Genomic DNA, 117,402 nt, shown 5'->3' with positions numbered 1-117,402 from the left:
TTAAAACAGCAAGATAGATATAAAAGTTATCTCCATAGCACTGACTGCTCAGGATCATCCGATACATCAACCTGAGTCAGCTGGCACCTTTTTGATCGCATCCCATCCTGACAAAGTATTACTCAAAAATTACGGCTGTCAATATGCTTGTTAACAATAAACTTAAGATTAACTGAATATTTTCAACATTAGCAATATTTTTTAGCCTTTTATAGACTTGTGGAATAAATATAAAGAAGTTATACTTATATATAACTATACCCACAAAGAGAGATACAGACAGGATGGTTTATAAAAAATAACACATTTTTATTAGAGTTTATAATTATAGAGTTTGGATATACATATTTCAGGCATGACCGAAATCATCAGCAACGGCAATGAGCTAATATGGCACTTTTGAGATATAAATTTCTTTGCTCACAAAAAGGTATTAAGGATGTGTTTAGATTAATCAAAGGTCTGTGTGTAGAATATTCAGCCATAATTTCATTTTCTGCATAAGTATAACATTTCAGTGACTTCTTCCCCACACTAGAAAACTTTTTAATGAGCCAACATAATTTATTAAGTGATCACATTTTTCTTTAAATAAGCTTTTAGTATTATTTTGCAAGTAGGTCTGAACTTCATATTGCACATTATCACTGAAGACACCTTCATGTTAAACAATGATTGCACAATACCATGTCACACATGTAGCAGAAAGTCACATGATCATTGGATGACACCACATGGTTAATACTTTGAAATATTACGGTAAGCTTTGTGCCAGTTTGACTGTTGCACAAATAAACACACCACAGTGATATATAGAAACAAATACACAGGACAGTGCAGTGAGTCCAGTGTTGTGATCCCCTCAGTGCAAGACAACAGTCAGAGTGATAAATAAACCAGATATGCTGAGTGCAACAACATGTAGCTTACAAACACTTGGCAGCAAAAGGCCCAACTACAAAATGTATTTAGGTTTGGATACTACAAATCCCTTTGAAAAAGACACAAGGGAAAGTGTGTGGCAGCTGTGTTGAAGGAGGAGGAAGAGGCACATCACCCGGACGGATACCACTGTGAGCAGGCTGTGCAGACAGGAAACATGAACGAACACAAGAGTCCGTCAAAGGTGAGGGAGAGGACGAGGTCCAGCTGCAGTAGGCTGTCAGAGGTGAGCAGGGACCGTCTGCAGGGCATCTTCAGTGGTGCGATGAATGTTCACGTTCTAGAAAGAGGAACACACCAGTGTCAGGTAAATGTGGAATAAATACGGCATGTGGCAACATTATCCAAAGAGTAGAACAAACTTTGGCTCTGTAATCCTGCACCTGTCACCAAAGGTCAAAAAACCTTGGAGGGAAAATGTCACTATGCTTATCCCAGTTATAGGGAGTGTTATAGCTCCTCCTTCTTGTTGATGTTATGTAGTCTGAACAGCAGATTGCATTGTTTTTAAACAGTTTGCTTTATTAGAAAGGTTTTTTATTTGTTGAATTATGGTGGTAGTTTGACCACAGATGATTTGACCTCATTAAAACTGTGCTGAATGCTTCAGTTCCCTTTGGACACGAATCAAAAGTGCAGCCCAATAGCCAACAGATGGTGCCATCAACATAAAATCACTTGTTTTTTCAAACATCTTTTTCATGATGTGTTTATTTCAATCACACCATGAACTTAAGTCTTGGTCAACTTTAGTTCAACATTTCATAATCTTTTTTTTTTTTTTTTTTAATGACATTATTTTAACTAAACAGCAGTATTTTAAACTGAACAACAAGCATGCATTTTGTTGCAACTCTTATTCTAGGCAGTAAGAAATGTGTGAGACAGTGAGAGTTTTGTTCATGCTGATGAATGGCAGCACTTTCTTATGCATCCCAGAGGAGCCTTTGGAGAGATTTCCTCATTCATTCAAATGCAGAGTCTCCAGTTTGCACAGCAGAGTGAGCAGGAAGAGCACTGCACTCTACAACTGATGTGTAGATAGTGAGAGTAGGAAGGAAATAGTCTGCCTCTTTTGATCTACATGTAGCATGAGTAAGAAATATTCAGCTCAGCAGGCAAGACCTACTTTAGCTTAAGATTCTCCTTCAAAATTAAAGCACAGAACACGAAATCTTTGTTGAGATATGAAGGAGGAAAACAGTCCATGTCAACCTCGCTAAAATGAAGCACAAGCAGAGTGTTTAAGGATATATGAATAGGTTGAGTGTTTATTCAGAAACATTAAACAGAAATATCCTTCTCTTGATTCTGATCAGCGATATAAATATATTGTAAGAGCCTTCACATTGTTGAACAAAAAACAATAGAACTTCATTATGTCTCTACTTCCAGTATCAGTACACAGTGTTAGACATCTTTAACCCAGAGACAAACTGTATAAGGGGACAATAATGAAATAAAGAGTGGATTTTTATGTGCAATAATCATGAAGCACAATCTTGCTTCATGTTGTGCAATGCTGTAGAACTATTATTATAGTGTCCTGACTTCTACCAACAGATATATAAAGTGATGAGACACTGGTTCAAGTTAAAACTGTTAAATCAGTTAAACAGACAGTTTAATCAGAAAGTAAACTACAAGTTACCACTTCTTCAACATGAAAATGTGCTGGAGATTCACTGCTTCACAGTTGGGATGACACTTAAGTTAAAAAAAAAAAAAAATCTGCTTTTTATGTAATCTCCAAAAAAGGGAGAACGTGTACGACACAGGACCTGTGTCATAGGATTAATAATCAAAATAAGAAACTGGATTCCAGTCAAGTATCACCATCATCGTGTCTTAAAAGGTAAGGAAAAAAGAAAGAAAAGAAAAGAACGATGAAGAGTGAGGAGTGAATCAATCAAAGAAGGGTGGAGAAGAAAGACAAGGGGTTTCTGAGTTTGGTGCGGTGTGCGTAAAAAGGGGAAATGAAGGGTGGGGTTGCGGGTGAGGTGAGGGGCACTGCCTCATTGGTGAGCTGGCACTGTTAGCAAAGCCTCCTCTGACATCCGCGACACTTCTACGTTCTGTTTGATGAAAAAACACAAAGAGGGGGAGGGGATCAAAACACATGGGAGATATGAAATCCACTGCAAACACACTGGGCAACTTGGGAAGACAGATGTAGCATCGTCTTTCACACGGTTCAGGGTGATCTCTTTTCAAAGCATCAACTCAAGTTTTGCCTCGTTTTTTTTTCTTAAAGAAATCAGAGGATTTCTCATTGTCAAAAATAACTCACAGTTTGATTTTTATACTGAGATCATAAGTATTATCACAATTACTCCGTCATGTGGCTCAAGCTAAACTAAACTTGCCAGAGCATGGCTTAGAGTGATGGAGTATTCCTTGGACTCAGCCAGACAGTAAACCGTATGCCATGTTAGTGGAGGAGAGCAGGAGATAAAGCCACATTAACCTCCAAAATTTTAATATTTAAATATTTTAAAAGCCACATGTTACATGTTATGTAACTCTGTTAAACAGTGATGGGTTATCTGGACAACAAGAAGCTTCCTGACATTGGGGATTAGTTTTCCAAAAGGTGTTTTCCGTCTGTCTGAATCCATGTAAATATAAATGTGTGGTTTTAGTAAGCATGGAGAGCACGCTGCTGTAAAGGCTCGATCTGGATGTAAAATAAAGGACAAAATACAGAACAGTAATTGCTTCATTCAATAACTTCATTATTTTGTTGGTATAAATGTTGGAAGCCAAAATTGTTACATCATCCTTACAACATATTACAATACTCACATAAGTACAACACAACAAATTTATATCTGTGCCATAATATTTGCTGCAAAGCCAACAGTGCATTTTGTAACTGGAACATAATTTACTCAGAGGCATATTTATCTAAAGGGTGTGTAGGTTAGCTGTCGTTTCTGCTCTGCTCACGCTCTGATAACATATAATGCACACATAATCCAACACAGAAACCCGCTCTGAGCTCACTGCTATTTCATAACACTGTTTATTTAAAAATCACATCAGAATGAACTGCTGGTGAATTAATGTCAAAGTAGAACAGTGCTGTCTTACCCTGGAGAAAAGTGGGTCAGTACTGTGTTAATGTGTGTGTGTGTTTGTTGTTATACCCACCTCTGGTCTTTCTCTGTGTGTGTTGACTGCATCCACATTTAAGCAGATGGACTCCACCTTACAGCCTGAGCATGCAAACAGAAGTTTGGTTTCATGAGTTAGTGCTTTATACTACTACTCATGTGAAATACATTATTCAAATGCAACATACTGTATGCCAACAGGAGACCAGACCTACCGTAGGCCACTGGCGTTAGCTTCAGCACCGTGTGCAGTGGGCACTTTAGGTACGGCAGCTCCTCTGTGAGAAGGCAAACACAACACAACAGTTAATGAAACTACCTGAACGAACAAAAGGTTGTAATCGCTGTTCATCATTCCCAGAAACTTCCTTTTTTTTTTGTGTAACTTTGAAGTAAAGGCTAGAATGTAGATTATGGGTTTGAATCCAATAACTAACCAAACATAAACTTGTAATGTCAAACATCAGCAGTGTTACACTCACAACTATCATGTTTTATTCACACTGCGCTCATTAGGCTAACAGCAAATGTTTATGAACAAGCTAATCCACATAGGCAGTAACAGAGGCATAAGGCACGATGAATGATGGTGAAAGATTCATAAATTCTTCATACTCAATATTTTTTGTAGTTATGAATAAATATAAGATTAGAATTTATTTATATATATTTTTATGAATTAGATCTTGAAATATATTATATACACTGTAGTATTTTGAAAAAATAATGATTATTTTTAACCTGATATTTTTGCTACAGTGCTCTACTCTTCAGCATGGAAATCAGGTCAGTCAGCCAGCAGTGAAACACACTGCTCAGTTTGTGCTCGATGAAAGTATGTTGCAGCTTTACATTGAACATGTCACAGTACACATAATGTTTTATACAATGCCTTAATCAAAATGAGACATATTTACTTTAATACAGTGAAATTTAGCCTTGAAATAATAACCTCAGAAATAATAACCTTCAGGATAAACTTATTACGTGTGCTCTGTAATTTTCACTGAACCTTACTTTGTGACAGCTACTTTCCCTCCACTTACTTCATCTACTTGGTGAATTAAACAGCATTTTTGTTTATTCGTGTACGTTTGTGCTAAGGTGCCCTTTATGAACACAAGATTCAGTTTTAGGATTACCTGCTGTCTTGTCCAGGAAATAGGCCAACAGGCAGCGCATGACGGCCTGGTGACAGACGACCAAAACGTTCTCCTGCCGCTCCAGCTCCATGATGACCGGCTCCAATCGCTGCACCAGATCCTCATAGGACTACATCACAAGACACACAAAGGGGTAAGTAAGGCATATGGACATGAGACTAGTATTGGTGATTGTGGATGATTTGATCTAAAATTCATAATAATAATCTAGGGACAGCAAAATCCATTTTCCCCAAGCAGATAACTTGAGATCATCACTGAGAAAGAGCACCTTTACATTTAAAGTAGAGCTGTAAACACGTTAATTAAGACCTCCAAACAATCTATTTTCTTCACACTCTCTGGTGAAAAATCTATCTCAGGCAAACACATTAACATTTTTCCAGGAGGAAAAAAATCAATACATGCTGTCTAGACCAACATCAGCTTTCAAAAGATCCCCTAGAGCCAAACATTAACAGAAACGTCTGCCTGAGCAGCCAACTAATGCCCATATCCATCTCCCTGTGTTAGATTAATGGAGAGGTAATAGGATGAACTTAAGGTGAGAACAGACTAGAGGGTTTTTAGACACACACGCACGCACACACGTATGCACGCATGCACGCACACACACTCAGAGACTACTGTGAAGTCTTTGTTCACCGTGATCTGGTGTTTGGCCAAATCTGTCTTGAGAGGCTGCTTGTCCAAGTTGACACTCATTAGCAGAGAATAATTGGCCTGTGGCCATCTGGGTGAAGTTTAATTGTGTTTGAGGTTAAGTCTGTTTGTAAGAGAGAGAATGAGTGTTCTTTTAATCACAGAGGACGCCTGGCTCTAAAATGGAAAATTCCAAAATTCAAACAGACACACACTGTCTAAAAGGACTCTACCTCAATGTTACCAGTCAGTAAAAACACATGAACACTTGCGTAACCACACCACATCATTCACGAAACACAATAAGAAAGTTTAGACACTGACCTCTCCTTTCGGGTACCGGTACCGATATTTGTCCTGGTCTCTCAGAGCAAACTCCAGAGGATAGTGGTCCTGGATCTCCTCGTACATCATCTCCTCACACTCGCCCTGAAATGATATCAGATTTTCCTCATTTTAACACATGCATATGAGAAAACATCTGTTTGGAGCACTCAAAAACAAAGACTCACTGCATCAATCTCGTTCAGGACCTTCCACTGTTCATAGGGCACACTGAGAGCCTCGGCCGTCTGGATGGTTCTCTTCATCTGACTGGTCCACACCTTCAGGTCGCTGATGTCTTGCGACTGGATGAATTGGCTCAGCATCTTACCGAACTTCATGGAGAAAAAAAGTGTTGGTTTTTTTTCTTGTTTGGTACAACAAAAAATGCTCCTAAGACATATCTCTGTACAAGAATGTTGGATTTACCTCTTTGCCTCTCAGTGTGAGGCCCGAGTCTCCTCCGATTCGACCCTTCACGTTGAGCTCGCTCTCACCGTGGCGGCACAGGTAGATGGAGCGTGGCGTGATGTGAATGTTCATGAGGTAGTAGACGATCCGGCTCTGGATGTGGTCCAACACCCTATTGACCAAGTACCGCTGACCCACGTCCATGATCTTAATGTAGGACAGATCTCTGAGGACAGACACATTCAGCCCTATGGTCAACATTGCATGATGTGACTGACAAACCAGTGGACAGGTTTGAGGGTTTGTTTAAGACCATTACATTTCTCAACTGACAGACCTTTTCATATTAAAAGACCAGTGTGTTCTTTCTAATGTTAGTTTGCTTAGCTAATTATCCTGTATTTTGTCACAGCTAGGACACCTTTACTAACACTCCTCACACAAGCTTTCCCCTCACCTGTCCAGGACCTCATTCAGCGTCTCGTAGGAGTTTTCATAACACTTGATCCTCTTCATGAAGTCTTCCACAGCTTCTTCTGTGTTGCAGTTGGTGTAGTCTGGACTACCTAGCTTCACTTGCTAAACAGACAAACAGACAAACAGCAGGAGTGAGAAACATATGGGTGGAAGTTAAATTTCTCTTATAAAAATAAACTTGAGACACTCACCACAATGTTCTCCTGTATGACGTCTGGGTCTTCACACACGGACTCCACAAAGAACACCTAAAGGAGGGACGAAGAGGACCAGATCAAGCTCAGTGTGAATGTCAACTAATGCGATTTAGCATCCCTCCTTGATTTGTGACCCGACTAATTACCTTGAAGCCATTCTGCTCTGCAAACTGGATGATAGTTTCTCTCCTTTCTCTGGTGGTGTTTGTTGCGTCAAAAACCTGTTCAGCACAGAACAAATCTGATAAGCTTTAAATCGTCGTTCACTGTGTTTGTCCTGCCTGAAAACATCTAAAGCAAAACAGCATTTAGCATTTCACCCACCGCAACCTGGCCTCCTTTTTCTGTGAGATACTGTCGCACGTCGTTCAATGCTGCTGAAGCACACTGCCTGTAAAAAGCAAACAGACATACATGTCACATGTCTGGTGATTAAATACATTGTTGAGGCAGTCCAAGGCCAGTTATCGTCCTCACCGTCTGATCTTTAACCCCTCCTCATTGTCTGGACGGAAGAACTCAAAGGACTTGTAGATCTTCACAAACTCTCTCCGGTACTGCCCGACATTGAACTCTAAGGAAAGATGGAGGGCAAGGACATTTGAGATCATCTCAAGGCATAAATATCTCGGTCCATATGCTGGATTAATTCCCTACATTGCCTAGAAATTTTGCCTCTACAGCTGTGCCTTGTTTAAGAGAAGTTGTACCTCTGGTGGGCACTCCGATCCAGTTCAAATAGCGGGTCAGCTTCTTGGAGATGTAGGTCTTCCCCCTGGCAGGAAGACCCACAGTCACAATCAGGGTGGGACAGTTGGTCATGCATACTGCAAGAAAAAAAAGACAGATTCAGTCATGTGCTCATCACAGGCCTATGGAAAATGTAAAACTGAATTCAGTGTAAAATATGTAAATCTGTTTACTTTTAAAGCTGCAAGTATGCCTGTCACTCCTTAAAAATCTGCCCTCCTACTATCTTGCATATTACATAATAAAATAGATATAAACATTTTATATTACACAAGATTGTCCTTATCCCTGTGTGTAATCCAGTGATATCGGCCATGAAGTCACATCACGCCACCCTTACAATGTTGTCAGCCAGGATCAGAGGTCGCAGTGTGTCTGAGGACTTGTGAAACCCTTCACTGGCTTGTTTCACAGCTTGTTTCCACACTCAGCTGCAGTGAGTGCACAGATGACTGGGTGAGAGTTTTTTCAGGTACTACATCACTCTGAGTAATACAATGTCCATGTGTTAACATTGTCTGTAAATGAAGGGACATATCGACTTGTGTTATCGATTATAAAACCAACTTAGGCAAAGTATCCACCAACCACGAGCTCGTGATTTTACTGTCATTTTAAAGTCCCTGTCTCAGTCAGGCCACAGTGAGGAGACACTGCCCTCACACAGAAGTGACCAATGTGAGCGCAGATAAAATGCAAAAGCTCATCCACAGTGCAAATCACGCACATGACTGCAGAGATACAATTCCTGTTTACCAACAGCTAGTGCTTGACTTGGCACCCGGTAACAATGAGATGGACATCCCCAGTACCAGTCTTTTCTCCTCGATGCGAGCTGCCTTCATCTACGTGAGCATTCACTGAATCCTTACATAACACTGTGAACCAGATGGCTGCAGCACAGCAAGACATATGAACTCTGCGAATTGTGATCCACGCGCTCATAACCGTGGTAACGTTAGCAAGCACATCAAAGCAGTTTGAGAAAATCCGCTAAATGCAGGGGATGGATTAGCGTTAATGATTAATGTTACGACAGAGGCTCTGGCTGCGTGCTCACAAATGTGAACAACAAACCCTTCAAGAAGGAAATGACAAATATACGTTGATAAACATTCCACTACGAGGGAAATAGCTGTACATAAAGATGCTAGCACTTGTCGCCACGTTGTCATACGAACCCTTTCTTTGAGAAATGTGTTTCTCGGGAAGGCCATTTTTACACGGCATCCAGATCTTCTTGAGCGGATTTTGGGTGAGTTCCCGCGGATTTGTCGGTGTTTTGTCCTCCATTCCGTCTTGCGGAGAGTTGGAGGCAGCCGCGGCGGGAACACGGGGCCTTTTCCCGTGATGCTGCTCTGAAGGTGACCGGTGTTTCATCCGCGCTGCTCTGCGGGGATGGAGATAGTCCGGTTGCCCGGTCTCTCTCCCTGTGCTGCTGTCACGTGCTCCTGTCTATGGTCTGGTCAAAGTCGAACGGTCGACCGTAATGACTGCAGTACGGGCGCAGCACATTTGTATGCTTAACCGTAAGTGACATAAATTATGCAGCTATATGTGCTGAAACTCAAAACCAGTTTGATCATAATGGCGCAAAGTTGTTTTAAGGCCGGGTCGCATGAACATAGAATAGTTTGATGTACGCTCATTTCCATACAGAGTTTTGTAATACTCGCTCTAAAATGAGCAAATCCAGGTTTAAATAAAGCAGAGGTCTGTAGCAACATGAAATGTCAATTTAGGAAATCCAAGTTTATAGAAACTAAACTGTTTTTTTTAGATAGAAATTAATAATAATAAATAAAGTTGTGTGCTGTCTGGACCAAATAGTTATAAAGTGTGTTGTATTATAAAAAAGAACAAAAACACAATATATTGTTTGCTTGCAAACTAAGAAGTTAGTTATTCTACTCATAATGGCTCATCAGAGAAGCCCTATTTTTTCTACATAATGTCAACTAATTTCTTAGGCTCTTTTTTTAACTACCATAGGTGCTAGTCTGTCCAATCATCCTGTTTAGCTCCACAACAGTTTCCTTGTAATAATACCTTGAGAGAAATTTAGCAGCATTGATCAATTCAATAGGGTCAGTCCCTTTACTTTCTTTGGGAAATATGATTACTGTGCTCAATTCATCTCAGAGAGGCAGCCATTTAAAAAAGTTAAACCTCCTTGAGTTTAATTTGAAAGGTAATACTGGATTATAAAGAGTTGAAGGTTTTGGTGAAACATAATTAAATTGAATCCAGGTTAAGAGTGAAAGGTAAACCAGTGTTTAAAGAGAGCATTAAATATGATCTTTACTCATTCTAAGCTATCCTAAATTAGAAGCAACACAATTCAAAGTAAAACAATAATTTAATCTGGCTTATAAATGAATCCTTGTCTTTGCAAACCCAGTCTTACAGCAGGAAAACAATGTGGCGATGTGTGAAAAATTCTCATACAATTGTTTGTTCTCTGAGACGTAGCATTAACATGGCAGGTACAGTATATTCTTAGATTTGTCAAATTTTGCAGGATGCTTAAGTAGGTATGCTACTTTTCTCCTTGATCATTTAAAAATACTTTTTGACATCGTTGATTAGTTACACTGCTGTAAAAATGCTTTATAGTTCTGCAACTACACATTAGACTCGGACAAATGTAGACAAATCAAACTCCTGCATAGGAGCATCTTTAAGTGCTATGGTGAAAATTACAAGGTTATTTGTTTCATTGTCTGAATTCTTATAAGTGTTTGGGGACCTCACATCAGTAAAGCATAGCTTGGCCTATCTTGAGCAGAGGTCTAATCAGCCTGAATGAAAACACGTGTCTGCTTGTGCAATTTCACCACCTCTTCTGTATCTTTGAAGGATTGCATTATGTTTGACTTTATCATAACACAGAAGTTTGCTTTTTGTTGCTTAAGACTTGACCACTTGATTAAGTTTGCCTATTTCACAGGACTATGTTTCCAAGATGTGGTGGTAACCTACAAAATCATTCAGTGTTATTGTCACAACCAAGACCTGTGCAGTAAGGTTTAAAATCATTCATATGAGAGTCAGTCAGACTTGGAATGCAAATGTTTTCCACCAGGCAGTGTTTCCTCTGTAAGGAAGATATTTTGACATGTCCGAGCAGTAATTGCGCAGTCACAATGGGCCTGAATTCCATGCTGCTTCTGCTTCAGTCTGTCACTATTACACATCTTTGGCTCACTGTCAGATTGTGATGATGGGACACTTGTAACAGAGCCATAGTTAATGTTATAAGTAACTGTACTTTTCCGCTCTGACAAGTCAAAAATAACTCCAGTAAAAAAGGCCTGTAGTGGCAATAACACATATCTTATTCCTATTTTTATTTATGGCATTTAAGATGATACCAACAGTAAGCATCTTGTATGTAGTATTTTAATTAACAAATAGTGAGTGTTTTTAATATTGTCTTCAGACACTTGTAGACACTTACAGATGCAAACTCGTTTTGCATTAACTGATATTGTCCATGAGGTGGCAGCCTCCCCTTCTTTCTCTATGTGTGTTGACTTAGGCTGATAAACACCTGTAATGCAATACAGCGCTTAAAATGTTAAGGTTTTATGTCATATAATTTGTGCAAATGTTTTTCTAATATCTGTCATTCTCCAGTGAACATGTGTGCCTTTCCATAGCACAAACATAGTTTCAACTAAACCCAAAGAATATGCTTTATACGGACTTTTTGCAGGGGTGAACTAATTGCGCTATATTGAATTAGATTGCATTAAGTGTGCCTGAATCACATTATAATTTCAGAATAATTGGCCCATCTGTTTATGTGTCCCTTATGGACTTATAGCCTATCTGATGCACATATTATATGGAGCTGTAGGTTCAGTCTTTGCTGGATTAACAGGGCCTGTGACCTAAATATGGTGAGATGGAGGTTTTCTAATTAAAAGCTCCTTCTCTCTCTCAAATTCCCTGACTGCTAGTAGACAGTAATATATGTCAGGTTCATCAGGTCCACATATAAATGGCACACTTGCTCATGCTAGCTTATAATTTTAGCTTTTCCAGCAAGAAAATACAAAGACAATACAACAGGTTTCATGGTTAAGGAAAAAAACACACATTGTGGCACACAATGTAAAACTTGCTCTAGCAACTTGTATTATTTATATTTAAGGTAGCTTATCTTATTTTACAAAGCCTGTCAGACTATGTGAAAACAGCAGCAGGCAGGCAGCATTCACTGTACTGAATGTCAGATCCAGTGAGGGTAAATAAGGTTTCTTGCACACTGTAGTAAACTGAACAGGAAACAGCTCAGTGCTCCTCCTCCTCTCAGTAAGGCTGCCAGACTCTGATTGCAGCTAGCAGTCTTTAGCCTGCACTATAGTGGACAAGTCACTGCCAAGTACAGTATGTTCACGTTACATTCAGCAGCAAAACACCTTGCAGCTCTTGAACAAACCAACATTCAGTGAATAAGACTAAAATGTTGAACATTATATCGCAGCAGCCCTGGGTGAGCAACAGCAACCATCAACACACCAGGAAAACGCGAACAATCCACATCTGCAACAGCATCACGACCAGTGTGTGGAAGATCACAATGAAATAAAAAAACACCTTGAAACCATCTTCAATCAGCACGAAGGCTTTAGATTGTGTTTTTAAATGTATGCATTCCGTAAAACCTCCGCCTGTGTCTCCATCCTCTGTGTAACAGCACAGCTGCTGCTGTAACAGATGAGGCTGTAACTATAAAACAAAGATAGTCGCCTGTAGTTGTGATGTAGGGGAAAGGTCTCGCTCACAGCGCCAACAGCGACAGCACATCGACTCTTGTTTACGTCTTGGAGGCTGCACTAACTGCCCCTCGCTGCCCGATACACACTCTGCCCCTCTTTGTCCTCCTTATAAAAACCACAATTAACCCTGTAACACGTCTATATAGCCTCTATAAAAGTGTCTTACCCGCTCTGTCCTGGTTCTGCGCGAGCTTGGACAGACTGGAGCAGCCTCTCATCATGGGCGTCTGTCTGATGGAGCGCGGTGCAGCCTGGCGGTGTGTACGTGCGTCCAACAGCAGCCTCACACTGATGCTCACTGTACACACACCCACTAGGTATGTGTGTTTGTATGTGTGCTGTCTCCAAAACTGGATAGAGGAAGGTACAGCCTACCTGCCCTCTGCACCCTCCTACACCCCACCCACCCTGTGATAGCTGGGAGATTCCCTCACCAGCTGGCAGGGCTTGATTTATAACCCTGATGGTTTATATAGGATGCATTGTGGGAAACTTTACAGCATAGTCTGACAGCTACACTATACAGACTTACAACAGTTCTTCCACCATAATATACATTTACCAATATATAACATTAAAACTCAAATAATAGGGATATTCTGTATTTAAGTATTAACCTTACAGCATAAAGACTTAGAAATTGTATGTTTCATGCAATGTAAAGGGGAATACAAGAATATAACAGGAAGAGTTTCCCAGGAGCAGTATACTTGCCTAGCTTGTTTTTCTTCACTGTGCTCAAGTTGGCCTTTTCCTTGTTTGATTGTTCAACAACTAAGTATCACTGTTGATTCTGACACAAATAAGCAGAACAGTCCTTTATATCAAACTAAAACACTTGTCAACAAACTGATCTGAAGCGATGTCTTAAAATATTGCATAACCACTCACCCTGTTAATATGACACACACAAAGCATAACAGGTGCAGCCTTGTGTTTATAGATTGTGTCTTTCTATGTCAGACTGTGATCATCTGTGTGTAATCAAGGTGTGATCATGAGGATTAAAAAACATTCCAAAAAAACATCTGTAACAATTACTGTACAAATCACAGGAAGGGTGCCAGAAACAAAAACAAGGCCTTGATTATCCAGTACAGTGAGATGAGTCATGAGTGATTAAAAGGAAACAGCACAGGTATAAATCTGCCTGGAGTCTAGACTTACAGGACGACAAAAGACCTGAGGAATGAGATACAACGTTTCATAGCCGAGACTTTTTTTGTGCCAATTTGAAGATTTGTTTTCATGTTGATATTCAAAACATTACTTTTCAGTCTCAAAGCCAACTTTATACATTCATTTCAAATTGCAAAACCTAAAAATGTTATGTCAGATCTTAGTTAATACCCCAACCTGAGGATTAAATGTTATGAAATCATGTAGATTTGGTGTCTAGGGGAACATGAAGCTATATTAGAGGCAATAATAACACCCTTACCAGCAGCCCATGATAATGATGACACTAATTGTCAAACATAAGGTTCACTACAAACACACACACGACACAGAGAAAAGAAAGACATCAGGGATTTGTTATGATCTACACACCATAAACGCCATAAAGCAGGGGACCAGTGGAGCTCAGAAAGATTCATTTGAAGGTCAGATGGCTCTCATCTGGCCTTCAACACATACCACCCTAAAGGGCAAAGCTAAGTACCCTCCACCCCCACCCCACCCATCCTACTCTCCCCTCCCATATGCCTTACACCCAAGCCTCAGGCAGCATGCTGTGCGGACTCAATGTGCAACATACTGGTCAGACCTGTCCTACTGTGCTCTATCATAGAGGCAATAGCAGGAAACGTAATTGAACATAAACTAATTCAAACCTAACTTTTGGTGTGAAGCAGTAGCTGACATGACCTTATGTAAGAGCTCCACCAAAATTATTCTGTTCCTTGCTTTGACATTCCTTTTTTTTTTTCAAATAATCAATTGCAAACAGCCTCATGAGACCATGTTAAAATCAATTTTTGTGCTAAAAATGTATAGTTTTGAGAGAGACATGACATCTGTTATCAGGAGCGGCTGTCTTTAGCCAATATTAGAGGAACAGTAGACTTGTGAATGAATCAAATGGGCAACTGCAAGGCTGGGACTCACTGTGAAATGTCCAAGGCACAATAGGGACAGTTTAATAAAAAAATTTAATTAGAATTAAAAAGAAGCAAACAAGTAATTCAAACGTATCCCTGAGTCTCCTGAATAGCGTGGAAACATCTGACCCCTGACTGAACCTCACATCCAACCCTTGACCTTCTGCTGTTGGCTGCTGCTGTATTCAGATGTTGTCTTGATGTCAGTGTGAAGGACTGTTGGTTTGTAAACCTCCGGAGGGAGTAAGATCAGTGCCTTTTGCGGAATAACACAAGCAGGAAGTGTACAAGGCACTGTTAGGTCAACATCATTTTAGAATTACAGATGTATGTTGAAATCATGACTACACTCTTCTGTAAAAATGGATGACTAACAAAGGAAAAATACTAACAGCTGCTTCCTTGTGAGGAAATGTCATTTGCAACATACTGTTAAATTCCAAACACAAACACTCTCTGTTTGATTCTTATTTTCAAAGTTTTTATCTGGAGCAACAAACAACAGCTGAGAGGCCAGGCTTTGTTTGGGCCACATCTAATCATGGCTGAGCATCCCACGTTTACTGCAGGGAAGCCATGGAGTTGTTATGATTAGTTTCCCCTCACCTCTTCCCTAAATACTGCAGGGGACCATGTGATCAAAGTGGGGGAAAGGTGCTTAACATATAATCTAAACATAATAATGTTGACCTTTTCCAGTCAGATGGCTGCGTCCCAAATAACTACGCACTGCTGCTATTTAAAGCAGCCTCACAAAGCCTGAAGGCACAGTGACAATATCAATAGCTCCACGTCCACAGAAATAAAAGGCTGCACATAAACTCTTATGATTTACTTTATAAACTTTTATTTACAACCATACAGACAAATGCACATGGTGTAGAGGTGTCTACATACATTGTGTTACATATGAAGTTCCCATTGTGAAATGCTGCATTGTCTTGCCCATGTTCCCATGTGAAGTGAAACTGCAGCCCGTATTTACAGAAAGCATTTTACTTAACCCCCATAAACACACACATGTACACACACAAATGCACGCACACAAGACTGTTGTCAGGAAAAATGTCACAATTCAACCATGTCGCAAAACCAACAATTACCCCACTTCTGCTTACACAAAGCTCTGTCCTCACTCTGACAGGTTGAGTGCTGCCTATTATAGTGGTCTTAAGAGCACATAATGTTGATCTGCAGCAGAGACACTAAGTGAAATCAACTGCTTTATAGTGTGCATGAGGCCTTTTTTATTGTCTCTTCAATGTAAAACACTCCCTTGGGTTCAACTGAAGGTCATTATGGAGGCTACATTTTATTGACAAGACAGTCAAGAGTCAGACTTTGCTCTAATTCCTCAAAGGAAGGCAGCAAATACAGAAAACATTAAGACAACGCAGGTTACAGTGAGTGTTCTAGTTTCACAGTCTGACCACAGCTGGTCTGTCTATGTGTGTGATCTGCACACTAGTGCATAGTTACATTGGTGTCCTAAAATAGGCAACCCAGCGTTCAAATACACAAACCATGATCACTTCAAATACTTGATGTCTGCACACAGACTCTTACAAACAGGCAAGGTCTAAAAATTACTTCCATACATAAAATTATCAAAAAGAGAGAGAGAGGCCCACGCTGAGCAGAGCTGTTGATTGACAGGAGAAACGGTCGATATCATGTCTTGATGTGTCTTATACATGTCCAGCTCTGACATTTTCTTATGTTGTCCCTTTATTTCAAAGAACAATTCCTCAACATTCAGTCTGTCAAGAGTCCTGAGTAGGTCTTTAAATGACCCCCTCCTGCACAAACCAACTTTTCCAGCTTCCTCTGAGCTGCTTTCCTTCATCATTGGCAGTTCCTCCTGGACTTCGACCTACAGTCCTCTGTGTCTCACTGACTTTGGCAGACCGTGGAGCCACTCTTGCCCCCTGCAGCGGCCTTCTTGCGTCTCTTGTTGAGTAGTGGGTTGCTAGAAGTGTCCAGATCTTTGATCTTCACCTGGTCGTAGTCCACACGCATGGTTGCTAAAGCGCTGGTCATCTCCTCCTGTGACAGACAGGGCAGAGGATCAGGTGTAGGTGTGTGTTAGTTTATAGAGGACTAGTCCAATATGAAGTACAGGATGTATTTTATACAGGGCGAGTCTATAATAAACACACCTTTGTTGAGTCCTGTGCCAAAACAATCTTTTTACAGGATATACCTGCTCATCAGTGCATATGTGTTTAAAGCAATAGTTTGACATTTGGGGTAATATGTTTGTTTGTTTGCTGAAAGTTAGATTAGAGGAGGAGATTAATACCACTCTCCTGCTTTTACTGTAAATATGCAGCTAGTCAGCTGTCGGTTAGTGTAGCTTAGCATAAAGACTGGAAACAGGGGGAACAGCTAGCCCGGTAATGTTCAGGTAACAACATCGCTTTTTACACTGCCAGTTCAAGGCGGGATTATTACTTGCTGTTACGTACGGTCTTCTATGTAGAATGCATGGAGGAGGAATGGTGGGGATAAGTCGTTACGGCTCTGGAACGCTATTAAAAATACACACACTGGGAGCGGCTTTATGCGGGCGTTGCATGGTCCAATGTAGAATGACAAAGGTGGCATGAGGACAGTGCTACTTTACGGCGCTGAGGCGAAACCGCAGTATAAAAAATGCAACCGTCTCCACACCAGCACCTCTAAAACTGATTTATTAACATGTTATATCTCATTTGTTTAATCTAAACAAAATAAAAATGTGATTATCAAGTTACCAGAAATGTATGATTTCCTGCAAGGAGCAGTTTTCAGGCAACTAGTAGAGACTGCAGTAAGTGATAGCTCCTGACCAAGACATGCACTAAAACCAGTAAAACCACAACTTGAGGTCCTTTATTTCTTGGGATTTAGAGAATGAGATGAGTTGAGATATAACATGTTATTAAGCTAGCTATGGAGGTGCTGGTAGACCGATTTTATTTTCTTTGGAAAGAGCTAGACTAGCTGTTCGCATTATTAATGCTAAGCTAAGGTAACCCTGCCAGCTGTAGCTTTATATGAACTTTGAGAGATGTTAATTATCTTCCTTTATTTTCTCAAAAAGTGAATCAGCCATTCTTAGAAAATGTCAATGTTTTTATGGGCGGTTTCACAGTACACAGTATTTCACTAAATATATTTGTAGTGCAGAGAAAATAAACAAAGGTGTACACAGTAGAAAAAAGTCCTCTGGGAACATGGGGAGAGGACAAGTTATTACTAGCCAAAGTGAAGCTGGATTAAAAACCGGCCTCTGACCGAATGAAATTAACTATAATGCCAGCGCACTGGTGCTGCAAACTGGAGTTGTGAGCTACAGCCCTGGAAATATTTACCCTAAAGCTCTTCCTCCTATATGGTTCATGACATGAGGCCACAGTTGTTGACCGTATAACCTATGTAGAAAGAATGTAACGTCCTGTTTTGGTGCTTTTTGAGAAGCTGCAATCTGTGACATTTTTACGCAACGTAGCATTGCCCATTGCAGAACTGAATAGCATTGTGTGCGTATCATTTTGGAGAAATGTTCTTTTCATACCTTATCGTGTCAAACTTGCCCATTCAGCTGTTGTGAAGGAATGTGCCGTTCTAGTTATGACTTTTGTTCACAGTTACAGCTACTGTGTGATAGAACATTGGATACATTTTGTACAGCACTGGGGACTTAACCGCACAGTGACTTGATAAGAGCAAACAGCGTTGTTGTTCATTGAAACACATTTCTTTCTCTATATTATAAATAGTTTTAAAAAATGTTTATAATTATACATATATTATATTATATATAATTTATATTTAAGTGTGTGTGTTAAATACTGAACTGTGTCTCTGTGTGTGTATTTAAAGTCACATTACAATGTTACCAGCATGACTTGCCCAGACTAGACTGTGGCCTCTACTCCCCCCTGGTGGCCATTGTGATATCGTCAAGTCAGTGTGACACAAAAAAAGTAACGTTTTAAAACTTTTTAATTACTGTTAAAAAAAAATCTAAATGGACAAATTATTTTGCTGGCATTCAGGTGGTTATTGTAATAACCATTGAAGGGTCTCTCCACTGATTTTACACATAAACAATTTACAGGTAATTCATTGATCAAGTCGGACTGGAAATATCTATCTGGAAGAGCTCTGCTAATGACCCAGATGATGTCACAGTGATGTTATTTAGAGTCAAAAACAGAGAGCACTAAAAATTGAGGAGGGTCATGTTTGTAATTTATGGGTATTTATGGGTATATCAGGCCTGCAGAGTCTAATAAAATATGCACTTGAGTTGCGTTATGGGAAACGTAGGCTTACGCATTTTGTTTTTGTCGAGATTTCTCTACTCCTGCTTTATTGATTTTGACCATTGTGTTGTCAATATACCCCTTGCTGGCATGCCCCTGTAACATTGGGTCCAACCTAAAGCTTTGACGGGCCAGCATTGACAGGTTGTAATGTAGATGTGTGACCAGAGGGGGGCAGTGTTGTTTGTTTTCTGACCTTCACATCCTCCCACATCTCTCTGTCCTCAGTCAGAACCCGGGTGGTGTGGAGTGGAGTGGAGGGAACCACCATAGACTGCTGCAGAGTGCACACACGCAAACACACACACACACACACACACATACACACACATACACACACATAGAGATAATAATATGAGCAGAGAGATACACAAACAGGAAGTAGCACAGGAAGTAAACAAAGCCTATCTGCACTTGACACACAGATACTTACATTTATCCAGGGGTTGTTCATGAACTGAGTGATGGTCATTCTCTCATTGGGGTCTGTCTTCAGCAGCTGATGGATCAGATCTTTTGCTGGAAGAGAAATGGCAAATCAGAGATATTTACATTATTAGTAGCATGACACACACGAACAAGTAGATCTTGAAGATTCGCAAAGCTTTTTCTGGTCTTAGTGACAGACTGGCTTAATTACACAGCAAATGGGATTAGTGCAGAGACAGTGAAACTGAGAGAAAAAATGGGGAAAGCAAAAGCAAACAGAAACCATAGTTTACATAAACCATAGCTCAAATATGTTGTCTGTTTACGGAGAGTGCATTTAGCAAAGACATTTGAAGTTTACAGAGGTGAGCAGCACAAAGATGTAAACTCTGTCTAAAAGCAAAGAGCTTGACACACGTGATGTGATATTTCCGACCAACTGTAACTGATTATGGTCTGAGATTCTGTGACTGATGACATATTTGACTGAGCCATAAAGTAAACTTTTGGAGGGAGAGTCAGTTGGTTTTGGTTCCTGTTTTTCACAATGCTTCACAGTGCTTTACAATGCTTTTATATATAGACAGCACATTTCAAACACAGACTCGTTTCAAAGTGCTTTACTTTGGCAAGTCATTAAAATGTCCTTACGTCTGGTATGGAGTTACATATTGGCTTGAGTACAGCTTAACACATATGATAATGGTTTCATTTTCAATAAACTGCAAGCTGCGTTGTCTGACATCCACAGACAGTAAATGCATCCACACTGATTAGGTCTGAAAATTGTAGTTAGCATTTTCTACAGTATGTTCAGAGTGGGATTCTCACCTTCCTGTGAAACCTCAGACCACTCTGGGTTGGGGAATTCATACTGGCCCATCCTGATCCTCCTCTTCATCCCCGGAGAGATGGCCTGGCCTGTGTTGGAGTAAAATGGAGGGAAGCCACACAACCTGCAGAGACAAACATGGTGAGACATTATAAAGAGTCACCGACACATTGTTTGTAGGTACCTGTAGACAGACGAGGCAGATGGCTGTTTAAAATCAGCCTGGTTCTGCACCTTGCCACTGTTGCTAAGCACTTGCTCATGGTGGACCTGTGTTGGGTCTCTGTAAATAGTATACAAAAAATGTACTGTTTAGACCTGCTCTTTTTGTAAGGTGTCTTGAGAGAACTTTGGTTTATTACGCAGCTGTGTTAAATACTTGATTCTGATTGGTTAATTACGGCATTCAAGGGTCTGTTATTTCTTGATTACAGACCGTTGTTATGAAGAACAGACCGCTAGGGATGTGACTCTAATCACATGATCCGGATGACTAACTGTAATCATGTCAATCCTCAGAAAGAAGTCTAGTAAATGTGACATTGGTTTGTTTGCAGAGGGGAAAAAGAGCTGAAAACAGAGGAGAGAAAGCAAGAAATGTTCAACAGTGCAAAAACTAAAGGCTACGACAGAAAGATCTAAGAAACTGAAGTCGTCACATGAATTAAAAATTAAATGGAACACAGTACAGGATACAGCAGTGTTTACAGACGGTGAATGGAAAAGAAAATGTCAGCAGACTCTACCAGTGACGAGACAGAAAACCTCAATCAGGTGCTGTGCTGATTTCTGCGGTTCTGTTCACTGTGTCGTACATCAACATCAGTGGAAATGTTTCAATTTAATGTGAGTAATAACATCTAGGTTAACTCATTTTAATGTTAGTGATAACAGCTTGGTTAGCTCAATATTAGGCTACAGAGTTAACCATTGCTATGGAGTGTAACTGGCTATTTTTGAATGGAAAATAGAAATATAATCAATTTCAAATTCATAAAATCATGTCCTAATCAATGTATTGTGTGAAAAATTGATTTTGTACGTAAAAAGCTGTGTAACAAGCGGGATAATATATACTGAGGGGGTGTTATCGTGGATGAACTCACCCTAGTCCCGCTCAAAATTGATTGGTTAAATGAGAAAGCATCATAGAAAACAATTTGAGGTATATCCACGCTGTCCACCCCCCCAACCCCCCCCCACACACACACACACACACACAGTACTCACAGGATGTACATGATGACGCCCAGAGACCACATGTCACATGACTTGTCATATTTCTCCGGACCCAAAACCTCAGGAGCTTAGCATCAAAACACAAACAGACAGATATAGATACAATTAGAAAAGGAAATCAGTTACAGAACAAAGGCCTTCAGTTAAGATGATTTTTTTTCATATAAAAAATATGTCAAATTACTTACCCACATAGTACGGAGTATAACAGGGGGTCTGTAGAGGGTTGTGTAGCGTTGTCTCCTTAGCAAAGCCGAAGTCTGTTAACTTCAGGACCGCGTTTCTCTGTTTAGTTGTGTACAGCAGATTCTCTGGCTAGTTAGGGAGCAGAGGAAGAACAAAAAGATATAACAACATTTCATCTATTGAACATGAACTGATAGATGCAGTATATATGAATAGTCTTAATGATTGGTGTTTGATTTGTTTCTGCACCTTGATGTCCCTGTGTGCGATGTCAATGTGGTGGAGAAAGTCGATGGCCGTGCCAATGTCCCTCATGATCTCAGAAGCCTCTGGGAAGAAAACAGGAAAGCAAACTCTCTCAAACCAGAAGCAGTTCCAGTGTCACACCACAAAAACCACAAATGAAGCACAGATGGAAAAAGATTCTTTACTATTCTGTCCTTTCCCTTTTAATGTGAACATGTCGACCTTTTAGTGCTCTTTCCTGGGAAAAACACGGTTCATTCTTTCCATTGGACATCCTGTGATGTGTTTGTAAAACAGTACACCCCTCTGTCAGTCCTCACCTTTCTCTGTGAAGGCCTGGTCCCCTCTGGCCTGGATTCGGTTAAACAGCTCTCCTCCTTCCATACTGGACACACAAAGACATACACAATTTACAAAACACACAAACAAATCTCAAGGGCATGATAACATCTGCATGTCAACATTTTTAACTTTGAATAATGTTTATGCCCTTTCCAAGCATCTCTAGCAATAATTTCTTCTGTGATCACAGAGTGCAGAGTCTGCTCCAGCGGCTCCTCATGCCTCGTGTCCCTGTCTCTGAATTTCTAGTTTATCAAGCTGTTGTATGTGTTTTGAACATGATAATGTAAAATTCCACGCTTTTAAAAGTAAACAGCAGAATAATGTAGGAACAATTAAACAACGTCACTGATTTGCCAATAATTTATGATACAACTCTGTATGACTACAGAGATGTCAACAAAAAAACAACAAACTTGGCAGAGGCTTATAATGTTGCTCACCGTCGGCACTATGTAGTGGCGACATGATTCCGCTGCATGTGACCTAGTGTAGTGGAGTTGCAGTTGAAAAAAGCTGCCTGTGGTAATTCGGCATAAAGGGAAGTGGATCTAGGGCGGGCAGTGAAATTTGGGCACAACTATAAAAAGAAAGGCTCTCACCTATGACTCGTTCCCGTCGTTACCCAAGAGCTGTTCAGAAGAATCAGCTTGTTCGCCAACGTCACAACACGAGTTACATTTCTTCACTTCCACGTTTAATGATGTCAATAATCTTAAATTCAAAATCGTATTATTATAGTAGTATTATATTAATAGTATTAATATTCATAATAATTTAAGTGAACTATTGATTTGGTGTAAAGACGGCTATTGTAAACTTGTTTTGTCTGATGCATCCAGTTAAGGTTCTTTGTTTCTGTAACTAATTGTCATTCGTTTTTACCGTGCAAACTAAAATGGTTTAAGGCAACGGCTTTATGCGCAAATTTCTATTAAAGTCAACTAATTTTGGCTAAGAGTGTGTATTCAACTTCTACAGTACAAATGTATAACATCTTTAAAATGGAAAAATAAATGTAAAATGTTTTTTTTACTTTAAGTAGTATTCACTCATTGTCTGTAAAACTGTGTGATTTGATAAGCCAGGGCTCGAAGTAATAAATAACATCTTCATCTGCACAAGCATCACAGTAAGAGTGTAACAGGTGAACTCCACAGGTGCAAAAAAGGCTAAAGATCATTTTCAGCTAGAAATGTGTATACAAAATTACTCACAACAATAAATCATTACCACTATAAGACAAATCTGGCCACTGTTGGATGCAGTGGAAATCTGTTGTTTTACAGCAGTTTTTCAAATAAAGGTTTCAGTTTCGCCCAGATAAAAATAACAAATGAAAATATAAGCAGAAGTCCACTTCAGTCTAACAGAGTAAAACTGGATCAAAGACGGAAGAAGAGAAATACCAAAAACCAAAAAGTTTTAGTGAAATTTTACAGTATTTCATTATTTATAGCAGGGACTCTCACATTGCTGTAAGTCAGACCTTTGACCTATTAATCTCAGCGTTCAGGCACTCTTCCCACCTTGTTGTTTCAGAATGAGATGTTTGAGCCCACTGCAGACTCTCACAATCACACAAACAGCCCTCACTGGTTGCTGAAACTCTCCCGTCTGGTCCCTAAATGAGTGTGTTTGTGCTCATTGGCATGTTGGTGTTTGAATTTATGCACATTAAGAGCGTACTTTTTGTGGTTCCTGAGCACACAGATTACAGATAACAGATAACACAGAGAGAAAATGAGTGTGACTGTGTGCTGAACTGACTGCAGAGGGCTGAGTTGCTGTCCCTTTACACACGCTCACACAAGAAGAACACACACACACACACACACACACACACACACACATACACACACACACACACACAAGGTCACTACATACATTACAACACAAACAGGTGCTATGTCAATAAATGTAATGATGAGAAAGAGTCAGTCGCTGTTTAAAATTCCCATGAACAGAGGACAGTGTGAAGTCATCCTCTGTGGCTTCTGCCCTTTCCTCTGAATTATTGTTGTTTTTTTCCACTCACAACTCAAAGAGAGGGCAATAAAAAGTACAAAGATCAACTATCTGTATGCACATCAAAGCACTCACGCTAACAGCACTGTCATTGGAGTCACTCGGTTATTATTATGGTTGGTTTGTCATGACACATGAAGCCCAGATGGAGTTGTGTCTCTCAATCTCACCGTCGGTACGGACGTCTTCTCTTTGTCTCGTCTGAGTGTCAGGTCTTATGGCTGACCTTTAGCGTGTATTCATGTTCTGCCCTCAGTGACACAAAGCTAAAGCCTTTTCACAGCAGATGCACACAAACGCACTCACACACACAAATACACACACAAGGCTCTTGTTTTCTCTGATGTATAGAGAAAATGGTTTTACAGAATTTTCAGGAGGATGGTTTTAGTTGAGTACTGGGAAATGATATTTTAGCGTACTCAACATAGAGGGGAAAACAATGTTATTAGGAGAAATACATTCCTACAGCATCCTGAGTCTGTTTGTTATTGAATTGTCCGTGAGTGTTACAAGAAAGATTCATAAAAACAGGAAATATTTAAACATGTTTAACACCAGTTTTTAAAGCTATTCTCCATTTACAAAGAAAATAGCATACATATAAAGCTACTGTAGTTTCGTATTAGGTTTATACTGAAGCAACGGTTTTAGCTTTAACAGACTGTCTGCTTTAGTGTTGAGATGACAGTATCGTGTTTAAGGAAACATGTGGCCTTCTGAGTCTTAATTGACCACTGAGTTAATGTTTTTTTATTTATCACAAAGCAAGTGCAGAAATTCCAGTGGGAATCTGTGGAAACCTCTCAGAGATCATAGCTTCCCATTTTAACTGTTGACATTAGCTTAAAAAAGGCAAGTTAGATACATTTACATCACCATTTTTAAGATTGGTGCACCTACACAAAGCTGTGTCTTTAATTTACTTAATTTCAACTCTCTCTTCTTTTAAGCTTCAGAAAAATAATTTCTTTACAGCTTTTAAATGATTTGATTGTTATTTATAGGAGTATTTCCCTTCATCTAATAACTGAATGTTTTAAAAGAAGAGACATTATAAGGAAAAAACATGTTAATTAGAAAGGTAAAAGTGTAAACTGAACAGAGCAGTGAAATGTGAATCGTACCACTCCATGATAATGAGCAGACACTTCTTCCCGTGATGCATGTTCTCATACAGGCTGAGGATTCGAACAATATACGGTCCTGCTGAGACTCTCCAGTGGAGCTCCACCTCCCGCCGGGCTTTAGGGCTGTCGTAGAGAATCTGAGGGAGAGACAGTAATAAAAACAAAAGTATTAGGTGATTGATGGAACACTGTGAAAACATTTTTCAACATATGACAGGACTGGTAAATAACATATTTTTATTACTACTGCTTCCACACTGTTACAAAGTTGTTGTTGTAATTACTCTCAGTGGAAATCACCTGTTGTTATAATGCTGATTTTTTTTGTATAAAAATTAGCATTTGCTCTCATGTAATGAATAACACGAGCCTATGACTTTCAGCATTGATTAATTAACAGAATCGTCATTTGCAATTATATTTATTGTACAGTTAAATTAATCTTCTACTTATAGTGATAATATTGATTTTCTAACAAAGGTCAATATTGACTGTTTTCAGGCTAAACACTCTTAAACATGTACTTCAGCTGCAGCGCGGTCACATGACAGGATGTGTGTTTGACTTTAGCAGACACACAGCACACACACAGACACATACACGCAGCAGGTGGCCGACATTAGCATAGCACACATCTTCAGTCAGGGGGTATTTTTGGATGTGACACTGATGGAGAAGTCTCCTGCTGTTCACAAGGCCGGCCTGGTCACACCAAGCCTGGTGTACATAACGCACAGAGAGGCTGACTCACTGACGTCTGACTGACACACACACACACACACACACACACACACACACACACACACACACACACACACATTAAACCCATGCTCTCAAACAGGTGACTTTCTCAAAATGTGAAATGAGTATCTAAAGGTGAATATGAAACAATGTCAATATTTCTAGGGAACTTCAAATCCAAAAACAGCAACACAGCGCTGTGTGTTAGCTCACTAACACCAAAGAGGAAGTGAGGGCCGAGCGTTTCGGAGCAGCAGGGTGTTGAAAGTAGAAGTTGAGGGTTTCCGGGAACCTTTCAGAGCCTCCACAACATGTGGCCTATTTAAGCAACGCATTAGGTCTAGTCTAGTCTAGGTCTGTTCATTCATATCTTTATGACTTTAATTTGAGCAGACAGCATGTGAGCCTTTCCCTTAATTTCCTGCATGAACTAGAATAACCTACAATAAAAGAGCACAGTGTGGATTAAATACAAACATAAAACACAGCGAGGGACACAGAGAGGAGAGAGAGACACAATTATTAATCCTTTAATGGACTCTTCTTCCATGCGGCAACAACAGGCAGATGCACGCTTGCCTGTAAAACACACTTTTACCTAATAACAACCACTGAGGTTAACAGCACAGCAACTCTAACCTAAAGTTCCCACCTCACTACACACACACAAACACATACACTGTTCCAACATGTTTACACTTAATTAAATATTACAGGATGTCAAAGTGTGGGTCTGTATCTTGATAAAAAGCTGGTTTATCTTTACAACTTCTGACAATAAAGCAGCGCTCATAAAGCCTACAGCAGAGTGTTGTAGGCAGTGTGTAATAATTGCCTAAACCTCCTTTCTGCTGCTTTAACAATGAAGCATTAGGCTGTAATGCTATAAAGCTACACTAGATTTGTCTTCTAACTATAATTATAGCAGTTCAGCCATAACAGTTAACCATTGCTACTTCTTTTATAAATATAAACTAATAGTTCACAGTAATGCTAGCTGCTATTCTAGGCTTAACTCAAGCATGTCACGCTTTGAGCTAAATGCTTCACTAGCTTGGTTTAGTATGCTAACATTTGCGAGTCAGTACTAAAAATTAAGTATAGCTAAAAACTAAGAGGAATATCATCACTTTAAAAGGTATTTGGTTATAAACTGAAGTATTGGAGATAAAAAAACTTGAGGAAAAGTCTGACTTAAAACAATGTGACTGAAAAGATTCATCAAACCAAACAGCTAGCATGGCTAAACTTCAAAAACCCAAGGTCAAAAACTCACCCAACATACTCAATACACGACAAACATTCACTTTGAGTATGAAAATACCCACAAAGCATATTTTTGTATGTTTTTCACACTATCAAAACCTCTGAGACTGATTAACTTGTGTAACAGTTTCTGACAAACAGTGAGAGTCTTCACGGCAGTTAGGTCTCTGAGGGTCCCAGAGGAAACCCCTAATGTGCCACCAGCATGCCAAAGTGCTGAAGCCAGAGATGACCACACAAAAGGTTGAAGGGACGACTTTTCTTATGAATGGAAGCCCGTACAAAAGCCTGTAGCTTGTACATCTTCCTGTGTGATAAACTGGGAGGTTTTTCAGGCACTAAAAAATAAACAATCATCGTCCCAATAAGTGCTTCCAATGGTATTATTGTTCTCAAGAGGACCGTAGCACACCGAAGGGCTGTCCCAGGTCCCTCTCTTCCCAGGAGTCAGACAACTTAAAAGATTCCTGATGATTCTAAATGCATTACATTAAAAGGATGGCTCCCCTCCAGCTCTGCTACAAAGTGGATTAAACCTATCCCCATCCATTACATTTAGCGCTCAGAGCAACACTTAATTAAAAAGCCAGTGAGCTGGTCAACTCTCCCCACCCCCTCATCAAAATCTCTCCATTATTTCCTTTTGCCGTGAGATTAAAAAACACAGGGGGAAGTCGTAAATGAGCTTAAACGGCAATAAAGTAGAATAAAATCTCTATCAGGTACTTAAATACTGTCTCTGGTCACGTACTACACACATGCCAATGAGAACTACGCTGGAGCAGAGATAGAGAATAGATTAGAAACATGATGGGTTCGTGCTGTTATGTTATGTTGTTCTCTAAGCTGGGGTCACCCTGACATGCTGTTAGGCGTCCCTGCTGGAAGCTGAAGTCTGTCAAGCTCCAGGTGATGCTGTCAGCAGTAACACGACTGAACAGAATACCTTTCCACAAAATAACATGTTTTTTAATAGTCAACCAAAAGCTTCTAATAGAAAGAACTCCTGTGCTGTGGGGTCCGAAATATACAGCTCAGTGTTTTCTGGAGCTGGATTGATATTAGATTTGTGACAGATAGGTATAAAGATTTTAGAGACTAATATTCACAGATGACCTATCTGGCTCCCGTCATAGTACATATTTTAAGCGAGATTTAAAATAGACCTTTTCTATGTGGTTTATGCACCAATATGACTTTGCAAAGGCAATTTATTTTACACTGTCAATTATCTACGCTCTACTTGACAAACGTTGAGATGTAATATAAGTTTTCTGCACATCTGAAAACATACGTGTCGATGATAAATCTATGATAGGTCCATATATATCGGCCAGATAACATCGGCCGATCATTATATCAACCGAGCTCTGGTGATTTCTTACAAATTCTGCTGGTTTTATCAGCTCTGACATGAAAATAAATCTCAGATTTACTTCAGGAAGTACTCTGAAAACTTTTTGGCATCATACTTTTTCTATCAATGTCTCTCTGCTGTAATTTCTAAGCAGTAATCGTTTTCTTCTCTCTCCCAGTCTCACTTGATGCTATCTTGATGCTTCTTGGCCTTTCGTCTTATATTTGTGACTCCCCATTTTCTGCTGCAGTTTATCTCTCTTTTTCATCCCTGTCTCTCTCTATCTGAGAGCCAGGGCCCATAGCTCTGCCTGTGACACTGCTGCTGACTGGTTAGGCGGCTCAGAAGCAGATAGATTACTGTAAGCCCGTAAATCTCTCCCAGTCTGTGGAGCAGTGGTGACAGGTGACAGCCCTACGACCCGTGCTTGTGTGCATCTACACGTGGATAATGTCGTCCCAAAGTTTCCAATGCTCCCAAAATACAATGTCACAAAGCCATGTGCCTCTATGAAGCAGGGTGTGACTGTGTGCCCCACAACTTGCATTTGATCCAGAGATAGACTGAGGTTCCACGAAACACAGCACCATGATCACATTCAGGCTGGACACATGTAGAGCATGTGAGCTCAGTGGGCAACATGAACATGACATAAACACTAGGGATAGTGTTTCCACTACAGCTTCAGTGTTACTGTGAGTCCTGTAGGTCTGTAACACAAATCTGACCCCAATAAAGGTCTATATTTTAAATATTGACAACAGACTTAGAATTATACTTTTAAACTATTAGGTGTTTAACTGACAGACCAAACGTGGTTCCATATCATTATGTATCAAGAGCACTAATAGTAAACAAACAGATGTTGTCATTTCATCCTAGTATTAAATCAGTGCAGATCCACCTCTACAAGTTACCTTTTGTCAGTGGCTTGTTAATTCAGATTAATTAAGAGGACATTAGAAATAACTACATACTACAAACATCTTATAGCAACTTTATGTTTGTAAAATCAGAACAACATGTCTATTTTTTAATTGTGATAATTAAGAAAACACAAAATAGAAATGCTCCTGTAGGTTATTATATCTTTAACTTTGATGTTAAAAAGTACTGCCTGTGCTCCTTGACGTGTGTGCGTGAACAGAGTTGAGGGGGACTACCCTCTACTACCGTGTTTATAACATTCAAAGCATCAGGTGACCTCGTTACCTTCAGTGCGCACTTCTCTCCAGTCTTCTTGTTGAAGCATTGAAGGACTTTGCCATTGATCCCTAAGCCCAGAACCTGAGTGGAGATCTTATAATCGTCCGTCACTGCGTTCTGCTTTATATCCAATTTGGGATGAACGGGCAGGGAGAAGTGTGTGGACACGCCGTCCACATCCTCTCCGACAGCAGCGGGGGGAGCGGGCTCCGGCTGCTTTTTCGGGTCGTCCACAGGGGAGTCCGGCTCTGGCTCAGCCTTTGGCGCTTGCAGCGGTTTGTCCTTTTCATTTTCATTTTGTAGCATGGTCACACTGGCTTGTTTTTACCAGCAGGAGAAGAAAGCGTGAGTAATTAACGAAAGTAATGCGATGACTCCTGCTGCCCTTTCGGTAGTTGCGTAAAGCTGCGAGGAAGAAACCGCTGGCGCGTCTGGTTGTCCTGGGCACCGCAGCCCTGTGAGGACTCTACACACTAATCACACTTTATCTATGATCTGGTATATAATACTAAGTACATTTGTTTAAACCACACAGTAACTTCGATTCCTACAGGACTTAAATATTTGTTAATTTATTTAAATAATTATTCTATCACTCGGCCAAACCTGCGTCTTCAGAGAAATCCAAATAGAAACATCTGAGTGTGACAACAAATAAATCCCAGTCAGAGAAGAGTTCAGAGGACAGCAGCGGTGAGGATTTCTGTTGATCCTGGTGATCTCAGCTTCCCGTTCATCGGGAGTCCTGTGGTTGTGTTCACATGGCCAGTCACTGTCACTGCTGGTTTAAGCACCACCCTCTAACAGTTAAGTCATATTTCTCAACAGGACCTATGTGGTTGCCTTAAAGGAGCAGGACGTCTATTCAGTTCAGTGTTCAGCGAGAACTATGGACAAGGAGGAGCAGGTTGTTGGCTTGTGAGAATAAAGGAGGAGATGTATGTGGAAAGTTACAGTGTAGTATGTTGGAAACCACTGGAGGAGGATACATAGTGTTTTATAAAAGAAAATAGTTACCCAATATTACACTAACATGACATTATGAACAAATTTCACAAATTTAAGAAGTATTGTGGCTTATTTTTAGTGACAAAAAGTGTGTCTAAGCAGTCACAATTGTAATAGTCATTGTTGTGGGCTGTAAAAGTATAAAGTAAGTATAAAGATACAGAGTAAAGTGTATTTTTTTTATTGTGTGTTTGTATTTAGTAGTCCAGTGCACAGATGAGTGCAACTCCCCGTTTGATCCAGTGTCTCTGACTGTGATCTGTAGGCAGCTCCACTGCGATGACATAGTTGGTAGAATGACCGGTTGTAGACAGAGTCCCTACAAAAACATACAAAGCAGTTCAGTGACGTGTAAAAAATCCAAGAAGGTTAGTATTTTTCCATCCCTGCGCTAAGTCAAATGTTTCTGAGCAGTCCTCATGTGCCAGCACAAGGTGTTGGCTTCGTGCTGTGGGTGGAAAATACAGAGCAGCACATTTAGACGCTTCGTGAAACAGGACACTAACTGGAGTCTATTTTGGGTAAGTAATAAAACCACCAACAGCAGATACACACAAACACAAGCAGCTCGACACCAAGTCACTCTGAAAAACTGGGTTAATAACAGAGCAATCGCTTCAGTTCATCTCTTCCCTTAATTTAATAAATGAGCCTCATAAATCTCTGTGTACTGTGTGTACTAACCAGCACGTGTGAGGGTCTTGTAGATGGGGCAGACATAGACCCCAGAAGTTGGAGGTTTGTGACTGGGTTTGGGGATCAGCCAGATGACGGCCATTTCTGTGTAGAGCTCCTTGGGCCTGGACTCCATGAGTTGACCTTCCTGGTTATCCCAGCGAGCCCCCTCCAGGAATAGACCATGGATGAAGCAGCCCGTATTTGGTTTCTCTGTTATCTCTGACACTGACTTCACTATTACCTGAGGAAGAAGAGGTTCACAAAAGAAAGAAAGAAATTTCAACATGTCAGTATAAACCATCTTCAAAGAAGCAATGCCCGGTCTTTTACTACAAGTTGATATTCATGTGGTAAATTCAGAATGATAAGTATGTGTGTGTAATGCATATATCTATACCTCACAAAAAATGTTTGTTTTTAGCTAGTGAGGGAGAAACAGCAAAAAGGACACAGACTTACTGACAAACAGGTTACTGACTGACCTCAAAGTCAAATCCAATTGTGTCAATGGAGGTGCCGGTTCGACGGGCATAATTCTGGAGGGTTCCAGTGAGAAAAGCCTGGGGGAAAAAGAAGCCGCTAATCCAGAAGACAGGTGGAATGCCATTATAGATCCATCTCTGCAGGAAATTGATCCTCTGAAGCAGGTCTGACACCCAGGAGGCCAGAGGCTTCAGAGAGGGGTAGGCCTGGGGGCGGCAGACACACAACCAGTCAGGCAGTTATTTATTCTTAGAAAGCAGAGCACGCATTTATTACAGCAGGGCAGAAATTTCTCCAAAGGTTTATCTGATGCCCTGTTCGCTGAAAAACCTGAAAAGAGAAATACCTCTCATCCCCAACTACAAAGAAAACAAAGATGGATGTCATCATATAAGTTCAGAAAAGGAACCTCCCGCTGTCTACTTTGACACTTTGTGTTTGTATTAATTTAAAACAATCCTTCTGTGGCTTAGCGTTTGTGGTTCATTGGTTTTTCTTCTATGGAGAGAGCCCCTCTGCCTACAGGATTGCTAATGTATAAAATATGCGATTACTGTTTAAAAATGAATTTCATCAGTAGGCAAATTCTCCATTCCTTGATAAATCCTTTATTGTTTTACCATCTTCAATATGTTTTGCTACTAATGTTTTAAAAGTGATTATAACATTGGTGCCCATAAGTGCCCAATGGTATTTACAACTGTAGTATGTGTCTTGCCTTGGCTTTCCACATATCAGGCACCAAGTTGTTGAACAGGCTGTTGGCCATCAGCTCCAGTTCTGATGACATCACCACTAAACCCTTCAGCGCCTTCACAATATCACTGAGACTCTGAGAGATAACCGCCAACAACTTGTTGTACCTTAAACACAAAAGATAGAAGCAGTGAACAAAGTACAAATGATTAAATCATGTTATTAATGTATCCTACTACAGTAGAAGCCTACTTTTAAACAATTACAAGAAACGAGCATCCCTCATTTGATTAAGTTGAGTGTGATATAACTTGATAAAACCTGAAATTTAGATACAATTGTAAAAATGTGACAACAGGAACTTTTCTAATAAGTAACTAATACATTAAAAAGTTCCCAGATAATAATAATTCATGGAAATAAATGAATTCTTTGGTAAGCCGAGGAACAAACAGTGTGTGAGTGCACAAAACTTAATCAAAATATATTTACAGATTCACAAACTCTGAAACTTACTCCGGACAAGTTGCAGACATCACAAGTTACAGCATCATGTACACAACCAAATAAATAAAGAGTTGTTATTATTACAGTTTCATGACTAAGCCTTATAATTATTGTTGGTGACTTTTGAGAGCTACAGTTACATTTGGATGAAGTGAGCTTAATATTGTCACAGATGCAGCACAAAAGTTTTTCTCAGATCTCAAAGAGTAACCGAAGTGTAAACATTTGTCCTGCTGCTGGATGAGTGTTTGTCTTTAAATATAGTGTAATTACTGTGTATCTTTGTAAAATATGAAGGACAGCTTCATTTGCTGGTATCAGTACTCAAGAGACCTCCAAGCTGATCCAACTAATTAACTGATTAACTAATAGACACCGTGTTGTATCATAACACTTCTAACAGAAGCCCTTTTTACACTGCCCGTTCAAGGCAGGATTATTATGCCTATGTTACGTTCCGTCTTTTATGTAGAACGCAGGCGTAATGGTGGGGCAAAGTCGTTCCGCCTCTGAGCCAGGACATCGGAGGAAGTAACAGAGGCGAAAAGGCGTCTGTGTAAACTGCAGAGCTGGCAGGGCGGAAAAGTGCTGTGTATGTGTATTTGAAGCACGCGCTGTTTGTTTACACCTCGCACACGTTTTGCTTCCGAAACACCGGAACACTATTTAAAAACATACACTGGGGCAGCTTTACGCAGCCGTTGCTTGGTCCAATGTAAAATGACAAAGGTGGCATGAGGACGGAGCTTCGTTGTGGTGCTGAGGCAGAACTGCAGTGTAAAAAGGCTAGTGACAACATGAGGAATACATAGAAAGAAAAGTGTCTCACACACAGGAAATGCCAACTGATTGTAAATCTCACAACATTTTTTAGCCAGGATCATGAGTGTACAGCAGCAGAGCACAGTGATGTGTATAATTATATCGAGGAGACCTACAGTCTGTAGTTTGGGATGGTTTCTTTAAGTACAGCCTGTTTTGTTACCTGATGACCTCCTGGATGAGTACTGTGTTCATGGACTCCTCATAGAGGACCGGGTACTTTTCCATCACCTCCTGAACACTGAAAGGCTGAGGAATCTTTTCCGCGATGCCTGCCACGATCTCCTCCACTATCTACAGTACAGAAGAAGATGATCATCAATGAAGCATAACATGTCTCAGCTTAGACCAGGCTGGTGGAAAAGGTGTGCAATCCAACAAACCAGAGATGTGGTTTCCTGTTGTCCCACACCTCTCAATCTGGATTCACTTTGTATACATACTACATTATAATATTACAAGAAGCAGATATTTGTACCTCCTCCAGAGTTTTTCCCCCAGCAGATGCAGCTCGAGGCTGGAGACGACCAACAGCTCCCAGCAGGGCGAAGGTCTCATTCTGGGCAAAGCTGATGTTAGCGTTGTCGTGGAGACCAAATATCTCAGGTGTATCATTGATGGGCAAACCACGAATGTATGCCAAGTAACCCTAGAGTCAGAATTACCATGACAACAGATCAATCACTGAAAGATGCTTTAATTTATCCAGAACACTTTGCATACTACAGCACGTCAAATCACTCATTATTGTGTATACCTAACAGTCAGTCACCCTCTGATTCCAAACCCAGAGAGAATATATGCATTAGTGGATTTAAAAAAACTGATGCAGACAAATGTTAAGTCCAATGCACGTTTTTATCATAATGTTTTGAACTCTTCTGCCTTTCTCGCACCTTGATATCCAGATCTGTGTCTATCTGCCGGTAGACACCAGACAAAGAGTAGACGTGATCAGCAACAAGCACAGAGGGACAGTAGAAATCCTCCAGCACACTGAGCAAACATCGTCTGTCCCAGTCATCCGTCACGCGGCCACCATAATTAATCTCCCCAGCAGTGTATTTTAGTACCTGAACAGGTGGAGAATAAAAATGGGACATGCTTTAAACACACACATTTCCTGGTTGAAACAAAAACATTTCATAATAGAAATACTGTTAATAATGGACGTGTAATGAATGAGAGTGATAATAAAAAAAGAGGGGAAAAAGCAACAAAAGACGGACAAAAGAAAAGAAAAAATTTAAGAGACAATCATTGAATAGTTGTAGTTAAATATAGTCAGAAGTCTTGTCTTCCTCACCTTGAATGGGATGTCCTGGTACTCATCCAGGAACATTTTGAGTTGGCTGATGCAGATGTTCAGGTCTCCATCGGTGAACTCGTAGGGAATGTTGAAGCCCAGTGGACCGAACTTCCTTCGCTCCAAAGCGATTCCATGAAAGAGACACAGAGAAAGGAGCAAAGACTTGAAGTCTGTTACCTGAGGAGAGAGGAGAGGAAGAAATTGGAGAATACTACATAGTTGCCAAAATGGAAAAGGCTAGTTAATAAGTAGGATGGTGAGAGAGGACCTTGGTGGAAGAGGAGATAAAATCATTGGTGAGTCTCAGATAGGTTTTCTGTAGATTGGCCTTGATTCCCCTGGGAGGCTCAATGGTCATCTTTGACCCGTTTTGGAGAATGGAGACTGGGAACTTGTTGCTGGGAAGACTTGTGAGCCACATACGGAAGTCCTTGTGCACCTGTTTTGGGGATGCCCGTTAAGGTGCCCATTTGCAAAGTCAGCGAAAGGCTTGTCTAACATACATTACTACTCTGGTTTTATGATGTTAATGCTTATACTCTGACCTTTACTGGGTCGATGTTCTCAATGAGTCTCTCCAGGGAAGGCATCCAGCTGGGAGCCAGGTGACAGTTCTGGAAGAAGACCCACTGACCTTGTTCCATGGCCGCGTGCATCATGGTCTCAGCCCAGGGACCCTGAGTCACACCAGCAGAAGAGGAAGAAAAGGCAGATGTGAAGACAACAACAAGTGCTTTGCCAAAGAACGTTCAACATAAGGCTTTAATTTAAGAGGCAGCATCCATGTTTCCTGTAAGCTTGATCATTATTTAAGAAGCGGGCAGCGTGGATACAGCACATCAACCTAAAGCCAGTCTGACATTGTAGGATTTTGAAGAGTGCTCAGTGTAGACAGAAATTGAGTACAGGGTAATGCAACTGCCGAGGATGAAACAGCCGTTCTAACTCACATAACTGCATGTACTGTGATAAACACACACTAACACCTCTTAAACAGCCACAGGGGTAGTGTGTTGCTGGGAAAACATTTAGCCACTAGGCTTCAGGTGTTTGGACGATGAGTCAGTATTTTTTCAAAAAAATGCACATGATGTAAGTGTTTATTTTAGCTCATCTATGGTGTCCTGATATCTATCTGTCAAAGCAGTATATCACATTGTCCCGGCCTATGGTCAGAAATAGAGAAAACAATTAGCACCAAGGTGGCCATTCTTCTCTGGCCAAGACAAATGAGAATGGCCTGGTTCTGTGAGAAAATGATTTCCTCCAGGGTCAGACAGAGACAGTATTTGAGAAAGAGAGATAATTCCAGGGCATCCCCCTGGTCCTGACCTGGCCCTGGCCCAGAGAGATGGCACTCATTTTCTTGGAGAACTGCATGACGTCAGCAAACTTGTACAGGTCAGCAGCAGGGTCAGTGCCAGGGGAGAGGACGAAGATGAGCGGAGTAGAGGGGGAGGACTCCTTGAAGACTACAGACAGGTCTGACGTCTGTGGGAGACATGGGGAAAGATGGAGTAAGAAGCCATACAGACTGCTATCACATACCGTATAACCATAGAGAATCTTCAGCTGAAGTTAGCATTGTTCCTGCTATGTTAGAATTACCACACTTCTGAGCCACTGTCACAGATAAAAGAATAACGTTGTGTTTGAACATACAGAAGCATTAAGCATAAGTACAGGGAGGACAGGGACTCTACCTGAGGCTCTATGAAGCACTGCCCCAGATGAGCTGAGACAAAGTCCTGCAGACCTTGAACGAGACAGTCAGCCCTCAGACAACGCAGGACCAACAGCTTCTGAAATGAGTCCAGCTCAGTGTCCCACACACCTGGGAGCGGCTCCCTGTGTGAAAACATACGCACATGCAGACTATATTAGATACTGACAGCTTATGCACAGCTGAAGGGACCAAGCATGCATTTGTTAACAAAGTGGTTATTTATGCCTGCCTGTGAGGGTGGTTGCTATCAAAGATTCTCTTGAAGCCCTGCAGATGTTCACTGAAGCTCTCTGCCAGGGTACTGAAGTTGTTCAGAGCGCTGAGGCCCAGGATGTCCTGCCACACTCGATCCGACAACCAACTTACTGCTGGGTTAGTCAGCTCTTGGATGGGCATTCCCCCAGATAGCAGGTAGCGCCACTCATCCTACCACAGGGACACAACACAGATTCATCAAATGTCCTTACATTAACCTGTATTTTGTATTGTATGAGTTCCTACAGGAAATTAAAGACAGCAGGTAGAGGCGGCAAACTCCCCTGTGCTCACCATATTAATTTTGTTATCATTCATCATGATACGAGCACACAGGAGGAAGGCAAACATTAGTTTGTGCTTCTCAAACAAGCTGCGGCACACATTGCTGTACAAGCTGAAGGTGAAAAATTCATTGATGTTGGCGATTCTCTTCTCCACCGTGTCTGTAAGACACATGTTGAATAAAGTCAGTGGAAATAAATATATTTAAAACATCTGATTCCAAAGTCATTGACCAGTTTAAATGGCATCTCTATCTGCAAAAACTTTTGTTTTACAATAATTCATACCTTTACAAAGTCAAGTGTACTGTGGAATGTGTTTCTACCTGCTCTCTCAGAGTTTGCAATGCCAGCCATGAAGATGCCAAGGAACCACTCCAGCGAGTACTGGTACATGGGGTCAACATTGGACAGGTCCGATACACAGAAGAATAGGATCTGTGTGCGCACAGCCACAGGCACATACTCCAGACGGGTGGCGTCAATGTCCTGCTCAGTCTGCTCTGCTGCCATCACTTTAGCCTGCCAACACAAATCATGTTAGTAGAAAATACAAAAACAGTGGATTATTAGTTTCATGGTATCATATATGAGGTTTGTAGATGATTGTATGTGGTAAAAAACTCTGACTGACTTTGATCTCTCCTGCTTTGATCTTGGAAGCCTCCAACACTTGGATGAGCTCCTCATTGTCTACAGGGTTTCCTTCTGTGGAGCTGAGGCGGAACAGGATCTCGTCTTCAATTTCTTTTAACTCCTGTTTCATCTTGGCATTGCTGATGATCAGCTGGTTCTTAGCCTCCTCCAGGTCTGAACGTTCCTCAGCCACAACCTGGCCCAGCAACTGGTCCTCTAGACCACTGTAAACACACAAAGAAAGACGCAAACAGAAAGACTATGATAACTATGAAAATAAAGTTTAGATACTGAGAGTTGATTTTGGAAGTTTTTTTTTCTTCACCTATCCTTGAACTTTTTAGCTCAAACTTTGAATTGAGATGTACTTGAGTCTTTTTTTATCAACTTCATGGCTGAGATAAGCAGTAATAACTACACTGACAGACACAGCTGTTCAGTAGGGTCCATTAGGATCAGACTTTTCTGTCAGAGCTCAGCAGTGAAGGAGCATTGCTGATAGGACTGTAGTATAATGAGTATAATGTGTTCTTAAAGAATGGACTTCATTCCCTTTTGTCTAAAAACTTGTTACCTTGGTGACAGGGTAAAATTAATGAGTGTGACGTTGGTGGAGACTTCTGGAGAGTAGTGTGGGTTAGGCAGCTTGGTGGTGATGTACATCTTGAAGCCTTCATGGTAAGGTATGACTGAATCGCCCAGCTTCAGCATTGTACTGCCTTGCTGCTTAAATGTCTACAGACAAAAATAGATCAGTGTATGGTAAATATTCGCAAAACACTGTTTTACAGTGCTTATAGTGATTGAAAAAGTTGTGTGTGCATTCACCTGTTGCAGCAAGACGGGTTCCAGGGCAGGGTCTAACTCCTCTCCTACATTCTCCAGGAGGCAGGGTTTACCAAAGCGAATGGCGTTCTCAAGACTGCGGAGGAAGTCCCGGTCACTTAGCTTCATAGCCTCCAATCCATTGTCCCGCTCCTGAGTAACAACAGGAAGCAAGCATGACTGAACAGTGGATCAAAAAGAACTGCAGACATTGAGAAGCTTTTCATAGGAGTTGTGGATGATGTGGAAGAAGAGATAACACCTAATAGCAGCCAAAGCAGGTCGTTGTGTGTGTAATGAACGTAGATTAACATATCACTGTGTTTGCTCTTTACTTTTTTAACTCTGTTATATCAATTACTGATACTTGTAAATAAAAGTATAAATACAAACTATATATGTGATGCATTGCCACTTTTCAATTTTTGTTGTCTCACTGGCACCCTCTGCAGTTACAGTCGGATCACAACACAGAAAAGTGGCCTCACCATGTTTTTGATCCATGTGTTGGCTTGCCCCTGAGGATCAATGAAGAGAGCCCAGCGCAGAGAGAACTGGGTAATCACACCATTCTCCACTGAAAGGTTATCCTTGGGCAAACCTGATATCTACGCACATAGAAACAACAAAGTGTGATAAGCAAATGGGTTAGTTAAGTAAACTCTGAAAACACACACAAAGTTTCAGAAGACAGTCTGATGTGATGAAAAGATTTAGACCCTGAAAGTGAGTTGATGAGAGGTTCTGACCTGCCAGGAGCGGATCTTGACAGGATCTCCTAGAGTGTTGATCAGGTTGGGTTCCTCAGTGTGTGGAACACTTAGATCTTTGAAACAATGCAGCCACTCCTCTGCCATGGCGGCCCTGTACTCTCCCTAAACACAAAAAAATGCAACTTTGTGCAAATCATCTAATCATCTCTAAACTGATTACATCAAATACTGTATATTTAAGTAAAGAAACATACTGAGAGAGAGTGATATACTATCACTTACCTAATAAAAAATACACTTATAATGTTACTTTATGATTGTAATAGGCCAGTTGGCTATTTTCCACAATTCAAGCAGTAACATATTGAATAATAAAAATAAGCACATGATTTTGATGGGAAACATGTATATATACAATACATCATGGGTAATGCAACTTTCTTTTTGTTTTACAGCTCACACATTCACTGAAAACCCACTTACAGTGAAGGGTCCGAGGTATGCTACATATCCTGCAGATAGAAGCACATCGCCTGCCACATTATTGACCATGTAATCCAAATGTTGCACAGTTTCCGTCCAACGCACCTTCTCATCGGCCAGTCCGCCTATAAGCTGGAGATCAATGCATCAGCATGACAAAACAAATTATATGTGGAGTTTAAATAAATACAACAAAAAATATTAAACTAGTATATCTCATATAAAATTAGATTTAATATACATTTACTTCTCATGTTTTCTATAATTTATTTATTATGCATACATACTAGTCCTCATATATTCCAAATTGTTCATGAAGGTTTTCCATAAACATTATAAACTGTACATTTATGCAAACTCCTTTAATGTAATTTGTGTTGTATATACCAATGTAGCAATTTTGGTTCTATGTTATTTTTTCTTAATCATGTTTTCTACCTGTCTGTATCCTGTTCCTAAACATCTCTGTTTCTTGTGTTGAAACAACGCCAAATTTTCCCCCTTAGGATATATGAAGTTTTGTCTTATCTAATTTTATCCCTCCTCCCAACCTTGTCAGCTCTGACGAGGCGGGCCTCACACAGTTGAAACTTGTTGTCGAGCTCATCTTTTTTAGCCAGACACTCTTGGTACTTGGCCTGCAAAGTGGCAATGCCGCCTTCCACTGCTGCCAGCTTTTCATTGGCATCATCCAGGACTCGCTGGGTAGCCGCTAAGTCATCCTGGGCCTCCTGGAGAGCTTGCTGTGAAAATATTGACATGATTAATGACAAGATTACACTTCTTTAAAAACTTGCCAGTAAAGATGTGTCCTTAAAAGAGACATTGGCAAATACAGATTTTAGTTTTTACCCTTTTAGGTTCCACAGCCTTGGCAATAAAGTGATATACATGCATGGCTCGCACCCACTGGCAAATGGAGGTACAAGCTTTGGAAACCTTGGCAATGGAGGCTGGCTGGAACTCTTCATTGTCTATGTAGGGCTGGACTAAGTTTATCACACTATCAGGAATATTATCCTGCAGAAGTGATTAGTGGCAGAAAAAGCTGCTGTTAATACACCTCACAGCTTCAAAGCATAAAAATGAAAGAGACAATAACCATGTCCTGAAAAGGCAATGGTAACATTCACTATTCATTAATCATATATGTGCTTTACCTTATCATACTTGAAGAGGCTTTCCAGAAACTTGCCAGGGTCTTGGAGCAGACCCTTACCAGGTTCCCAGTAGTCATCGATCTTTGTGCCAGGCTTCTCTCCAGGAACCTTTTTTGGTTTGATGCCCTTCATAATGCACACTGCCTCAATAACCAGCTTTACCCCCTGTGGAGGTCGCTGCATCCCTCGCACCTGCGGAAAAAAATCAATCAAGAATATTTTACGTATAAACTAACCATATACAATTTAAAGAATGTTCAACCAATCATGGTTTGAAATACCCAACCTCAGTGACATCACTTTTATTGAGTGACTTGAGGCTAGTGAGGGCAGCATCCAGAGTCGGCAAAGCCTCATCCAAGTCTCTCTGGGCATCTGCTGCGATGGCTCCTGCAAAATGAGCTTTCTCTGAAGCTTTAGCTTCCTCTGCTTGTACCGACTTCCGGGTTTCCTCTGCAACCACTGTGTCTTTCTAGCAGCATGGAGAACAAATCACAATCAAGGTCCCTAGGTAGTACATTGGTAAGTCATTTCAAAAAGACAGCACATGAACAAACACTATCCAGGAAAAAACATTGGCCTCTGCTGAATTCAGAGACAAACTGAAAGGTTCTTGTACGGCTCAAATATGTCTGCCTTTTCCCCCCCTTTTCCCCCTTACTTTGATGGTCTCCATAGTGACTTCAGTTTCCTTGGCAGCCTCCTCTAGAAGAGGTCTCATTGTCTCCAACTCCTCCTGCATCTTACTCACATCCTCTGCTGTGCTAAGAAGCTACAAGAACACAGAACAGCAGATAATAGTGCTCATTAAGCATGTTTATACAAATTACAAATTTAATTTCTATTCATTGTGTTTATTTTTTTGTTATTTTTCCATTCAGGAGCCTTGCCTTGTCGAGGCCAGTTTTCATGCGCTGACGAGCACCGCACAGTTCTTGCTTCTTACGTCCGATGAGATCAGAGAAGATTTTGAGCAGTTCCAAGTAGCTCTTGGGTGTGACATAGTTGTGTCGCGAAAGCTCAGCCAGGTACTGTTCACACTTCCTGGCTACTGTCTGGTGGATCTTAACACACATCAATGTCTGGAGAAGGGAATCAGTTAGGAAGAGACTGAGCTTAATGAGAAGTTATTTTATTTATTTGATATTTTCTTTTCTTTCAAGGCTCTTGGTAGTTTAAATTGAGAGATATTTTAATGTCTAGTACTTCCCTGCTTTGCTAATTTTGTTTTTAAGCCTTCATACCAATAAGGTTAAAACATACACGTACAACAACACACAAAGCATCCTCACCAGTCCTTTCGTGGCTGTGGGGCTTGCTTCAAGCTCAGGCAGCTCGTTAAGAAATGATGTGGCCACAGACTGCAGAGCCTCCTCTGGCCAGGCGCTGAACCAGTCTATGGTACAACATGTCACCAGTGAAGGAAACTGCCTCAGCCGTGCACGAAACACTTCACCTATAGGACTATAGAGGAAGAAAATGAGAGGAGAGGCATGGAGAGGAGAAAGGGACAACATTAGGAGGAAGGGTATAACAAGAACAAAGATTGACAAAATTTAGAAACTAGTTTTGATTCAATTTTTACCATGGCAAAAAAAAATTGTACTAACCTCATGCAGAGTACAGTGTGGATGTTGCTGCGGACCCTCCTGATGTAGGCAGCCATAAGGTTGGCTTTAGTCGGTTGCTGGCTCAGGTCTTGCACTACTGGCTTCATGGCTGTCAGGATGCGCTCCTGCTCGTCTGTCGCATACAGATTGGGAACATCTCCAGAGTTCAAAATGTTGTTGATGTCCTCCAGGAATGACTCACTCTTAATCTGGGGAATTAACATGAACTTAAATATTGCACTCTTTAAATAATCTAGATTCGATTCATATTTAGCTTTTTTGTTCAGGTTCCCATTCAAACTGACTTCAAATGAGAGGTGGTCCAAGTACAATGCTGGTACAGTGGTACCACACTCTGTGAGGTAGTATGCAGTATACTGTAGAAGGAGATAAGAGACTGCCACTGTTTACCTGTGTGTCAACAAAGAGGAAGGTGATCTGCTGGTTCTGAAGGCCGGCCTTCAGCATTATGCTTTTAATATCTTCTCTCCACTCTGTCTGACCGTAGTTCTTGGCCAGCTCAATCTGGAAACACTCATATTCTGACCTGAGTGTAGAGAAAAGCACTATAAGTTGGCTACAAGATGTTTAGAGGACCATGCACATCCAGAGTAAATATTTTTACTTTTACTTAATTTTATGGTGAACACACTGAACCTGAACCCGAATTATAATTAAATAATTAATATAAAGAGCAACTTTGACCAAATAACAGAGGCAACAGGGGGTTGATTGTGAAGTATTACTTCATTAATGTAATGTTATCTCATGTTTTTTTTTGCAATATTTTCAGTGTGTTGAAATTAATGGAAGCAAACATCAATCTCAAAGATGTGTGTGCTTTGGAAAAGCATTGTCTGTAACACAATAGAAAACATTCAAAAACTTTTTCATGAAAGGTGAGCAGAATCTCACATATATGAGGCCAGCTTAGTAAGTGACTGGCGCCCGCTCCCACCCACTCCAAGCAGCAGGGCATTGCCCAGGGGCTGGCGCAGGATGCGGCTGATACGACACACATGCTTAATGGCATCCATGAAGAGCACCAGCTTCATCTTGGCCGTACTGGTCTGGTTGTAGTCCTCCATGTATTCCTCCATCACTTTAACCAACTAGACCATATATCATAGAGAAGTAAAAAAGTAACCACTTAGCTGAATAATAAAAGACACCAACTTGGGAAAAAAGATTAATGAGGGGAACAAAGTACAATGTCACTACTCTTAAACCAACTGGTCATCTGTTTAGCAAAGAACATATGTCTAAATATTTCCAACACAGGTTAGCACCACTCACATTATCCTTGTCTTCTATGAGTGTGTAGACTTTGTGGTCAGCTCCAGGAATCATGAAATCTCCATACAAAACAGGTTGGCATGGCACAACCGCGTCAAAGTCGCAGTCAAACTCCTGAATGCAGTCCTTCAGGAGCCTAGTGAACCAGTCCCTGTCCTCAGCACACACCAGGCGGTCCTGGAAGACCCGACAGCTTTCGTGGTACCACAGCTGCAGCAGCTGCAGTTTGTCCTAAAATCACCAAAGTAATGCAACTTTTACATTTGGTGTTTTGATTATTCTAGGGTTCCTCGGCTTAAGCCTAACAGTATGCTTCTTCTAAAGGTCTATAAATTGATTTTACGTTGTTATCCCACTTTGGCACATACCGTTAGTACCTAATGGATCAAGTGGCTAAACCTATCTATTTCATAATAGTGACGTGATTGATTCTGTTGGACCTGCCTACCTCTATCATTCCAGCCTCTGCCATGAGGATGCCCTGGAAGACCTTGGACAGGTCTCTGAGGTTGAAGGTGTAATGGGACTTGGCTGGAGTTGGGAGGAGCTGGGATGTAATGGTGGAGTAGACTCTGATAGTAGCGTCTACAAGAGACTCATTTAGTGGCTGGATTGCTGGCACTGGTCCTGGTGAAAAAACGCAACATAAAGGAGAGAAGTGAAAATCTGTACACACATTACAAAAGCTTTGTTGTTTCTAAATCTTCTTTTTACATATGCTCAATGAATAAAATGACTTAAATTGATAATTATTCTGTATTTATATATCATGTGCATATCGTATAATAACTTATGCTTAGTATTAAATGGTATTTTGCACACTTTACACTCTGTCTACTTTCAGTCTCTGTGTCCCTGACTTACTGCCTGGCTCTTTTTTACTCATATTTCCATCTGAAAAAGAACAAAAATGCAGTGAGGACCTGTTATTTGTTTCTCTTTCACAATAAACATTGTCTTACTTGCGGCACCTGTCCTACATGTAAATCCAAGCGAATTAGCAGCTGTTACTCACCCATCCAACTGCCTAGAATGGTGGAGAAAATCCTTTTCTTGCTGGCATCCTCCATTTCAGTAAAGGACAGGAAGTTAAAGTGACGTGTGAAGCGCTGGGTGATGGGGTTCCGGCCTCCACCTGGGGGTCCCATTGCACAGGCAAAATTGATGTCGACTATGTGCCTGAATGTCCCTGCAGAGAAAGATGAGGAAAACAAAGAAATAATATAATAAAATGAGTTGTTTCACCAAAACCCAAATCTATGTAATAAAACAGGCCTGAAGAAACAAACGCTTAAAGGAACAACAGGGCATAGTAAAGGAAAAGGCCTCCAGTATTCTCACCTATCTGCTTTCTGTCATACCAGCCTCCATGGTCCATCCACTGCCTCAGCAGTTCAATAGGAGGCTGAGCCCCATAGGTCTCCAGCTTGGGCATGTTTAGGTCATCAATGAAGAAGATAAAGTGCTTCCCTAGTGGAGCTCCAAACACACCTTTCCGCCTGACAGAAACAGAAACATGAATCATTGAAAGTGTTATAAACATTTTATCGTGTTGTAGATCATGTGTAGTTGGTGGAAATTGTATCATAGAGAAGGCCAACCTTTTGTCTAGTTTACTGTCAATGTAATCTTGAGTCTGATTGGCTGAGGTACGGGCAGAGAACATGAGGAAGTGTGTGATGTATTCAGCAGGCATGTTCTTCAGCAGCTTGGCTGACATGGTCAGGGTCTTTCCTGTGCCTGTAGGCCCAATACACAGCACCTGTACCACACATGCATACAAATATAAATGTAGTTTAATGGTCTATAAAGGTTCTCAGTCATCAACGTCATGGTAATTTAGTTTACTTTAGCTTAATCCAAAAGGCAACTGAAGTATTTAAGGTCTCTGTCCACCAATCTGTTTAGAATTGAAGAGGACTCATGGATGAGAGGTAAGACATCTTAAAGAACTTTAACCCAGTATAGTTAAATGGCTTTTCGATGGAAAGGAGGCATTTTAATGTTAAGTTTATATTATTTGATTTGATTCACTAACAAGTGATACAGTTTTGACCTTTTTAATATTAATTTCAAACACAAGTGTCGACGGATGTGTGAAGTTTAACAACAGTCAAAGTACTTACAGGTTTCTTATTGGTTAAAAGCATATCCATGAGGAAAGACATTCTCACTGTGTCAGCAGTGGGAACGATAATGTCAGCATAATTTGTCTCTGGGGTGATTACAACACTCTTTGCGGATTTCATCCAGTTTACCCACTGGACCTACAATACAAGAAAAAATTAAAGCAAAATGCATGTCATGGTCAGGTTGCATGATTAATCAATATGATTGTGCATCATCATTTACTTTATGTTCCTCATCTTCATCATCATCCTCAAAATGACTTATCCCTGCATCATCAAGGCTGTAGTCATACACCAGGGCGTCCTCCGGAAAACAGAACTGAATCTGAAGGACAAACACATTTGTGTTAAAACATTTGCACATTTGTCATCATATATCCCACTATCAAAAAAATTATATCAGAAATAATAAGGTCCTGGGATGCTCAAGCAGAAATGCTGACATGACCTGATACTGACCTGTTCTTCAGCCATCTTGTTCTTGAGCCAGGCACTGAAGCGTTTACAGCTGGCTGCGTCTCCGGTGGCCCCTACACTCCACACCAGAGAGAAAAAGAACCAGGGCTCAATCAGCTCCTTCAGACGGTCCAGTTTCTTTTTGGGAGGTGGCTTTTCTCCCTAAAAGACAACAAAGGGGAAGTGAGGGGATCGCAAACATCTAGGGCGGCTGGGGCTCAGTGGTAGAGTCGTCTCTCAATCGGAAGGGTGGGGGTTGACCCCTGATTGCTAAAGTCACGTGTCAGACGAACATAAACAACGTACAGTTCGGTCATCAACTTAAGGTTGAAACCAGAAGCTGCCTGCATATTATTTTATACTTTGGTAATTTGTTAAATTGCAGAGAAAAGTTCAAGTAACATGACAGCAAATGCAGTATGTATGATTAGAATAGATGCGACAAAACAAACTTAATCATTTCTTTTCAATAACAGAGCACCCTCTGTATTGTTTAAACAGACTTCATACAGATTAATATGATACTTAATTATCAATGCATTTAAATGAGAAACCTCAAACCATAGGTTTCGAAGAAGCTTGTGCACCTTCAAATTAGCACTTAATATTGTACTGAAGTGGAACGTTTCAGTTCTAGTTCTAGTCAGAACAACATATTTGCACAGAAATCTATGTACAATATATTCATTGATAGGGGAAATTGTAACAGAGATGCTGCACACACCTCTTTAACATTAAAGGGATTAAAGAAGCAGTCCATCAGTTTAAGCAGACTACAGGTAAGGTTGCTATCCAGAGATGTGATGACCTCCTTTACTGATGTGCGGACAAATTTGATGGTGTCCTGGGTAAAAGTAGGGGGGAAAAAGTACATTATTTATACTATCATAATCTGCTAAGGCTATAACACATTGAGATTTCCTGCTGGTTTTCATCTGACCTCCAGGAACCTGGCAAACAGGGAGTTCAGCTGCTCTGTGTAGGGTTTCAGGGGTTCAGGGATCTTCTTCAGCCAGCACTCTGTAAAAGGGATGAGCCCCAGAATACTGGGCTCCAGGTAGACCATACCACAGCGAGAAACTGTGGCTGGAGAAGCCACCGCCAAGTCTTGCACCTCAAACATCATTGTCATTACCTGCAGAAGGACGACACAGAATGTCTGAATACACGTGGGACAGAGGCAGCACAGGTCAAACAAACAAACGCTGTGAAAACTTACATCTGTGAGCTTAATGATCTCCCCTGAGCTGAGGCACAGTTTTTTATTGTCATCCAGCACAGTGTTCATGTTCTCAATCCATACAGCATCGACTGGCCCATCAAACATGTACCACTTTTTCTCTTTGTCCATGGATGCTGCACCTCCACGGATAAGAGACGAGAGGATACCGTCTGTCCTAAAGGGATGGAGAAAAAGCAAATCTGGTGTGCATGTATGCGTATTTTTGTTTCTTCTGAAATGTGTGATGACATTTGTGATAGCATCACATACCACTCATGTGTTAGCAAGTCATACTCCCCGTAGAGCTGTCCCATACTGATAGACTTGGGGTTGAGGACATACATCTGAACGGCATCATACACACCTCCACTCACAGAGGGCTGGCCCTTCAGAGCTGTTATTGCAGCACCTAGTATCTCATAACACTAACACATGCAACAGTTAATACTTACATACAGAACTCTGCTCTGCAAATCAGAAAGTCATTGTCATGTTCAACTATAACAATAGATTAACAGGTAAAAGACTTACCTTGGTTTTACCTGACCCAGAGGGCCCCACCAACATCAGGCCATGTCTCACCACTGTGGTCTCATACAGCTGGATACACTTACTAATATACCCTGCAATCACCACGATACTGTTATCTGCTCATACTAAAAAAAGGAACTCCATGTTTTCTGTTAATCCAGAAACACTTACCATCCACATCTTTGAGGTTTTTCTTAGTGCAGATTCTCCGCATAGACTCTTCCAGTGCGCCATAGTTGATCGGCTCCTGCTTTGTCTTAGGGAAGAGATCGGACACGATACCACTGAAGAGCTTCAGGTCGTCCTGTAAAAACTTTGGCACATTGACGTCTTGAATAGCCCGCAAACAGATCAACTCCTGGGAGATGGCAAGATATCAGAAAAATAGCATTAACTGGACAGGTATAGTTTTTCAAGCCCAATTCACAATTTGAGTCATGTTTTATTATGCTTTTGATTTTTTTACCTCATTCATGTCAGGATGTTCTCTTTTCAGATTCCCAGCAGCTGAGATCACAGTCTTCACAGCTCTCATACCAAAATCATAGTGATCCTTCATATAAATAAGAGCAGAATTCAGCACATTTTTTTAATTCACATATACATACACACATCTCCCGACTCAGCAATATGTGAAATAAAAAAGTAATTTGTGAGGATATACACACTTCAGGTTAATTTGCTTTCCATGTTACACACACAAACATCCGTGAACAAATAGCACATGTTCTTGGTAGACAGAAATGTGTGGGGAGATTATACAGATTTGAGTTGAGACCTGCTCTAAATCCATTCAGTACCTGAGAGCTTAGCTGTTCAGAGGAGAGCTTGAATGTTGTGGTAATCTTCTTGGAGAGGACTTTGGCATCGCTGAAGCCAAATGAGTACAAGGAGATCTCAGCTATCATAGCATAGTCAGGTACCATCATGGCCACAGGGCGAAAAAGGGCCTGTAGAAGATATAAGCTCATGTGTTAAACCCCATCTGCTTATCATCAGTGTTATACAGTTATGCAATATCAAATGATCAATTCAAACCTTGAGATTGTCAGGCAGTTCTGTGCGTCCAGCGTATCCAGGATTCATAGTGATGAATACAGCGCAAGAAGGGACAAGAGGGATCTCTGACCCCTCAAACACAAACCGCTCCGCCTAAATACACAAATTACATGCAATAATTTTAGACAAAAGTTAGACTTACAGGCGCAATGCAGATGTGTTGGATATTTTAATAAATACATTTAATAAACACATTCACACAAAATAGAAATACTCCCTGTACTTATGCACAGTACTTGTACAACTCAAATACATTGTGGATATGTACAGTCAGTTTCAGCGTCTGACATTCTAGTGAATCAGCTTCTCACCCTTTGCTGTTGGGCCTTTTGTATAGTGGTGATTTGCTGTGCCACCACAGACAGCACTTCCACATCAATGCGATTAAACTCATCAAAGCACGCCCAGGCCCCCGAGCTGCAGAGTGGAAGACAGATACAAATGCATGAATGTGATTGAAGGAACATTTGTGAAAAAACTAAAATTCTATCAAACTTTATTCTGTGTCTCACCTGGCCAGTCCTTTGAGAAACTTGCCCATAGCAATGAAGTCCAGCTGATCAGAGCAATTGAAAACAACTGTCTGTATAGCCAGCGCCTTTCCCAGGTCTTTTGTGGTTTCTGTCTTTCCTGTACCTGCTGGACCTGCAGGAGCCCCTCCAAACTTCAGGTGTAGAGCTCCTGTTAGGGTCAGGTAGCACCTAAAAGAGGCAGGAAATTGTGTATTTTTAAATTAATATATGATTTTAATTAGAAAATTAGTTGACAAAATTAAACTGAACAACTACCTGTCAGTGAGCGGGGTGATGACCAGACGCCCTGAGTTACCAAGGTACTCATACCCGTACAAAAACTCTGCATTTACTGCACGAATGTACAGGTCATCTTTTGCCCAGTAGTATCTGCAAACAGAAAAGAATCAAACTGAGTGACAGAACTAAAAAGCAAAAGAATTACAGGTCATCAAAACAACAAATAACCTGAGCTGGCTGATCCATTCAAAGTCACTGACGCTTGAGACCTCCTGCTCCACCAGTTTGGCTGCAACATCCTTAGCATGCACCTCTATGACTATAAGAGCAGACAGCACAGCTCGTTGCATCTTAGACAGACCTCCTCTCACCAGCTGCACCAAGTCACCGAGCTTTGGTAACAACAACAGGCAACATGTAAAGAATGTCAACATACTTTATACTTTAGTGTGCACAATGTTTAATGCAAATGTCAGAAGAAAATTTGTACAAATTTTGGATATTTCAAGTGTTACTTATTTAGAAAAATGGCTAGTCTGATGCACCTGTGTCTGTAGTTGGGGATAAAGACGGTCAGCCAGGTCTCCCTGTTCCAAGGCCTCAGACACCTCAGTGGTCCAGAAGACCTGACAGCCAGCTATGACCACTTGGCCAGGCCATGATAACACCCACTCTACACGAGGTCTCTGAGGGGTCAAGAGAGCACACACAGATCTAACATGAACTGGATACCTTAAATGTGCCTTAGCGTGAAATTGCACAAACAAGCAATACAAGAGGACGGTTGCAGACCTCGGGGTAGACATTGAGAGAGCGGTCAATATTATCTCTCAGTGTGGCCTTCATAGATTTCTCAACATCACTGAGCCAGTCCTCCACATTTCCAGTAGGCCATACCGGCAGGAAGAGCTTCACCTCCTCCCCTTCTCCAGAGTACATGTGAGTGATCTGTAGATCTGACTGGAACTGAAGCTGAAAACAAACAGAAGTCTCAGTCTGAGGTGCTCTTCTGTAATATTTCAGAAGAATAAAAAAGTAAAGAGACATCCAGCCAGAACAAACCTGTGCAATGTTCTCAAAGCATTTGCGCAAGTGTGGTTGTACAGCAGTAGGATCTTTGGTCTGGGACAGAATCTCCAGGAGCTCATCATCGGACAGGAAGTAAAACCTACAAACAAAGATTCACTGTAGTCTGTAACATAAACAGTGTGATATAATAAAGCCATGTCTGGCCACAACTGAGTATGTGGTTGATGTACACATCATTCTTTTTTGTTTGTTTTTGTATCATACCCTCCTAATTTAATAGAAAACAAAGCTTGTTTCTTTGGGCACTCACTGTTTGTGGTATTATGTGTAAAAGTGACATATGCATACACTCTAAAGTGAACAGTATGTGGAATAAAAGACTAATTGTAAGGGGAGTTTCCTAACACTCTCAGCGAGGCTTACCTGGGGAAGGAGCCTCGTTTTGTCTCCAAGTACTCACTGAGACCCTTTTGCACCTGTTCCAACAGTACGTTGCATTGTTTCAGTTTGGAAAGCAGTTGAGCATCTGGGCACAGCTCTATCACCTTGAGATAAACCCAGACAAATAAACAGTTTAAAGCAAACAAATCAGAATTATTATAATCTAGCTCTAGAGTACACCTATTCATAAAAACAATTTGTATTTCAATATGAGAAACTGTTGATCTGACCTTTGGATTATTAGAGGCACTTTTCATTACTCTCCTCCAAATTTGTTCCATTTGCTGGTATCTTTTTCCCTCCACAGGCAGCTGCTGGTTGATATCATCAGAGCTGAAAATGGGCTCCAAGTAGAGCCAGGAGCGCTGGCATGTCAGCCACTCCTCCAGCACATCCTACAAGCACCAGAAGAGGGCAGAAGCACAACATAAGACATTGCATAATAAGATACAAGACACAAAACAAAAGTGAGCGTGTGTACTTGAGTCATTCTGAGCTTGCTCTCCCAGGTACTGATGTGGCCCTCAAAGGTCTTTTTAAAGGGAGAGAAGGACATGCTCTGGGTCATGACAATGTGGTCATCCAGCAACTGGGATGCTTCATCTGGGCTCTTTAAGATGTAGGTGCCTGTCTCCTTGTAGGGCAACACATCGAAGAATATGTTCGACCACTCTTGCTCCATCTTTTTCAGGGCCTGGATGACGACGTGTGAAAAAAGTAGCAGCCACCATATGTTAATGTAAACACACACATCTTCTATTATAACATTATTTTGCAAGTCTAACTCCTCCTGAGATGCTCCTAATGTGTGTAAATGCATTTGAAATTAATAACTTTGTTAATGCAAAAGATACAAATGTGTTGCGGAAATCCTGTTCAAACTTTATAGTTTCACAGTCACACTGAATCCATCACACATCTTTTACAAAACACAGCTCTGATATGCATAAACACTGTATTTACCTGTTCAATGGTGTACTCTTTCCCAGCCACCTCAGCAACATTAGCTATATCATCCACATGGTTCTGTAGGCCGAGCTCCAAGCAGCGTGAGAAAGTCAGGATGGCTTTGGGCTTGACTTTCATCTGAAGACGTTCTGAAAGCATCTCCCAGTGGCGGTTCCTCATCCCTGGATTCTTCAGGCCATGAATCAGAGGGATGTTGGGACGAAAGTCCTCAATCTTGCTGCGGATTACAGTTGCCACCAACTGGCAGTCTAGTGAGTCGTAAGACAAGAAAAACGCTCATCAAATACACAAATGATAAAAGTTTACTTTGTGAAGTTTGAATTGTGATAGATGTGTGACGTACCAGGAAGGTCCTTGAAATGTTTAATACATTTGTGCATAGTCTTGTGGCAATCTGTAACATTACGCTCAAGCTGCTCAGGGTCAATGGAAGACAGTGGGTCATTGAGCCAGCTCTCATGCCAATGTAGCCAATCAGAAGTGGTGGTCCATAGGTCTTTATAAGGCTGGAAGTCCTTCACCAGCTTCTGCAGACGATCATACTGTAATTCACAAAGAAAAAGCATGACAAATGTATATAATTTCCCAGCGAGTTGGGCAAACAAAATTTATGATTTTTTTTTTGCTTAATGGTTTCTCTTTCACTCACATTGGTGAAAGGAATACCAAACAAACGTTCTCGGGAGTTGTATGTTTGAGCCAATGTCTGACACTCTTTAAGTTGCTTGCTTGTTCGCCTCATCTCCTTGGCCACCTCGTGGGCATGATTAATGTCTGTGAAGCTTGCAAACCCTGCAACAAGCAACTAAAAACAAAGTAGTGGTGATTTAGAAACAAATAATATCAGCTTACTTTGATGAATGTGAAAAATAACTTACAACAAAAGACATAAGAGCATAAGGACAAGTTAAGGAAGGAGAGCTGACCTGTAGAGAATCGAGAAGCTCCTCAAAGTTGTTCTGGTCGGCCAACTGGATTTTATGGAAGTGCTCCTCGTCCTCCACATTCTGGATGGCTGTTGCTTTCATCTGGCTGAATATCCTCTGTGGCCATCCAATAGCTGTCCATCTGCACATAAAAGTAACTATAGCGTCACAATGATAACTCCACACCTCTATTCATTTTAACCACTATCAGCCAATCAAATTACTCGAATCCCACATGAAATCTGCACATTTCATTTCCGATTAGCTTTGAAAATCAGACTGAATTTACACTTACTTTTTATTTGCATCGCCGTTTGAAAGACTAAAGCAAAATTCTTCTATGAGATCATAGTCTGTCAGGGTCTTGCCAATAAATTCCTGTTGAAAAATGGATTGAAAAAAGGCAAAGTAACACTTCACATGGAACAGGACAGAAGTAGTCAGTTCATGTCTTCAATGTTTACCTTGTAAACTTTGAGCTGTTCAGGGATCTGCTTCATCCAGTCCCTCTTTTCAGTTAGTTCCTCAATGCTGTTGGGCTTCTCACGCAACTTTCTACTAATTACGTTACACTCTTCACATGCCTGCACACACACAAGATAACAACGTAACTCAGAAGGCAGGGAAGGGCCACTGTCAATGGAAGTAAATGTAGGTGCTGTGTAAAGAAAAAGATTTAAACAGAATACATTAAATGAATGATACAATAAATACTACATTTTGTAAACTAATTACTTACATCATCAATCTGCTTGCGTAACTTCCGGGCAAGGTGGTCCAACATAGCATTGGCCAAAGCCTTTCTTTTGTTAGAGAGAGCTTGACGTACAGCTTCCACACGGACAATAAATGGACCGATGACAATTGAAGACGGCAGGGAGTGTTCGATCCTCTCCTTGTCTTTGAGATGCTGTTCCACCTCTCTCTTCACTTCCTGGGATGTCAGTTCTGCATTCATATTCAATCTGGCAGAGAAGACATAAATTATTCTATTTCATGAGGACATCAAGTGGAATAGAGCATAAATCAGAATGACCATGTCCATGCACTAGTTAGGTAGGTCAATTTTAACAGTTACTTGAGATGAGTCTCTATATCCAAGTTGTGTAGCTCCAAGTGTCTCTCATATTCAGCAGCATAAGCCCTGAGAGGTATGGCTGCTTGTATCAGAGCACTGCGGATCTTCTCTCTCAGTTCGGTTACTTCTGGTTCCCAAAAATTCACTGACTCAAGAAGCGGATCATCGCCGATAAACAACTCCTTCATCACAAACTGGCACGGACGAGAGAGGTAAAATTAAATCATCAGTCACTTACAGCAAACATGTCAGTATTATCATCTATGTACAGAAGAGCCTTAAATGAACAAGTTTTACATCCTCAAATTTACATTTTTAATTCAAACATGTTTATCTCTCGCAGATTTTAGTTTACCTTTTCAAGCTGTGGTACATTGTATGTGGCCTGAATTCCTTTATCAAACAGGTTAATGATGGATGATTCAAAATTGTCCAGAGGAGTGCTGTAATGGACCCCAGTCTGATCCAGAGCCAAGTCCACCAGGAACATAGGATACTTCTTTGGCCTTGAGAGAATGATTTATAATTACAGACACAATACTGTATATGTAGAAAGTAATGGGTTATGTAATTCTCACATCAAACAAACATTACAATTGCCCTGAGTATAGCATGTATTACTGACCAAGATATAGTCACAGAATAAGAAGATTTGATAAAAGTGCAAACGTTTGTTTATATGTTTGTTGGTGCTCCCTTGTCTTGAAGGTTCCTGAGGATCGTTGCTGCAGACCACCTGCTGCTGTGGACCTGCTCGACTGCAACAACTACTAACATCAGCCTTCACCATAGTATCATTATTGTTGCTGCTAATGCTAATAGTAGACCTGTTGACTTCAACTGTTACAATTACGATTACCTCAGCCTTTATCATTACTCTGCTTCTCTCGCTAATTTATTTATTTATTTATTTAGCCAATCTTCACCCTAGTCTACCACTATTATTGGCATTGTAACCATAAGTATGTGTCTGTTGTTGTTCATGTAACAAGAACATATGTTGTTGTTGCTCTCTTTGCCTGTCTCTATCCTGCATCTCCTTCTATCCCATTTTCGGCCCATCCAGTCGAGGCAGATGGCTGTTCAACATGAGTCTGGTTCTGCTCGAGGTTTCTGCCTGTTAAAAGGAAGTTTTTCCTTGCCAATGTGCCGAATTGCTAAGTGCTACTCATGGTGGATTGATGTTGGGCCTCTCTTTAAATAACTTAACAAAGAGTCGGTCTAGACCTGCTCTTTCTGTAAAGTGTCTCGAGATAACCCTGGTTATGATTTGGCGCTATACAAATAAAATTTGATTGATTGATTGATTGATGTTCATATAAATGTGAATGTATGCCCAATGTGCTTATACTACATGCATTAAAGTGCATACTATCCTACTTGTAGGGGCTGTTCATAAGGTTGTTTCCCCAGACCAGGTCCTGCGGACATGGTAGCACACTGTGGCAGGCGTCCAAAAGCAGCTGAGTCAGACTGATCAGCGAACCCTGCACGAGGAAGCGCAGGGAGTCCTGCATGTTGAAGCGCACCACAGCCATCAGTCTGTACAGCTTGGAAAACTTGTATATCTCCCAGCAGGACTCATTGACGTTGAACGCGCCCTTGCCAAGACTTTCTAGCTTGGAACGGATGCTGTTGCTCAGCGTGACCATCCATGCCTCCCTAAGAAACAGGTTAATCTGCAGAGGGAGAGAGAGAGATCTGATGCAAACAAAATGTTGTCTTTGCCCTGATGAGCCACTGTATTTAAATGAGCGTAAGTTAAATTTGGGGGCTACTGCATATTGTAATTTATTACCAGACAATTAAACAAGCGTGCATTCAAATACATGAAGTCATGGCCAAGTATTGGCAGAAGAAATGCAACCCCTTTCCTAAAATACCTGAGTTTGCACTTGAAACTGGACGACTTCAAACTCATGGAGTCGCAGTGGTTTGTTTAAGGTGACATTGAACAATTCCATGGTTGCTACTTTGTTGCATTCCGACCATATTTCAGATAACACACAGATCACTTCCGGCTTTCTTAGCAAGGAATTGAAGACAAAAGCAGCCTGGTTCCTCTTATAGAAAGGAACTGGAATGCACCCTGTACATAGATAAAACAAAACAGTGTATACATTCTGAGGGTGAATGTCATGTATTAAGTGGTAATACATTTCTTTAATCTTGTTTAAGGCTAACAGTCTTACCTTTTTGTGGTGCATACTCAGGATCCTTCTGTGGCAGGGTGATGTGTGAAAACTCCTCTGGTTGGCTCTTCACTACTTTGTCAAAGCTCATGCAGTTCATTGTACGGTCAAAGTCCAGTTTGACCTCCGTCTCCAGATCCTCTATACACTTCTCCAGACTGCACACATAAAATTCCATTAATCCAACCAAGTTGTTCACTAACATTTTACCTCAGAGGGATCTATTGTAAAACAGATTATACTGAACACAGAGAAAATTACAGAAGTAATGTGACAGTGATAATACTCACATTTTTAGCCTGAGCCCAGGGGCAGAAAGGGCATGCCTTTTAATACGCTGTAGACTTTGGGTATCAAGAGATGGTGTTCCCCTACAGATGGGCATGCAGTCTACGGACAAGTTGTAGAGGATCAGAGCTTCTGTGTTCTCCCTCCAACGCATAGCAAAGTGGATCCGTTCAACAAATACACGTGGGTCCTCAGCAATGAATAACAATCTGATCCTGGGTACCCAATACCCATTGCCTGCTAGCATGGTGTTTTCCCCTATGCAACAGAGTGAGATGGAAAGCATTAAGACATGATCAACACAATAACCAGAGGTTGTAAGAGACGAAAGGAAAATAATGACATAATACTGCCTTTGTTTTAAAAGTGCAAAGACATGAGTTTCTTTCTTTACCTGTCAGGTTGGTGTTTCTGTGAACCTTCTGTACAAGGTACTGACATTTCTCCTTACTATAGTCAAGGACCACAACTAATTGCCAGCTGTACTCCAGCAAAGAGCTTTCTGGGTCCCCTTCGAAAGAGAGAAAAGAGAGTAAACATTAAAAAATATAATTCCTGCCTCTTTATACAAAATATATTTTTAAAGACATCTTACCAGAAGGCATCATGTTCCCTGTAGGCAGCAGGGCTTTTCCATGTACAGGTTCTCCATCAGGTGAACCTTCAGCCTTGGCTAGAGCAAGCCAGTCTTCAGGACTCCGGCAGTCAAACTCAGTATTGTCAAATATCTAAGTGAGAGACACAGGAAAGATGAGTGGGGGTGCAGCTGTGCCCCAAATATGGGATGTAATGGTTGTAGGGATGGTAAATGCCAAAGAAAAGATTGCAGTGTAGACTCACCTCCAGGGGGAGATAGGGGGACACAGTGTGGTCTTGTGTAGTCACAGGCTCATTGTTGCTCTGATGTCTTGTCATTAGGTGATTGGAGCATACGCCTTTTTCTGCCAGGAGCTGTTCCAAGTCATATGTCAAGTATTTCCTTCGACATCTATACCGACAATATAAAACAGTATAAATAAATCATAACAGGAAGCCAGTTCATAACAGTTTATAAACAATATCCGAAAAGAACTAATCATGAAAATGTTAACATATATTAGAAGATCACAGTCTGACTTACTAACATGTTGTGAGTGAATCTTGCCTTACAGTATAGGATGCTCAATACAGGAAATTCTTAGAAAGAAAAGCTCCCACAGCCGCAAGAAAAATCATCCTCTTCTGTCATACATGTAAAACAGTACATACCTCTCTATTTGTAACTTGCGAGGGATCTGCCCAGGAGCGGTTTGGTAGGGCAGCTGGACCTTGGATGTATCTTTACCCAAGCAGAAGTAAGAAAGGAAATTAAAGAAAACAGTGCAAAAGAACAATATTTTACCCCCAGCTTTTACAGCACAGTTGTTCTTAGAAATCATTATACATGCAATAATAGATGTTACAGAAATAATTACTTAAATGCCTAAAAATGTCATGTAATACAGTATCTCACATTTTGTTGTTCTGCGATCACTGAACTTGAGGATGGCTTGACCCTTTGCCCTCTGCTGGATCTTAGGTCCCGCTCTACAAGACTAATCAATAAATAGTTACTCTAGTGTTTTGGTAAGAGCATAACAGGAGTTAAACAGTTTGAATAGGCCTCATAATAAAATATCTGTAAGAATTAAAAGGTTTAAATGAGCTTCTGTGCTTTTACCTTGAAATTAAAGGTACTGATGACATCTGAGTAGAGACCCGTCTGTTCATTCACAAAGCATTTTCTGACAGGATGGAGAATGCCCCTGTGACTCAGAGCTGGAGGTCTGGGCTCTGGAGGTTTGCTGGGAGGATGAGGCACCAAAACACCGAAACAAGGGACATTTCTTCCTTCCATCTTCTAGGAGTATAAAACAATCTATATGTGAACAGCTAAACCTGGATTTAAATCTGTCACCTGTCTTAGATTGTGTATACTAATTCCTAAACCAACTTTAGCTACATGCAAAACGTAGATGACAACTGTAAACTTTATCTGTTTCTGATATAGGAGCATATAACGTACCTATATGAGATAAATTACAACATTCAGTGGCGAGGTCAATCTTAACAACAGAGAAGTTTTCTAACTTTGCTAACAGACTGCTGCAGTCAAATAACTACAGAAACAGCAAAATGAGACAAAGCTTAACACATGCTAGCTGTTACTCACGCTACTCACATTTAAAGCTACTTTCGACAAATCGTTTGACTGAAGTAACTTTCGCCAATTTTATTTTGTAAGCAACTTGGAACAAGCTGTTTGACATACCTTATTTGTTTTTCAATTGCAAGTTGTAACGGTCCAAATCACCTTGAAGTAACTTGTACATAGGTTAACATGGACGGCTGAACTTTAGAAATCTCAGTTTCAAAGTGGGAAGTTAACTACCGGTATGTTGCACGCGGCAACGGTTGTCATGGAGATGAATCTCTCGCCACCGCTGTTGCTTTGTGTCAGACTGAAGAAAGAATTGGTTCAGTAGGAAACAGCTTTCCGTTCAAGTCACATTTTTTAGTACTAAAAGAAAACTAAAGGGAAGTGAGGAGAAGACAACTAATAAATAGGAAACGATGGAGAAGGGACGTAGAATAAAAGAAAAGTAGAATGCCTAGTTCGAATAACAAGCGTTATTTAGTTATAGGCTACAGTTAGTAGGATTCTTTCTGTAGGCTACATGATGTTGAGTATAGCCTTTCTTAAAAAGAACTTACATTTTGCACCACTGCATCATTTGACAGCTGTGGTCACTTTCCAGATTCAGGTTTTAAGTAGAGTAGGCTACTGAATGTGATGTATTAACACAATATTAGCTACAACGTGTCTGAGAAAATTCTTCCCAAACAGTCATCTAATAATAGGTAACACTATGAAAGATTTAACATGGAAAAAATAAATAAAATAAAATAAAATGGAAAACTGAAAGAAGAGCATGGAAAAAGCATGGAGAATTTAGCCATGTAAATTCATGAGTATATTATGAGCCTGTACCTGTGGAAACTGACCGTTTCTCTGAAGGAGTACTGTTTCAGTGAGTAGGACAATTTCTCATCTGAACCAATACCAATCTGAAAATCTTATTTTATTTTATTTAAAATTTTATTTCAACATCTGAAAAAAGCTGTTTGAAACTGAAAGCAGGGGCCTTTTACAAAACGATAAAAAAAAAAGGTCAAGCTACACAATTTGTGTACATTTTTGATACATTGAGCACGTATAGGCTAAACAGTTGAGATCGGTACTCCAAACTGAGTACATTTATATGTCCCCATCAGAAATTTCATATGATCTCTGCAGATAAGCACCAGACACTATTGCCCCCTGCTGTTACCTGCTGAAGGTAATGGCAGTAATGATTAGCTAATGGAATTTGATTGGAATGCACTGTGTACAAATTTTCAATCTTTTCCTTTCACAACTGTAACAGCTTGAATGTAAAGACATGGGGGGGAAAACCCCATTGACCCATGCAATCCTCACACTCGTGGGTCACGAGGGCATCATAACCTGTCTGTTTCCCATGGAAGATCCCAGGCATCATGTACTGCGGCCCCTGCTCCTTCCTCTGGCCTCTTCAGTTGAAACCCATCAGCCTGAGATTGGGTAGCCAAGCACAAATGAAAATCTCATGTGTCTGAACCCTCACAGGCGACTCTGGAAGGACATGCTGGTGAGCATTCAAGGATAAATAAAGGTTGAAGGGGGACCTGAGAGCAGCTAAAGATGTGTGACAGTCAAATCCATCAATCAATCAATCAATTTTCATTTATGTAGCCTATAGCAGCATAATTAAGGGCTCAACCAAGGCTTTATCAAAAAGAAAATTGTGTGTCCCAGACTCAAACTGCTGGACAATTCAACTGGAGAGATAATTGAAGACTCTCCCTCCCATACTACTCTTGGAGACTGTAGGTACAACAAGCAGGTCTGCATTCTGCATGTGCAATGTTCCCTAGGGTTAGAAGGGCACTATGAGCTCTTTAAGATGATGTGGATACTTCAATTATAAGCAGCAGTCATAACTCAAGATCGGCCTGCGGAAACATTTAGTAAGTAGTAAGTAGTTATTGTTGCTTCTCAATGGAGCTCAGTCTCAAAGCAATGACCTCATCCAAAAAGCAGGCCTAAACCAAATGAAAGACTTCCCCAAGGGTCTAAATAACCCACATCTAATAATGACATTATCATATCAGAGTTGCCTCAGCACTTAAATCTTCCTGACCACAGCCGTTCATTAATCATTAGCACATGTCTAACGTTATTGATCAAACCATTGAGAAGAAGAAGAGAGGGTTCCAAAGAAAACCTCACAAAAACCACAGGTCTCTCCTTCAAGCATGGTCGCCTACCAATATTCGGCTGGCAGTGCAGTAACCATCTCTGGAGCCAGGAGCCCTCCATGGTAATGGGACTTGATTGGACAGATGTGGCCAGAAGCTCTGGGTGAGTGGAACTGATTAAACCCTAACAAGCTTTGTTACAGCTTTGATCCGCCCTGCTCTCTGCTCTCTCTCTCAGTTTGCATCACTTCTCATTCTACAGTCCAGCAGCAGATATAAAGGATGTGTCAGCATCAACATGAATATTAATCACTTACATAATCACACAGATGTTCAATCCATCCTCTCCCATCTTCATCCCAGATTCATCATATTATCCTCCCTCTCTCCTATTTGTACTGTAATGGGATGTTGTGAAGGTCATGCCTTTGTGAACACAACTCCCATTTTACACTAATGACATCAGCATGTGCTGCTAACTTTAGCTCCTCCTGAGGGCCAGATGTTGGCTGATGCGATCAAACACTAGCTGTCCCCCTCTTACTGTCACATTGTTGTGCACGCCAGGAGGGTTAGGCAGTCGCACATATTTCCACATACCTCTTTTCTCCTGCAGAAACCCACAACCCAACCACAAATGTGGGCACACCCTTAAGTTGCAGTGTGATTATTTTTTTGCGTTTGCACACAGGAATGGAAACATATATACAATGGCATGCTATAATTCCTGTAAAGTCCTATGAAGCTTACATTAGAATAAGCGGATCAGCTATAAAGTGTCATGATTTACATATAGACACTATGGACTATTAACAAAAAGAACTGGACACCATCTTACCATCTTAAACCCATCACTGCACCTTCTGATCTGAACAACAACTGTGTTTATTGAATGTCCTTGGTGTCAGTTTACAGATGGAACAGAACCACCATGAGGGCAGCAAATGTCACGTTAACATCCCAGTGTTTTAGTGGCAGTGTACTTTAACAAGAGAGCATGCAGATACCAGCAACACAGATGCAGGGCTTCCTCTGGGCCGATTTAAGTGTTTGACTCTGCCTGGTCATATGAGTAACTGTTGCTTAACAGCGACCCTTGGCCATACATTGAAGTTGCCGTCATGGCTTCGGTGAAGCGCAGGTGGACTCTCGGCATGCCAATAACGACTTCTTTAATGGGTTGAGAAGGGCCTCAAAGCAGCAGAATGGCCAGACATGAGAGACAGACTGGAACCCCCAAACTGTGGCCCAGGACCTCAAACATCTGCATCTGATTTTTCCTCTCATTTGCTCCATTTCTCAGTGTGACTTTTAGGAGGGGAACCAAAGTCAGACACCATGAGCCATAAATATATTTTAACATGGGGGCGATCAGTGATACAAAGGACTAAAACTGTTTGTGTGTATTTATATTACAGGTATATTATGTTTGTAACTTCATGCAATGAGCTTCTAATATTCATCAAGCCTGACTGTGCTGACCCCTGACCCCCAGCACACTTGATGGTAGTTAACTTTGTTCTGCTAGTTGCTAGTTTTATCACTCTTTTTTAAGCGCCAAACCACATTTCCTTTGAATCCATTGAAGTTAATTGAGACAGTTAAAATAAATCGTTACATAAGCCAAGTCAGCATGCTTTATCTAAGTGGGTGTGCGAATATGAACTGGAAAAGTGGAAACTGTAACACATGCCTGTATGTGTTTTTGTGGTAAAAAACAGAGCGTGTTTTCTGGCATGCCAGTTTGTTTATGTGGGTGGGCAATGAAAAGCCAAAAAGAGTTATCAAGAAAATGTGTCTGTGTTTGTTTATGTGCATATTTGTGTGTCAGAGTGACAATGTGAGTCAGTTGGTGACGCACAACAGTACATTTTGAACTTGTTAGTTGATGACATAAACTGTGGTGGGTGTGTTTGTAAGTGTGTCCATGGGTGGGAGTTTAATTTGTTGTCCAATATTAAACAGGAGTTACAGCTATAAATAACTCACTGCCAAACTGAAGCCACTCTTTAACATTCCTGTCATTCCTCCATGGTAAGAATAATTACAGAATAAATGGAAACACTTCTGTACAGTTTTCCATCACTCACACATACGTAAGAGTGTTTCACCACAACTTTCCCAGAACATACACCCACAAATCCACACACAAGCTCACAGATGCACACATTATTGGTTTGGCTAGGGTTTGGGTTAATGCTTCACGGAGGCCTTGATTTGTCATCCTGCCTCATCTGGCCTCTATCATGTTCTGGTCGGACATTTAAATCTGTGTCATTCATCCTCTCACATCAAAGAGGCAACGTGCAATTTAACCTATTGTGCGTGCTATACTCACACACACACACACACACACACACACACACACACACACACACACACATACACGGTAGATGTGCTAAAGTTAACAGACAAACTTTAAACAGTCTCTTTGAGCTTATTAAAACCCCTCTCTGACATGAGGATCATAGTAAACCTCTTTGTAAGTTGTCCACACTGATTATCACGCACAGTGATCATAAATTCAAGCGACACTCAACTAAAACTATCCTAAAAAAATACAGTCCTCTTGGTTTTATTGGACTTGAACCACAGACCTTTGCAGCTGACCTGTCACCTTAACCTTTTAACTTTTAACTCTGTCAACTCTCAGGCTTCAGGGTAAAATATTGAGCCATGATTTCTTGAATGATTTGAAAGAGTGGATGTGTCTGGGCTCAGATCTATACATCAAAGATCACTTCTGTGCACTTTATGTTGCAAAAGCTATGAGTCGTTCTCCAAAAATGCACCAGGATAATTAACTCTGACCTCAGAGCTTAGCTCAAGCTCACCCTATTAACCAGGGCACTTACTGGTGGATCTTGTGGCCGATGGATAACGTCACATGAGACCCCAATGTGTGTAACGCTGTAGTCTCCAAAACAAAATGCCAAAACAAACTGAGACATTTAAATCAGACTGGCATCGATTGAATTGTTCCTAAATCCACATCTGATAACAGAATAGATGAAATATTTGTAGGAACAGATCAAGTTGCTGCATCATGTGAGGCCTTCAGGCAGAACAGTCATGTAAGGAAGGAAGCAGCTTAATCCTCTTCATCCCCGGAGGAACATGTGAGGTGACATGTAGAACACAAAGGCCGAGAGAGATGGAGAAGTGTGGAGTGACACCATGTGCTCGACACACGCATGTATGAGCAGCCTGCACAAACATTGGGGATTAGAATGACGGGAAGGGGGAGTATCTGTTTGTCTGACCCCGTCTCTCTAACCCCCGGCCCCCATTAAGCCCTGTAAATGAGAGAAAAAGGAGCAATTAGAGAGGCAGTCATGAGGCAGGTAGGAGATCCCTCTGACCTTTCCTGGCTGGTATTTGACCTCTCACAGCTGGGGGCCATGATGAAGATACATGCTGAACATTCGGAGAATGTATTCGATGAGAGGAACCTTGTGAAAAAAAGAGGCAGACATTTTTCTCATTGAGCTGAAAATCTAATGAAAGTGTTGGAAACCGCAGCGTGGATTCTGTTGTTTATCCTCTTTTATATGCTCACGTTCTAAACAAGCACTTTATTGGATGTGGGCAGCTCTGCATTCCCATACGCAAGAAAAGTACCCTTAATTACAGTGTATTCAATTAAGAATTCAATGTGTAATGTGTTTTGAAGCCAAAATGAGCGACCAAACGTAGTTTATTTGCACTGAAACCAGCTGCTCTTAAAATATTTTATGGCTCTGCTGCAAACCTTGACCTCAAACATCAGCGACTTTACTGAAACCTACAGTTTTCATGCTGTTGCAGAGAAGAGATATCGGTCACATACAGTATGAACTTCCTTCAGAAAACTGAGTCTGTCTATGAAAGCAAAACCAGCTCAGGAACACACGGAGGATTTATTGACTCTATGTTTTATCCATTATCCCTCCTCCCTAAACACACAAAATGCACACAGGTCCTCCCATCCTGTAACCTGCAAAAAGATGTGAATCTCATTACCGCGTGTCCCCTGGAGTCAGATCTGGCTCTGAATCAGATCAAGAAGCCAGAAAATATGTCTGTATACTCCTTATATTCCTCGATAACAGCTAATCCCTCATAAATGGCATTGCTGTAATCTCCTATAAAGCCATTGTTAGCATGTACTGCACCACCGGAGTGAGACGAATGGAGAACTGGAAGATGAGAGAAGATGGAGTGCCTCAGGGGGTTATTGTGTGGAGGCCTGCCAGACACTATAGCTGGTTTTGAAGTGGAGAGCAGAAGGACAGAGAGATGAAAGGAAAGACCATAAAGTAGTGAACAGAGACAAACGTACAGCAGCCAAGTGATATATAAGTTTAGAGACTGTTGAAAATGGGATCAAAACTTTACATACATTAAAAGTCAACACAGATAATAAATGTCAGATTAATATAGATTGATGATGGTGGTAAGACAATATGAGTAAAGAATACACATTGCAATCATTGGCCTATATGTCATCCTGATTCTGTTTCTGTCATCCACTCTGGAGGGAAAGCAAGCAAGCAAGTCTGTTAACAATTTGTAAGGCATTAAAGACATTTATTGAAACAGATCTCACTCTGTGTGTCTATTCCAATTTTCTGAGCCTCTAGTATTTGATGTTGAGCCATAAAACTGAAGAGACGTGGTGTTTATTCTTCAAACTCAGAGAGTGTGAGTTCCAGGGAGCGAAAATACATCAGGCTCAGTAAGAGCCCAAGATTTCCTGACGTGTGTGGTCAAAAAGAATTTAAAAGAGGACTGTCGTGTGTCAGACCATGTGTTTATTATCCAGTGTCATAATAAAGGATGTCAGAGTAATCTCTGCAGTCAGGCAGACAGATGGGGAAAAGGTCCCTTTTTCTTGTCCGAGTCATTTGCATGAAACTCCAAGCTGTCAGATTCTCTCGGTGCCACAATGCGCCATCGAGCTGCAAATAACTGCGCTGAGGACTATTTTTGTCTCCCTTCTCAGGTTTCTTCCTGCTAGACATCAAAGAGACCTGTAACTTGGAATTACTGCAGCTGAAAAACAGGAGGGTAGAAGCAGATAAACTAACTTCCCCGCCTTATTAAGAGGCCCTGGTTAGTGGATGGATCTAGTTAAAGTGGCATGCGCTCTGCGGCTGGTCAGCATTAACTGCGGTGACGAGTCCCTGCAGGTCGCAGGTCTGCCCTCTCTTGCGATCCTTTGCAGAATCCATATGGATGAAAGGCGGTAAAAGTGGAGGGGAAATACACATTCTCTGCCAAGGGTAGTTTTGGTTTAGTGTTGTTAGTGCAGTACAGCCTCCTCATAGCGTGTGTGCATGCGTGTGGGCGGGGATGACCATGGATAAATAGAGCGCACACTCTCTGCTGTGCGTAAAGGCGTACAGGAGACCTGGCTGAGACACGAGGCTCTCGGGTTGGCTTTGTAATAATGGAGGCAATTACTGAACTTAATTAGCATGTGAAACGGTCATTGTCAAATCTGCCATACAGACACTTTGTATCGCGCGAAATGGAAGACGACAAACATCAACAACATCAAATGGAAATTAGTATGGAGCGTTCAATTTTGGACTAGCTAATGTTCCATATTTTGCTGCAACAGGACGCACAATCATGTCAGAGAGATGCCCCTGCTGCTGCTGAAGATGCTTTGAACTTCATCAAGGATTTTTTCCATCAATTATCAGGGGAGGACATCTGAAAAACACTCCTGGATTCATCTGGACGCTTTGCGCATTGCGTAATTGGCAGGGAAATGCGCGTGTCCTAATGGTAGACTACACACAATGTACGGGCTAATCTTTGCTGGAAGGCGTGTATCGCACCATGTATGTAGTAGACAAAGAAACAAGGATAAGAAGAGTGTTTAGTATGCTTGGGACAGGTCAACATCAAATGCAGGCAGCGCTCTGTTGGCTGTTTTTGGCTGTGACGAGCAGCGGAGCAGGTGAGCATAATCATCATCATTGTCATCATCAGTGTGGCTTTCGTTTTCTTCTTCTTCTTAGGATGTTTTATCTATTAGACAGATAGTTATAGTGACTCAACTGTGTTAAATGCCCATGACATGTATGACCTGATAGTGTTTTTGTGCTGTCCTGACATAATGGCCAAACCTGTTGCTGATAAACGTGATAACGTGGCAGCAATGTGTCTTGCCATTACATGTAACCTGAGAATATCAGTGCTGTCCAATGGGGATTCTATGTCACATCAGAGCAAGCAGTAGTGGCTCAGTGATCATTCATATCAAATATTCATGAGAAACACAATGAAGGATGATGTGATGGAAAATGCTTGTTGTATTTTGAAGACCTTCATGTCTCCATATGTACTGTTCTATACCTTTATCATCTTAACACTTTAATCAGTATAGTCTGGTTTGTTAAACTGATTCTCCATCCTGCTCTGAGTCAGTTTCCAGATGCGTGGACCAGGCCTGTAGTCCGCCCATAGGGAACCTGGCGAGTGGCAGGACCCTCGTCACCCTCTCAAGCTGCTGTGGAAACAGCTCCTTCCACCACAGCCTTTGCCACCATCCTCCTGTGACCCCCAACCTCTGCACTGAGGATCCTCATCCATCTGCTCACATGAGTGACGACCCTTTCTTGAATCCGAGCACCTGGTGGGCATCTGGTGCAGGTGCTGCTGTGCAGGAGCAGCAGGATGAGATCAGGCTGGACCTGGAAACACAGTTCTGTCTGTCCCATGTGGTTTTGGTGTTCAGGTCCCCCCGGCCTGCTGCCATGGCCATCGAACGTTCAGTTGACTTTGGAAAGACCTGGGAAGTTCTTAAGCTTTTTGCGCACAATTGCAGCATGGAGTTTGGTTTACCTGATGATTATTCTCAGCCTGGGTCTTTGTGTACGTCCCGTTACACCAGGGCTACACCCTGCAGTGGTGGGGAGGTAAGAGAATACAGACAGAGATGTAAAGTACAATTTCTAATCAAATCCAACAATGTTTAATAATTTCATTCAGTTTACTCATACTGTTTAGTGCTCTGTTTCCCCTCCCAGGTAATATTACGGACACTAGACCCCAGCAGTGCTAAAACCCTGGACCCCTACAGTCCAGAGGCACTGGCCCGTCTCACTCTCACTAACCTCCGCATCAGACTGCTTAAACCTCAGAGCTGTCCTGCTCACATAGATCCGCCTGCAGGATGGACAAGCCCCAAAGCCTCATCTCTGACCGCAACATCAACCAATGAGAGCCCAGCAGCAGCACCTTATGCTATTTATACTTTACTGGCCAGAGGGACCTGCCTGTGCCATGGACATGCTGAGCACTGTGTACCACACAACAGCAGCAAAGACACAAGACAGGACAGTAACATGGTGAGTTTCCTTTGTGTGTAGGTGCATGCCAAAGTAAATGAACAGCAGTCTGTGAGCCAGTTTCTGCTTTGGCCTGTGTTCCATTACAGTCTTGTATAAAACACGTCGGACTGTTCAGGTCCAGATGTGACATGAACTTCCTACTGGAAAACTCCCCAGTTAAAGAGCTTTAAATAGCTCGATTTACTCTTAACACCACCTACGTGGATCTATTTTATAGCCGTCTTCAGACAGCTGTAAGGTCTGATGTAGGTGAAGTAACTGAGCAGCCCCAGATGTGTCTTCCAGGTGTCTGGGAGGTGTCTGTGCACTCACCACACAGCCGGGGATCACTGTGAGAAGTGTGCCCCGCTCTACAATGATCGACCATGGAGGTCTGCCAACAGCAGCAGCGGGGAATCCAACTCATGCCAGAGTAAGTAACTGCAGTTAGATCAGTGGATAATCCAGTGAATCTAAAGTATGATGGGAGTATCAGACGAGTGGCAATGTTTACTTTACATGAAATACTTAGTTCTTATTCTTTGTCTTTTCTCTCCTCTCCAAATGTCTCTCTGTCATCTCTCCGACTATGAAATCACACATCGCTGTGACGTTAGAGTGTCAGTGCCATGGTCACGCAGATAGCTGTCACTTCTCTCAGCGGGTGTGGATTTCGTCTAGTGGCACCAGTGGGGGCGTTTGTGATGACTGCAGACACAACACTGTCGGGCGCAGGTGTCAGCGCTGCCGCCACGGCTACCACCGCCACCCATCTCTGCCTCTCCACTCCCCACACGCCTGCACACGTAAGAGATGCAGAATGAGGGGGTTTGGCTGATTTTAATCAGTCAGGAAAGCAAAATAAAGGATCTTTCATGATTAAATTGGTGTTAGTGGAAACAATTTAAAATTCAGTGAGAACCTTTTAGTCATATGGCTCCATCTGCTGGACTATATTTGTTAATTCATTGTTTAAAAACAAGAAACAAACTAAGAGTTGAGCAGCGTAAAGAAGTGTGTCTGTGTTTGTTTCTCAGGCTGCTGGTGTGATCCACAGGGCACTTTGCCTCCTCATGCTGGACAGGAGGGACACTGGTGTCACCCTAGAAGTGGGCAGTGCCACTGTAAATCTGGTGTAGGGGGCACAAGCTGCAGCCACTGCCTGCCTGGTTTTGGGGGTTTTGGAGAGGAGGGCTGCAGACCCTGTGCCTGCCCTCACAGCTGTGATCCAAACACAGGGCAGTGTCTGGACAGGTTTGCCATGTTAAAATTGTTTACACATTAACACTGACGCTAAAATTGAACTCAGCACGGTTAATTGCTAACAAAGACCTTTGAACTGACGGTTTTGATTCTACTTTTGCAGCTACTCTAATAATCAGGTGTTCAATGTGCCCATTGGTGGGAAAATCCCTGATCTGGATCACATGTTCACAACAGAGGAAGAGGTACAGTGGTCAAAGGAGCTTGCAGTCTCTGCTCTGCATTACACAGGTGAGTGTTCTCATTAACTGTGGTAGTCATGTGCATTGCAAGACTTTACATTGTTGAATTATAGGGTTTACCACAGTGCAATTATGGATATTAAAGTAGAGCAGAGCATAACTTTATGTCTGTCCACAGGAAAGTGTAGCTGCAAGGAGAAAAAGCTGCGCAGTGTGTCTGATCTCTGTAAGACCAAACATGATTATGGTAAGAAATAAAATGTTCAATGTTTTCTTGTTGAGAAAAATGTCTGATAATCTTGAATTTGTACTTTTTCTGGTGCTTCAAATGTCTTCTCAGTCTTCTGTATTTCTGTGTGGCCCATGACAGTAATCAAGGTCAGTGTGCTGTCTGCTCACGACAAAGGCAGCCATGCAGAGGTGCAGGTCAAAGTTCGTAAAGTTCTTCGATCAGGCCAAGTGGCGCTCAACCTGGGGACCATCAGCATCTATCCTCTGTCCTGGACCAGCCGTGGCTGCACCTGTCCGATTCTAAACCCAGGTAAGACAGAGTTTAAAAGCGAACATGAAAAGGAATTTGTTACAGGCTACACAAAGCACTGTTCAGTATGTATGTTCAAGTTTTCTTAAAGATGAAGGTTTGATGTTTAAGGTGACCAAACAGTGATTTAAGGTTAGTAACACCCAAAGGATGGATTTGATTTTTATTAAATCAATTATGTTCTTCATTAGGTATGGAGTACCTGCTAGCAGGCCCAGAGGAGGCGAGGACAGGCCGTCTGCTGGTCACATTGCAGAGTGTTGTGGTCCCATGGACTCCCCGACTAGGTCTGCTTATGTCAGAGGGCCTGAGAAACGGATGTCCATGAACTGTATATCCAAATATGGAGGACACACTTCAGGGGATTTCACAAAGGAATGTATGAGTCAGTGGACAATTCAGGAAAGGAACTGAAACTGACTGGACAACATGCTGTGTCACCAGGGGAAATAATCCTTGAGTCAAACTCACGATCAGTCTAGGTCAAACATTTGAACAACACTCATAAGTAAGGTGAAGACCAAAATAAAGACTGACATGAATGACTAACTGGTCATATTAAATAAAATGTCTGCAAGTGTGATGTTAAAAGTCTATATTTGCATATAATATATTGATATACAACATAAAATACCTGGAAGAGTTGAGTTGAACAAATCTCTTGTGTTTGTGTTCTCTCTTTTTTAACTAGCAACGGGACAGCTTTGAGTTTTAGTTCTTTGGGAGGTAAACATGAATTCATAAAATAATACTTCCTGAACTCTAACATTACTATAATACAAGTAAAGGCTTTGATATGATGTGGGTCTTTCTTATAGGGTCAGTTGTTTTCCTCACCTTGTTCCTCATCTTCTCCGCAATTTTAGTGAGTAAAGCTCACATAAAACTTTTGAAAAATCTCTGACATAAGACGGTGTTGTGCTTTGACTTCAGAAAGACAAAAACAAAAAGTCCAAGTTGTTTAACGATCATTTTAATCTGGACATGTTTTTAAGGCCTGAATGACATTGTATGGTGAGCACAGAATCCAACATGAGACTCAAGACAGTGTTAAGACGACAAAAACATTTTGCAGTAACGCTTAAATGTGACAAATCACTTTGGTCTAGGCCAGACACAGTCTCAGTTCACAAACAGGACTACCATTGTTCCTAGGACAACAGACGTCAATGGAGGCCGAGAAGGTTCTACGAGATGTCATCAAAAATTTAAAAAAAAATCTGTTTATATCTATGTTTACTGAACAGAAGCTGTAAAAGCTGGAACACACATACTTAACAAGTAAATGTGTTTTGGTCTCTCGAGTGATGAAAGCAAAGGGACTAATTCCACTGTTAAATTTGTGTGAGTCAAAACCGTGTTGAGCAGAGGTAAATTCCTAAGAAAGGCTAAGCATTGCTCAAATCAGAAAATCTAGTGATTACTTTCATTCATATATAGATTTAATTAGTGATAAATCATCAGTGCAAGTGATTCTCCTGACCAGTGACATACAGATAATGACCTCTCAAAAACAGCTCTTCTGATTGACATGAAAACACTCAGCAAGGTAAATTTATATTGCATATAAAGTGAGTCAATCAGCTAATGTCCCTGCAATAAATAGCTTGGCTCACTATGAGTAAATAATAATATTAAATTATTTTTGAGTGCTCAGCAATAAAGCAGCCTATACTTAACATACATAGATCTTTTATCTGCATTCACAAAGTCCTTCTCTGACGGCCTGTCAATATTATCCGTGAGCATCAGAGCCATGTGAGTAAGCCCTCTATAGGCTTAAACAGGCCAAGGGACCAATCAGAGGTCCTCATGGAGAGTCCTTTATGCTGGGCAGCGCTTACACACAGAGGACAAGAGCCTGGATGACAACTGACTGACCTTAGCTGGCCGTCTGGTTGTCTGTAGGTAGTGTGCTGTCAGATGACAGAGCAGACTCCGATGTTGAAGGGGCGGGGGTAGAGTCATTTTCAAGGGGTAAAGCAGAGCCCTCAGTCGGGGCTGCAGAGGCAGAACCAGAGTGGGATTCTGCTTGGGAGGAGCTTTCTTTATCCTCCTCCTGAGGATAGAGCTCGGGGTACTTCTGCATGCACTCTTGCATGTTACGAAAGTTGTCGATGCACTCTGAGCCCTTCACCTCTTCCTGACTGTAGTGGAAGCAGGAAAAGGCCTCCTTGAACTGAGAGCCACATGGTCCACTGGCCATACCGCCCAGACATGGGCAGTTCCAGTTGATGTCTCCATTTGGCAGGATCAGACCTAAAGCCGCAAGAAATCGGACAAGAGCAAGTTAACAGAACATCTAGATGGAGGTAGTAAAGGTTTGGAAGTCATGTCCATTTTCCCCACAATAATTTAATAACTTACCCTGTTCCTCATAAGGATCATTTGGGTCTTCTGCAATGAGCTCAGCATTGCTCGGTGTCTCATGATCTTCCTTAGTCACAAAAATGATGCGATCTTTACCTTAAATTACAAAAAAACAACAAAACATGGGTTTGAATACATTTTCAGAAGGAAACCTGGTCCTTTATAAAACAAATAAAGAGTATAGCTGTATTTGTTAAACATAGTTGTGACCCATGGGTCGCACTATTCCTGTGGCTTTGACCTGAGTTAGCATGCCCTGCTCTGCAGTTTCATAGCTCTGACAGCCCCATCATAGCTAGCCGTGTGATCCCTAACACTGTAACACACTGTATGACGACTGTGTCATTAGCTTTTGCTTTACCATTGGTTGAGGCTTAGCTTTTCTCGCAGCTAGCCATGTAGCTAACATACTGTTCTTCAACGTTATAGTAAGTTAACAGTGTTTCGAGTTAGCCTAGCATGGTGGCTCGCTCGATGACATTGCCTAGCCATGGAGTGGAAATTAATAAAACAACAACGAAATTACCCTCTTGCCTGCAGTACGACATGTCTGCCGGTGTTTTTGTCAGTCGTGCCAAATCCCCTGTGATGAAAGATGACAAGTGAGATAGATAATACTCAACTACTGCGGAGATTTCATTTGACAAGCTAACCGGCGTCCGACAGCCCGTTACCCCCGTCTGACCTGTGCCCACATGTGGACTCACAATGATGACGTCACCGGTCGTTTTCCATAATACATATATATATAAAAAATTGCATTACAAATAAATTAGTATTGTTTGTAATACTTTTAGTGAAATAAAATTGGTATTACATGTACATTTTATTTTTATTATTCTCTTTTGCGTTATGTTTAAAAAAAAACTGCCGTTCGTGTATTTGAATGGTTTTTTTTTAATTAAGACTGGAAAAAAGCCTACAAATAATTTGTATAACCTCCCCTTTTAAATTGACTTATGTATTTACTTGCAGTCCTGTTACTGTGTGCACACTTTGAAAAGCAAAATATTCCCATTAGTTTTCTTTTTTTAATTCTTTGCAAGTTTATTATAATCCTCATATAGTGACCCCTTGTGGAAGTTAAGTGACCAGCACAGAAAACAACAAGTGATTTAAACCACCAATGAGACATAAACTAGTCTCACATGCACCATAAAATGATGCGTAAAGCCTGATGTGTTGCATAATTCTTAACTTAACTTTCAATAACCTGTGCTGAGAATATTTGGTTGCAATGCTAATGTGTAAAATTCCTCATCAGTTGATGGAAAGATTTCCTCTGTATATTTTACAGAACACTCGAGGACAAAGTAAAACAAGACAACAGAGGGAATCAAAACACACATGTTGGAAAAACAAATCCTGTTTTTTAATAACACAATTATGTCTGTTACATAAAGTAAAAACCAAAATGAAACCCCTTTTCATCCCTATCAAACCCACCCTCATCCCGACCATCTCGGCAGTATTGAGCAGCGATTCAGTCCGGGACTAAAAGAGCATGACGACACAGACAGACAACTTCCTTTAAGGACCCAGAGACAGAGGACAAGCACTGTGCCCTACATAAGACCAGAGTGAATATAAACATAGTCCATCATTTAAAATATCAAAATAAAAAGGTAAATAAAAACCACCAACAGCCTGTCTGAGATTTCCAGAAACCTAATCGGGAGTACAAGCATATTTCATTTATACTTTCACATCCTACTATAGGCCCCTAGAAAGCATGATAACTATCCGTGTCATGACTTTCTTTCAACTCCCTCCAAATGTCCAGGCACAGTGCTTTCAGCTCAGAAATGAGCACATGTTAATGCTTTCTTAGTGTTCCTTGAACATGCTGCAAAAGCAATGCCTGAGGTAAGTCAAAGACAGCACCTCACACGTATGTGCTTTTAAGCATTCCTCAGCTGATAAGACAGTCAGTGGGGACATAGGCAGCCTGCAGATAGATGGGTAGTAGTTATGGGAGTAAAGAGACAGTTGAGAGACACAATACTATGCGCAACCCTGGGAATAACCAAAAGTTTTCTCAGCATTCACATGCTGGAGGTGTATGGTGGAAAACAAAGGTGGTGGAGAGAAATCAGCTATCCCAGCTGCAAAATGTACTGATTGTGCGGATTGCAAAAAATCCAAATTTAAAAAATGTGTGGTGGATGATTTGTGTCTGATGTGTCACAAGCTTGGTATTCTCTAGAAGAGCAGTGCTCCCATGCTGCCCACTTCACTCTGCTCCTTGACAAAGATTTCAAAGTACTGGTAGATGATCGTCACAGCCAAGAGGATTCCCGTTCCCGAACCAATAGCACCCAGGAAGTCAGCCATGACCGACAGGCCTCCTATACAGAGGCCACCAAAGGCAGCAGCTGTGGGGATGTACCTGCGAATAGTAAAGAAATTACAAATACAGGAAAATCATGGAAGACAATTTTCCACATGTTGTGAATAATAACATGAAAGCTGAGCCTCTGTCTGTAAGGTTAGTTAAACAAGGTTAGTTACCTGTTAAGCTCATGCACCATAGATGTCTCTCTATGTCCCCTCATGACCATCTGCTGCTCCTTCAGCTGCTTCGCCACCTGTTGCAAACAGAGTTATAAATGCAGGTTAATATTAATGTGACACAAAGCAAGCTGCAAACTGCATATATACAATCCAAGACTTACATCTTTGGCAGAGGATCCTGAGACCTCAATCCAGGTTTTGGAGAAGAAGGCACAGGAGCCGAGCATGAAGACTATGTAGATCACAGCGTGAACCGGGTCATCCAGAACAGAACCAAATGACTCTGGAGGAGATAGGTAGTAGCAAAGACCTCCCACTGGGTAGGCCCGAGCTGGTCCGCCACTTGTTGTGTCCTAAACGAAGAAAGAAATTGCTTCATGTCAGAAAAGAAACAAAACCTGAAATTTGACAAAACAAAAACTTGATGTGCTGCAGTCGAAAAACCCATGTTATACTTACAGACCACGTTCCCAGGAGGTTGACAAGGAAGTTTCCACTGAACCGCGTTGAGAGCATCTGAGATATGACGTAGAGATTGGAGACCAGGGCGGACTGCAGGATGATGGGGATGTTAGAGGTGTAGAACAGTTTGATGGGGTAGGTATTGTATTGACCACGGTAGCGGGCTGACTTGATGGGCAGGTCCACTCTGAAGCCCTGGAGAGGTAGCAAAGTTTTAAAATTAGTAAACTGATAATTGTTTTGAAAACCTGCAGCCCAGATGATTTTAGTGCCATGTAAGCTGGTAAGTCACTGGTCAGTATTAAGTCAATGTTAACTGCTCACCTGGAAGTATATGACCACTGCAAACACAAAGACGGTGGCGATGAGGTTCATGAGGTTAGGCAGGTTTTGTCTGTAGAAGGCCTCTCTTAGAGCACGCACCTTGTCCGTGCGGGTAGCCAGAAGATGGAAGAGAGCAATGATGGCTCCCTCAAACTCAGTACCTGAATAAAGAGTTAGAGGGTTGGCCATATGATAAGACGAAGATCATCATCAGTTAGCTCTAACATTTGTCTGTTTCAAGTATCCATACCTCTGCCTGTGTTGACTGTTGTGGGGCTGAAGGCCTTCCAGACAATTGTCTCACAGATGTTGGTTGCAATGAAGAGAGAGATACCAGAGCCCAGACCATAGCCCTTCTGGAGCAGCTCGTCCAGCAGCAAGACAATCAGACCTGCAACGAAGAGCTGAAGAAACAGGCAGGTTTGTATTTATGCGACTACATTATGACAGTCACACCTCATCGCAGTAAAATCAACAGAGTGTTTTCAGATACAAACATTTCATAAGTTAAGGCTGTAGGGCAGCAGTTTTTATTAACCTGGATGATGATGAGCAAGCATATTCCAGCACCCATCTCCGAGGGGTCTCCATACATGCCAGTCATAACATATACAATGGCCTGTCCAATGGTGATGATCATTCCAAACACTGCAAAGAGAGAGAAGAGAAAAAGATTTGCAATCTTGCAGGGACAGCGACTTCTGATGTTACTGGTTCTGCAATCTTCAAATAAAAAAAATGTCACTGTTTCAAAGGTACATTAATTCTAAAAATAGAAAATGTAGAGAGAAGTTGACCTACATTTCTGAGCTCCATTAAAGAGGGCTCTATCTTTGGGAGTGTCTCCCACTTCAATGATCTTGGCACCAGCGAGCAGCTGCATGATGAGGCCTGAGGTGACAATGGGTGAGATGCCCAGCTCCATCAGAGTACCTGAAGGACATTGTCATTGTAAGTCTCAGTTAGAACAACAATAGCAGCTTTACCTGAAACAGTGCATAAAGGCTCTCGACTGTTGACCTTTGACTTTTCACATGTGCTGATGAGATAATGTCAGGCCTGATAAAAAACACTGACAAGAACTTCAGTGATTACGTTAAACATGTACAATTCAAGCACCTCTGTTGGAAGCAAGGATTACTCTCATCCAGTAGAAGGGATCTGCTGAATCTGAAGACATGATGCCAAAGAGAGGAATCTAAATTTAAGAAAAAGATAAAAAGGTGTCAAACACAGAAAAGAAAAAGTAGGTTTTGTTTTTAAAAAGGTTTCTTCACCAACGGATACTAACCTGGCAGCACACCAGGAAGATGAATAGCGTGATGGCAGTCCATAGTACTTTTTCTCTAAATTGAATCTGTGAGGATTACAAGAGGAGTACATATCACTCATATGTCAGTTTATACATGCAGAGTACAGAGACAATTCAGCTTTATAATACATGCCAAAAGACCTTGGCTTACCTTTCTTTCTGGTTTCTGAATTTCTGGCAAGACCGCACAGAACGGCTTGATGACCTCCAAAAATTTAACTGCATGAAGAAATGAGGAGGTTAAAAGACACTGTCATATTGCATTTACACCACACATAATGTCCCAACAGTGTCATAAATATATCTTGAGTTGTTGCTCTTCTTAAACCACGTTAGCGTTGATGCTACGTCATCACTATCCTCATGCTAAACAGCTGTCAGCGGTCAATTGGTCAATGATCTTTAAAGAGTATTTTACCACCTATGTGGGCATAGAAACATATCAAGTTAAGCAAAGTAAACAGTAACTAGTTTCTAGTTTCTAGTCATTTTGAAACGCTTGCGACTTCGCTGCTGAAGGTTTCATCTTGGTATTGATCAGCTGTGTCAATCACTGAAATTGACTTTGACAGCTCGCGATTTAACGTATGCCATAGCAAATCTATAAATACAGTCACACAAAAATCGAGAAGAAGCCAGTTACATGTAAGTTTTTGCAGTAAACGATCCTGGATGAACAGTTCATACAGCTAGCGTTTACGACCGTTAGCCTGATGCTAACCAGCGTTCAATCACAAGTGAGCAATCCCTTAAAATAGGAAACTTTGATTGATTCTTGAAATGCACAGGCAATATTTTAGAAATGACCCTTGTCTCCGAAACAAACCTGAGAAACGTTGGTTAATTTAAGCGCAACGATATTTGATTATTCCAAACTTCAGAAAATTAGCTCCCGTTATAAGCTAGCTACAACTTGCCACCCAACCTACCCAAGATTAGCCAATTAGCTTGTCGACGACCGCTTTACGTCCACTAATGTTCAAGTGTAAAAAAAACAAGCAGGTATTTAAGATCACCCTCAATACATGTAAACATAAGAAGAATGTCACATACTTCCCATGGTGTCCTTAGGCCGACTCCTGCCGTGTTACTGGTACCAGTTTGAGTGCTCAGAGGAGTCAGTGTGGCTCCATCCAGCCGCTCCGTCAGAAAAGAGAGAGCAGTAGAGACACGTCACCAGACGAGCCACTCACACACGTCACTGCTCTGAGACACGGGCAGAGCCGTTATACTGCATACTGCAGACCACATACAGTTACGTATCGATAAGACTCTAAATCTCAGATCATAAATAAGTACTGTAGACTAGGAACTTGTGATTTTGATTTTTACCATTTATAAATTCCCCTCTTGTAACACAGAGCTCTCCAATCCTCCAGAGGGCGCTCTACTCCAGACTCATCAGTAACTCTGATCGTCACTCACACTCCCCCCGCACCCTGGTGAAGACCTCTGAAAGGGATGTATTCAATGTGACATGTATCAATACCAAAAATGGATGTAAACCATAGACAGTCATTGATGTAAACTAGTAGCAAGTGTAGGCTAAATTTTTCCTGCATTATTATAACTTCTAATATTATTATTATTATTAGTATAGTATTAGTATAATAATATATATAATAATAATTATATAATAATAATAATAATAATTATTATTATAATTATAATAATACTAATATAACAGTTATATACCTCATATTTTTATTTCAATTTATCTATTCCAAATTGTAAACTATTCTTACTGACTTGCTATTATGTAACACCCGAGTTTCCCCCCTGGGGCTTAATAAAGGATTATCTTATCTTGTCTTATAAGATGTTTGATCGAGGCACTTTATATCATCATGTATGCAGTTTTCATTATTATATTGTTCTATGGGATGTTTGCTTTTCTTTGTACTCTCCAGCTACCACCCCAAAAGGAGCATTCACCCATATACTTTATTATTCTTTACATTTATTTGTTGAATAACGCAGCAATTTAGGGCTGACAGTATTTAATCATTGTCATTATGTAGCCTATGTGCAGCATCCAAGTCCTTTATTTGACTTCTATCAACCAAAGTTGCAAGTTTACCGATATGTTACCAATCAGTATTATTGCGGCCTTCTAATTGCATGATGAGTACTTAAGTTTTGAAACTTTGAGCACAATTTGCTGATACCTCTCAACAATCCAACACTGTCTGGTGTCACACAGGACACAGGATGTTGTATATGTCATTTGGCAGCCTCCTGTTTCCATTTTTATTTGACAAAATTTAATTTCCCCTTTCTAAAGACCAACAGATAAGTTTTCACCAGAATTGTCGCTCTCGGTTACATATTAGATATATGACTGCAGAGTTCATCGTTGTATGAAACTTGAAGGCCTACTGAAAAAAATTTGAATGATATCAACTTTTTGATAGACCTTTTTTAAATGTTAAATCATGCAAAATTTCATGATGCATTTAGTTCTAATACAATTCCGAACAAAAGCTCTCTCAGGTTTAACTCCTGAGAACGTCTGTCCACTAGAGTTCAGTGTTGTTCCAGTAAAGATATATAGCTATAGACATTTAGCCAGGCCTCTCTTCTCTCTCTCTCTCTCTCTCTCTCTCAGTATGTGTGCGTGTGTGTGTGTGTGCGCGCGCGCGCGCGTGTGTGTGCGTGTGCGTGTGTGTGTGTGTGTGTGTGTGTGTGTGTGTGTGTGTGTGTGTGTGAGAGAGAGAAAGAGAGAGAGAGTGAGAGTATTTGTGTTTTCTACTGAAAAACAAATCACTTGCTATATGACAGCAAGTCCAGAGGGTTTAGACTGGTCAGATGATGATGGCTGAATGCTCCAGTCATTGTTGTTCTGTTGCTTGATTAGTACGGGTCAGTGGCTAAGTGTGCCGCCAGCACTGCACAGCCAAAAGAGCTCCACACCATTTTATAACAAGATCACTGACCCAATATTTAACAACTACAACAGGCCGATTAAATCTTCTCAACACAAACACTTTGATTCTGCTGCTTTGTTTTCACCTGAAGAAATAACACCATAAGGGCCCAACAAAAAACAACACATGCACACACAAACAAACACACCTTTTCATTTTTTATCTAACCTCTGTTTTACCAGGCTTCTCGCATTGAGATTGGGATCTCATTTACAGTAGATAAAAAAAAAACATTAGTCAGTTAAAATATTGACACACAGACAGCCTGAACTCAATATATTCCAGGCTTTCTGTGTGTAAATGTTTTAGCTCATCATTACACACACACAGGTAGTGTAGGCTGGTAGGGAACCTGCTCATCTGCCTTCAGATAAAGAGATATTTGTTCATGATATTTGTTCATTTACATAATGAGCACAGAGCTGTGAGCTAACACAAAGGTGAGGACATACAGATACCTCACAGCCCCCCTCCAGCCTCTGCTTTCACTGAGTTATGAATAGTCTGTTTTATTCAAGATAAGTTTCCTTTTTTTTTTTTTTTTTTACTATTTAACTATAAGGAAAGTATGGCAGACCTCAGCTTTTAGTTAAACAGAAGTTTATTTTAGTTGGAGAGAATTTATTTCACACTTCTGTGTTCAAGAAAACAAAGCTTTAGAGAAATGATTGTTTAATCTGACATGTTTAATAACCCAAAATAAATATAACAGCCTAATCCATACAACCAGTCCCAATGCAAATAATAAATATAATAATAATAAATAAAGACATGAATAGTCCCTGTGTTCCATGTAATTGCTAACTTGGTCATGTGTCCCCACAGTGCAGCTGTTCCTGTGTGTACCTGTGGAGGACATTGTGTCTGTCTGCAACCTTCAGTTATGTAAACTCACCGATGTATCAGTACATGCCTAAAACATGGAACCCAGGGCCGTGGCTAAAAACCCTGCTGCCACTGTTTGCATACCAGATTTGCATTTGGGACTAACGGAAGTTAGAGGACATTTTCGGCCTCAGACTGTGGTGCTCATATTAATCAACAACTTGTTTGAATAACATTTAATTAGATTTCCTCTAATTAAAAAGGGCCAATTTCTTAAATCATTCTAAGTAATCTGTTGATATATGACCAGAATCCCATAGATAAGACCAATCACTGTGTGAAAACTCACATTTGTTATGTCTGATTCTAAAAGAGAAATAACTATCACAACATAAATATACAGTGAAGTTATTATAGCACAATGTCAGTATGGAATTAGAAGAAAAATATCAAATAAAATGTGTTTGTCACAGTTCACAGGACTGTGTCATACAGTGAAGGTGACCTGAGTTGTTGCATCATGTCTCATTAAACCAAGGGGAATTTTTCCCATTTTGGCCTGTTAGTGGCAAAAGGAAAACTGTAGAGTCTAGTTTGTTTCAAATAACCTTGATTTACACCTTAGGATGAATCTTACCATGACATCAACAACAAGCTTTTTTCATTTTAATATACATTATATATTAAAAGACAGTCCAAACACATGCTTGTTAGGTTAATTGGTGACTCTAAATTGCCCCTAGGTGTGAATGTGAGCTTTCGCCCAGTGGATCAGGTAGTTGAATTTCATTTGATTGAATAATTAACACATTTTACTTCGCTTCCTAAAATGTGCTGTTACATTCAGTACATTCCTGAAGAGTTCTCAGGATTAAAGAACCTCCTTGGTTAAAATCATTTCGCAAAGAAATGACCTTTAATCACATCTTTAATCACACTTTCTAAGAAAAGAAGACTTAAGAAGCAGAAGCAAACTCCATCCATCCATTATTTATACCACTTATCCCGAGACAGACAACCTTTCACGCTACGGGCAATGGCAATTTAGAGTCACCTATTAATCTAATGAGCATGTCTTTGGACTGTGGGAGGAGGCCAGAGTACCTGGAGGGAACTCAAGCATGCACGGGGAGGACATGCAAACCTTCTAGCTGTGAGGCAACGGCGCTAACTAACTCATTTTGTATCATTAACTTACGTCACTTTTCTTCATATAGCCTACTGCTGCTTTCATAACAAAAACACCACATACCATTTTATTCAACCAGATCTGTTCTTACCTCATTTTTCAATACAAAAAATATATACGCTGCACTGATCCTACACATCCACACAGATAATCCTAACGCAGTAATGTTGTGAGAGACATGCAGTCTGCCTAAGGGTGGGGAGCTGGTATGTGAACACAGTAATGTGGGTAAAAGGCTAATCGGCTAATTTGCATCTGTTCTAGAGGAGCCACATTTGTTTCTCCATATTTTCTGAGATGAGTGAATGTAAACCGTGAAGAGCTCCTGCAGGTGCTCCGAGGCCCAAGTATGCATGAGTCTGTTTAATCAGCTGATAATTGGTTACTATATTTGCTTCAGCCATACACAAGCAACATAAGTAATTGGCTAATCCAGTTACACATCTTTGTTCTGCACTTTCCTTGACTTTCAATGGACACTGATCTGATAGCAATGTTCACTTAGCTATGTATGCTATGTAAGATTGTGTACATTAATAGACATGTGTGTGTTTGTGTGAGTAAAATTCCCAGATGATCATGTCACATTGCTGACCATCAGCATGAGCTCTGAGCTGCTCACTAGCTGGGAATGAGCATTAACACTCATTGTACACACATATTAAAACACACATCCATCCTTATGAATGATGCTAGAGGCTTGTCCACAAGGAGAAGAAGGGGGCAGAGACATCAGTGGATAAAAAGAACCATGGAGCAGTTGTAAGGATAGAGAGAGAGATAACTTATGATGCTTTTCTGTAATATTCAAATTTCATAATAGATTTGTCACCATGTCTGGCCCCTGTCCATCACTGACACTGTGTAAGACTGTTGACAGCAGGGGCTCTGTTTGTAACACACTGCCAAACTGCTTCACAATGTTTTCTGTGTTTACTGTATCTATCTATTCTCCAACATAGAGCCCAAAGTGCTGTAATCCTAACTAATCCAATTGATGCTTGGCAGTGTAATGCGAGCCAGAGTAGCAGCCATGGACTGATCCAGGAGGGCAGAGAGTCTTCTTTTATTTCACCTTCATGTATAAGCGTGAATTAAGAGTTTGTCCAGTGTTAATCTGTGCCTCTGATGCTTCATTATAGTAATTAAGAGGTCAGTGTAAATGAGTTTGACAGAGCTGGCTGGCATGCCGTGGGTGCTGCTGGGGCCTCAGGCCAGCTGGAAGCCTGACGCCTGGTCAGCAGCGTCACAGCCTTCTTTATGTAACACTCTAATTACATCTTGGCTTCATTTTACTCTCTCCTCTGGGTCCATGCTGTTTCTGTGAATGGACGAGCGGACTGAGCCTCCATGCTCTCTGTTGTTATTAGATGTTCTCATAAACAGTTGATTTATTACGTGGTTATCACTCCTGTGTTCCTGTTAGTATTAGCATGGTTTAAGTGCAGCGGCTGCTTCCTGTGTGAGAGCAGGATCAAGTGAGAGAGAGGGAGCAGGGATTTTATGAAGTGAATGATTTAGTTTGGAATGGGGTTATGGCATGCAATATGGTCTGATATGTCTCAGTGAAGGTTTGAGTTTAGAAATTAATTCTCATCCTTTGGAAATTAAGTTTGAATTTTGTCATTTATTTTTATGAGGATAAACCCCTTGAGATGTACGGTCTTGTTTTCAAGGGGGTCCCAAAAGAAATCACATTCACAACATGACATCAGAATTGACAACAAATTAAAAATACAAAAGGAAAATGTTATTAATGCTCAGACAGATAACAGAAAACAACACACAAAGACAAAACACATTAGTTATAGAAAAACATTACAACCACAAGATGGCCCGAATGCCTAGTAATATCAAAAGAAAAGAGTATGAGTGGATCACTAAATACTGTACAATCATGTAGAAATAGAAATAGAAATAGTGACGGCATTAGTTAAAGCAAGAGCATTTCATCTCAAAGTGAGAAGACAGAGCCTCCGAAACATACTAAATAATGAAATGTATCTAATATGAACAAGTAAATTATTCCAATCCACAAGAGCTTTAAACCTAAAAGCTTTTTTGCTGATTGTTGTCTCAACATGAGGAAGAGCATGCTTCAAAAATTCTGACAAAACAATCTAAACCCAGGGTCCCCTTTTTTTCTGGAGCTCTCAATTGCACCTTGCTGTCTTCTTAAGAAGGTGAAATTTACCATGTTGTCGTTGGCGTCACTTCGCTGATGACTAGTGCGTGGTGCTCCTGCAAATTTTATAAAAAGCAAGAAAGTGGAGTTTAACTTATGCTAGTCTTAAGTCAGGCTAGCTAACTAACGTGTATTTTGCCATAACATTTGGCACACAGACTCTAGTTTCCATAAAGATGAATGTTAACATTATCCTCTGGCGCCATCCTCACAATTTCTAATTGTCCGTTAGTTTGGTAAATTCATGTATGTGTTTTATGCTAATTAGCAGATGCTAACATATTAAAATGCTAAACCACGGTGGACTATACTGTAACCATTAGCAGCTTATACATCAGTATGTTTTACATCATCACTGCTAGCATGATAGCATACTGTAGCAAAGCACAGCGGTGTCTCAGTTAAGCCTCACAGAGCTGCGAGCATGGCTTAGTCGGGTTTCAAATTGATGTCATGTCTTTGTGAGTTGTGACACGTTGGCCTGATTAGAATAATTTCTGTGGTGGTTTAATCAGGGCAGAAAATGAGAGCTGAACTTAAAAATAGGTCCTTTGTTGAAAATGAGAAGGCCTGGGCTATATATAATGTCTTTATTAAATATAATTGATCACACTGTGTGACAATGGAAACTTCTTTCCAATGTCAGTTGGGGCTTAGAGGTTAGGAGATATCTTTTGGCTGTGGATGAAGTCATAACAGCCATTGAACACCTTTTAAGTCTTGTTAAATCATTTGATTTTAAATGGAAAAAGAGGGCAAATTACTAAAGGTTTTGATCGCTTTCTAGAAATCTGTTCTCATTTTGACATTAAATGAATTTCTTCTGTTAATCGCTGTTAAAGAAAAACACATTAAATACACTTTTAGTTCAATAAAACATGCAAATATCAAAGTGGGATGAACACTTGTTATGAGCTCTGTACATAAAAAACACCAAGATAAGCTGTGACACACCGAGATCAAGCCAGCAGACACGGCCGTAACTCTAATGCAGCCACATAAAGTGTGATGTGAACAATCTGTTGCATTCCTGCTGCATCCCTCCTCTCATCACACCATCCTTACACAAGCACAGCTGCCCTACAAACTGACCTGAAAACCAACTTTCCATGCACACTTCATCGATGGCTGAACTCTCATCAAATCATATGCAGATTTTTAAGCAGGTCAGGAGATTAATCCTCACGGCTTTAACCATCAAACCACAACAGATATATTTTCTTCCCTGCGTAATCTTTATGAGGGAGAAATACATTTTCTACATTCTGTCTTTCATCTCGCCCTCTTTACAGTATTGACTCGTAGACTGCCTGTAGAGCCTGTCACCACTGTGTCAGCTCACCTGTCAACACAGGTATGCTGTGTTTGTGATACACACAGTCCCTGCTCTCAGTCTTTATATAGGAGTGACTCTGAAATATGACTCTATATAAACCACATACGTCGCTGTCTCTGTGACATTCTGCTGTCATATCTTACCCAATAAACAATCCATGTGAGTTTTATTGAAAACATTGCACTAAGATGTTTTGGTACGACAGACTGGTGCTGTTTTCTATAAATAGAGAAAGCTGAATGGCTCCATGTACCTTAGTCTCAACAGTGCTGACTGGTTTTAAACCTCCCACTGTTTTCACAGCCTGGGGCAGCACCATCCACTGCACGCTTGTACAGCAGATTGCGTGACAGACAAAGGGGCTCTTCTCAGATGGCAGTGAACAAATGCAATGGGACATGGTGCTGAGGAGTACATGTAGGAGACATCAGACAGTTGGCTTGCACGCCACATAGAAGAGTTGTTTTCACTAGTTTACCTTCATAATGAAAACCCACAAAAATAGGAAGATCTATATAATTAACCCTCACCCTAAAATGTTTTGTTGTTGTTGTTGTTTATACAACATTTAATTGTAACCAATTAATCTGATTGGACAAGAGGCATTCCATGAGTGCTGATAGAGTACAACATCACTGGGACTTTTCACTGAGTGTATTGCTCCGCCCTCAGCCAGGTGTTCTGAATACTGTTAATTAACATTACAGCAGACCGTGTATGTCTAGAGTAATCGAGCTGGTACCTCTGAATCACAAAACAGACTCTTATGTCACTGGTTGATGATAAATTTAAACAAACAGATAAATGTACATGATAAAAAAAAGCTGATCTGTGGTCATCTGTAGACACAGAGTGCAGGAGCATGTTTGGGTTGCTTGGCAACAACAGTCCAGTTTCAGTTAAATTGTTGAACTAATTGGGTTGGTGGAGCAAATAATCTGTTGTTGATTGTTTCTTTTTACTATAATTTGCCGCTTGTGTAACTGTTGTATAAAAGCATTATAAATGCCTAGTGCCACGACAATCACAGCCGTGATGATTTTCAGTACAACATCACTCCCTCTCATGTGATTTTGCTTATGTATCTATAAGCATACGAAAAGGCTGAAGTATCTGGAAGAGCTTATGCAGTGGGAATCGGGTTCAAGTTTTGGACAATCTCTCAAGAGTCATGCAAACATTTACAAGCTGAGATAATGAATAATACAGAATGTCAGAAAACATACAGAAGAGACACACAACCAAAAATGCAAACTCATAGAAGTGAAAATAAAAAGCTCTACGCTGTTGTTTCCTGATGTGTCTGTGTTGTGTCGTGCCTCTATTTGACAGGCAGTCAAGGACAAATTCTATAAACGTCAAATAGCCATGAGAAAAGTGGACCTTTGGTATGAAAAACAAAATCTGGACTGTCCTCCGTTTGCAGAGAAAAACAGAGAAGCTGGGGAATAGTAAGCAGCCCTTCAACGCTTTAATAAGGCAAAGTCCTTCACAGTTATTAGAGCGTCCTCGGATAATGAGTAAGCTTCTGAGAGAAAAACAAATGAGTTGATGGTTGTGAATAAACATGTAAGTTAATTTAGCATCATGCATGACCTTGAAATTCAGCTGGTATCGGATGACTATAGTGATGCAAAGTCATGGAATTATTGATTTGGGGGTGGATTTCAATCTTTGTGCTTTTAATTCAAGTATGCAACAATATTTCAGTATGTAAGTGTGAACAATGCACACTGACTAATTAAAAGTTAATGAGATAATGGGGCAGGTTTGATGAATGGACAGAGTTACAAATAATATTCACAGGAGTGTGACTCTCATGGCCCAAAAAGCAATGACACTATTTCATGACCAGCAAAGGCTGCTGTTGCCATAGTGATTTCAACCACTGTTATGCAACTGCTCCACTTGCAGTAGCAACCTTCATAAAGCAACGGGCCGGATGCAACTGCACACATGTGTCATATATACAGTGGCACTATGGTATGATATGGTATGAATTGACAGCATGAATGTGGTCTTGTGCTATGCGTATACCCACAATACGATGACAGAATGGGATCATTTTGATGGTTAAAAGCAGCCCACTGACCCTGGGGCTGTTACGCAACATCGGCTACCACCCCCCTCTTCCCAGTAGAGTAGAGATGGAAGAGCTTATCTTCTCTGTCTCTCCATCCTCTCGTGTATCAATCACTCTATCCCTTCGCAATAACACAGCACATAAACATGACATGCATGCTCCTCTTCAGGGCCGACTGACTCTGCAGCTGATCTCTGACAGTCTATTAAACATGGTAAATATGGCACCTGAAAGAGTCATGTAAATTCAGTATGTGCTCATAAACCCCCCCCCAACCCCAGCCTTGACCTAGACTGTAAAGATTACAGTGTCTGTCTGCTCGGCCAAACCCTTTTGTAACCCTGCAAGTGTTTGACCTTTCATTGTACTGTGCTAATTCTCCACAGGATCACAGCATGAGCACGGTCTTAGACTGAGAACATCATACAGTGCACAAAAAGCATACATGTTCACTGTCAACCAATGAGATCATTAAGTTGTTCTTCAGGAAATTATATTTTACAGTTCAGAGTCAGGATCATTCAGATTATAAGAACAGCCTCCTGAAATGTTCCTAAAAAAAGTATTGGAAAGATATTGTTTCTTCCTGTCCCTCCTCTTATCCACAGCTCTGTTTTTCAGTCCTTTCTGTGCTACTCTCCATCTCTCCACTAGAGGCCCTCTGACCTTCCCTCCTTTTGCCAACTGCCCACCTGTTTGCACTTCTCTCATCTACTTCACTCCAAATATACTGATTTCCTTTCAGTTTTTCACAGTTCACTCTCGTTACCATGTGCTTTGTTACTGTCAAGGTTAGTGCTTGGCCTTTGGAGCTTAAGTCACTTGAACCTGGACCTACCTGATCACAGTTTTCCTGTTTACTTACCTGCCAGTACCCCCCTATAAACTAAGGGGGTGATCTAATGCACCATAAATAATTGAATAAAAACCTCAAATCACAGTCTACTAGCCTTAATCCCCAGGTCTCCAGGTTTAAGCCTGAGCCTTAGCTCCAGGTTCCCAGTTACGAGCCAGAGTCATAGTCTGCTAGCATCTAGTGCACAAGCTTCCTGCCTGGTTCCTTGCCTGCCAGCATCCAACCTGCTCTTTTTAGGCCTGCTGGATGTCAGCCTGCTGATCCAAGGCCTGCTACCTCCGGCCTCATTCCTGGCCTTCTAGCAGCCAGTCTGCTTTCCAGCCAACTAGCTTTCAACAAGCTAGCCTCGAGCCTACAACCCAGCCTTCTAACCTCCGCTCACCTTGCCTTTGGTCTGCTAGCGTCAGCCTGGCTTCCAAGCCTGGTAACAACCTGCCCTCACTTCAGCCTGAATCTCAACCTGCGCTCCAGTTGATTGGCCTTTGGTGCATTCGCCCCTTTTTACTGATCCTGTATCCACTCAATACTAGGAGTGTTCAATGGACAACTTAAATAGCTGTTAAGAGTTTCTATGCAATAGCCTTTCTATTTACAAGTGGTACTGTTAAATCACTAAAGAAAGATATGGTTTCTTCGGCTCCAGATAGCAATGGCTCTTTTAGTGGTTCAGTGCTGTAGAGTCTCGACTGCCAAACGCCAAAGAGACGCAGCACTCCAGCTCCAAATAGACTCAGAGTCTCAGGCACAAAAAGACTCAACATCCTAGTGCCGTAGAGACTTAGCTTCCCAGAAGTGCCCCATGTCCGGCCTGGTATCCATTTGGCTACCCAGCCGACACCTGTTTCTGCTTTTTAGTTGGTGGCCTGGCCGACAACATGTTCCTGTTTCCCTGTTTGCAGCCCAGCAAATGCCTGTTTCTGATTGCCCATTGACTGGCTCCTGATCCCAAATCAATTGCCCATCTCACCCCTGTTCCTGGTTCCCAATCGAAACACTACAGGCCGTCCCTCACTGTTGCCCTGCTGGAAACCCAGTTCACTGCCTCTGCTGATGTCCAACTAGGCCCTGAGTCAGCAGTGGGGCAGACACCTGTTCCTGCTGAGCTACAACAGTCCCTGTTTCTAAGTTACAGTTCACAGCAGTGTTCCTCTGTTCATGTGCAGCAGCAGCTTTTTATACCCTGCCTTGACGATCAGCAAGATCATCAGTTCCCAGTCGACCTCCAGAGCGGTCCCGCCACAGCCACAAGTCTCTTGAGCGCTCCTGCCAACTTTGCTTTACTTTTCAACAGCTGCCCTGCCAATCTGGTCATCCTCCTGCTTGTCTTCTAAAACTGCCCTTCTGGATGACCTCCTGCCCACACGCTTGAGGCTTCCTGCTCTGCCTATGCTTGCCCCAAGGCCATGTGGCTTAGATCTAAAGCTCTTTTTGTTGGATCTAAACAGAGCTCATTATAGGTTTTATGAATCTGTATGTGTCATTTATCATGAGACAACCTATTCATGTCCAAACTCATAAAACATGTGACAGATGGTAATAGGAGGTGTAGGAGGCCACTATTTTCAGGTTAAGCTGGAAAAAAGTCTTCAAAATATGATGTAACAAATACGCAAAGAAAAAAAATCCTTGAGAAATGTTAAAATGTGTCTCCTGTGTGGCTGTCAGTGAGAACAATCATCAAAGCTTTTTACCTTGTGTTTAAAATTGTGCCTTATAATTCAGAAGGATTTGAGGTCCGTTTGCGTGATGGATGTCTGTACCGGCTGCACAGTACATTCCAGAGAGAGGACACTGAAGTGCTAATGGCCCGTGCTCTCTGTTGACACAAGCCTGTGTCTGCTTAATAGCTCATCGCCATGCAGACCGCCAGTACTCCTCACATCACACAGAGGCTGTGACTCTGAGAGCAGATTGTTTAACTCCGCTCTATCTGCTTCAGACCGGTTGGAGATGACCAGGACTGGCTGAGGCAGATCTGGGCTGTCGTCATCCTTCGCCTACCAGAACAATTCCCTGTCACTATTTTACCATGTCGACAACACATCAATTCTAGTACACAGAGGAAAACAAGTCTATGGATGTAGTTGGGGATTGTTCTGCCCTGGCTGAACTCCATAACATTTCAGAAGGTATCTCTGACAAGCCTCAGGCTAAGCATGTGCTCCAGTTATGTTTCTGCAGAGCAGGTTTTAGGATTGGGCCAAACAGCCTGCTTATATTGAATACAGCCATTCCTACATATTTTCCAAGGTCTCTGTAGAAATATTAATCAATCTTTTAGAATGTTATATGCTCAGAAAGCAGCTATTTGCCTCATTATACATGTACGCATGTAAGGGACAACCTCACGTCTGAGATATATCATGAAATTTGATAGCTGTGACATTTAAATTTAAAATTAACTGTCAGTCTGATGTTTTTTCTTCTTAAACCCAGTGATTAAAAAGCTCCTGACCTCGTCTGCGAGCAGAAACACATAAAAGATGAGACAGATGCTAGAACAAACCCAAGTCTTTAATGTCTTTCCAAAAAGACTGTGGACAACACGTACATACAAGATAGAGGTATCCAAACATGTCAAATAACAATATTAATATCATTATTGTAACATTAATAATATGGAATGTAACACTTCCCATTTTTAGTTTATTTTATGAAAATGTCAAATAAAGAAATAACTCTATATCTCTGATTCTTATATGAATATATCCTCTTGAACAGACTAAAGCTCACTACTTCTCTCATTGTCTTCATACACATACAACTCTTTCCCTCTCCGAAAGCCCTTTCCCAGTGGAAACACACACGTTCTACAGAGCATGTTTCAGTGCATGTTTGTGTGTGCAAAATGCTGTCACTTTCTTTGGAATCAGACGCAAGGAAAACACCTCTACTATCCCAGATTTCAAACTGTTTTTATTTGCTGCCTATCCTTCTGTCCTAACGGTGAGCTGGGTTGAACAGAATGATGACGATGGTAAATAACTGCAGCAGTCACACAGATGGCTCATCTAAGTCACGCGCAGGTCTGTTTCGTATCCCAAAGACGGACGCACACACAACAGGAACATCAAGAAGCACCAACAGCAGAAACAGGAACAGGGTCCACTAAAAGACCAGCTACAACAAGGTCTAACTTTGAAGTGGAAACAGGAAATCTTCCTCCGCTTCTGTAGTCCAATTCTCCTCTTTTCTTACACAGGTGTGAGTGCGTGTGTGTGTGTTTGTTATTGAGCGTCTTAGTCTGAGTTTGTGTGTAATGTCAGTCTTTAGTCTGTGCTGTGGTTCTCCAGCTCGGAGATGATGGTGATCAGGTTCTGGAGACCAAACATGTAGCCGCTGTCCAGGCCCTCGTGCACCACTCTGTCCTCCTGGTAGTATTTGCAGGTGGTGTGGGCAAAGTCTATCATCCTCACATCCACCTCAGGGCTGCGGGGGTCTGAGCGAGACAGGCGAGCCTGGCTGACCACTGAGCTTCCGCCACTGCAGCTGCTGCTATCGCTAGACGTTGAAGGGCTGTGAGGAAAACCAAAAGATTCTGCTACTTCATCCACCTCCTCTTCTTCCTCCTCCTTTTCTGGTTCAACCTCCACCTCTTCATCCTCCTCGTCCTCATCCTCTTCCTCCTCTTCAGAGAGGCTGTCCTCATTGTGTTGCCGAGTGTGTTTGCGGTGGGACGCTCCGTCGTAGATGATGAGCAGGGAGCTGGAGTAGAAGCGGTAGGATTCACAGGCCTGCAGGGCAGCTTGCATGTCTCTGAGCCTGTGCAGCACCGGGGAGAGGAGTTCATGACGTAGACGCCGTCCACTGTGGAAGAACTGGAACAAAGCCTCTTTGAAGTCCTGCCGTGTCAGCCTGCGGCCATGGAACTTGCTCATGAACATCAGCTGCCCCGTGTCAGACTGGTACACCTGGAGGGATCGGGAATAATGGAGAGGTTGGAACAGGCTTACAGCTCTAATCAGTGCTATTGGTGTGACAGACTGGTTGAGCATACACCCATTACAATACTTGGCCACCAACCCAGACCGTCAGAAAAATAAGTGCTGCGGGTCAGTGGTAGAGCCGGCCGTCTTTCAGCTCCCTCAGGCTACATGTCGAAGTGTCCTTTGGCAAGACACTGAACCCCAAATTGCTCCCGGTGGCATAGCCAACGGGTATGAATGTGATAACTGATTGACAGTTGGGCACTTATAGTAGAAGCCTCTGCCGTCAGTGTATGAATGTGTGCGAAAGGGTGAATGTGACATGTAGTGTAAAAGCAGCTTTGAGTGGTCGCAAAGACTAGAAAAGCACTATATAAGTACAGTCCATTTACCATTTAGTACTTAGCTGGATGCTATCACCATGTTATATTCAATCTAATCATCTTGTCAATCTAATAGTACATAGTTAATCGCCAGTGGGTCACCTTTACTGATTAGGGGCCGATGATACAGAGCTTGTTTTAGCAGCTGGGGGCATCTTTTATGTCCGTGTTTTCAATGAGAGGAATGCTTTTTGCGTGCTGCTTTTGCATTGCATAGCGCCTTGCGTTTTTCCGCTCTGTGTGCCTCGTGTTTTTGAGGAAACGCTCTGAGTACCTCGAGTTGAAAAAACGTCAATTCAAAGCAGAAAAGCGCCCAACGTCATTGGCGTTTTTTCTCATTGTCCAATCGGATGAATGTAGAGGCGCGCCAGTTCTGTCAGTTAACAATTTAACGGTTAGGTGAATGACAGCTAATGATTCAGTGGTTGCCTTAACAATAGTAGAAAAAAAGGCGCAGTGAGCTGCTCTTTTTTTAACTGTAGGCTTCAACAAAAAAGGTGCGTTTTACAGCCTGCAAAAAGCGCTCTGTCTGATCGGGACCTAAATGACCAAAGAAACCTGAAGCACTGAGGCCAGTCTGATGCTCACCTGCATGCCAGACAGACAGACTCCGAGCGATGACGCTGTGCTCTGCTGACACCTGCTGATCTTCTTGGCCTTCTTCTCCTCTGTGGCATCGTCTCCATGCTGCTGCGTGCCCATCTTTAGATCCAACACACATGGCAGTGTGTGCCGCCACGTCAGGTTCTCTAGCAGAATGAACTCTGGGAAACTGAGTCAAGGAGGCAAAATTTTAAGAACAAAGGCCTCCGTCTACACTAATTGGCTTACAGTTTTAAACTTCAGAATGTAGATCTGAACTTTTCCCTCCAACAGTTTCAAAATATTCACATCAATGATGTCACCATTATAACATGTACAAGGAAGTCACAGCAATGTAGAGAAAAACTAATAGGAGCTTTTTGGTCCTCAGCCAATGAAAGGATACTGTACTGGTTTCGGTGCTTGGAGTTCTCTTTCATCCTCTGCAGGTGCTGCTGTTGACAGCTGAGGCTCCAGGGGTTGTGTTTGAGCTTGGGCACAGCGTCACTGTGACTGTGCTCTAGTCTGTAGTAGAGCACTTCGGCCTGCCGCAGCCACTCAAGCCCCACGTCCCCCTGCAGCTTGTGAACACTGGAAGGCAAAGAGAGAGAGAGACTCATTAGTTCGAGGCACATAGAAGAAAGAAAAAGCAGACTCAGTTTCTGCCTGTGTTGGCATGTATGTAAGTATAAATATGGGTAGCAGAGCATAAACCAAGAGGGCAGAGATGAGTTGTTATACTGGCGATAATGTGGAACCAATGAAAGAGTCTCTTTGCTTACTATCATCCACCCGTATTATATTTTGCCATCAGCCTACATCATCCTCCAGTCGTTTCACAACACTAGACCGGGGCTGGCTAAGTTTAGTGTTTGTGTGTATACACGGACATGCATCTATTGCCGTTATGTAACGCTGAGGCTGTGACCCTCTCTCTGGCTGCCAAGGCCAAGGATCAGCCTCTCACAGTATTTAGAGACAGTTTTGCCTTCGGTTATATGTGTAAGTCAATGCCTGCGTCATCAGTCGATTAATGTGAGTTTTGAAACTTTAGCTTTACCATTCGTGGAAAAATACAAACTGCTTTGAATATATCACGGTCACACAGCGGTTGATATAAGTGTTATCAGTCTGTTGATACATCAAATACACTTCAGTTCCTCAGTGTTTTACCTCTTGTCCTTGTCTTTACGCGAGTGGCGGCTCCGGCCTTCTTTGCCGTAATTCTCGCTGTCGACAAGCATCGAGGACGTAATCATTTTCCCGCTTTTGAACTCGCATTCGGCCGAGGGGTCCTGGTTCTCCAGATCTGCAGCTGGGTCGCTCCTGAGGGGGTAAGCGATGAGGCACAGGTTTCCCTCCTCATCCTCCTCGAAGCTCACTGACACCACACCTGAGAGGGAGATAGAAAGACATCTGTTAGACGTTTGTGTCACAGGGCAGAGAAGAGAAATATCTTCATCAAGGCAAAATACAGCTTACAAGAGATAACAAAGCTCTTAAGTACAATGACTCTCTTATCTCTGAGTGTTCTGTTTCACACCCTTATCCCTTTAAGACATGAAATATTTCACAAAACTACACCAAATAAGAGAGCAACAAGAGTCAAAGCAACACAGAAAAAGACTAACCAATCTATCATCATGCACAGTGGGTTCTAATTGTACACACACACACAGAAAGAAACCATGCTCTTCAGAGGGTCTAATGTTCTAAAGCACATAAGAACAGACAGAATAACAGCCCAAACACAAACGACACAGGATAACACTATTTAAGTCAGTACTTTTTATTACTAAAAAATAATTTCACACAAAATGATGAGCAATATACATACAGAAAAAAGTATTAAGAAACCACTACTGCATGTGTACACACAAAAAAGATATGATGCTCGTTTACAGGCTTCAGCTTTAGACAGAGGGCACAAAAACTAATAGTCAACATGAGGTCCAGAAGATAAACATAATTTCCTTCCCTTGATACGACTGAAGGAGAAGCCAAGAGGAGGTGAAGAAAAGCAGGACTGGGACGGTATGTGAAAATAAAGATAAAGAGACGAAAATGCTGATGTGGGGAAAAAAGCACCGCTGACAAAAAATATTCACGGTACAGCAGAAAAAAGAATTAAGATGTAGTGACAGAAGTGACGTCACATGAGTTTTTGTTGAGCATCAGTATTTTGGAGGTCAGTATGTAAAACTGCAGCGATGCTTTTGGGAGGAAAATGACTGCTTAGAATCGCCTGTCACTCAAAGAAAACGGCTGCACTGGCCCCTAAGGAAGAGTCTTGGATAACATTTAAAGGGGATGTTTTGTTAGGTCAACTGCTGTCATAGATAAGAAAAAAACTGAAGGGCTTGACATATTTGGGAGACATGTATATGTTCAGCAAAAGGTGTCACGTTAAACTAAACCAACAGGCTTGTTCGCTAATGTCACTTATGGGCACGTCATTTTTTAAAGATCCTAAAAAGGGGTGTGGTGGTCTCTGAGGTTTGTGGGCAGGTTTTATAAACGTACCCCCTATGTTGACCTTCTAAAATGACCTCATGGTCTGTCCAGCAGAATCCTACTTTGATCCTGTTGACTGTGAGGTCTGTGTGCCAGAGAAGAAATGAGGGCACACTTGACTTACCTCCTGTGTTATACCAGCCTCCGACAAACAGGACAACACAACAGGGTGCCTGTTTGTATGGGGCTAACTTTCAGTCTCAGCACCCTCTTGTGGCACAATTTGGTACATGCTGCTGACAGGCCCCTAAAAACAACACGAGCAGGAGCAGGGAGCTCTGTTTCCTTATAATATCAACATTTACACTTCACATGCAACCTGCAGAACATCATATCTGCCTGATTTGCACATATGCGCACAGAGAAACAAAGAGAGAGCATAACAACAAAGCAAAACACAACAGCCACAACACATGCTAGACAAAGCAGGTTTGCATTACCTCTGTACTGAGGGGTAAACCTCCGAATCGCAGCTGGCAGACTCTTGTAGAACTGATGTTCGCGGGGGACGAGGGGCTTGCAGATGGTCTGCTCCCCAAAGCGCAGGACACAGCAATGTCCCCCCACCTGGTGTATGAAGGGCTCAAGCATCACCCCTTTCTCCATGTAGCACTGCTGGTGCTGCAGATGGTTCTGCTGCTGTTGCTGATTTTGCTCTGCATCCATGGCCTTCTGGGTCTGAGCCTCCACAGCCGGACCCATCCTCCTTTTGCTCTGACCACGCTACCGTGGGCATTAGGAAACAGAAGAGAAACAGAATAAAAGGCCTAGATTGAGAGGTTATTTGGTTTCCTTTTTAACTCCTTTTCTGGCTGTCTGTGTAGATGAGTGGGAACAGGAAGCCACAGAAAGTCCTTTAAATGCTGAGGTTTGGACTAGTGCTGCAGCGGCACTTAAGGCACACAGACACAGGTCCTGCTTGTGCCTCCGCTGTGGACTGAACGCTCTCTGACAGCTCCGAGTTGGCTCGCCACTGGTAAAGCTCTCACAAGCCTGACACTCAGCCCACCCCCATCACAAGCAATCCACCAATCAGGAGCAGCCAAAGCAGGTTGTTGGGTGGTAACCCTTCAAGGGAAATGAGCAAGCAAACAAAGACAGAGATGGGAGGGGGGGGTCTGGGGGAGAGAGAGACAGGAAAGAAGACTAAAAACAAGGAGGGAGTGAGGCGCTGAACCCAGCTGTTTTTCTCTCTGAGTGTGACCGCAGGGTTTTAAAAACCTGACAGAAAAGTCGCACTACTTCCTCATTCAGTGTGAGGTACAGGAACAACAAAACAGAACAGGGGGGAGGTAGAAGCACACAAACAGACCTGCAGTACAAAATATAAAGAATCTAACTACACAGAGAACTTGGCTTGAAGCTGAACTTGAGCCAGCAGTTTAGGCAGCATATTAATCATGTGGATGAAAAAAACAAGGTGCAAAACACAGATGGCTTCATTGTTATGTTCTCACAGTTTCATTTGTGGCTTTCTTATATTGCTATATGATTGTTAGGACTGTAGAGGCCCTGCCCGACCCTATTATTGTCTCAAAAGTGATCTGTACTGTCTTTAGGATTGTGGCCGATCAAAATATTGCTGACACATTAAACCAATTTTGTTCAATTTGAATAGAAAACACTGTACATTGTGTTATTGGCTGGAAGGGCAACACAAAATGTGGAGGATGAAGCACAATCTTAAATGTGTCTAATACCCCTTTCCCACCAAAATTAGCGCGTTGAAGCAGGTTTTTCAGACCCAGGAAGACCCGCTAATAAATGCTGATGCGTCATCATCTGACATCACAAATGCACTCGAAACAGGGATAGTAAAAATTGAAGATGTTACGGTGGTTAGGTCTTTATTGTAACTATTACTCATTCAGTCTTTTTTATCAAACTCGGCGCCGACAAATTTGGAACGATGTTCGAGCGCTGCATGGACAGAGACGGGCAGAATTTGTAGCTGAGACAACAAGGAGTCGCAGAAGTAACCGACAGAGCATAGCATCGTGCCGGACAGGGGGCGGAGATTACCGGGTCGACACAGGTTTTGTGTTCCCATCACTGCCGATCGGAGCCGAGGTGATAATTACCTGGGTCTACTGCAGAGTCTGAATGCCGATTGTAACCTTTCCCACTAAGCAAAAAGCCAGGTGTTAGCGGGCTTTTTGACCAGTGGGAAAGGGGCTTAACTCACCAAGATATGTAGCGAATGTTTGTGAACACAGTGTGTTTCAACTTACCATTTTTATTGATTTATCTGACTCTGATGGGGAACAGTAACAGCAATGTACTCATCCAGGGAGACTCCCTTTAAAATCATGCAGTTGTGTGAGCTTTTTACCTTCTTGCACATTTTGCATTACATAAACTCCATCAAGTAATTTCTTGAATTGTTTAAAAACTTAGCTGTGTAGGCATCTGTATGTATGTATGCGGTGTTCACAGCAGAGTCAGGGCCACAGGTGAGTTTAACCCATTAGAGCTCAGCCTGCATTTCTGAATTAGTTATAAAAGAAATACTAAAAGTTGTAGATTTAGATAAACTGATGGCAAATGGCAACACATGTTAGAATGTAATATCATGAAGATAACATAGGGGGAGAAGGTGAGGTTAACGGGAGGAGGTTGCTAAGAGGTCATGCTGTAGACAGAGTGGAAACTATAATCCTCATCTTGCACCTCCAAGCCCTTCTTGACACAGATTAGCTGGTAAAAAAAACATCTGATTAAGCCAGTCACTGACTGACTGACTGATCTCCATTCATGTGAGTCCAACTTTTAACTCCTGTTTGGAAAAAACAACACAGATTAGTGCATGGTGTATTATTACCTCAAGCTATAAACTGTTCATCGGGGCAAGTTTTGTGTTTGTTGGCTCTTAACGATGTTAAACATGTTTTTTGCATGTGATGTGTGTGCTGTACATTGCTGTCGGACACTGGCTGGTTGTACAGGGAGTCATAAAGCTCAGCTCTAATCTCTCTAATCCTGCCTCCTAGAATACACGTGGAAAATGGGCCATGACCAACAAGTAGAAAATAGCCACACTTACACTAAAATACACATACGTTGTTTACATAACCTAAAGATGCATGTTAAGTTTTCCCTCTGTTGATGGACAAAGAAGTAGCATGTTGCTTGCATCTCCTGGGCATCCCAACAAACCCTCCTGCTCTTATATTTTTCATCAATGGAGACTTTGACCATTCAGAAAAGCAAAGCCTGCATAATCTCGGCAGGAAAAGCTTTAGTCACCTCTGAGTCCTAGTAAACACTTGTTGTGTATATGTTGTGTTTTTGTTGTCAGAAGGCTGCATGAGTAGAAAATCCTTCTTGGACTGTGAGCAATAAATGCAACTTGTTAATCGAGGATAAACATAATCCTTGAGCTTATGACCATATGCTTTTCTTACAGTTCAAACATACAACTACAGTACGTCAATGTCAAAACCAGTATTGCATTACACCAAGCAATCACAAAGAGTTAAACTGACAGCTATCAATGAATATCAGCTGCTGCTGCATGCCTACGACCGAATTACAGATGTGCTGATATTCAGTACAACATCAAACCCTCTCCTGTGATATTGCTTGAATAGTTGGTAATGTCTTTTGGCCAATATTAAAAGTAGAATACTGCATGACACTAGGTGTTATAAGACCACATACAGATGATGAAATTAACCAATGAATGACAAGCACTATGGGTGTGACTTACATGCAGGACTCATCTCACTGACATCAACAAGCTCGCAGACCAGCTGGCACAAACATAAACAGTCAAGAATCTAGGTCAATCAAACAAACATAAAAGTGATTTACATTATAACCAATAAACTTCTAAATGTGTCCCCTTCGACAGGTGCATGATGATCACGGAAGCCTTAAGTGTAAAATGACACTGATCTGTGCTGTAAAAACAACATATTGTAGAAAGCAGCAGACATAAAAAGCAGCGGTGGGGAAGTGAAAGCTGTGACCTTGAAAGAAATGGGCCAAATACAGCATGGGGTGGTTAGCGGAAGCTTTAAACAGCGCTGATGGGGCTCGTGCCAGTGGCAAACAGAGACACTGAGATATGAAGCCAACAGGAAGCTGGAAACCAGCCCTGCACCTTCACAACAGCCCGCAGTAAGAAGAACGCTCCCTAACAAGATCAGAGGCACAGGACAGATTCTAATCTAAGTCTAACAAAGTAAATCAGGAAAACAGCTAATTGATTTTAAAGTCCTTTGTTTGTGACTGCTCCTTTCTTCAGCCTAATGATTGTAGGTCAGTGAAGGTTTTACTGTCTAGGAATATAGAGAATCATGACATAAGCGTCCTGTGGTTCATAAATGTCCCCTTTAAAATCAACCTCAATCCATATTAATCACACAGTATATATCACCATACACAGGGTTACAGGGGGGAGGATTAAGGGCAACCACAGGAGAGGCTCTCCAGTCCCTCACATGAATAACAAGACATCACACTTTCATTGAGAACCGTTTTCTAAGCTGAGGTTCAAAGTTCATGGTTGTATGTTGGCATCTTGGTAACAGGCATCCAATGAACCTCTTTAGCTGTTGCCATGGAAACAATATGAGCTATCAAAACACGGGAGAGCGGAAGCCACTGCTTACAAACATGTTTACATGCTTCTCTAGTTCTTAGCTATTTGCTTAAGCCAATGCGTTTGCCAATTGCTTAAGCACTAGTATGCTTTACATGAGAAAACTGACTAATGCAAAGCTGTTTCATGGATCTAAACAAGCTGACTGCATCAGGTCAGTGTGCGCTTTTGTGGGCAATGTGTTACAAGGACTGTCCTTATGAGGCCTTATGATGTTGGAAAGCAGTTGCGTGCTGCGGATGTAGGTGAGGACAGCGGGTGAGCAGTGGAGGAGCAGCCCTGCCTTCTCCCGAACAAAGTATCCAGAGCCGTATAGACAGAGAGTCGCGTCAGTCACATACAGACCCATGTGTAGGTCAGCCAAAACAAACATAACATGTCTAGTTCGCTGCACATGCATGTTTTTGGCTGCAGCCCCTTGAGGACCCCAACCCAAATGAAAGACCTTACAAAAACCACCAGAGTATGGCCTAAAATTCAAACATGGATCTATTTTGCTTTCTGTAAAGGTGCTTGTGCATGCTACACACTATTTATTTCACCTTAAATGTATTTAACCATGCATTAGCTTTTGCTCCAGAGATGTGCTCCAGAATCAAAGTCATGCAGACAACTGTCTCACAATCCTCTCCATGATCAACACATTTATGGGGATCAAAGGGCTCACTTAGCAAACTTAATATGTGAGCTTTCATCCATCATCAACTACAGAGCAGCGGAGGCGACAGAGGGCGAGCAGGTATGCCACTGAGGTTATCAAGTGGGTCGATGCTCCTTTGAAATAAGACTGCAGCGGCTCCAGGGGGCTTTACAGCACGTTCAGGCGCCCGAAAAATGTGATCAGCAGATATGAGTGCATTAAGAGGACTCGTGTGGAAAAAGGTGGCTGGTGGGGCGGGGAGCGCAGGAAGAAAGGGTGGGTGAGGTCTTTGCCCTTGTGTGGCCATGGACATCGGAGGAGGAAGCTAATAGGAACGTGCTGATTGAAATAAGATATTAAACACATGCAAAGTATAACAGCATTAGAGGGGAGCGTGAAGGACAAAGTGCACACACACAAACTATATTCTGATTGGTCCTTTGCATGGTTCTTATTGTCAACAGTCTTTAAATAACTACTCCTTTACACATTAGTGTCTAATAAATAATATGGGTAAACTCCACTAGGAACTAGTTTGCTGTTTGTTTTCCTACTGTTGACCTAATCTCCTTCAAGAGCCTTAAAAGATTTAGGATGGGGCACGCGTCTGGATTTACCTGGACCGATTTGTTCACTGGCCAGGGGGAACGTCTGTGGATACAACTCAAATTTGACTTATATTCATGTAGGAAGAAGACAAAAACAGAAGACACAAAAACACTCATAAAGTAACTCCATGAACAAAGACGCTCTACTTCTGCTGGCCTGGCACCAGGTGCAGGTGCAGAGGAAAAAGGGCTGATCTTACCTGTGTGGTGATTTGCGGGGTCAATTTACCTCACATGACATCACACAAGATAAACCCACTAACCAAATCCTCAAGGGTCACCAAACAACTAAGCCCCTACTAAAATTACCACATGTTGTAAGCAATCCAGGCTGAGGAGTAGCTATTATAAGACAAGGTCTGTTCCATGCCAAGAGTGAAATAAACATAGGGATCACACAGAAGGGAAACAATCCACTGGCTGCCACCGCAGGCTAACAGGACACGCATAGAAGTCTTATAACTGCGCACACTGGTGAAGTCATGTTGACACTTCCTAACTATACCTGCAACGACACTATTATACTGCACCATGAATCTTATATCCATTGTCACTGCAATATGAACATGCACAAATGCAACAAACAGGAAAATGTGCAATGCATTCCTACTCAGTTTGGAAAGTCAGATGAAGCCACAGATAGTTATCAGATTGGTCCTCTCTGTTTAGTCTGTGCTTTGGACTGCACACAATAACACAAGTGGTGCTTCCATTAATGCCCCGAGATCCACACCATACAAGGTAAAACTATCAACTGTGACAGCTAGAGGAGGGTAAAACCTGCCCAACTGTGTGACAACCGCGTGCATGAATGTATGTGTGTACGTGTCAGCAATGGGTGGGGGGCTTTCAGCAATGAGGTCATCCTATTCCATCCTGGACTTGTTTCCTGTCAATCATGTCTGATCTCTTCCTGTACAAAAGATGCTAAAAAGGACAAAGGGAGAGGAAACTGAAAAGCGAGGGGAGACAGAGAGAGATTATGATGAGGAGGTCTACACCAGGTTTCTGCTTTATGATTGGCCTAATTAACTTGTAATGAGAAGCACCAAAAATATCCAGATGTCCTCAATACATTGTTCACTCCTGAGTTCTGTTTCATCGACTTTGGTGTGTGACAATGGTGAACTATTACAATGACTAATATTTAAAATAGCTTGTCAAAAACACTTTTTTATTAATGAATATGTTACTGTTATATTACATAAAACTCACAGTATGGTCTTACATGATGCAAGTCATCCATTCAATGTAGCGTATTGCTAAATATAGCAAAGCAGCCTGACTTAATCTCTATAAACAGATTCTGCATATGAATACAGTATCTGTAGGCGAAGGACAAGATTGTTGGTGTCAGAGGCGTTCTGGTTTCGGTTTGTAGTCCAAGTAGTTTTGTCCTCTAGCATTTCTGTGGGCATTAGTCCACAGTCCATGTGGAGAGAAAAGACTCATTTAATGCCATTGGCTATCATATAACAATGATGTAGCCTTTCTATATCGCTATAATGTTCGGCATATACAGTAAGTGCATCTAACAATATGGCCGTTGAAATCATCTCTCAATTCCAACTCAATTTACCTGTTCCTGGTTGAACTGTAAACAATGACACGTGCAAGGTAAAGGAATTTTTGGGAACCCTTTGTCGCTAATCAGAATCACCTCTGGCTACACTGGATGTTGCCAAATATGAGCGTCCCTCCCAGAGGCTGTATCAACGTCAGATGATAGCTGATGGGTTCTGAGAAGGCACAGGAATAATTATAATTATCTTTCTCACAGCATTTTGGAAGGCCTGCCAAGTCACTTGCAAGATTTACTGGCACACTGAAATGTAACAGGGCCAGCATTAATGTAATTTTAAATCAAACAAAATCCCAAAAAATTAAACCCCACAAATTTTGTAGGCCAGTTTCATTGGGATTAAATTGAGTTTAAGAGATTAAATTGAGTTTAAGATACTGGGCATCTGACACAGAGAGGGAGGTCTTTGGACGTGCAGGAAAATAAAGATGATGATGGCTGATAAGGAAGATCATTTTGGAATTCAAGGAAGTCTAATTGGAGCAAGTACAAAGTTGGGAGGCCAGGTTAAAGCTTTAAGTTCTCAGAGGAAAGAGAAGAACCTTTTCTGGAAGACACCAATCTCCTGCCAGTGGTAAACTATCTCACATTAATTATCCAATTATAAAGACACAGACTCTGCCAAAAGCAAGGGCCACTCTGTCTTAAAATGTAACAGCCTTTAAATTCCTGCAAAGGAGAGGAAAGGACAAACACTGTTTGTATTTAAACCACTTTGGTCTTTAATACGTCTTCAAACTTTATGAGGAGGTCTTTCTAGTATCTAATTCTCCAGTTGTACTGCCAATGTAGTGACTTATGGTGAGTCAATGAATTAAGGAAGGACCGATAAAGCCAAAGAATTAGCAACAGGAAATAGGGATGGAGGCGTAACACACTTCTTAGATTAAGACGTAATCTGTCCACACTTCCAAGAATCATTAGACAGAGACCCAGCTGGCTTCAGGCCACTGACACAATACAGAGGACCAGCTCTCGCCTGGCAGAGAACTGCTGACAGGCTCTTCTTAATGCCTCGCCTCTTGAACACTGTGGAACAAGACTCCCCATTCGTTGACAGAAATGTAATTTACAACATAAATAATTAGTCATCAAGCTAAAATGTCTATGAATATTCTGATTAAATTATATTAAAACAATTAACTTAAAACTATTAATGTTGCCTAACACGCTTTGTCTCTGGCATTCTCCTCATGCAGGCCTGGACTGGACCATTGTCCACTCCCTTTTGGCTGGGCTCCTCCTCTACGAATGAGAAAGGTCAAAGGGCATTGGCCCACCCCACTCTCTAGTTCAGTTTCTTGGGAGCTTTATAGCAAGGACAGCAGAGCAGTTTCTTTTCTCCCCCAGAAGATCAATGGTCTGCTCTGAGAAAACCTCTGGCTGACTGCCTCTCACATGGACCACTCTCGAACAAAAATTCTATTTTATTATTCTCTCAGAGGAAAACAATAAATACTTCTCACCACACAATTTGCCAACTGTTGCACAGCTATGAGAATTGGACGGAATGATCCTTTCCAAGAAAATGAGGAAAACAACAGATGTTAAAACGTAGAAACAGTGTTATAGTTTCTGTCCTCACAGTCTTACAGTGTCTACAATATCTCTCGAAACATAAGCCCACAAATTACCCAGGCCTGTTAAGTGAGACAGTAACATAGTATGTAGTTGTCTTAATGTCAGGCTAATGGTGATTGAGCAAGGTTGTGGGCAGGTAAACGTGAGGTTAACCCCAGATATTCATTATAGTTGCTCTGTGTTTGGCAGGGACCTTTCGAGTTGGGTTACATCGTGTGAGCGATATCTGTCGACATATCAGTATCACGAGCGCCCAGGCAGCCTCCCAACTGTGCTGTATTGGGGCAGAAGCCAGTGTTGGGTTAATCCTATAGATAGGGCTCCTTGACATAGTTGTATGTCAACAACACTCATCACTCCATCAGTGATATCATGGGCACTACTTTGAGAGTGTGGACACTTGAAGGCCTGCCAGGGCCGACAAAACACAACAGACTGCAGATGCTGCAGTTGTAAGGCACGGGCCAGGGGTGGATGTGTTTGTTTTTACCATGGATGGAATTTTAATGCCGTAACTTATCCCTAAACAAAGACACAGAGAAGTTTCCTGATGCATTTTAAATGTCCAAGATCACACAAGTAGGACTTGCTTTTTTTATCCTGTTGGAGAGGTGTCAGTGTTTGTACCGTATGTTGTAGCCTATAACAAGCAAGTAATGAGGCAAAAATCCTGACTGCTTTCATGTCACCTGGCAAAAGATCTTTAGTGGAGAAATATATCATATCTACAGTGATCCAAAAAACCTTGATTTAGCCTAATATTCATGCAGAAAAAGTAAAAATGTCTTGGAAGAGGAAGAGAAGGTCCAACTGAGATTGTACAGAGAGAACCCTCAAGGAGGAGAATAACCAACGCAGGTGCCTGTTTCTGGTCATTGTGACACAACCTGCTCGCACAGCACAAGTTCTTTTGATATTAAATTAATAAGGATGTGTGTTTACATTGTTGTATGCTAGTGTGTCTATATCAGTGACTGTATATTTAGATGGGCGACGTGTCTCCATCTGCTGTCATTGTACCAATTGATGCCAAAATAGGCACCGTGATTGGTGCTGCCATCTTGCGCTGGTGACGTCATTTGAAGCCAGAGTTGCGCAGTAGAGATCTGCAGATGGAGCACTCATAGACACTTCCGCTAACAAAAACACAACAAACTGGCAAAGATCCCGCACGTCAGCGTATTTAACAGCAGGACAGCTTCTTTGTGTTGGTCTGAGGCTACCATTCACAGGTATGTGAACTTCAGTGACTGTAGTGATTGTTTTAGTTACATTTCCTCTCGTCATTCCTCCTCTACTCTGCTAATCCAGAACAGATCAGCTGCAGGAGCCGTATTTGTCAACAGAGCTGTCAATCACTGTTTTTACAGCATCAAATAACTAATTAAAAATAAACTTTAGTAAATAAACTAAGAACTAACTATAATGACAGAAACCATGCTTGTGAAAAATGTATTTGGCGTGTATTTTGATTTTATAGTTTGACTCACGTCCAATCTGTTAACATGGAGGAGGCAGGCTTTATGGCCTATACTGCAGCCAGTCAGCAGGGGGCGCTAGAAATGTTCTGGCTTCACTTTTAGGGAGCTGTCATGTCGTCCATCTTTTATACAGTCTTTGGTCTGTATGTCCATAGAGTTTGTGCATCCTTGACATTTCCTCACCTTCAAAGTGTGTCAACTTCAGCCACACGTGAGGCGACGACATGGAAGGCCGAACACTTCTCACACCAAATATAAACACACACACACCTCTCTTACCATAAATACCAACACTCACACACCTTATCACGTACTATTGAAAGCTGGGCGCTGACATAAACACAATGGAATGCTCTCTGTGTAACTCTTGAAGGTTGGGTCTCATTCCAGACACACACTTTGAGGGCAACTGAGTCCAAGGAGGTAGAGCAGGTTCACGAATTGAAGATCGGCGGTTCGATCCCTGCTTCTGTCGTGTGCATGTCAAAGTGTGCTTTGCCTAGATACTGAACCCCACGTCGCCCTTCAAGTATGTGTCATGGGAATGTTTGTGTGTTAATTAGAATTGGAACAGTGTAGATTCACGTGAGCAGGCTGGCACCATGGGAGCCTCTGCCATCAGTGTGTGAATGTGTGAGTGAATGGGGAGAATTTCAACATGTAGTTCAAGTGCTCTGAGTTATCGGAAGATCAACAAGTGCAGTCCATTTACCATCTTTGTCCAACAATACTATTGTAGTTGGTTCTCAATCAAAATGGCATGCCCACTTTCAAAGCATGTGTATGTATTATAATTTGTCATTCAAAGAGTGGGACAAAGCATTAATCGTTAAAGATCCATAAGAGAGCCATTTCAGATGGATGACCTGGATGAGGTAAGATCAGGATACTACAGGGAAAGATGAAGGAACACTCAGATGGGAGCCTAATACAGACTGAAAGAAATGTGAAGCCACGGCCTGACACCTGATATCATCATATTAACAGAAATGTGATCATTGACACGCAAATGCTTCATCCAGGACACCTAACACTGTAAATCAACGCAGCATGCAGAAGGCACACAGCCTCAGCCCTGGCTGACTGCTACCCAGATGAATATTAATCCTTGGAAAAAGCCTGCACACGTGCAAAAACATAATACGGTAATATAAACCAAGACAGTGTACAGTTACAGTTACTGGCTGACCTGGAGTACGTACGTGCACACACAGTGTGTCACGTACAAGGATCCTCACCTGAAAGTGTATATATTGTGACAGAACAAGAGAAGCTTAGGGCAATCAGACACAAGTCTTATGTGTTACTGTGATACTCTGCTGTTCACCGTGCTTGCAGGGCAGGCTGCATCTGAACTCTCACCACAAAGGAACATAAAACAACCCTATGACCAGGGTGGCAAATAATCTGTCGCCCGCAAAGTGTTTGTTAGATGTTATTCGACCCGTTCTATGTGGTTAACAAATTCAATTTGCTAGCACCTTTAGCAAATATTTCCACAGTACTGTATGCACTATAACACATCAATAAGACGTTTAGAATATAGCTGTTACATATATCCAAAGCAAACATGTATAGAGCTATTCCAATATTATTTCATACAATGTTATTGGAAACAAAATACGGCACTACTAGCACTGAAACTCTAAGTAGGTCAAGAAGCAAACCATGATTCCCATAATTACTGTGGCGCTCACTGCTTTAAAGATGAAGGGAAAGGCTCTACTAAGCGTGGCCTTACAGCGGAGGTTATAATGTGGCATTTCAGCAGGGCAAGCGAGAGTGACAGGGCAGAGCTGTACACCTACACTGTAGCAAAGGTGAGAAAACAGTGGGGAGATTTGTAGCGAGGTCTGTGATGAAACGCGTGGTGTGTTTACTGTCTGTGTGGGTAGGGAGTGGGGACGTTGGCTGTTGATACAAAGCAGTGTGGGCTGCGCTGGCAGCAGTGCGGAGTGTTTCTGTGCCATAGACAGCTCCGCACTGCAGTGCTTGAGTGTGCACGTGAGGAAGAGTGCACATGTCAGAGGATTAGAAAAGAGCCCATCCGTATCCCCCTCTGAAGAGCCCCCCCCTCTTCCTCTTCAGGCAAAATCTGCACCCCATGCTGCACTAATGTGGACTTCATCTCAATTCCTTTGTCAAGCCAAAATCCAGTCCTTCCCCAAATAGCAGCATGTATCTACCATAATAAGCTCTAAAAGCTTCATACTGGCGGCCTTCCTACCAATCTGACATAGCATAAAAACATTAAAACCACTACTACTGACATCTAATGAGAATAAATGTGGTTTACATGTGCACTTTTATCCTGACACAGCACCTATCACCTGCAGTCCTCTTGTCTCCCAAGCTAAAGTTCTGTACCTGGATAGTGAGCAGCGCAGGTGATACATAAGCAGCAGGGTGGTGGAGAGGCCGCAGAGACTCCTGGGGTTCCAGGGTGCTGGGCCCGATGATGGTTTCTTAGTGGGTGCTGATGGGGAGAGTTTGGCCTTGCTCCAATAGGCTGACTGAAGACCACCTGGGGTTCACAGAGAAGCACAGAGAAAGGACAGCTAAATGATGCAGAGTGGAAAAGTACTGCAGCCTCTTCTCTGCAACACTGATGTAAGACAAAATAAGAACACACCTGCATGCTGAACACACACTCCATCCCCCTGTTTGTCACTGTAATTCAGCTGGTATTTGCACATAAGGCAAAAGATGAATTATAGTTGCTTATGAGTTGACAAAAGAAAAGAAAGAATGTGCAATTCTTTTATTTTACTTCTCGGACTGAATGAGTGCAAATAAACTGCAAACACTTGCACATTTAAAGTTGAGTCACATTTTCTAGTATGGACTGAGACTTGAATTTTTCCACCAAAGGACAAATTGTCAGCACTGTTACCCTAGGAGCATGAAAAGTATACGCACATCATTTCTGTGGCTCCATTTAAAGTAATAATCTTGAAGATTTTCATTTAAATAAATGTCTGTAAGTCACATCTGTCGGCGAATGAGGCAACACAATGGTGATGGCCCACTAATGAAAGCCTTTGCATTAACAGTATTATGGGCTGGTTGTCTGGTGTGACTTTTGTGGAAAAAATCTCAAGCAGCGTTCAGTTAGTGACGCGTTTTCCATCACCAAGCAAATCATATAGGATGCATGAAGCAGCCTATAGGCTTTGATGGTTATGTATGAACTCTGCAACTCTGAATATCTGCAAGTACTTGCACTTCATGTGGTATAACTGCTTATTAGCAATTATTAAAAAAAAACTCTTTTTCAGTTCTTTTATACCTTTAACCCTCTAAAGCTGCAAACACAAATTAAATGTTTTTGCATACTCTAACTGTAATGTACAAGGTTTTATCGGTTGACAAATATAAGATTTACTGAACACTTGTGTGTGTAGACTGGGGATCATCTTTGCTATGATGTAACACATTTGTTATGAGACATGAACATGCTGGTGATACTCTAACAGAAGGTCGCATAGCTGTAATTTCTATATCAGACCCAGGCTCCATCCCCCTGACGACTTCCTTACGAGGCATTTATATCGGTCTTAAAACAGGGCATACCAGCTTTCTTTCCAAATCCACCTACAATTTCAAGCCTTCACTTATCTCAACTGAAAGCCAGCCCTGGAAAAAATTGGCATCAAGATGGACTTTCCCTACTGGCCTCTGTTTGGATACAATATAGTGAACCATAGGGGGCCAGCTCATTTTCACCCACTGACAAGGACGTTTGCATCCATAGCTTTGAATAGGACACAGACGCCTATATATCTGATCTGGGCTGTCTGAAATGTACCTCACAGTCCAAACTATACTTACATAACACTAACACGGACTGGCCTACTAACACCACACCTGAGAGGGGTCAGGGTCAGACCGGGAGGTAGAGAATGAAACTAGGATACGGGGAAGACTGATGGCCGAGAGGGGCTGAGTTGCAGACGATCCTTTCCAACCTGAAGCTTAAAAACCTTTGGCCTGGCTTCCAAGGACAACCCCTGTGAGGCTCTGTCTACCTTAAAAACTGGGTTGAGTTATGACTGTTCGTGTTGCTAAACAAAAGGTCAACGGGGTTAAACACACACTCAGGCACAAACAAATCCAGGTCCCAGAAATAGAAACTGGTGTTTCCATGCCACTGACCTCTTCCACCCGGACAGTGTTTTCACCAGGATGGAGTTGCTTAAGTGCATTACTTCAGTGGTGAAACCCAAACTCTCAACAAGTCAGTGACAAAGTAGAGTTCGCTCCGCCTAACTCTGTCATGCAATGAAGGAAGGGAACAGTATGTTCTTAAAAAGCAGTATCTTAAGCACAAACACATAGATGAGTCAGACGATGTCTGTGTGTGTGCAATCGTGTACACAGCACAGAACACACACACTCTGAGTTGAATCCGGAAATTGTGATGTCTGACTAATCAGCTGCAGGACAGTGTTTGGAACAGACACTAATTCTCAGATTTTTCAGGTCCTGCAGACGAATTAAAGCTGGAGACTCCACAGGGAGAATCCTGGTCCTGCATTGGCAAAAATAGATCAAGGAGGGAGAGAAGTCCTAAAAACAAAGAGATGTGAGACAGAGAGGCTGAGGATGTGGAGGGACACTGAAGGGAGTCGGACGCCGGCCAGACACAGATATGGATTCTAGATGCAGTGCCAACAACTGCTTCGGCAGTCCAATGATATTGCGAACAGAGGTTAAATATAAACTCAGTAATCCCTCAACAAAAGGGCACTTAATGAGAGCCTGCATGGATGGGAGCTGGAGGGAATGAGGTGGAGGGAGGAATGCAGCTGGCAAAGGCCCAGGATTGTGCCAAAGCTACTCAGAGAAAGTCGGCCACTCATTGAATGCAAGGGCTTCATGCTCAGTGCCCTCTCAATGACAAATACCACTCTCTTCTCTTTCCAGCTGGTTTGCTGGCATAAGTCAAAAATACAACTTGCACACAGAAACCACACTTCTCCTGTCAAACTGGGCTAGCACCTACTAATCAGAAAAATTAAGCCGATGAGGGGATTACCGTCTGCATTCAGGATTAAAACTCATCACACTTTCCATGACTGAGAGATGATGACTAACTGGTAAGTCCCAGCCAAGGAGGGGAGTGATATCCCAACAGTCACCCTGTTGGATTGGGGTAAGTGCCTAAATTATTCAGAAAGGTCAAAGAAGCACTGCTGGCTGCAGGTCAAGGCCACACTTGGATACTTTAGCCTCAAATGAGGTGCCGTCACAGTGCAACTTTCTCTCCCTAAGACAACCCTGATGTTGTTTCAACACATTAAAGTCCAGTATCAAGTGTCTGCAGCTCTGTACGTTCTGATCTCACAGGGAAGTTGTCCTTAATGTAACACACACCAAACAGACGGGCAGAGGAACTGGGGGATCTATTCTAAGATTTTTGTGACACGGTACATTTGCGTGACTCTTCCACCCTCATCCTCAAAGAATGTTTCCGCTAAGCCAAAGCTGGCCAGCAACTCATCTGAGTGTGACCTCATGCCTCAAAGAAATGGTAAAGTGTCTGACCCTGTCTCTGTGACTTAAAGTGTACAACTAAACACAGGAGCTCTTAGATATGTAATAAAATGGTAAATGAGATACTTAAATATATGCATAAAAAACATACCCGTCTTTATAAAAGCACCACAGCTGTTTTTTTAGCTGAAGCCGCTAAATCCCAGTTAGCTCTATGCCAGCAAACATGGCAGTACGTATGAGTATGTGTAATAAGAGCTCTCAGATCAGAGGTTTGGGAGATTAACAGGGGCTGAATGATTGACTGCAAGAAGCTGCGTGGCTAAAGGGGGCAGACAGAGAGTCAGATCGAGGCCGTGCTGTGGCTCAAGAGCAGGGGATAACTGTGAAGCGGCAGCACAAAGGCAAGACCTGCTGCGATGCCTCTTGCATTATATGAAAGTGGCACTTAGACATTTTATGCACTGTGATTTGTTATGCAAATATATTAATTTACCATTACAAATATCAATGTTTGCAAAAACTGTGAAAGCCATTGTGTATTCTGCCCAGCAGGTACTGTTGTGCTCTGTCACCAGACCACAAATTATACTTTACAAAGAGGTAACCTGTCAAACTAGGAGGGATTTTAATGGAGCCTATCCATTACAATCTATCACTGCAGACAATTTTGGCCTCTACACCAGTACTGCAAGCGTACGTGGCATCCATCATCTTCTGATTTATTGAACGGCTATCAGCCAAGTTGTCAGCAGCTCACTTTTCTTTCTAAGAGTTTGCTGCTGCAAGGTAAACAGGGGAGGTCCCAGAGTCTAGAGGGATCCCACCCTATGAAAAAGAACAACAAGGATTAAAGTTTAACCCAGAACTGCATATGTCATCATCAGTGCATTATGCTAGTTGGAAAGAGCAACAGGTTGGTTATCAAATAACTTTTAAATAAGCTCTCCCTAGAGTTGCCTGCTCAGTTTATCCCTAACCCCAATTATGAAGTAATTTTTAGAAGTCATTTCAGTGTGCTCTAGTCAGAGCACAACAGAGTATCTTTATCCATGTGTTTAAAAATAAATGTTGTTGGTGTAGAAGTTCAATGTTCACCCCACCCCATCACTTTGCTAAAAACACATTTGAATTACACTGCATTAAATATTTGCAGAATTTAGAAGGAAAAATTATACTTTTTTTCTCCCAACATTATCATTATTAAGGCTGTATTAAACAATTATTTTCTCAATTTGTTCATTAATTATTTTGTCTTAAATGTAAGAAAATATCCACCAATAGTCAAAGTCAAACAATCAAACTATTAAATACATTAAGTTCTATTAAATTAAGAGACTAAAACCAAAAGCAAATATTTACATTTGAGAAGCTTACAGAAGAGAATTTCTGTCATTTTGCTTAAAAATGACTCAAGCATTTAATAAATTAAAAAGTATAAGTAAAAGCTGATTTAAAACATATCAAGTTACTTCATTATGAAGGAGTTCCAATTAAAACAAGGCATTTAACATGCTCACAAAGTCACTTTACAAAGGGTACCAGGGCTCCATGCATCTTCCCATTGTCCTGTTACTGTTTTTATACAAATAGTATGTGATTCGACTGATGAAAGCGTAAATATACATACAAATACATGTTTGTGTCAGCGTGCACACGCGCTGTGGGAGATCAGAAGAGAGAAAATGAGAAGTGCCTGTGAAATATGTGGTGCTAAAATTTATCTTCAGTGAGACGACAGCTTGTCATCATCGCTGCATCCACATGGCTTCAGTTTTCTATGACACTGAATACTATCACAGCATGGGGCAAGTCCAGCCATGCAAGGCAGAGCCTTTTGCGTGTGGGGGAATCCTCTCCATGACTTGTGTTATGCAAGTCCTTAAAAAGAGTCTGTTAAGGGAGATCGCAGAGATTTTTAAGGGCATGTTCACCAGCTGGGCTGTATTTTAATTGAGACTGCAGGATGTCAAACCAGCATCTGAGAAACATCACATGGGTCTTACAACATGTGGTTCACAACCCATATGCCGGAAGAAAAGTTAACAAAATGTATTTGCAGTAAGAGAAGGCAAACAAATAAATAGGGCTAGATGATTACTCGATTAATTACTTAGGCTAATCAATCAACAAAAAAGTGGTAACTATTTAATCATTGTTTTTTGTTTGTTGTAAGCAAAAATGTGTAATCTGGTTCTACTTTCCCAAAGGTGAGGACTTGCTCTTTATGTTAAACATGTTTGTATTCTGGACCATTGGTTGGACAAAACAAAGTATTTTAAATTGCTACTTTAGGGCTTTAAGAAACTGTGATGGACATTTGTCACTGTCTTGGCTGTTTTCTGGCATCTGTAGAAAAAGATCACTACTGCATCAATAGAGCAAATAGTTCATAAAATAATGTGCAGCCCTACACCAGAAAGCTGGGAAGTGATGCTGAGTGATAAAGTCTCAGGTCCAGCAAAGCTAAAACTTTTGGTAGCTTAGATACATCCAAACACAATTTTACTGATACAAAAGTCACACATAGCACACACCAAAGTCTATCCTGAATATCAACCGTTTTCCTCACTTACCTTCACGTTGTAGCTAGAGGTCATTTTAAGTTAACCATACATACGTCTCTTTAACGTTACAATGTACTCTGTTACTAAGCAACTCAGTGGCGTTAAATAATCGAGCATTTCATACAAGTTAGAGTTGGCTAAAATATTGAGGACATGGAAAAATTACCTCTTTATCCACAGTCTCCTCGCGTACCCGCTTATCTTTAGAGTTTGCATTTTCTGGTTTGGACAGATCGCTCTGATTGGTCCACTGCTCCGGATGTTGCTGTTGGGATGCTATGGCAACAAGGAGAACCAACTGAAAGATAACTAGGCGAAAATAAATACTTTAGACTTTCTTTTCCGCGTGCTGCATTGTTTACAGAAAAAGAAACATTTTCTTGTGATTTACTTTAATTAACGGGTCTTGCCTTTGCCGAAATTTCAACATCAAGATGCAGATTTGTACAAATTCAAGCATTATCAGGTCTCCTCATGAGAAGAAGAAAACAACTTTTGAAATGCTGATTTGTTGAATTGAGGTCGGATCGATCTGATGCATTCGAGGAAGTCAGGATATGTGAACGCTAAACGGCATTCGTGACGCCGAGTCAAGGGAATTTGTCTCAGGTTTAATTTTTGATGTAGAACAGATTGTTAGCTAAACTCGCTTGCAGAGGTCGGTTTATAGAGATTAATAAGCAGGTAAATCATTGTCAGATGATCCCTGATGGGAGCCGGGATGTCATTACGGCGCATTATGTTCCGACTGCTTTTGCACTCCGCAAGGACTGTCTATACAGTCATTGATACATACATACCATAGGTGATTGGTTGTAGTAGTAGTAGTAGTAGTACAAACAGAAACTAGACACTTGCCACATCTGAAATCCACGTTCCTGCCTACAGATTCAACATTTTATGTAGAATCTGCAAATAGAGATTAAACATAGGCTAATTATGCTGTTTTTCTAAATGTCTTTCTTTATTCATTTCTTTCTTCTCCTCTGTAAATCAGAGACTGTAAATCAGAGACTCAGCTCCACCTGAAACATTTTTAGTATTTCAATTCCCTTTTCATTCACTTAATCATAAGTCTAGCTGTGAATGAAGGCCTCTCTATTGTTGAACTGTTCTAAGAATTGTTTGTGTACTTGAAGAAATGTGTACACTTAAAGTATTGTCAAATAAGTAGGCTACTTATTCTTTCCTTTTGCTCAGTGCAAAATTGTTGATGCTAGAGGTGATAACAGTGGTGATTACATCTTTTAGAAGAAAAAGTAAAATGCTGTACTTTAGAGGTCCAATCATGTAGTTCCATCAAGGTTGATGGTAAGAGTTACATAACAGGTCCCAAACTTGAGTCTGCAGAGAGAGAGCTGGGGGGGGGAGACAAGCTTCCAGGCTCCAGACAGATATCAATAGACAAACGCTTTAGAGGGACACTTAATCCTGCTAGGTTTTGAAGTGTGTGTGTGCTGTTGACAGAGTGAGAGGGAGGAGAGGAAGGGACACTTTCTCTTCTGAAAGTGTTTGCTTCCTGGCTCCTCCTCCACAGTAATTACTTGGTTTCCCTCCAATCTTAATCAGCATCTATTTTAAATGTCCCTATTTACTCGACCCTTGAATGACGGTGCGAACACCACAGATGCACCACCCATGTGAGAAAAAACAC

The 117,402-nt window shown here is 41.5% G+C and overlaps 7 protein-coding genes across 9 annotated transcripts; 1 reads left to right on the top strand and 6 right to left on the bottom strand.

The window, feature by feature from the left end:
* Window positions 1-320: 320 nt before the first annotated feature.
* On the bottom strand, window positions 321-13,090 carry pfkfb4a (6-phosphofructo-2-kinase/fructose-2,6-biphosphatase 4a). 3 transcript variants are annotated; one of them, XM_069677801.1, is made up of 14 exons: window positions 12,976-13,090; window positions 7,983-8,099; window positions 7,750-7,846; window positions 7,597-7,663; window positions 7,419-7,493; window positions 7,267-7,323; window positions 7,056-7,177; window positions 6,617-6,824; window positions 6,376-6,522; window positions 6,188-6,292; window positions 5,201-5,330; window positions 4,274-4,336; window positions 4,096-4,160; window positions 321-1,222 (listed from the first exon to the last, which is right to left on the bottom strand). In XM_069677801.1, the coding sequence occupies exons 1-14, from the start codon at window positions 13,028-13,030 to the stop codon at window positions 1,163-1,165; spliced, it is 1,368 nt and encodes a 455-aa protein (XP_069533902.1). In that variant the 5' UTR covers window positions 13,031-13,090; the 3' UTR covers window positions 321-1,162. The 3 variants fall into 3 exon arrangements, with proteins under 3 accessions (XP_069533902.1, XP_069533900.1, XP_069533901.1); XM_069677799.1 differs by lacking the exon at window positions 12,976-13,090 and adding an exon at window positions 9,204-9,359; XM_069677800.1 differs by lacking the exon at window positions 321-1,222 and adding an exon at window positions 2,186-3,017.
* Window positions 13,091-15,770: 2,680 nt separating this feature from the next.
* On the bottom strand, window positions 15,771-30,987 carry mapkapk3 (MAPK activated protein kinase 3). The gene is made up of 10 exons (XM_069678104.1): window positions 30,233-30,987; window positions 25,654-25,793; window positions 22,477-22,541; window positions 22,160-22,239; window positions 21,913-22,039; window positions 21,716-21,791; window positions 20,485-20,609; window positions 19,658-19,743; window positions 19,421-19,501; window positions 15,771-16,957 (listed from the first exon to the last, which is right to left on the bottom strand). Exons 1-10 carry the CDS (start codon window positions 30,530-30,532, stop codon window positions 16,802-16,804), a joined length of 1,236 nt encoding a protein of 411 aa, XP_069534205.1. The 5' UTR covers window positions 30,533-30,987; the 3' UTR covers window positions 15,771-16,801.
* Window positions 30,988-31,431: 444 nt separating this feature from the next.
* Window positions 31,432-59,665, bottom strand: dnah1 (dynein, axonemal, heavy chain 1). The gene is made up of 77 exons (XM_069678804.1): window positions 59,489-59,665; window positions 59,282-59,363; window positions 59,038-59,107; window positions 58,630-58,777; window positions 58,385-58,517; window positions 58,133-58,300; window positions 57,792-58,047; window positions 57,502-57,659; window positions 57,193-57,398; window positions 56,690-56,988; window positions 55,665-55,815; window positions 55,310-55,503; window positions 54,971-55,196; window positions 54,696-54,815; window positions 54,527-54,609; window positions 54,232-54,373; window positions 53,955-54,110; window positions 53,649-53,847; window positions 53,300-53,553; window positions 52,818-53,030; window positions 52,567-52,731; window positions 52,319-52,440; window positions 51,929-52,034; window positions 51,659-51,838; window positions 51,412-51,552; window positions 51,095-51,258; window positions 50,903-51,016; window positions 50,627-50,815; window positions 50,426-50,531; window positions 50,094-50,207; window positions 49,856-50,005; window positions 49,522-49,608; window positions 49,227-49,413; window positions 49,056-49,147; window positions 48,795-48,949; window positions 48,522-48,699; window positions 48,243-48,437; window positions 48,027-48,146; window positions 47,306-47,464; window positions 47,070-47,171; window positions 46,844-46,984; window positions 46,319-46,479; window positions 46,059-46,216; window positions 45,733-45,906; window positions 45,166-45,344; window positions 44,718-44,948; window positions 44,337-44,533; window positions 43,833-43,968; window positions 43,422-43,630; window positions 43,104-43,275; window positions 42,702-42,893; window positions 42,473-42,583; window positions 42,098-42,283; window positions 41,812-42,003; window positions 41,504-41,671; window positions 41,203-41,394; window positions 40,652-40,783; window positions 40,205-40,330; window positions 39,944-40,063; window positions 39,459-39,608; window positions 39,205-39,365; window positions 38,629-38,854; window positions 38,321-38,516; window positions 38,005-38,156; window positions 37,685-37,881; window positions 37,433-37,577; window positions 37,062-37,220; window positions 36,275-36,406; window positions 35,998-36,168; window positions 35,727-35,906; window positions 35,317-35,493; window positions 34,899-35,069; window positions 34,584-34,714; window positions 33,114-33,258; window positions 32,395-32,601; window positions 31,919-32,153; window positions 31,432-31,553 (listed from the first exon to the last, which is right to left on the bottom strand). The coding sequence occupies exons 1-77, from the start codon at window positions 59,663-59,665 to the stop codon at window positions 31,432-31,434; spliced, it is 12,495 nt and encodes a 4,164-aa protein (XP_069534905.1).
* Window positions 59,666-67,947: 8,282 nt separating this feature from the next.
* Window positions 67,948-72,209, top strand: LOC138606248 (netrin-4). Its single transcript, XM_069678707.1, has 10 exons — window positions 67,948-68,038; window positions 68,509-68,999; window positions 69,111-69,431; window positions 69,720-69,846; window positions 70,031-70,219; window positions 70,451-70,667; window positions 70,780-70,907; window positions 71,037-71,105; window positions 71,229-71,399; window positions 71,591-72,209. Exons 1-10 carry the CDS (start codon window positions 67,963-67,965, stop codon window positions 71,725-71,727), a joined length of 1,926 nt encoding a protein of 641 aa, XP_069534808.1. The 5' UTR covers window positions 67,948-67,962; the 3' UTR covers window positions 71,728-72,209.
* Window positions 72,210-72,374: 165 nt separating this feature from the next.
* chchd4a (coiled-coil-helix-coiled-coil-helix domain containing 4a) lies at window positions 72,375-74,448 on the bottom strand. The gene is made up of 3 exons (XM_069678681.1): window positions 74,296-74,448; window positions 73,767-73,865; window positions 72,375-73,658 (listed from the first exon to the last, which is right to left on the bottom strand). Exons 1-3 carry the CDS (start codon window positions 74,315-74,317, stop codon window positions 73,282-73,284), a joined length of 498 nt encoding a protein of 165 aa, XP_069534782.1. The 5' UTR covers window positions 74,318-74,448; the 3' UTR covers window positions 72,375-73,281.
* Window positions 74,449-75,119: 671 nt separating this feature from the next.
* On the bottom strand, window positions 75,120-79,520 carry LOC138605519 (protein transport protein Sec61 subunit alpha-like 1). Its single transcript, XM_069677835.1, has 12 exons — window positions 79,435-79,520; window positions 78,533-78,600; window positions 78,361-78,426; window positions 78,189-78,267; window positions 77,871-78,002; window positions 77,608-77,717; window positions 77,320-77,473; window positions 77,070-77,230; window positions 76,743-76,940; window positions 76,445-76,636; window positions 76,281-76,357; window positions 75,120-76,158 (listed from the first exon to the last, which is right to left on the bottom strand). Exons 1-12 carry the CDS (start codon window positions 79,439-79,441, stop codon window positions 75,972-75,974), a joined length of 1,431 nt encoding a protein of 476 aa, XP_069533936.1. The 5' UTR covers window positions 79,442-79,520; the 3' UTR covers window positions 75,120-75,971.
* Window positions 79,521-92,284: 12,764 nt separating this feature from the next.
* LOC138605665 (inositol hexakisphosphate kinase 2-like) lies at window positions 92,285-98,119 on the bottom strand. The gene is made up of 5 exons (XM_069678057.1): window positions 97,628-98,119; window positions 95,847-96,066; window positions 95,080-95,264; window positions 94,680-94,855; window positions 92,285-93,693 (listed from the first exon to the last, which is right to left on the bottom strand). Exons 1-5 carry the CDS (start codon window positions 97,887-97,889, stop codon window positions 93,052-93,054), a joined length of 1,485 nt encoding a protein of 494 aa, XP_069534158.1. The 5' UTR covers window positions 97,890-98,119; the 3' UTR covers window positions 92,285-93,051.
* Window positions 98,120-117,402: the final 19,283 nt, after the last annotated feature.

Source organism: Semicossyphus pulcher, unplaced genomic scaffold, assembly GCF_022749685.1.
Source record: "Semicossyphus pulcher isolate SPU_LCO1_2020_fin unplaced genomic scaffold, fSemPul1.0.p SCAF_3, whole genome shotgun sequence".
NCBI classification, from domain to species: domain Eukaryota; kingdom Metazoa; phylum Chordata; class Actinopteri; order Labriformes; family Labridae; genus Semicossyphus; species Semicossyphus pulcher.
Note: the sequence above shows the minus strand (reverse complement) of the source record. Positions and strands in the feature narration are given on the sequence as shown.

Excerpts from the sequence above, each read along its gene's own strand:
- LOC138606248 (XM_069678707.1), top strand. The coding sequence starts at position 67,963 with ATGCTTGGGACAGGTCAACATCAAATGCAGGCAGCGCTCTGTTGGCTG. Across the intron at positions 70,668-70,779 it reads ACAGGGCAGTGTCTGGACAG|CTACTCTAATAATCAGGTGT; the intron begins GTTTGCCATGTT and ends CTACTTTTGCAG. Across the intron at positions 71,106-71,228 it reads TAAGACCAAACATGATTATG|TAATCAAGGTCAGTGTGCTG; the intron begins GTAAGAAATAAA and ends GGCCCATGACAG.
- dnah1 (XM_069678804.1), bottom strand. The coding sequence starts at position 59,665 with ATGGAAGGAAGAAATGTCCCTTGTTTCGGTGTTTTGGTGCCTCATCCT. Across the intron at positions 47,172-47,305 it reads ACAAGATGGCTGAAGAACAG|ATTCAGTTCTGTTTTCCGGA; the intron begins GTCAGTATCAGG and ends TTTGTCCTTCAG. Across the intron at positions 46,985-47,069 it reads ATGAAGATGAGGAACATAAA|GTCCAGTGGGTAAACTGGAT; the intron begins GTAAATGATGAT and ends CTTGTATTGTAG.
- LOC138605519 (XM_069677835.1), bottom strand. Across the intron at positions 78,268-78,360 it reads TCTTCCTGGTGTGCTGCCAG|ATTCCTCTCTTTGGCATCAT; the intron begins GTTAGTATCCGT and ends TCTTAAATTTAG. Across the intron at positions 76,159-76,280 it reads ATGGTGCATGAGCTTAACAG|GTACATCCCCACAGCTGCTG; the intron begins GTAACTAACCTT and ends TACTATTCGCAG.
- mapkapk3 (XM_069678104.1), bottom strand. The coding sequence starts at position 30,532 with ATGCTACAAAATGAAAATGAAAAGGACAAACCGCTGCAAGCGCCAAAG. Across the intron at positions 20,610-21,715 it reads GGCGTCATCATGTACATCCT|GTTGTGTGGCTTCCCTCCAT; the intron begins GTGAGTACTGTG and ends TTGTCTCTGCAG. Across the intron at positions 16,958-19,420 it reads AGATGTGGGAGGATGTGAAG|GAGGAGATGACCAGCGCTTT; the intron begins GTCAGAAAACAA and ends TGTCTGTCACAG.
- LOC138605665 (XM_069678057.1), bottom strand. The coding sequence starts at position 97,889 with ATGGGTCCGGCTGTGGAGGCTCAGACCCAGAAGGCCATGGATGCAGAG. Across the intron at positions 95,265-95,846 it reads CGTAAAGACAAGGACAAGAG|TGTTCACAAGCTGCAGGGGG; the intron begins GTAAAACACTGA and ends TTTGCCTTCCAG. Across the intron at positions 94,856-95,079 it reads CAAGCACCGAAACCAGTACA|AGTTCATTCTGCTAGAGAAC; the intron begins GTATCCTTTCAT and ends TCAGTTTCCCAG.
- pfkfb4a (XM_069677799.1), bottom strand. The coding sequence starts at position 9,315 with ATGGAGGACAAAACACCGACAAATCCGCGGGAACTCACCCAAAATCCG. Across the intron at positions 6,825-7,055 it reads CTGAATGAGGTCCTGGACAG|AGATCTGTCCTACATTAAGA; the intron begins GTGAGGGGAAAG and ends GTCTGTCCTCAG. Across the intron at positions 5,331-6,187 it reads ACCGGTACCCGAAAGGAGAG|TCCTATGAGGATCTGGTGCA; the intron begins GTCAGTGTCTAA and ends CTTGTGATGTAG.
- chchd4a (XM_069678681.1), bottom strand. The coding sequence starts at position 74,317 with ATGTCGTACTGCAGGCAAGAGG. Across the intron at positions 73,866-74,295 it reads GTCGTACTGCAGGCAAGAGG|GTAAAGATCGCATCATTTTT; the intron begins GTAATTTCGTTG and ends TTGTAATTTAAG. Across the intron at positions 73,659-73,766 it reads TGATCCTTATGAGGAACAGG|GTCTGATCCTGCCAAATGGA; the intron begins GTAAGTTATTAA and ends TTGCGGCTTTAG.